This window comes from Symphalangus syndactylus, chromosome 4, assembly GCF_028878055.3.
Source record: "Symphalangus syndactylus isolate Jambi chromosome 4, NHGRI_mSymSyn1-v2.1_pri, whole genome shotgun sequence".
In the NCBI taxonomy this organism is placed as follows: Eukaryota; Metazoa; Chordata; class Mammalia; order Primates; family Hylobatidae; genus Symphalangus; species Symphalangus syndactylus.
This window is the reverse complement of record NC_072426.2, coordinates 128,678,329-128,822,507: the sequence shown is the minus strand read 5'-3', so window position 1 is coordinate 128,822,507 and position 144,179 is coordinate 128,678,329. Positions and strand designations below refer to the sequence as shown.

General features: G+C 38.3%; 1 protein-coding gene, 1 long non-coding RNA gene and 1 pseudogene across 10 annotated transcripts; 2 read left to right on the top strand and 1 right to left on the bottom strand.

The window, feature by feature from the left end:
- Positions 1–28,892: 28,892 nt before the first annotated feature.
- LOC134736508 (ATP synthase subunit a-like) lies at positions 28,893–29,570 on the top strand (annotated as a pseudogene).
- Positions 29,571–89,552: 59,982 nt separating this feature from the next.
- Positions 89,553–135,937, top strand: MAP9 (microtubule associated protein 9). Of its 8 annotated transcripts, XM_063638305.1 has the most exons (15): positions 89,753–90,033; positions 90,489–90,631; positions 91,388–91,472; positions 92,958–93,278; positions 97,849–98,075; positions 109,446–109,539; positions 111,170–111,417; positions 113,853–113,923; positions 115,479–115,647; positions 116,205–116,294; positions 118,028–118,189; positions 118,312–118,457; positions 118,639–118,771; positions 130,430–130,493; positions 133,044–135,937. In XM_063638305.1, exons 2-15 carry the CDS (start codon positions 90,557–90,559, stop codon positions 133,064–133,066), a joined length of 1,908 nt encoding a protein of 635 aa, XP_063494375.1. In that variant the 5' UTR covers positions 89,753–90,033; positions 90,489–90,556; the 3' UTR covers positions 133,067–135,937. The 8 variants fall into 8 exon arrangements, with proteins under 8 accessions (XP_063494372.1, XP_063494373.1, XP_063494377.1 ...); XM_063638302.1 differs by lacking the exon at positions 89,753–90,033 and adding an exon at positions 89,553–89,634 and having other exon boundaries at positions 130,430–135,937; XM_063638303.1 differs by lacking the exon at positions 89,753–90,033 and adding an exon at positions 89,602–89,634 and having other exon boundaries at positions 90,536–90,631; positions 97,852–98,075; positions 130,430–135,937.
- Positions 99,116–131,917, bottom strand: LOC129481165 (uncharacterized). 2 transcript variants are annotated; one of them, XR_008657278.2, is made up of 5 exons: positions 131,773–131,895; positions 129,623–129,712; positions 117,000–117,164; positions 114,169–114,282; positions 99,116–99,399 (listed from the first exon to the last, which is right to left on the bottom strand). It is a non-coding gene; the product is annotated as an uncharacterized lncRNA (long non-coding RNA). The 2 variants fall into 2 exon arrangements; XR_008657279.2 differs by lacking the exon at positions 129,623–129,712 and having other exon boundaries at positions 131,773–131,917.
- Positions 135,938–144,179: the final 8,242 nt, after the last annotated feature.

The following is a 144,179-nucleotide window of genomic DNA, read 5'->3' as shown; positions in this document are numbered from 1 at the left end:
AGATCAATGGAACAGAACAGAGCCCTCAGAAATGATGCTGCATAGCTACAACTATCTGATCTTTGACAAACCTGACAAAAACAAGAAATGGGGAAAGGATTCCCTATTTAGTATTCCCATCTTTAACATAAGAACCACCTGTAGTGCACCTAAAACAATTTAGGTGTAGTGTGCCTTTAACAATTACCTTCTGTAGTGCACCTAAGACACAGCATATTGTGTGGCAGTTAGTAAGTCTTCAAAAATACAAGTTATTTTCAGGGATGGGATGATGAAAGATTTTTATTATCCATCTCAATATCCTCATGAATATTAAAAAGATATTCAAAACAAAATAGGTTCGTTGTTTTTATTATCTAGATTCATGTGAGATGTTTAAGTCACTGAGAGACAACAAGAATAGGCTATCTCTTTAAAAGAAGTATTGTAAAATCTAGCAAAACTCAAGATGTAATGATTCTAGTAAGTTTGAAAGCCACAGATTAAAAAGCTATCCCTTTTATGTCTATACTTAGAAATAAGTTACTGGAAGACAAAAGTATCATATTGGAAAATATAAAAGTAACCAGCCTCTAATTCCCATAACAAAAGTGGCCTGTCTGAGCTGAACTTTGATGCCCTTCAGACTCTAGGGACACAGAATTCTAAAGGGTTTATCATGAGAGAAGTGCTGCCATTTCTTCACGAGAGGAACTATTATCAGAAAATCATAATAAAAGAGATGAAAGTGATTTCATGCCACTTGAATCTGCACTAGTGGATGGCTGCAGAAGGTAGAGAAGAAACTGTAAGACAGGCCACCTCTCCTTTAAAGGCATAATAATTGTTTTAAAGTGAGAATAGGTAGCAATAGGCCAAAAGAGCAAGACATAAAATGCTTGCCTATTATCTCAGAAAAGAACAAGAAAATATACAAAAAATATTTTTTTAAGAAAGAAAAGTACAGAAGCCTTTATTCTGAATAATATCTCAAAGAGCTAGGATCTTAGTCACTAAAATCTAAAAGTTAATTATATATCATGCACATTTCAGGTTAATTATATTCAAAGTCTATTAATCAAGATTTTGGTAGTTACTTATTAGAAATATATAAACTAGATATAACTTCAATAATAGAAATAATTTTAGGCACGACTGTGCTTGGAAATGCGATTTTTCCCCAAGGGAGCACTTTTCTTGAGTTTTCCCGTTGTATGTTTAGCATTCTCATACTTGTTTATAGTTTTTTAATATCTCCTTCTCCCTAACTAGACTGCGAGCTCTTATCTTATTTTGGTAACCCCCAGAGCACCTGAATATGGCAGAAGCACAGCTTTTGTATACATTGACAGATGAGAAATCTTGACATTTTCAATAATATCAGTCACCACAAGTAACATTTGGAAAATTTATTAAATTTAACTTAACAAATGTTGATAGAGGGTTACCTATGTGCACATCTCTGAATTTGTTACTACAGAGGATTAAAAAAAAAGAAACAGATACAGAAAAAGGCATATCTTTTTCTTTTTCTTTTTCTTTTTTTTTGAGACGGAGTCTTGCTCTGTCACCTAGGCTGGAGTGCAGTGGTGTGATCTAGGCTCACTGCAACCTCCTCCTCCCGGGTTCAAGCAATTCTCCTGCCTCAGCCTCCTGAGTAGCTGGGACTATAGACATGCGCCCCCACGACTGGCTAATTTTTGTATTTTTAGTAGAGATGGGGTTTCACCATGTTGACCAAGATGCTCTTGATCTCTTGACTGATCTCTTGACATTGTGATATACCTGCCTCGGCCATCCAAGGTGCTGGGATTACAGGCATGAGCCACCACGCCCAGCCAAGGCATATATTTTTTTTTTCAGTCAACCCACAGTCTAATAGGTGAGAACAAATATGACATACACAATTTTTTAAATAAGGTTAGTGCCATTAGAAAAATATCAACAAATTTGTGGATTCAAAGTAGGAAACTCTTATAAAGTAGTCTGAATAATGGCCACCCAAAGATAGCAGGCACTAATCCCTGGAATCTGTAAATTGTGCCTTATAAGAGAAAAGGCCCTTTGCAGGTGTGATAAAATTAAATTGGGGAGTTTTTTTGGAATAAGTGAGTTCTCAATTCAATCACAAGTGTTATAACAAAAAAGGTAGAAGGAGATTACGCAGGCAGAAGAGAAGGTGATGTGAAGACCAGCAGAGAGAGATTTAAAGATTCTGGTCTTGAAGATGGGGGTAATGCTACCTGCCTAAGACATGGAATGCCAGGAGCCAACAGAAGTTGGAAAAAGCAAGGGAACTTTTTTCCACTACAGCCCCCAGAAGCCAGGCAGACCAGCCCATAATTTAACTTCTGGCCTCTAGAAACATGAGAGGATAAATTTCTGTTGTTTAAGCCACCAAATGTATGGTAACTTACTACAGTAGCCACAGGAAACTAACATACCCTTTTAAGAAGCATGTGAGGGAAATAGTGAACACTTTGCAGAAAGGCACCTTTGAAATGGTATTTGAAGGGTGATACAGAATCTTCATATGGAAATGGAGGATGAGTGGGGAGAACTGGGGGTAGAGGAGAGTGCTGAAGGGGAGTCAGTAATGAACACAACTGAGCCAGTGCTGTTGCATATACATTGTTACAATGAATTCTTGCAAAGTGGTGCTGACAGAGAAGCGGAAATCAAAGACAAATTCTGAACAGCTCTCAATGAAAGAAAGCCATGAGCTATAAGTCTCACATTTAGTGGAACATTTTCTATGTGCTGATAGAGTTCAGGGCACTCTACCCTGAAAGATGGCACCTTGGCATACTGAATATTATAAGCTAAAGGAATTTGAAAAAATGGCAGAAGCAAGAAGGTCTCTCTGACCTTTCCCTGCCCTTCTCCCTTGAAGCAGGTTTTGAAATTTAGGAAGGATTTTCTGACCTTTCCCTGAAGCAAGTCAGAAGACCCTCTCGCATGAGGATGCAAGAGGTGCCCTTCTTATACTGGAAGGGAAAAAACGTCTTTATCTCCAAAGATGAAGCGATGCAGAGAGGAATCTGAATAAACCAGCCTTGCTAACTGACCCTCAGTTTGTTACATTTAGTTCATACCCACTTTGTCCTATCATATTTCTCCATGACTCTCCATTTTACATCAAACCTACTGTTAAAAAAAAAAGTCTGTTTTAACTGTTTCTTCAGGTCTTTGTTTTCTTAGGAAACCTCCCTACAACATAAAATATACATTAAATATGTTTATGTGCATTTATCTTGTTAATCTTTTGTTATAGCAGCCTCAGCCATGAATTTAGAAGGGTAGAGAAGGTAAAACAAAAAAAAAAATATTTTAGCAGTTCCCTACAGTGCCAAGCACTAGTCTAAACACATTACAAGTGCTAATTTATAGGAAAATCATAAGAGTCTTGGCTACTAACAGATAAGAAAACTGAGGCATAGATATGTTAAAAGAAACTCAGCTGAGCGGGTGCGGTGGCTCATGCCTGTAATCCCAGCACTTTGGGAGGCTGAGGCGGGCAGATCACCTGAGGTTGGGAGTTTGATACCAGCCTGACCAACCAGGAGAAACCCCATCTGTACTAAAAACACACAAAAAAATTAGCCGGGCTTGGTGGTGGATGCCTGTAATCCCAGCCACTCAGGAGGCTGAGGCAGGAAAATCGCTTGAACCCTGGAGGCAGAGGTTGCAGTGAGCCGAGATTGCCCCATTGCACTCCAGCCTGGACAACAAGAGTGAAATTCCATCTCAAAAATAAAAGAAAAACGGAATTCAGTTAAGGTGATGCAGTTATTACATAAGGGAGCTTTTGGTCTCTTCACCACAATCTATCATTGCCTACCCCTGCCAAGAAGCTTAATTTGGTTTTAATTGTGTGGAGAGAAAATGAGGATTAGGGTTATAATTATGTCTGTTTAGAGATGATAACTCTAATTATTTATTGTACTTTCAATCTAACATGCTCTCTATTAGGTCGATTGAAATAAAAATAGCCCAGCATGTGTAACTAAATTATTTTTCTTTACTGTTTTCTTTCCAATGTCAGAGGTGGAGGGAGGAGTAGGTGCAAATCATTTATAATTTATTTATAATTGGAGAATGTAAAGTAAATCCATATCAAACATCATTAACCTCATCTAAGAAAAATTCTCTTCGATGTCATCTTGAACTTTATTTTCTTTAGAGAGTTTATTTTTCCAGCAAATAAACTTGACAAGCAAGTGTGTAATATTTTCTATGGAATTTGCCAACTTCAGAAATTAAATTATCAGTTTTAAAGGGGGCTTTGTTCCTATAATAACATTTTTAGGTATGTTATCAGCAAAGAACTTCTCACAGTGTCGTGGGAAATTCCAGTTTGGAGAGCAGATGATTAAAATAATTGAATCTAAATAAGGCTTGTAAGTTTTGGTCCTTGCTTTTCTGACTCCAAGTATAATTCTCCATATTCTTTCTTTCTCACACATCTGTGATTTGATTTTTTGGCTAATAACCATGAATGAGAGTCTCAGGCTTCTTTTCAAAATTATTTGTGCAATGTATTAAGAAGATAAGTTAAATGTGGCAGTTCGATGCAGGCCAACATTCACAGGTGTTTAGACTTCATGATGATCATGGCGGTTCAGAAGCTGGCTCTTACCTTTTCAGGTATAAAAACATTGTCATGCAACATAGAGGTGACAAGTCAATGGAAAACTGACATACGTTACCCAAATGTATAAAACGCTGTTGCATAAAGACAATCCCAAATTTTACTCATGTAGCTGATTTATGTATTCTTCACCTAATAAGAAACATATATAGTGAAAATGAAGTTATCATCTAAAGATTGCTTTGCAAATCTAGAATCAGGGGATACAAAAGGGCAATTTCATCAAGCTGATAAAAATCAATGCACGAGTCTTTAGTGTGGCAGCACAGGTGACTGCTAAGCAAACTAGAATACTTCTCATAGACAGGGCCAAAGACACAATAACCAATTCTTACCAAGAAATGCTTCTTTTATATCATCCTTGGAAGATGGCATGACATAGAGTCAAGAGCACAGACTTTAGAGTCAAATTCTGCTACTACCGTATGATCTTGACTATAATCTCTAAATTTCAACTTCCTCACCTAAAATGGGTACAATAATACCTTCTTCACAGAGTTTTCAGAATATTAAATTCAACAACAAAACCAGAAATGCTTAGTCTAGTGCCAACATAACAAAGTGGTTTTCTTCCTTTTTTTGCAGAACATTGTTTGTGACAGTGGTATCTGATTCATTCCATTCATAAGGTAGAGACTCTATTCCCTTATTTTTTCTATTTCCACATCTAAATCAGCCATAGAGTTATAAATCAGAGTTCACTGTGGAATAGTCCATTGATTAGCCTCATATAATAAGTATTATTTCTTAGTAGCTTTTCTTGTAGAAAGCAACTGTCTCTTGGAGATCTTAGAATTCCATACAATAACCTTCAACATAACAGTTAAGTTGATTAGATAATACTTACCTCTTACTGACTTTTGATTCCCATCTACAATTTCCTCATCTTTGTTCATGTACATAAAGAGCAAATGTAAATGACACATATAAACTAAGTATCAGATAATCTATACAACAATGGGAAAACAAAGGATGTAGCTTTAAGCATGCTTACAATTACAGCTATTTTTCCTAAGGAACAGTTAATGGAATCATTTAGTACAGACAACTGTTAACAAAGCCTTGCCATTTGATGCCATAAATTATGAAATTCAAATATATACCATTGGAAGTGGAAATACATTTTCTTTGCTTAATTAACTGCACTCACAAGCTTTTTTGAGAAAAATTTAAGAAGAGTAGTTGAGTGTGTGTTTGAAATCTGGACTTTAGGGTCATCTCTGGCTCATCTACCTAATGGTATATGTCCTTGACAAGTTACAATACCTCAGAGTCTTAGCTTCTGCATCAATAAAGTTGAACTATTGGGCTTATTTTGAGGATGAAATTCTATCATATATAATTTACATAGCATAGCAACTGCCACAGAAATGCTCAATAACCACTCAGTTATTTTTATCAATTGTACTAATTTGTTAATGTTACGATGTTAGCCCCAAAGCATACATACCTACCTACATATATACAGATATATGTTCATAAATATACTTTTCCACACAAAAAAACATTAAGCCACCGTAGCACAAATGTGAAAAGACTCTCACATAAATCATTAAGTAAGTACGTAATATTTAGTTTGGCACATAGCTAAAACTACAAAAAATATCCCACCCCACACTCTACCGATGAAGGGGAGGGGGTCAAGAGAATTCATGTCAACATAATTACCAATATGTGTTACCATCCATCAGGATCAACATACAACCCTGTGGCTATTGGCAAGAAAAGCAACACGCAAAAGTCAGCTAGTGGCAAAGACATGTCACTTTCTATTATTACTAAGATAACAAAATAGAATATTTCTCTGAGAGTAAAGTACTTTCCCAGTTTAAACTTAGCACCATGTTTCTTATGATTATGAGGTTTTGCGCTCTAACAATTTTAAATCAGACACAATGATTTTGCATCATAAGCAGTAGGTTAGCTAAGAAAGCCAAGAGGAAAATTTTCAAATATATGTGTGTATTCCCTCTGGTGCTTTGCCCCCTCCTAAGAGCAAAGTGGAGCCAAATAAAACCCATAAGATGTGAAAAGTGAAAATATGTTATCACTATTTCAAGTTCAAGAACTTAGGCTGTTTTCATAAGAAGACAAACCAGCACGTCAGGATGGAATTCACTGCTGTCTTCTGGAAGATCTGTTAAGCAGATAAACGTTAGTCTAAGACAGCTCTTAAAGACTGTAAAGAGAGTAGTAAAATACACTGGTAACACCATTATATCTTAAATCAAGTTTCACACACTGGAAGTCAATCATTAAGGCAGGCTTTTCTTTTTTGCCTCTTTGATACTGAATTTCCATACTATGTGCCAAAGCATTATTTCCACACTGCATATAACACAATCTAATGTAACTTACAGGCCAAAATTATTAGCTACATTCACACATGACATTTTAGCAGAGATCTCGCTCATCATTACTTACTTATTTTGCTACCTTATTCTTCATCTACAAAGCTCTGTGAGCCTCAACCCTGGATTGATGCAATCAGATGACTGTTCTGCCAATGGATCCCAACTATCCTGCCAAGGGTAGAAGAAAATCACACAGGAGAGGAGGTAGTTGCCCCTGAAAAGGCTTGGTATCCAACTCCACCTGGGTCCCTCGTGCAACCTAGCAATTCCCTTTAGGTCCTAGTCAGTGTGCTTTCCCACTAGTCTCAGGGCATTTCTCCAAACTTTGTCCTTAAGGTCAAAATCCACTACTACATTGCCTTCCCTCTCATAGCAAAGGGTTTCATTTTCTATATAACAGAAAAGATAAACCATCAAAGGGGGGCTTGCTCCATAGTCTGCATAAACTTACGGTTCCTTCTTTCTTCTCTCTCAGCAGAGGAAGAGGCAGCACTACCTGCCCAAGTTTCATCTATTCACCTTTCTCCTCCCATGAGTTTAGGGATTCACTCCATCATGTGTCATCTCTCCCTCCATATCTTTAAAATTTTCTCTTATTTTTATAGTATTATCATGATAATGGGTTCTCAATCGAAAGCCAAAAAAAAAAACAGTCCATCATCTTTCTTGATGCAATGTCCCTCTGTAGTTATTGCCCAATTGTTAGTTGCTTAAAAGGGGTATCTGTACTTTTGGTTTCCATTTCCACCCATTCATTGCTCAATACATTGCAATCAGGCTTTGTCACCAGCATTTCTTTCCAATTGCCCTTTATAAAGTCAACAATAACCTCCTTGATGTATTATCTAATGCATTATTCTTAGTCCTTATCTTAATTTCTCTGTGGAATTTTGGATCTTGAGCTTCTCTCTTCAGTTTTGGTGATCACTACCATGCTATTTTGCTCTCCTTCTAACCTCCTTGTTCACTTCTTCTCACTCTCTGATGTCATCTCTTTTTATTCTGTTTATCTTAAAATTTTTATTTCCCGTCATCAGTCTGAGGACCTGTACCATCTCATCACCTAGTTTTTATTGCTTCATACAGAAATGACAGTGCAAAATTGTCAGCATCCCAGACCTCCTGCCTGAACTCCAAATAGAATGATTTTTTAGACATATCCTCCTTGGTTCCTCAGTGATTTACAGCCAAATCAAAGTCAACATGCTTAATATAGAACATTTTTACTGTTCCTCCTAAGAATGCCTTTTCTCTAAATTGCCTACACAGTATCTAACCAATTACTGAAGCCAGAGGCTTGTAAGTCATTCTAGATTTCTTCTTATTCATCCACCACACCCAATCAATCACCAGCTCTTACAGATTTACCTGCTAAAGGTCTTGGGTTTGTGAATTTCCCACTTATCCCAATTGCCATTGCCTTTTTACTTGGCATATATAGGCAACCTTATCTCAGAATTAAAAAGAAGTAAAGGAAAAAAATTAGGAAAGAAAGAAGGGAAGGAAGGAAGGAAGGAAGGGAGGGAAAGGCAGGATAGATATAACTCTCTAATCATCTTCCTTGGTCTGAGCCCTAACCATCTCAAATATGGATTATCTACAGTAGCCTTCTAAATGACTCCTTCCATCCTTATCCTTCCTGTCAAAGATATAGCTCTCAAATATAAATCGGATTATAATACAACCCAGATTACAATCCTTCAATTTATTACCAATTTAGGATTGCTCAAACTACTTTAACAATTAGACCCAGCTGTCATGACCCAAGCACTGGTAATGTCATCTTTTACATCTAGTGTTACACTGGCAACAGTCAGGCTGATTGAGGCTCTGGCATCTTCAACACATGACAGCCAAGCTTATTCAGAATATTGCCATCCAAATGAGACAGAAGATGACCCCCATAGGAGAGGCACCTATCACTGCCACTTTTCATTCCTGGAACTCAGTCATATGGCTACATCCTGTTCTGAGTGAGGCTGAAATACAGTCAAGCTATGACCCAAGAAGAAAAAAGATTCGGGTTGTATACTATCAGCTTCTGCCTTATTTCCCCACAGATGCAACATAAATTCAAATTTCTTTTGTTAACACACTACATCTGTCTACTCTCTGTCATCTAGCATCAACTCCTCCACACTAATCCCTGCAACCTATGTTTTAGATATAACTAGCTTGCTTTCCTTAGCCTCTTCATGTTCCATCATGGCATCACCTGGGGTGTTTCGCTCTGCTTGAGTCACCATTTTCTCTACTCCCCCTTTCTTTCTTTAGCTAAATCCTTCACTTTCATAATCTACTTCAGGCTACACTCTACAACACCCAGTTGGATATAGGTGGCCTTCACTTGTGTTTCCACAGCACCCTGCAAGAGCACTGAACAAAATGATATATAGATATAGACTTATGTGTCTATTTTCTCCATCAACTGTATATCAGTCAATTGTATTCCAATGAATACAATGGAATGTATTTATCAGGGTGATTATGTAAGATAATGTTTCTATCATTACATTCAAAATTATCCCCATGTTTATTCTAAAACTAATTAAATTAGGGCTGTTTTATAGCAAAAAAAGAATTCAATATTAAAGACAAATTTTCCCTTACTTAACATTTTAGATATTTGTATTTGTCAATTAGGTATTTTGGAAATTATGCTCTGACAGTATCTGTGAAAATGCAGATTCTTGAACTTTACTTTTTATCAGTTTTATAGAAATTAATGACTGACAGCCCATGTGCTATTGACTGATCAGGTGTATCATAGGCAGCACAAATATATACACATACATACATGCAAGTGTATAAACACTTGTGATCATGAGTATTTTATTTTTATGTCTGCATAAACAAATGAGACAAATCACAAGTTATTTTGGGGAGCTGCAATTTGATAGTCCTCATGTATGTACAAAGAAAGCTTGGATTAGAATTTAAGTAAAATTTGCTATGTAGACGCTCTTTAGTTTAATTAGATCCCATTTGTCAATTTTAGTTTCTGTTGCAATTACTTTTGGCATTTTCGTCATGAAGTCTTTACTCATGCCTATGTCCTGAATGGTATTACCTAGGTTTTCTTCTGGGGTTTTTATGGTTTGGGGTTTTACATTAAAATCTTTAGTCCATCTTGAGTTAATTTTTGTGTAAGGTGTAAGGAGGGGTCCAGTTTTAGTTTTCTGCCTATGACTAGCTAGTTTTCCCAGCACCATTTACTGAATAGGAGATCCTTTCCCCATTGCTTGTTTTTGTCATGTTTCTCAAAGATCAGATGGTTGTAGATGTGTGGTGTTATTTCGGAGGTCTCTGTTTTGCTCCATTGGTCTATATATGTGTTTTGGTACCAGTACCATGCTGTTTTGGTTACTGTAACCTTGTAGCATAGTTTGAAGTCAGGTAGTGTAATGCTACAGCTTTGTTCTTTCTGCTTAGGATTGTCTTGGCTATACAGGGCCTTCTTTGATTCCATATGAAATTTAAAATCGTTTTTTCTATTTCTGTGAAGAATGTCAATGGTAGTTTGACAGGAATAGCATTGAATCTATAAATTACTTTGGGAAGTATGGCCATTTTCACAATATTGATTCTTCTATCTGTAAGGATGGGCCAATAGGTGCAGCAAACCACCGCAGCACACATATAGCTATGTAACAAGTCTACACGTTCTGCACATGTATCCCATTTTTTTTAGAGGAAATTTTTTAAAAAGAATTTAAATAAAATTAATTTAAACATAGTTTTTTTCTTGATTCAATATAAGTCAAAGAAATCTAGGTGAATTTTAAATAGCTACCTTTATTAATTTAAGAGTTAGTAAGATTTAAATAAAAAGAAATCATTTACTGAGTTTGGGAAAACAAAACACTTTGCCGAAATAATCATATTTTATTAGAAGCATAGTAAAGTATTAAATTCAGATGACCTGAATTCAATTTCCTTCCTTACCATTTACTAAATGTGTGACACTGGGAAAATTAGTTTGCATCCGTGATCCTGCATGATTTCAAGTACTAAATGGAGATTTAGCTCATGGTTAAGATATCAACGCTATAAAGAGACTTTCTTTAAAAAAAATCATTTTTAAAAAGTTAGCTTTTCAATGACATAACAAGCTTTTGTGGCAAGCTAGTGTTGAGTCCTGGACCAGGTTATACTTGAACATTAGAGGATCATTCTAGCATTTTACGTGTGAATAAGCTCCTTCTTAACAAAATGAGATCTCTACGTGGGCCATTATATGTCAGTGTGCCTGCAGATTTTCATATATAGAAATATGCACACACCCACACACAGAAACATGTACGCACATCCCCTGGCGTGAAGAAGTCAGTGGAGGGAGGGGTTCAGTCTGGCCGGGAAGAGTATTTTATTACTGTTAACGTTTATGATTACCAGCACGTAGTGGTAATAAAAGTCACCCTGGCTTTTATTTGTTTTATTATTGTTTTTAATTCTCTAATGACAGCATATCCTGAAATAGCCTGCATCCAGGGTGTACAGATCTCACTGCCCCGACTGTTGATTACTCCACTGTAAATATGTGTATTTATTCACCAATAAGCAGTATTATCGAAACACAATTAGAACACTTTTTTCTTTATTTTCTCACACCAAAGCACCACTATAAAAAAAGGTCTCAGTGAGGCAAGGCAGCTATTTACATCAAGCTATCCAAAACTCGACAATATACATCTTATATACCTTTTTTTTTTTTTTTATGACTAGAGTCTCGCACTGTCACCCAGGCTGGAGTGCAGTGGCGTGATCTTGGCTCACTACAACCTCTGCCTCCCAGATTCAAGCGGTTCTCCTGCCTCAGCCTCCCGAGTAACTGGGATTACAGGTGCGTGCCACCATACTCAGCTGATTTTTTGTATTTTTAGTAGGGACGGGGTTTCAATATACATCTTATATACCTTTTTTTTTTTTTTTATGACTAGAGTCTCGCACTGTCACCCAGGCTGGAGTGCAGTGGCGTGATCTTGGCTCACTACAACCTCTGCCTCCCAGATTCAAGTGGTTCTCCTGCCTCAGCCTCCCGAGTAACTGGGATTACAGGTGCGTGCCACCATACCCAGCTAATTTTTTGTATTTTTAGTAGAGACGGGGTTTCACCGTGTTAGCCAGGATGGTCTCGATCTCCTGACCTCATGATCCGCCTGCCTTGTCTGACCAAAGTGCTGGGATTACAGGTGTGAGCCACCGCGCCCAGCCTTATGTACCTTCTAATACTTATCAAAGAAAGTTGTCTGCTGATTAAGGGCTCAGTTTAAAAAATTTAAAAAGAAAAATACACTTGGCAAATAGTATATTCCTGTTAGCTCCCTCCAGCAACACAGGTAAATCCCTGGTAATCTTAATATCATTCTCCCTCTGCATAAAAACTGTGGAAGGCTCTACATGAGAAATGTCTGTTTTTCATTTCTTTTCAGAATTTTGTTTAATGTTTGGAGGACAACAAATACTAGTTCTGTTTTCATGCTTCTCATCATCATAGGCAGTATTTCCTACTAAGTCTGCTTTCAATGGAAGCAATCAAGAGTTAGGGCTGAGCTTTCCTGTCTGTTTTGCACATATGCTTCTCTCTCTCTCCCGGGGAGAGGTTAAGGCCTTTGATCTCTATCCTTCCTCAGCAGGATCACCTTTTATCTACTCTGCTTCCCCAGGAGGACAGGGCACTAGAGTGGCTGCCTTCTCTGTTACTGATAAATTAATTAACAACCTGGGAGATTTAAATGATTTGGAAGGATCTTAAAATCCTCTCACTTGACGCTTTCACAAAATAGAATATGTTTATTCATTTTACAAGACCTATATTTTTAGATCAATGACCTTTGGATGTATGATTCATTCTGATTTCATTTTTTCCCAGCGGGTGCAGTTTCACATAAGCCTATTTAAAAACAATAAAGCAAGTAGTGTTTTAAATGGAATATAATCTATTCTACACCTGTTTCCTTAGACTATTTTGATAGAAGTGAGTGGTTTCTATGATAAATTGTACTTTTACTATGCAATATACAACTAAAATATTTATATATTTCCCATGATTTTTTAATGTCATTTTCAGGGAAAGAGCCATACATAAAAACCAAGATATTTTTAGTTGAAATGACAGAATATTTTCTAAGCATAATTTAGCTGAGCAAGAATTTATTTTTTAGAGTTTTTCTCGGTTTTCTTGTCTTCTTATGTAATGAAAAATGCATCTGGATAGAAATAACTCCTGTAGATAAAAATTGTGTAACACAATCTGCTTACATGATTTTGTCCATTTTGGTCACCAGAATCTTGATTGTAATGATCAAGAGTTTCCAATAGATCTTGATATCTCTATGTAACCATAGAAAATAATATTTACCTAGAGATAAGATCAAGACATAAAAACTGTCTCTTGAGGAGGACTGCATTTGCAATCTAGAAAGACAATTATAAAGTTTACTGTAAATATTTTCTAATGATACACTATGACCATATTTCCCCCTTTGTTCTCACTCAGTGTCCTCTTACATTTCTTTATGTATAAAAAACAAACAAGCCTTTCCTACCATCTCCACTTTGTAACTGGAATATTCACTTGTTTCTCCCATCAGTGGATGAAATTTCCAATCAGGTACCATAAATTTCAGAATCGCTCTTGGATTGAGTGACCATATAAATTATCATCCAAATCATCTCATTGTTGAAAGTGAAAGGATGGCTATTTATTATCTATACAAGGGCATCAGGTGAAATCAAAGTTGGCCTATGCAAATCAGGGTATATAGTCACATTATTTTTAGATGATCTAAAAGTCCGATCTAGTTTATCCACCACAATAACAAGCCTTCAGCTCTTGTCTAATTACTCTTCTCTCCAGCACCAACTCAAACCTGCTGCAAGAGTGAAAGCCTACATACAAAAAGAGGGCAAAGTGGGCTTTTTTTTTCTTGCCTTACCTCCTTCCCTAATTATGTGATAGTGCTTTGGTATATTCCAACATGGTATGTAGAAGAGAGATAAGAAAGATAAGAGAGAAACATGTCTCACCTGATGGATACAGTTGTCAAGTGGTATTGGCCATTAGACATGTTGTCCAAAGTGGACTCTCAGATTCCACACTGAGGACATAAGAATGCACTTCTAGTGTGGCAGGCCATGCCTCTACTCTATAAGGGCATTTACGGTTCTCCATTCAACACTTGAGCTTCTGGGGATTCTTTCCTCTGTGATATTTATCACATCTCCAGATAGTCCTCTCAGGTAGAATCCCTGTCCAAACAACCCCAGGCTACCTCTCTTCCATAAACCCCACAATTGGTCCATGGCAAAGATCCATGCCATGAATAGAAGTGTGGCTTGCTCTCCGTACCACATCCCCTTGATCTTTCTGCTACAGACAGACTCCTACCTTAGATTTCTCCTAGCAAGAATAGCCTCAGCCTGGATCTCCCCAGCCTTACGAAACACATGCTAAACCCTCTAGGGAATGTTCCTGAAGCCTCTCTTTGTCACTTGGTACAAGTGAGAGTGAAGATCTCCACCATCTTCCTCTATGGGGAGGGGTGGTGGTGAGTCAAGGAAAGTCAAAGGCACATCAGCACCTCACTCCGAAATGATCCCCACCAAAATCACTGGCCTCTTTAGCTCTCTTATAAAGGTTGGAGGTGAGTGATTGGCTGATGAAAACTTGCTTTTACTGTTTTGTAGTCTGGTATCAGTGAACCAGCACCTTGCTTTGTGCTCTGGAAGTGCTTGCCATTGATTGTTTGCTTATTCTTGGCTTTTAGGGTCTCTGGAAAAACACTCAAGAATTAGGGACAAGCTTATTAAACATTGTGTTACACATGAAAATGAAATGTGTAAATTAATGTACATACAGTGTCTAGTTCAATTACTGGCATATGGTAGGTGCCCAACAAGTGATAGCTTAAAACTCAAAAATGGCCAGGCATGGTCACTCACACCTGTAATCCCAGCACTTTGGGAGGCTGAGATGGGTGGACCACCTGAGGTCAGGAGTTCAAGACCAGCCTGCCCAACATGGTGAAACCCTATTACTACTAAAAATACAAAAATTAGTCGGGCATGTTGGTGGGTGCCTGTAATCCCAGCTACTCAGGAGGCTGAGGCAGGAGAATCATTTGACCACAGGAGGAGGAGGTTGCAGTGAGCCAAGGTCAAGCCATTGCACTCCAGCCAGGGCGACTGAGCGAAACTCTGTCTCAAAACAGAAACACACACACACACACACACACACACACACACACAGATGAAGAGCCACTAAGGGACTCAATGATCTGGCAACTTTAAATCTAATTTTCTAGGCTCCAAATTGCTCGTCTCATGACCATTGCTCTAAGGTAACTACTTCCAGCTTGAGAACTCTTAGTATGGCGTTTAAGGAGTTGTTTATGTTTTGTGCAAAGGGCAGTCTCTAAGTAATTTCTCTTTATCCAGTGATTTCTGTGGAAATTATATTCTGAAAATATCAGGTTAGGTAATATTGTACTACTCCTGATCCCTACTGAATCCTTTTTATATCTGTGTTCTCTGAAAGCAATGTTTTATCAATAGCAGTAGTTTTGAACTTTGAGACTCAGAGTGTTTTGTGAGAAGTTAATGAAACTTATAAACCTTTTCAGTAGAAAATGCACATTCACACACACATATTTTGACTATAATTTCAAGAGGTCCTGTGTTCCTTGAAGCCCAATATTTGGAGAGCCTGAGTTGCAGGCTCCCCAGGTTCCCAAGAACAGAGTCTCTGCATTGAGATGGTGTGAGAGGAGAGGATGGAGGTGTTCATGATTATTCCACAGCCTTTTGGAGGGAAGATAATTTTTTTGCCTGGAATCTAAACCTAACAATGATTCCCCGTTGAGTAAGCATATGCTCTCTGTGAAACTGTTGCTTGTCTTATTAAAACCATTGTCTGATCTTTCCTTCTTCCCTTCCTCCTGGACACTACTACTGCCACTATTATCACCCCGCTTCATTTTACGCAAAGTCTAGAAGCATAAAGGGAGTACTGGTGTTTATTCACTTCTTGCCTAATGATTTCACTTCAGCAAGACATCAACATATATGTACACATGATTGATTTCCCCTCAATAACTTACCGTTTTCTTCAATATCATCAATGTCCATCCAAGCAGAGATATTGCAGTGTCCATAGATATTTATCCTATTGGCTCATAAAGAGCTGTAAACACCAACATGTGGAGCTGCAAAGCAGCTCATTTTACCTAAACGATTGCGTTAAGGAAGATTGATAGCCACAAAGAAGAGGTGGACATGGGTGGGGCTAGAGAGGGAAGAAACACATGCCATGGTTCTTTAGGCTAAATACTGTGAATGGTATTCATATGTGTCTCTGCTGTAGCAATGGTGATACTTAAGTCGTTGTTCCTCCTCCTTTTGGGACCTGTTTGGGACTGCTATAATAGCTTTCAAACAGGGAATAAAAATATTACAGACCATCAAACTTTCCTCAGAGGACTTCTTTTTTATGTCAAAGACCTTCAGTGAATGTGTTGTCTTGCTTTTCTGAAGAAAATAGTTTTACAGATGGAATTATATCCTCTTACAATTGTGTCCTGAGTGGAGTACAGCTGTATACATGTATATGTATATATTTCTATCCTCTGGCTTTTAATATCTTCTGACCAACTTTAGGGCAAAGACAGTAGTGAGAATATTGATAGGGCTAGACCTTGGTAAATTATAAAATAAATGCACTGATTCAGTCTTCTTTACTCTTCCTGATCCAAGATACCTCTTCTAACTAAGCCTTGATATAGTCAAAGTATTAAGATAATTCCCCAAAACACGAACTAAAAAGCTAACCAAGCAGTCTGACAAGCTTGATTCCTAGCCATGGGGGCCTCTGAATTTTATTAGACTGTCAGCTCCTTGAGAGCAGAGACCATGTCTTTTAAAAAAAATCTATATTTGATCTGTAGTGCCTATAACAGTAATTATCCCAAAGTAAGTGGACAGTAAATACTTGGATGAATGAAAAAGGATAAAAATTTTATAATTCATTTTAATGTTGTATTTATCTTCAAGTTTATTGATGTGTTTAAGAGTTCTGAAGACCCTAAACAATAATTTCACTGATTGAAAGAGCATAGTCTTGGATACAACCACCCAATAGGCTGGATGCATCATTTTCTGGTCCTTGTAGAAATTACACACCTTCAGGCTGGGCGTGGTGGCTCACACCTGTAATCCCAGCACTTTGGGAGGCCAAGGCAGGTGGATCACTTGAGCTCAGGAGTTCGAGCCCAGCCTGGGCAACATGGTGAAACCCCATCTCTACCAAAAATACAAAAAATTAGCCAGGCATGGTGCTGTGTGCCTGTAGTCCCAGCTGCTCAGGAGGCTGAGGTAGGAGGATCACTTGAGCCTGGGAGGTGGAGGTTGTAGTGAGCCGGGGTTGAGCCACTACTGCACTCCAGCCTGGGTGACAAAGTAAGACTTTGTCTCCAAAAAAAGGAAAATGAAACGGTACACCTTCATTAATATTAAATATAGACATACATAATTATTGATGAAGAAACACAGAAAGAAAAGCATAAATAACTGGTACTCAAAGCATCTCTATAACTCTATCTTTAGTGAAAACTCTGAGGGAGACTGCCTTATAAAACGGTACATTTGTCATCTGGATAACTGATCCTTCTACAATGGGGTCCAGATGCAATAGCCTTATACTGAACTCCGCTAATGGGAAAAAGTGTTACTGCCCCATTTCAGTGTATGAGAAACCCACCAGAGATATCAGAGCTCTGAAGAGAGAATTTCTGTAGAGAACAGAGTGAGCCTCTTGATCACTAAAAATAACCAAGGATATTTATCAAAAAAAAAATTTTGGCCATATAAGTAGTATAAATAATCTCAGAGAAAATGTGTTGGTCTTCATCCTAAGATAATATTGAGTTTCTATGGGTATTTATGTGTTGGCAAAGGAAGGTAGGAGGAGTGCCAGTTTTTTTTATATACTTGTGCCCACAATAGCACCAAGTGATTTATCAGATGCAGTATAATAATAAGATCAGTAGACTACCTGGAGGTGCAGGGATGCTTTTTTTCGACTATTCAAAATAACTGGTTTTTGAGAACATACAGTGAAACACTGGCAATTTTCCAGTATACACACTGCACACTCACACATGCACACACATGCCCACAAGACATTGGGATTTTTAATTTTCAAAGTAAACTTATCTTCTGAGTTAAATTATTTGATAGTTAATACCAATGAAACCAAATGTTGGATTGTCAAATGTGCATATCATTTAGTGTTGCATCCTCAACATTTGCCTAATGGTTACACTCAGTCGCATGTGCACAGAGCTTTTACTATGGTCATAAAACACCGGGAGATATATTTCTGAGTTTGTTTCTAGTTATAGCATTAGATGCATTCTAATTTTTCTCACTTTTCAAATTTACTTTATGATCAATTACATGACTGTGAGAATTTGCTCCAAGTTAGAAATCCAATTTGTGACCATAAGACAACAAAATTGGTTTGTATAGAAAGAAATCTTCAACTAAATTGATTATCCCTATTTTAACCAAATGAGTTTATTTTCAACATACTATTCTCAATGATAAAAATTGCATAATTTTTCAAGAATAACACATGTGCTTTATGTGATATAGCTTCTGCAGAGGATTTATATTTTAGTCTTTATTGTGTCATGGAAGAAAAATAAGAAAGGAAATGGAAAAGTTAAGAGTCAAGGTATCCCAGCACTTTGGGAGGCCAAGGCGGGAAGCTCACAAGGTCAGGAGATCAAGACCATCCTGGCTAACACGGTGAAACCCCATCTCTACTAAAAATACAAAAAATTAGCCAGGTGTGGTGGCATGCACCTGTACTCCCCCAGCTACTCGGGAGGCTGAAGTAGGAGAATTGCTTGAACCCGGGAGGTGGAGGTTGCAGTGAGCCAAGACTGCACCACTGCATTCTGGCCTGGGTGACAGAGCGAGACTCCGTCTCAAAAAAAAATAAAAAAATAGGCCGGGCGCGGTGGCTCACGCTTGTAATCCCAGCACTTTGGGAGGCCGAGGCGGGCGGATCACGAGGTCACGAGATCGAGACCACGGTGAAACCCCGTCTCTACTAAAAAAAAAAAAATACAAAAAATTAGCCGGGCGCGGTGGCGGGCGCCTGTAGTCCCAGCTACTCGGAGGCTGAGGCAGGAGAATGGCATGAACCCGGGAGGCGGAGCTTGCAGTGAGCCGAGATTGCGCCACTGCACTCCAGCCCGGGCGACAGAGCGAGACTCTGTCTCAAAAAAAAAAAAATAAAAAATAAAAAATAAAAAAATAAAAAGAGAGTCAAGGTAAAAGTTGTATAAGTTAATCAAACATGTGAACTCACAGTGACCCCCACAGCTTGCACAGTTTGCAGGCCTGAACATACATAGATACACATGAATATGTTGAGCAACTTTACCCTCTTCACCATCTGGGGTACCTCTTCTGTTTCTATATTTGATCAGCAAAGGTCATCCTGTACTTACTCATCATTTCAAGTTAACAGTAGCTCTGGAATTTATGCTGTACTGCAGTAATTGTGTGTAATTCTAACCACAAGGAATCATGTGAAAGAAGAAGTCATTTAATTGCAATGAGATTAAGGTCAACACCATTATAAAGTCAGAAAGCAATCATGCAATTTTAAAACAAAAGCTATTTCAAGGCATACGGTACAAAAGGAAGAGGCAGTGGGTCAGCAAAACTGGGTTCCCATTGAGATGTGCCAACTTCGTCATGTGACTTTACAGGAAGCACATAGCCTTTCTGGATTGCAGTTCCTATATTTACAAAACAAATGAGGTGGGGTGGGTATCTGCTGAGTCTCTTTCCGGTTCTAGCTTTTCTGTTCTCATTCTGGAAGCTACAAGAAGGACAGGCAAATCGGGTGTTTATCACAGATCATTGGCATTCCTGAGGTTTAGTTCAAGGGAAAAGGGCTTCCTCCCACAGTCATTTTATGCTTCAGCACAAAATGCAGAAAAAAAAATGCTTCAGATAAATATGAACATCTTCATTAATAAAATCTACTTCCCTCATGTCCTTGGTCATGATGCTTGAGAGACCCACCAAATCCTCTACTTTGGTTCAAAAAAAGGAAAGAAGGCTGTAAAATACAAGTGTTACCTGGGACAATAGACATACTAGATCAATGTCTCTTACAAGTTTTGATTAATTTTTGACAATTTTACACTCTTAAAAATTACTATGTATCCACACAAAAACCTGCACATGGATGTTTTTAGTAGCTTTATTTATAATTTTTGCAAAAACATCAAAGCAACCAAGATGTCTTTTAGTAGGTAAACAGATGCCTTTTCATTAGCTCTTAGTAGGATTACACATGCAAGCATCCCCACCCCAGTGAAAATGCCCTCTAGATCACCGGATCAAAAGGGGCAGGTATCAAGCATGCACGAATGCAGCTCAAAACACTTTGCTCAACCATACCCCCACGGGAAACAGCAGTGATAAATCCTTAGTAATAAACGAAAGTTTGACCAAGCCATACTAATATTTAGGGTTGGTTAATTTTGTGCCAGCCACTGCAGCCATAAGATTAACTCAAGCTAATAGAACTTGGCGTAAAGAGTGTTTAAGGTCTACCCTCAATAAAGCTAAGCTCCATCTAAGCTGTAAAAAACTCCAGCTGAAATAAAATATACTACGAAAGTGGCTTTAATATCCTGAAGACACAATAGCTAAAATCCAAACTTGGATTAGATACCCCACTGTGCTTAGTCCTAAACTCTAATAGTTATATTAACAAAACCATTCACCAGAGTATTACAAGCAACAGCTTAAAACTCAAAGGACTTGGCGGTGCTTTATATCCCTCTAGAGGAGCCTGTTCTATAATCGATAAACCCTGATGCTCCTCACCACCTCTTGCCCCTAGCCTATATACCCTCCATCTTCAGCAAACCCTGAAAAGGTCACAAAGTAAGCACAACTACACACATAAAAACGTTAGGTCAAGGTGTAGCCCATGAGGTGGCATGAAATGGGCTACATTTTCTATGTCCAGAAAATCTCACAACAACCTTTATGAAATCTAAGGGCTCAAGGAGGATTTAGCAGTAAACCAAGCCATGAAGCACGCACACACCGCCCGTCACCCTCCTCAAATATTACTCTAGAAATCACTATTACTAATAGTTTTCTATGCACATATAGAGGAGATAAGTTGTAACATGGTAAGCATACTGGGAAGTGTGCTTGGACAAACCAAAGTGTAGCTTAAACCAAAGCATCCGGCTTACACTTGGAAGATTTCATTGTGACCTGATCACTGAGCTAACTCTAGCCCCAAACCTCGCTAAAAATATTATTAAACTATCTTAACCAAACGATTTACCTTAGAAAAAAGTTTCGGTGATAGAAATTTTTACCCTGGTGCAATAGACATAGTACCGTAAGGGAAAGATGAAAGAACTATATCAAGCACTAAAAAGCAAAGACAAGCCCGTATACTTTCTGCATAATGTATTAACTAGAAATACTTTACACAGAGAACTATAGCCAAGTCCCCCAAAACCAGACGAGCTACCCAAGAATAGCTGAAAGAGCACACTCACCTATGTGGCAAAATAGTGGGAAGATTCATGAGCAGCGGTGACAAGCCTACCAAGCCTGGTGATAGCTGGTTGTCCAAGATAGAATCTTAGTTCAACTTTAAACTTACCTACAGAGTTACTTAATTTCCCAGTAAGTTTAACTGTCAGTCTAAAGAGGGACAGGTCTTTAGACCCTAGGAAACAACCTTACTACAGAGAGTAAAAAATATTACCACCATAGTTGGCCCAAAAGCAACCACCAATTAAGAAAGCATTTAAGCTCAACATCTAACTATCTTAAATTCTAATCACTCTACTGAACTCATAACATCACATTGGACTAATCTATTACTTAATAGAAGCAATAATGTTAATATAAGTAACATGAAGACATTCTCCATTGCATAAGCTTACATCAGAACAGAATAACCCACTGACAGTTAACAGCCTAATATTAATAAATGATATAATAAGCACCCTATTATTCACAGTTAACAAAGGCATGCTCTAAGGAAAGTTTACAAAAAGTAAAAGGAACTCAGCAAATCTTACCCCGCCTGTTTACCAAAAACATCACCTCTAGCATTACCGGTATTAGAGGCACTGCCTGCCCAGTGACATATGTTCAACAGCCACGGTATCCTGACCGTGCAAAGGTAGCATAATCACTTGTTCCCTAAATAGGGACTTGTATGAATTGCTACGTGAGGGTTCAGCTGTCTCTTACTTTTAATCAGTGAAATTGACCTATCTGTGAAGAGGTGGATATAAAAAAATAAGACGAGAAGACGCTATGGAGCTTTAATTCATTAATACAAATAAAAACTCAAACAAGCCTACAGGCCCTAGCCTACTATCCCTGCATTAAAAATGTTGGTTGGGGTGACCCCGGAGCATAAATCAACCTCCAAACAACCTAAACTAAGACCGCACTAGTCTAAGCGAGTTAACATACATTGACTCAATTAATTTGATCAAAGGAGTAAGTTATCCTAGGGAAAACAGCACAATCCTATTCTACAGTCGACATCAACAATAGGGTTTATGACCTCGATGTCGGATCAGGATATCCTAATGGTGTAGCTGCTATTAAGGGTTTGTTTGTTCAATGATTAAAGTCCTACCTGATCTGAGGTCAGACTGGAGTAATCCAGGTTGGTTTCTATCTATTTAACATTTCTCCTAGTACAAAAGGACAAAATAGGGCCCACTTCATAAAGCACCCTTGCCTCATAAATGATGCTATCTCAATCTAACAAACCATCACACACCCTACCCAGGAACAGGGTTTGTTAAGATGGCAGAGCCTGGTAATTGCATAAAACTTAAAATTTTATAATCAGAGGTTCAACTCCTCTTCTTAACAATATGCCCATAATTAATCTTCTCCTACTTATTATCTCCACTCTTATTGCTATAGCGTTCCTTACACTCATCAAATGAAAAATCTTAGGCTATACACAACTATGCAAACGACCCCAAATTGTAGGTCCCTATGGGCTGCTTCAACCATTCACTGATGGAATAAAACTTTTCACCAAAGAACCCTTATGGCCCTCAACATCTACTATTACCCTTTATATTATTGCTTCAACACCAGCCCTTTCCATTGCTCTCCTCTTATGAACTCCCTTCCCTATACCAGATCGTCTAATTAATTTTAATATAGGCCTCCTATTTATACTAGCAACATCAAGCCTAGCCGTCTATTCTATGATCACAATGAGCATCTAATTCAAAATATGCACTAATCAGTGCGTTACAAGCTGTGGCCCAGACAATTTCATATAAGGTCACCCTAGCCATTATCCTGCTATCACTTCTACTGATAAGCGGCTCATTTAACTTATACACACTCATCACAATGCAAGAATTCCTCTGACTGCTCCTACCATTGTGGCCCCTAGCCATAATATGATTCATCTCCACACTAGCAGAAACTAACCGAGCACCTTTTGATCTAGCAGGAGAGTCGGAGTTAGTCTCAGGCTTCAACATCGAATATGCCACAGGGTCATTTGCCCTCTTCTTTATAGCAGAATATATGAATATTATCATAATAAATGCCCTAACTACTACTATTTTCCTAGGAGCACTACACACTATATATTCACCAGAACTCTATACCACAAATTTCATTACCAAGACCCTTCTTTTAACCACTCTATTTTTATGAATTTGAATGGCATACCCTCGATTCCACTATGACCAACTCATACATCTTTTATGAAACAACTTCCTACCAGTTACACTAGCATTTTGCATATGATATATCTCAATGCTTGTCCTAATTTCCAGCATCCCACCCTAAACATAGGAAATATGTCAGACAAAAGAATTACTTTGATAGAGTAAACAATAGAGGTTAAAATCCTCTAATTTCTAGTACTATAGGAATTTAACCTACCCCTGAGAATCCAAAATTCTCTGTGCTACCTATCACACCACATCCTAGATTAAGGTCAGCTAAATAAGCTATTGGGCCCATACACCGAAAATGTTGGTTATACCCTTCCCGTACTAATTAATCCCTTAGCTCAACTTATTATTGCCCTCACCATTTTCACGGGAACTTTTATCACAATGCTAGGCTCACACTGATTTCTCATCTGAACAGGGCTAGAAATAAACATACTAGCCCTTACCCCAATCTTAATTAAAAAAATAAATCCCCGCTCTACAGAAGCAGCCACCAAATATTTCCTTACACAAGCAACCACATCTATAATTCTCATAACAGATATCCTTTCCAATAACCTGTTCTCTGGACAATGAACAATAATAAACACTATTAATCAATTCTTATCCTTAATAATAACAGTGGCCCTAGTAATAAAACTAGGAATAGCCCCTTTTCACTTCTGAGTCTCAGAGGTAACTCAAGGAATCTCCTTGATGTCTGGTATACTTCTCCTCACATGACAAAAACTAGCTCCTATCTTGATTATGTTTCAAACTTTTCATCAACAAACAAGAACATCCTCCTGTCACAATCCTATCCATTATAGTGGGTGGTTGAGGGGGACTTAATCAAACAACTGTGTAAAATCCTAGCCTACTCCTCAGTCACTCACATAGGTTGAACAATAGCAGTACTAATTTATAATCCAAACATTACCACCCTAAACCTGATTATTTACTTTATCTTAACAACAACCGCATTTCTAGCACTCAACCTGAGTATAAGCACCACAACCCTAGCACTATCTCACACCTGAAACAAATGAGCATGGTTGACACCTGTAATTCCACTAATTCTACTATCCTTAGGAGGTTTATCCCCATTAACAGGGTACCTGCCTAAATGAATCATCATTCAAGAATTTACAAAAAACAATAGCCTTATTACCCCAATCATTATAGCTATCATAACCTACTCAACCTGTACTTTTATATACGCCTAGTCTATTCCTTCTCAGTAACACTATTCCCCACATCTAACAATATGAAAATAAAATGACAATTTGAAAACACAAAACCCACACTACTCTTCCCTCCACTTGTCATCTCTTCTACCCTCCTCTTACCCATCTCTCCATTAATACTAACTATAACTTAGAAATTTTGCCATCAGAGAAATGCAAATCAAAACCACAATGAGATACCATCTCACACCAGTTAGAATGGCCATCATTAAAAGGTCAGGAAACAACAGGTGCTGGAGAGGATGTGGAGAAATAGGAACACTTTTACACTGTTGGTGGGACTGTAAACTAGTTCAACCATTGTGGAAGTCAGTGTGGCGATTCCTCAGGGATCTCGAACTGGAAATATCATTTGACCCAGCCATCCCATTACTGGGTATATACTCAAAGGACTATAAATCATGCTGCTATAAAGACACATGCACACGTGTGTTTATTGCAGCACTATTCACAATAGCAAAGACTCGGAACCAACCCAAATGTCCAACAATGATAGACTGGATTAAGCAAATGTGGCACATATACACCATGGAATACTATGCAGCCATAAAAAATGATGAGTTTATGTCCTTTGTAGGGACATGGATGAAACTGGAAACCATCATTCTCAGTAAACTATCACAAGGACAAAAAACCAAACACTGCATGTTCTCACTCACGGGTGGGAATTGAACAATGAGAACACACGGACACAGGAAGGAGAATATCACACTCTGGTGACTGTTGTGGGGTGGGGGGAGGGGGGAGGGACAGCATTAGGAGATATACCTAATGCTAAATGACGAGTTAATGGGTGCAGCACATCAACATGGCACATGGATACATATGTAACCTGCACATTGTGCACATGTACCCTAAAACTTAAAGTATAATAATAAAAAAATATATATAGAAACGTGAAAAAAAAAGAAATTTAGGTTAAAGAAGACAGGAAACCTTCAAAGCCCTTAGTAAGTAAGTTACTCTTAATTTCTGTAACAGATCTAAACACCACAAGACTCTATACTGCATCAATTGAACGCAAATCAACTGCGTTAATTAAGCTAAGCCCTTATGAGATTGGTGGAATTCAAACCACAAATAAAATTTAGTTAATAGCTAAACACCCTAATCAACTGGCTTCAATCTACTCCTGCCGCCATTGGGGGAGAAAGGCAGAGAAACCCCAGCAGGATTGAAGCTCCTCCTTTGAATTTTCAATTCAACATGAGAAATCACCTCAGGGCTGCTAAAAAGAGACCTTGACCTCTGTCTTTAGATTTACAGTCTAATGCTTACTCAGCCACTTTACCTTTCCCCCACTTATGTTCATCAATCGTTGATTGTTTTCAACTAACCACAAAGATATCGGAACACTATACCTGCTACGGTACCTGAACCGGGATAGTAGGCACCGCCTTAAGCCTTCTAATTCAAGCAGAACTAGGCCAACCAGGAACTCTGTTAGGAGATGATCGGATCTACAATGTTATTGTTACCGCCCACGCATTTCGTTATAATTTTCTTTGTGGTAACACCAATCATGATTGGGGTTTTTGGCAACTGGCTAGTCCCTCTGACTATTGGTTGATTCGACATGGCATTCCCCTGAATAAATACTATCAGCTTCTGACTTTTCCCCCATCTTTTCTATTCCTACTTGTGTCTTCAATAGTAGAAGCCAGTGCTGGAACCAGCTGGACAGCTTGTCCGCCTTTAGCAGGAAACCTAGCACATGCAGGAGCCTCTGTGGCTCTGACCATCTTCTCGTGCCACTTAGCAGGTGTTTTTTTCTATTTTAGGGGCCATTAATTTTATTACCACAATTATTAACATAAAACCCCCAACCATATCCCAGTATCAAACACCACTTTCCATCTGATCAGTCGTCATTATGGCAGTCCTTCTACTCCTTGCCCTCCCAGTCCTAGCCACCGGCATTACTATGCTATTAACTGACTGTAACCTCAACACTACTTCTTTTGACCCTGCTTGTGGGGGTGACCCCATCTTGTACCAACATTTATTCTGATTCTTTGGTCGCCCTGAAGTCTACATCCTTATCCTACCAGGCTTCAGGATAATCTCCCACATCGTAACATATTATTCTGGAAAAAAGGAACCATTTGTGTACATGGGCATAGTATGAGCCATGATATCAATTGGCATCTTTGGATTTATCATATGGGCTCACCATATATTTACAGTAGGAATAGACATAGACACATGAGCATACCTCACCTCCGCTACCATAATAATTGCCATCCCTACTGGCATCAAGGTCTTTAGCTGATTAGCTACCCTGCACCGTGGTAACATCAGATGATCTCCCGCAATATTCTGAGCCCTAGGATTCATTTTCCTTTTCAGAGTAGGACGTTTAACCGGCATCACACTAGCTAATTCATCACTAGATATTGTCTTACACGACATATACTATGTTGTAGCCCATTTCCACTACGTTCTATCAATGGGAGCAATATTTGCCATTACAGGAGACTTTGTCCACTGATTCCCCCTATTTTCAGGTTCTACACTTAATCAGACCTACGCTAAAATCCACTTCACCAATATATTCATAGGTGTTAATTTAACCTTTTTTCCACAGCACTTCCTCAGCCTATCGGGTATGCCTCGACGTTACTCCAATTACTCTGATGTGTACACCACATGAAATATTATCTCATCCATAGGCTCATTTATCTCACTAACAGCAGTTATACTAATAATTGTTATGATCTGAGAAGCCTTTGCTTCAAAATGAAAAGTACAATTGCACAATCATCTACTAATTTAGAGTGACTTTATGGCTGTCCACCACTTTACCACACATTCGAAGAGCCAACCTATGTGAAAACCTAAATGAGAAAGGAAGGAATCAAAACTCCAGAAACTGGTTTCAAGCCAGTCCCATAACCCCTATGACTGTCTCGATAAGATATTAGTAAAATTATTACATAACTTTGTCGAAGTTAGTTTATAGGTTACATCCTATATGTCTTAATGACTCATGCAGTTCAATTAGGTCTTCAAGACGCTACATCCCCTATTATAGAAGAACTACTCACTTTCCATGACCACACTCCTCTAAATATTTTCCTAAATAGTTCCCTAGTCCTATACATTATTTCCCTAATACTCACAACAAAATTAACTCATACTAGCACCATAGATGCCCAAGAAATCGAAACTGTGTGAACTATTTTACCTGCCATTATCTTAATTTTAATTGCCCTCCCATCCCTATGTATTCTGTAAATAACAGATGAAATTAACAACCCTACTCTTACCGTCAAAGCAATTGGCCACCAATAATATTGAAACTATGAATGTACAGACCATGAAGAATTAGGCTTCGATTCTTATATAATTCCAACAGCAGATTTAAAGCCAGGAGAACTTCAACTCCTCAAAGTTGATAACCAAACAATTCTCCCAATAGATATCCCCATCTGTATATTAATCTCATCCGAAGACGTCCCACACTCATGAACTATCCCCTCATTGGGCCTGAAAACAGATGCAATCCCTGGATGCCTAAATCAAACCACCCTAACTGCTACATGACCAGGCCTTTACTATGGACAGTACTCAGAAATTTGTGGGTTCAACCACAGTGTTATACCTATTGTCCTAGAATTAACCCCCTTAAAATGCTTTGAAACCTGATCCATGTTCACACTATAATATCACTGTAAAGCTATCTAGCATTAACCTTTTAAGTTAAAGACTGAGCGGATCTACGCCTCTCTGCAGTGAATGCCTCAGCCAGATACTTACACACGATCCATTGTCATCCTGTCAATAACCGTAACTTTATTCTCCATTATTCAGTTAAAATTATTAAATTTCATTATACATCCCCTATACCAAAAATAATCAAAATTCAAAAACATAAAGCTCCCTGAGAATTAAAATGAAAGAAAATCTAATAACCCCTTTTACTACCCCGACAATTTTAGGCCTATCCACAGTAGTATTAATCATTTTATTTCCCACCAAACTATTTCCAACCTCCAGTCATCTAATTAGTGACCAATTGATTTCCATTCAACAGTGACTAATTCAACTTGTACTAAAACAAATAATATTACCCATAACATTAAAGGACAAACCTGATCCTTTATACTGATCTCCCTAATTCTCATTGCCTCAACCAATCTCCCCGGGCCTTTACCCCGTTAATTTACACCAACTACCCAATTATCAATAAATCTAGGTATAGCAATCCCCTTATGAGCAGGTGCAGTAATTATAGGCTTCTGCTTTAAGATGAAAACCTCTTTAGCTCACTTTTTACCACAAGGCACACCTATACCACTTATCTCTATGCTAGTGATCATTGAAACTATTAGCCTATTCATTCAACCAATGGCATTAGCTGTGCGATTAACAGCCAACATTACAGCCGGACACCTACTAATGCATTTATATCGGAGGAGCCACACTAGTACTATCAACTATCAGTCTTCCCACAGCTTCAATTGCTTTCTTTATTCTAATCCTACTGAGCATCCTCAAATTCACTGTAGCCCTTATTCAGGCCTATGTCTTTGCACTACTTGTAAGCCTTTACCTATATGACAACACATAATGTCCCACCAAAGACATGCCTACCATATAGTCAAACCCAGCCCCTGACCACTAACAGGAGCTCTCCCAGCTCTCCTAATAACATCTGGCCTGGCCACGTGACTTCACTTTATCACCCTTTTAACTCTAGGCCTACTAACCAACACACTAACTATATATACCAGTGATGACATGACATTATCTGAAAAAGTACATTTCAAGGCCCCCACACATCAATCGTCCAAAAAGGCCTCCAATATAGAATAATTCTATTCGTTATCTCAGAAGTATTCTTTTTTGCTGGTTTCTTCTGGGCATTCTACCACTCTAGTCTAGCCCCAACTCCAGAGTTAGGGGGACATTGATGCCCAACAGGTATTTTTCCCCTCAACCCTTTAGAAGTCCCTCTCCTGAATACATCTGTATTACTTGCTTCAGGAGTTTCAACTACTTGGGCTCACCACAGCCTGATAGAAAGTAGTAGAAAGCAGATACTTCAAGCACTATCCATCACAATTACCTTAGGAATTTACTTGACCCTTCTACAAGTCTCAGAATATTTCGAGGCCCCGTTTACTATCTCTGATGGAATCTACAGCTCAACATCCTTCATAGCCACAGGCTTTCATGGACTTCACGTTATTATTGGATCAACATTTCTCACTATCTGCCTCCTCTGCCAATTAAAATTCCACTTTACATCCAACCACCACCTTGGCTTTGAAGCTGCCGCCTGATATGGACACTTCATAGATGTAGTATGACTATTCTTATACGTCTCTATCTACTGATGAGGATCCTACTCTTTTAGTATAAGCAGTGCCATTGACTTCTAATCAATTAGTTTCGATATTATCTGAAAGAGAGTAATCAACTTGACATTAGCCCTAGTAACCCACACCTTACTGGCCCTCTTACTACTAATAAAAGCATTTTGGCTCCCAAAACTTAATATTTATACAGAAAAATCCAACCCCTATGAATGTGGATTTGACCCAATAACCTCTGCCCGCCTCCCCTTTTCCATAATATTCTTCCTAGGAGCCATCACATTCTTCCTCTTCGACTTAGAGATTGCTGTACTACTACCCCTGCCATGAGCCCGTCAACCAACCAACCTGACACTAATAATCAGCACAGCCCTTGTATTAGTTACCATTTCAATCCTAGGCTTGACTTATGAATGAGCCCCAAAAGTGTTAGACTGAGTTGAATTAGTAAATAGTTTAAGTCAAAATAAATGATTTTGACTCATTAGATTATGATAGACCATATTTACCAAATGACCTCTATTAATATCATTATTATATTAGCATACACCATATCACTGCTAGGAGTATTAGTCTATCAGTCCCATCTAATATCATCCCTATTATGCCTAGAAGGCATCAATCAATATATATCATAAATAATCTTATAACTTTAAATATACATTTCACCCTAGCATCCATAATACCCATTATCCTCCTAGTATTTGCTGCCTGCGAAGCTGCAGTGGACCTTGCCTCACTAGTTTCAATCTCCAACACATATGGCCTAGATTACATACAAAAATATAAGTTTACTTCAATGCTAAAAATTATTACTCCAACAATTATACTGTTACCAATGATATGATTCTCTAAAAATTCTATAATCTGAATCAACATGGTTATCCACAGCCTACTCGTCAGCCTCATCAGCTTACTGTTTTTTAACCAATTGAACGATAACTCATCCAACTTCTCATGAATCTTTTCTGACCTGCTGACATCACCCCTTCTAATCTTAACAGCCTGACTACTGCCTCTTATAATTCTAGCAAGCCAATACCACCTGTCCAATGAATCACCCCCATGAAAAAATTCTATATTTCTGTATTGATTTCTCTACAGACGTTTTTTGTTTTTTTTTTTTTTTTTTTTTTGAGACGGAGTCTCGCTGTCGCCCAGGCTGGAGTGCAGTGGCGCGATCTCGGCTCACTGCAGGCTCCGCCCCCTGGGGTTCACGCCATTCTCCTGCCTCAGCCTCCCGAGTAGCTGGGACTACAGGCGCCTGCCACCTCGCCCAGCTAATTTTTTTTGTATTTTTAGTAGAGACGGGGTTTCACCGTGTTAGCCAGGATGGTCTCGATCTCCTGACCTCGTGATCCGCCCGCCTCGGCCTCCGAAAGTGCTGGGATTACAGGCGTGAGCCACCGCGCCCGGCCCAGACGTTTTTAATCATAGCATTCACTGCCACAGACTAATCATATTTTATATCCTCTTTGAAGCCACACTGGTTCCTACCCTAATTATCATCACCCACTGAGGCAACCAACCAGAATGCCTCAATGCAAGATCACACTTCTTATTTTACACACTAGTAGGATCCCTTCCTTTATTTGTAACACTTGTTTATACTCAAAATACCTCAGGTTCACTAAATATGCTAGTAATAATATTTACTATCCAAGAGCTAGTAACCTCCTGATCCAATAATCTTATATCACTAGCATGTATCATGGCCTTCATAGTAAGAATACCTCTATATGGACTTCACCTATCACTCCCCAGACCCCATGTAGAAGCCCCTATTGCCAACTCAATAGTACTTGCAGCAGTACTCCTAAAGCTAGGCAGTTACCATATAATATGGCTTACTCTTAACCTCAAACCCTAACAGAACATATAGCCTACTCTTTCCTCATGTTGTCCCTCTGAGGAATAGTTATGACAAACTCTATTTGTCTACGACAAACCGATCTAAAATCACTTATTGCCTACTCCTCCATAAGCCACATAACACTTGTTATTATGGCTATCTTCATTCAGGATATAGCCATATCCTGATATATGTTATTATATATATATATAATAACACATAACACTTGTTATGACTATCCTCATTCAGGATATGACCTGACAACAAGGACACAAATCTCCCAGTTAAGGCATTTCCTCTGAATCCAGTACTCTCTGCTCTCAGTCCTAAACGCTGTGTCCTCAGGGCCGTCTTTCTATTTACCATATGCCAGAAAAAGAGCACAAAGAGGGAATGATAAAATGACAAACTGTGTTTTCCTTTAGAGACCTTTTCCCTAGAAATGGTTCATTAACCAAACAGAGAAACCAATCCACAAAAACCATCCTGAGGTTTTGAATGTTTAACATCCTCGGGGCAGGACTGGGCCACACTGCCCCCTGGAGGTGGTTTGTGGGCATTGTGCAGACTCTCTATCACTGAAATAAAAGGCACAATGTGTTTCAGATACACGGAAACTTCCTGAGTCACATCCTTTGATTTGGAAGATTTTTTTTTTCTTTTTCTCAAGTTTCTTTTTTGGAGTAACAGAAGGAGAAAGCATAGGAATTCCTGATATTAATTGAGGGAATTAGAAGCTTTCCCCTAGAATTCAGAGTGAGCATAGAGCTCTGGCTGACACAGAAATCTTACAGAATAGAACGGGAACACTGTTAAACTGGAACGTAGATATGTTTTGATTAGGGGTCACTTGTTGTAATAAGGTGTCTGAAAGGTTTTTCATAATGCTGGCACATAAATGCCTAGAATATATTAAAAGGAGGAAGGGAGAGAGGGAGGGAGGGAGGAAGAGAAAATCACAGTACAAAGGGCCAGTCTGAGATGCAAGGTATGGATATTGTGGGCGTTATTTGTTTCAGATTTAAAGTTAGACCACACCTACGCATCCTAACCAACACCCTATCCAGCCTGCTCCCTCACTTTTATTGATACCTGCCCCACCTCAGCATCTTTTACCCCGGTTCCCCAGATCTGGATGGTATGGGAAGGAGATAAATGATAAAGGAAAGGACTGTGTCCGACAGCTCCAAGGTGGGAAAAGAATCTGAGAGCTGGTGGGAGAAAAGCAGAAAGAGTTATTCTGTAAGAGAGAAAATTCCTGGAGGGACTCAATCTAAAGAAGGCAGCAAATGGGTGGGGAGCAAATAGGTGGTGAGGATCAGCCCTCTAGAGGTGTCAGCCCAGAACCATGGCAAAAGCCATGGCTGCTGCAGCAGAGGAAGGGCAAAGCTGCAGACAGTGTCTCACTCACATGTACAGATTATGTGTTAGGCAGCCCTTTTACAAGGGAAAACAGAAAGAATTAGCACTGAGCTCAGGAGAGGATCCCAGAAAGAGAAGGACAAATTTTTCTGCATACCACATACTGGCTCAGACTATCTAGATATGGGGTTCTACTGTAAATAGAATCTGTTTACTCTCAATAGCAAGTGAAAAAAGAGAAATTTAAGTTTACAAATAATGCTTTTGTAAAAGTTATTTTCCTTCCTTCTTCCTTTTTTCCTTTATTGTTTTCTTTCTTGCTTGCTTTCTTTCTCTTTCCTTTCTTCTTTCTTTTCTTTCTCCTTTCTTTTTCTTGCTCCTTCTCTCTTTCTTTCTTTCTCTTTTTCTTTCTTTTCTTCTTTCTCTTTTTTGAGGCAGGGTCTCACCCTGTCACGCAGGCTGAAGTACAATGGCATGATCACGGCATACTGCAGCCTTGGTATTGATCCTGGCTCAATTGATCCTCCCACCTCAGCCTCTCAAGTAGCTAGGACTACAAGGATGCACCATCACACCTGGCTAATTTTTGTAATTTTTGCAGAGATGGGGTCTCACCATGTTGCCCAGGCTGGATAAATTATTTTCTTTCAAATTGTTGGCAAAACATTTTAGTATAACAAAAACACTCTTGCTCTTCTTTAACGTTATTTAAAATTTCAGAAAAATCTAAACACAGAGCAATGATAATTATAAAAGAAAACATTATTTTAATATTTAAAAATATTTCATTTTCACTCCAATCAGGAAACAGTTGAGGGGACGGGTGCAGTGGCTCACACCTGCAATCCCAGCACTTTGGGAGGCTGAAGCGGGCAGATCACCTGAGGCCAGGAGTTTGAGACCAGCCTGTCTAACATGGTGAAACCTTGCCTCTACTAAATATACAAAAATTAGCCTGACATGGTGGCACGGGCCTTAATCCTGGCTACTCGGGAGGCTGAGGCAGGAGAATTACTTGGACCTGGGAGGCAGAGGTTGCAGTGAGCCAAGATCCCGCCACTGCACTCCAGCATCAGTGACAGAGCCAGACTTTGTCTCAAAATAAATAAATAAATAAAAATAAATAAGGAAACAATTGAGGAATAAATTTGAGTTAGTTGCTTATTGTAATATTAATATATTCAATCTAGGTATATTTGAAGACATAGCACACTTTTGCCATTAAACTTGTTACACTGTTATATTTTCATAGCCCAAAGTGTGTCCAGAATTCGTTCCTTCTGGTAGGCTTGCCGTGAGTGTTACAGTTGTTAAAGATGGTGTGTCTGGAGTTTGTTCCTTCAGATGTTCAGATGTATTTAGAGTTTATTCCCTCCGGTGGGTTCGTGGTCCCGCTGACTTCAGGAGTGAAGCTGCAGACCTTCGCAGTGAGTGTTACAGCTCTGAAAGGTCGCATGTCCAGAGTTATTTGTTCCTCCTGGTGGGTTCATGGTCTCGCTGACTTCAGGAGTGAAGCCGGAGACCTTCACAGTGAGTGTTACAGTTCATAAAGGTAGGGCGGACCCAAAGAGTGAGCAGCAGCAAGATTTATTATGAAGAGCAAAAGAACAAAGCTCCTGCAGCAGTGGAAGGGGACCCCAGCGGGTTGCCACTGCTGGCTCCAGTGGCCAGCTTTTATTCCCTTATTTATCCCTGCCCACATCCTGCTGACTGGTCCATTTTTACAGCGTGCTGATTGGTCTGTTTTTACAGAGTGCTGATTGGTGCATTTATAAACCTTTAGCTAGACACACAGCGCTGATTGGTGTGTTTACAATCCTTTAGCTAGACAGAAAATTTCTCCAAGTCTCCACCCCATCCAGAAGCCCAGCCGGCTCCACCTCTCAAAAGCACAGAGGGACAAGCCTTACAACTGAATATTGATAAAATTGGAAGAATTTGGGTAAAATATAAATATATTCACATATTTGGGAATAAACTGAGATAGGTTTTACCTTTAATTTTTCCAAACTGATTTTCTAAAAATTACTTTGGTTACCAAAATTTGTATTAAATTAGAAAAACTCCTCTTACAGTAATTTTCACCAAAACAAAACAAAACAAGCAATAGGTTTTTTTAAAAAGGAGGTTCACAAGCCGAGGGTTCCAGATTAAACATTTCAAGATATCCAAACACACACACGTAAAACAAATAATTAACCTTGGAAAAAGTCTAGCCTTAAAAAATATGTACATATATCTAGGTAGATAGATAGATAGATAGATAGATAGATAGATAGATAGATAGATAAATGGATGCTTGTTTTTAACTAAAATACTATTCAAATATGAGGGATACATTATGGTGTTGCTCAGCAGTTTTGACGTGAATCACACTGGTTAAATTGAATATCATCCTTGGCAATACGTATAAGCCTGGACTTATCATAAGCCTCATAAAATATTCAGAGGATTTGTTTTTTGATTTGTTTGTTTTGTTTCAACTGCTGTATTCAGATATCCAAAGAAAAGTTTTAAAAAATAAAGTGAAAGGAAAAAAGAAAAGGGATAGAGTGAGACAATCTGAATGCTGAATGATAGAATTGCAGTGTCCATTTCAAAGCATCCCTTAATACCAGCAGTCTCCCCGTTTACTCATTTCATTCATTCATCAATTATCAAGTGTCTATCATGGACCAGGACCTATTCTAAGCTCTGGTGATATATTCAACAAAACAATGACCCTGTTCTTACTATTTTTGTTGAAAGACACAGAAAATTTTAAACAAAACAAATAAACTACTAAATATATAATATCCTACTGTAATAAGTGCTTAAAGAAAAATGATGTAGGGTAGGCCGGACGCGGTGGCTCACACTTGTAATCCCAGCACTTTGGGAGGCCGAGGCGGGCAGATCACGAGGTCAGGAGATCGAGACCACGGTGAAACTCTGTCTCTACTAAAAATACAAAAAAAATTAGCCAGGCGTGGTGGCGGGTGCCTGTAGTCCCAGCTACTCGGAGAGGCTGAGGCAGGAGAATGGCGTGAACCCAGGAGGCGGAGCTTGCAGTGAGCCAAGATGGTGCCACTGCACTCCAGCCTGGGCGACAGAGCGAGACTCTGTCTCAAAAAAAAAAAAAAAAAAATGATGTAGGGTAATGGAATAGAGAGGGGTGGGAAGGGTTGGGATAGAATCTGGCAACGTGGGCATCTCTGATGTGGTGACTTCAGAGGAGAGATCTGAATGCAGTTCTTAGCATCTCTCTATGGGGATTCCAGGAGAAGAATATATTAAGTGGGGGGCTGCAGACATAAAGGCAGCAAGCTAGAATGGAGTCAAAAATGGGAAGAGTAGTAGTAGAAGTAGCCAAAGACCAGAGTATGTGGGGCATTGTAAACACTTATGAGGATTTGGGATTATATTCTCACAGATGTTTGTGACATACAATTGAGCTAGCTATAAAAATGATGCTTTAAATGCCCACAAAGAAAATGATTAAGTAATAAACATGGACTATCCGTCTTATTAACTACATAGCTGGTACCAAATGATTTACATTCTGCATATTTCCACTACCTCAACTGTAATCAAGCTAGTTTTTCTTTTTTACAGCTCATACTATTAAAAAACATTTTTTTTCACTTAACATATAAGACTATAATGCTGGCCGGGCACGGTGGCTCACGCCTGTAATCCCAGAACTTTGGGAGGCCGAGGTGGGTGGATCACAAGGTCAGGAATCCAAGACCAGCCTGGCCAACATAGTGAAACCTTGTCTCTACTAAAAATACAAAAATTAGCCAGATGTGGTGCCACGCGCCTGCAGTCACATCTACTTGGCAGGCTGAGGTAGGAGAATTGCTTGAACCCGGGACACAGAGGGTACAGTGAGCTGAGACTGCACCACTGCACTCCAGCCTGGGCGACAGAGCAAGACTCTATCTCAAAAAAAGAAAAAAAAGACTATTATGTTGAATATAATTGTTTTTTTTTAGACAGAATCTCACTGAAACAACGTGTTTCATCTCTCATTGACGACTTCCACAATTCTGATTAGAACCCATGGTATGCCTCCTGGGAGATAATCTCTACTGTAGCGATTAAACATAATAGGTACCACCAGTACAAATTGTAAAATAATATATCACATGTTAAATTATAGAAAATATATGACTCTATTGATCTAAATATAATATATAATCTAAATTAAATATAATATTGATCTAAATATAAGATAGTTGTTTCTCACCCTCCCCACTTGTAATTCTTGGTCAGTCTAGTAAACTATATACTAAAAATCCATTATCAATCAGGTGTAGTTTATGATACATCCACATTATTCAAGTGCTTATACAATAAAGCTGCTATTTAGAAATCTTTGCCAAAATCAGGAAAAATGCTCTTCTCTTTTTATGAGGCTCTACTCAATTAACTGAATCTTTTCATGAGTGGTCAAATAAATATTTAGAGTTCCAGAAGATAGAAATCAGTGGAAATGTGATTATTCCTATATTTCTACTCAAATTCATAAAACATATCATGCAATAATTATACGTTACTTACACGTATTTCTCAGTCTTTTTCTACTAGACCTCAGTTTAATGCCTTGTTGTTGAAATGTTCCTTGTAAGTGTATCTAGGGTGATAACTACATGGGAAAATTGATGTCAACAGATGCACTGAATTGGTCATTTTCTATCACTGAACTTTGCACTATTTATGGTTTTCCATTTTCAGTCAGCAGCACACAGAACAAACAAACTGATATGGTTTGGCTTTGTGTCCCCACTCAAATCTTGAACTGTAATCTCCAGTTGTTGAGGAAGGAACCAGTGGGAGGTGATTGGATCATGGGGATGGTTTCCCCCATGCTGTTCTTGCGATAGTGAGGGAGTTCTCACAAGTCTGATGGCTTCGTAAGCGTCTAACATCTCCCGTGCTTGCACTTCTCTCTCCTGCCACCATGTGAAGAAGGTCCTTGCTTAACCTTCACGTTCCACCATGACTGTAAGTTTGCTGAGGCCTCCCCAGCCATGTGGAACTGTGAGTCAATTAAACCTCTTTCCTTTATAAATTACCCAGTCTCGGGTATTTCTTTATGGCAGTGTGAAAACGGAGCAATATACAAACAAACATCGTTTAACTTTGCAAATTCAGAAAAAGTCAATTCCAGATTAAAAATCAGTCTTTTCTGTAACTTCTCAGTAATCAATGCAGTATTTCTTCCTCAACCTTCTCTTTTGTGGGAAGGGCTTCTATAGAGCATCATAGCAATCAAGATGGGGAAGGGATGCAGAGAGTGGGACATCTTTGGTCTGTGACCCTCCTCTGTTCTCACAGGCTTCCACAGTGATGTGATGGGTCAACCAGTTCTTGCAACTGGCCTTTGTCACCATGACATGGGTTAGTTGATGTTCACAGTCCTACACGCCCTCCTTTGTTTTCAGTTGGCATATTCAACAACAGAAACTTTCAATTCTGTGGCTCACTCCCTCTTACTTCTGGGCACTTTTGGGAGCCCTAGAAACTTTGGAAAACTCTTCCACACTATTCTGGGCTTTGGGAGAGCAGGAGGCCACCTCAGACTCCTTTTTGCCTTGCCTTGCCATCCTTGCTAATCCCTACTCTGGTTCCATTCTGGGCTTCTCTAAGAGGGTTGCAGTGCTCTTAGACCATGTCCTGGAAAATGAGATACAAATACTGTATACTCTAGGATTCCTCCCCTAGAAAGTGTATGCTGTTCGATCTTCTTCCTCCAGAACATAGGATGTGGCCTCAGTAGAGGGCAGTAGGAAGCATCCCAGAGTAATCTCTAAACTATTTTTCATCTTTCTCTTCCTCACAGCTCCACTCCTACTTCCCAACATTATTATAAAAAGGTCTTTTCTGAGCCGGGCAAGGTGGCTCACGCCTGTAATCCCAGCACTTTGGGAGGCGAGGTGAGCAGATTACCTGAGGTCAGGAGTTCAAGACCAGCCTGGCCAACATGGTGAGACTCCGTCTCTATAACAATACAAAAATTAGCCGAGCGTGGTGGCACATGCCTGTAATCCCAGCTACGCTGGAGGCTGAGGCAGGAGAATTGCTTGAGCCCAGGAGACGGAGGTGGCAGTGAGCTGACATTCTGCCACTGCATTCCAGCCTGGCCAACAAGGCAAGACTCTGTCTCAAAAAAAAAAGAAAACAAAACAAAAAGTGTACTTCTTACTTCATCCTGTGTTCTTCTCTGCTCTGTGGTTTGCTGATTAAAATCTACCCTGCAAATCCTTTAGACTTTGCTTTTAATATGCAATGCTAAAGTTTTCAAGTTCAAAGTTGAGCATTAACTTTCTTATTTTGTTCTGTATGTATGTATAAGAAACCTACTTGAAAAGCTGTACATATAAATAGTCATTGATGAGGCCTGGGTCATAGGGGAATGGATAGTAGTGAAAGACCTTGAAAACTATACAATTTAAAATAAAAATTTTGTTCTACTAGTATGTCTTCTTATCAATAACTAAATACAACCTTTCTATACCTTCTGACTTATATATTCCCAGAGCTAGGCACTTAGTTGTATTCTTGACACAGTAAGTGAATAAATAAAGTGAAGACAAGAAAAAATAGTTATTGAGATGTGTTTCAAAATGTCTTAAAGTGCATGGGAAAAATGCAACATTAGTAAGAATAACTGTAATTATACTAACTGCTAGAACCATGAACCAGATGCTGTTCTAGTGCTTTGTGTATATTTACTCATTTAATCCCCACAAGTACCCTCTGAGTTAGGTACTATAATGAAGTGCACAAAAGTAAAGCGATTTGCTCAGGGTCAAACACGAAAAATCTGGGAAACTGAATTCCAACCAAGGCTGTTTAGCTCCATTCTTTGAGTTCATGCCAACTCTGCCAGTGGCATCTCTCAGTAGAATTTCTTTATGGATATGCCAATTATTAAAAATACATGCAAACTTATGCCAGACCATTCAATGCACGTTACACAACCTCATCTCTGCCTTCAACCACTTTGAACTTGAAATTATTTTCCGACGTTTTCCCTGAAAACTTTGGCCTGAAAATATTAGATGTTGAGATTGTGCTGCCTCCTCTTTTTGCATTTGGTTTCCTTCTTTCTCTAATTACAGTGGACATTTGGTGATTTTTTTAAACGAATGTGTCTTTTATTATCATTTCTTAGATGCTGGCTTAGGGTATTTGTCTCTCTAACTCATATCTGCATGACAATTATCACTGTCTGTGCTTTTTCATCCTGTTTCCTGTTCTTCCTTCAGGGCATTTTGGAGGTTAATTTTCCAGGCTGTCCTGTCAACTGTAGCAGAGCCTCATTTTACTTTACTAATTGTATGTAAACATGTGTTGTTTGAGCTAAGTTAATGTCCTTGCTACCTGCTGCCTAGACTTTTTTATGGCTCCAAAATGTCATCCAAAGTATCCTTCCCACATCTGAAATAGCACAAAAGATTTATTCTGCTAAAATCCTACCTTCTCATATGTCAAAGGCATTGAACATTACTGTGATAGGCAAGCCCATAGCAAATCATAACCAACAAGCTTTAGCAATATCTGTCCCCTACTATATGCTGCATACTTATCCTGGTCCTGTGTAATACATTTCTTTAATATAGGTCAAAAGCTATCCAATGACAGGAACCAGGATTTCTTGAACTGAAGCCAGTGGTATATATTACGAGGATACTCGGTAAACAATGATTAAAGGCAATGACAATGATGGCACATTTATTCTAACTGGCCTTAAGTTAATGTCATAAAGGGGAGAGTTTCCTCCCTGTGATTAGACTGAATCAAGAAGATCATAGTTGTAAACCACATAAATATATATTATGTTTTCCATAATGCAAGATTTTGACCTGCAACCTGATATTTATTAATGCTCTCCATTTTTAAATTTTTTATGCTTTTCTGATCACTTAGAAAAAAAATCTCAATTGCATATTCATAGTCATCAATATCACTCACTAATATTTTGGTTTATCAAAAAAACTTATAACTGTTTTAATTTGAATATTAACACCCTGATGTGTCCAGATTTTAGTCATGAGCTTATATTACCATGTCAATTTTGAGATCAAATTCTTCAACAGAAAGTAGTAAGAAAATAATCTCGCCTCACTTTTTTGTCTGTTCCAGCTAAAAAATCAGAAAACAATGAAACAAATTTTATTTTATATGTCTCTAAATTAAAAATTAAATAAATTTAATTGTTGGCAGTTTTAAATAAAGTTTAATTGTAAGCTTACATAGTTATAGTATTTATTCCTCCTTTGAAAATAATGATCAATACACATCAATTTGAATTAAATAAATAGGCATTTAAAAAGTAATGATAAATTTTGGCTGTTACTGTAAATGTCTCCATAACAAATACTTACCACACATACACAACACACACACACACACACACACACACACACAGAGAGAGAGAGACCGGTAGTGCCCTCCCAGATAAATGATTGGAGCATTTTACAATGCATCAGTTGGGAGTTTCTCAAATAGGATATCTGGAAAACTGTCTAAAATATTATAGATAAACTCTGTCAATGACAACCCTCCCAACACTCCCATGCTCAAAGAGTTTTCAATCAGAAGTGTTTTACTTCTGAGTAGAGCCAACCACCAGTTCTAAACATTTGAAGAATAATTACAACTTTCAAGAAATAAAACAACATCCAAAAAGCTATAGAAAACAGCAATAGAACCAGAAACAAAACAGAAACATGTAAAATGCTAATTAGTGATCTCATACAGACACAAAAAAGATTTAGCAGTTAATTAATAAGAGTAGCAGAAGTAAGCAAAAACAAGCAGAAGGGTTGGCTGGCAGAAAGAGATTTTAGGTGTCTTTGGGAAATAAAACAAAAAAGCAAGTAACTGGAGAATGTAAGTGGGGGAAAAAGAGCTAAAAGATTGATCCATGATGTTTGACTTCTAAATAAGGAAGATTCTACAAAGAAATAAGGAAACATGAAATAGGAAATTATCAAAAATATAACTGAAGAAAATTTTTCAGTACTGGAGGACTTAATCTCTCATTGAAAGGAGACCAGATGTTTAGAGCAAATAATGAAATTATAGCCACTCCAATGCATCTACTTATAAATTTCAGAGAAGCACGAATATCAGCCCTAGAATTTTCCAGAAAAAAACACAACAAAAACAAAACTTAAATTTCTCGATAGCAAAATTATGTAACAGAAGACATAACTGTAATTCCTTCAAAAACCCAAAGAATATTGTTTGTTATTTAAAAATAAAAACGTAGGTTACTTAATTGATTTGTAAGACTTACTTTCACATACAAAGAAAATTTACACCATGTCTCCCTCTTAAGAAGCTCTTAAAAGTTATGCTTCAAGAGAAATAGAAGAATACATCAAAGAAGGGAAAGACATAGAAAGAATATACAAAAGAGTGAACAAATCCAAGAGATGGAAGAAGATAAAGACAAGCTTTATATTCATAAGAGAAAAACTTATTTCATGAAGCAGGAGGGTATGATTTAGGTTTACAGTTGTCAATGCTGAAAATTAATGCAATGATTGACACACTAGGGAAGCTCAACAATACATTTTGAGAAGTAGAAGACATGCACCCCCAAATCTAGACCTGTCCCAGAAAAAGTGGCAGCAGTAAAATGTAGCTACATTGGTAAGAAACAATATACAGAAAATATGTGCACTCTGGAGTCAGAATATCACTTGCAAGTCATATGACTTTAATGTATTTTCTGAAGATGGACATAAAAATACCTTATCTTCTAGAATCTTATCCTTGAATTTCAGCAGGCTTGTGACCTGCTTGTAACCAGCACAAAGCAAAAGAAGTAATATTGCATGACTCCCAGTGCTAGTTCACAAAAGGCAATTCAGCTTCCTCCTTATTAACTGGGTCAATTTCCCCCACCCCTCTTTCTAGTCCAGAGATACCATGGTAAAAATCTGACAGCTCTGGGCTACTGTGCTATGAGGAAATCCAGATCACACAGAGAGGGCACCTGTAGGTGTTCTAGTTGACAGCCCTAACTGAGATTACAACCAAAAGCAACCATCAACTGCCAGATTTGTGAGTGGAAAAACCTGCAGATGATTCCTTGCAGATAACCAGCCCCAACTCTGGTTAGTCCCATCATAAATTCCAGATAGCTTGGAACAAAGACAAGCTATAGCTGCTGGACACTGTTCAAACTTCTGACTCATAGAATACATGAGCATAATCAATAGTTCTTAAGTATTGGGGTGTTTTATTTTGCAGCAGTAGTAACCAGAACAGCTAAATAACGTAATTTCACTGTGCTTCTGATTCCTTATCTATTAAATGGGCATAGTAACACCTTAAAGACAGTGGTAAGGATTTTAAAATGTATAACAGGAATTTGTAACAATGCTTAACACTCAACACTCAGTGTCTGTTGTTGTACTACAACAAGAGTTGTTATTATTGTTATTATAAATATTATTCATCAACCTCAAAAATTTGGAGATAGGAAGTGAAACAGAGGTGTCTGGAGCACTGCCTATAACAATAAGCTGCTAAAGATTCCAGTATTATAAATCTTAGCAGAAATTATCTAAATCTTACTGGAGGCCTTGTTATTACACTTGGGTAAACAAACTATTTTTATGTCTTCCCTTTTGGCTTAAGATAATATAACTTCTATGTTTCCACAAAGAGAAAGAGAGTGGGAAACAGAGAGGGGGGAGAGAGACTGAGAGAGATGTTGATTTTCTTTTTTTTTTTTTTTTAAGTTTAAAGGAAACCAGTTGAAGAATCCAAAAATGATGTAATTATATCAAAAAAGGGAAACTGGTGGCAGGGAATGAGTAGGCTCAGTCATATCTGTCATAACAGAAAGTAAAAAAAGATTTTAAAATTATATTTTAAAATATGGTAGCTGAATTATATTAAAGATGATTTTTACGAAAAGTCATTACAACTAAACCCTCAATTGCTGGGATCTGTCCTGTAGACCTGACCCAACGATGGATTAATAATGTATACCGACACAGATATTTTGCCTGTCAGTCCCGCTGAGGGTCCGGGCCACTTACAGACACCAAGGAGGGTGCTGTAAAGAGTTGCAGCCCCTGCCCCTCTCACCCAGCAAAGCTTGCATTTATTTTGTAGAGATTAAATGACAAAGATCTTGAGTAAACACCACTAGATGGTAATTGACATTGCTGACCTCCCGCATAGAGAGCGATTATGCACCCGGGGTAATCAAAGGTTGGTCTTAGGAGTAAACAAACTATTTAGATAAGCTCCCTTACATTCCTGTGTACCTCCTCTAAGTCATTTACTCCAGGTGAGGATTAGGCTGCCTTCAGCCAGATTTATTACTAGAGCTTATGCAAAACCCCGGCCTTCCAAGAAGGTTTGTGCCTATTTTTTGTAACTATCTTTAAAATGTTTCCCACTAGCCTGACTGAACTCCCACACTCAATTAAACATTATGTATTGCCTTTAGAAAGACTGAGTGCCAAAAGTGTTGGATTGAGAGACCGAGGGAATCATTGCCTGTTATTGTAAGTTCTTTAGTTCTATTTGATTTTTATATTGTGTACTAGTCATTTTAATTAAAAGGTTGAAGATTTTCAATAAAGTGAAAGCCATGGTTATTTGAAAAGATATAGACTAAAAGCTACAAAGAGTCTCAAGGCACAGTGTAATCTGATCTAAACTTTCTGTTGGTCAAGTGATGCTTCAAAGAACAGAAAGAAGCCTGTTGTTCTCAGGCTGAAGACTGCTAGTATTTTTACAGACAACAGGAAGCATCTAAGAAGTTCTCATCAAGTAAAGTAAAATGACATTTCCTGACAATATAAAGGCTGGCTGCAGAAGAATATGAAAGGAAATCCAGGAATCATCCTAACGTTTAAACAAAAGGAAAAATGTATCAAAAATCTCTTGGATTAAAAGTACCTTCAATGTCCATACAAAAGATACGGACATAGTCCCATATTAAAAGAATAGACACTGTAATAGTTGCCCCTATAAGCAAGAATCTTTGTTGCCCCTACAAGCAAGAATCTTTGCAATAGATGCAAAATCTTTAGAGATGCTTGAGTTTTCAGAACCTCTGCCATCCTCCTGAAGTGAAAATGGGTTTAAAATAAAAGATAATAAAATCTTCTGAATTAGGAAATTTTCCTGGGAAGTACAGCTATGAAGCATCTCTAAAAATATGGTATATCATTCTTAATCATTTTAAGAAAGCCAGAAAAAGCAGTGGAAAGAAAATTAAATTGAATGTGTGGGATTCAAATATGGGAATGCAAATTGGACATACTTGAATGACTCTTAGTATAACAAGCTAATTTGGTGTTCCTTATGTAAATAAGTTCAAACAAATTGCAGAGCTTGAAAAGAAAATCAAGCCTCATGCCTGCAAAATCTCACATCAAAACCAAAAATGTTTTAAGTGGAATCATCTAATATTATGCTAAAAGATAAAACCTTTCATGCTTATGTATTCATAAGCTGTACATTATAAGGAACTAAGTGCCTTATTGATGTTACTATACGCATTAATGAATGAAATGGCATTACTCCAAATTTTGCTACTTCTAAATTCCTTTAATATTTTCTCTTTTGGCACATTAAGACAATGAGGTTTTTGAAAACATTTGTCCTGTGCCACTACTTTTTACTTGCCTTTTAGCTGATTTCTATTGTGTTAATTTTACAAAAAATGTTTCTCGGGTAACACAGCATAAGACTTCTGAATTTGCAAGAAATTATGCATTTAATAAAATAAAGTGCTTTGTTTTAATTTTTTAAAATAAAAGCTACTTTAAGACAAATAGCATGTACTAAACAGGCTACAAGCCTTTTAATGCCTGTGTGCCCATATCCTGCAGCTCCCTTCTAAGGGATTGTTATGCTGACAGCCAAGCTAGAGAGCACTTATTCTCACCCTCCTTGGCCACAGCTAATTGCAGCAAGCCTGATTATCTAACCCAAGAATTGACAATCTACAGGCTGATGGCTACCTTTGAATTTGGTGCCTAAATTTTGCCCAAGAGGATCATGCTACTAACTGGACCAGTCAGGTCATCATTGTCTCTATGGAAGTAAGAAATTTAACCTTGAAGATACATGTTGTAGGTAGCAAGAATAGGAGCCAAAATATCACAAAATGCTAGCTGAAACTTAATAAAATAGGGCATCAGAATATGGATCAGAAAACAGTAATTAAGTGAATATCTTAGGTCAGTTTCCCCAGAAGCAGACTCTGAAACAACTTTTGTGCAAATCGTTTATTAAGGAATCAGTCCTAATAGACACTAATAAGGGGTAAGGAAAGCAGGACAGTGGAGAGGAAGATAATAATATGAACTCAGGCAAAGTATCAAGTAGGTTTGCATGGGTCTGAAGGGGCTCCAGGATATGAGATATCAGAATTTTAGTGCTAAAAGTGGAAACGTTGGGGGAGTACTAGGATGAGTTGGTCACCCAGCTTCAGACTGCTCTGGCAGGGAATTCAGGAATGTAAATCGGGTCTCAGAGTTATCTGATGGGAGGCAAGAGAGTTAAGGTTCTTCTAACCTCAGGCCAGTTGCTCATTTTTTAAAGGACTATCTTGAAGAAACACAATTTTCTAGGGATTTAGGGATTCCAGAACACGAGCAAAGAAAAGATCCAGTAGCCCAAAGCCTGCTGAAAAACGTTTGCAAATTCTGACTATTAGATGTGGAAAATGTCAAAGGAGGTGACAAAAAAATTTAAAAAAAGCAAATAATACAACCCCTAAGGGATTGTATTAATATGTAATCTGTCTCCAGGGCTATTTGGATCTCTATTTGGAGATTTCCAGTTGTAAAAATAGATTCTAATCAAGGCTTCACTGTTCCTGGATTCCCAATTGTATTCTAGAGATGTTTGCCTTCCCTATTTTTGTACGTATTTTTTTCCAATAAACCTCCTAAATATAACCTGAAAGAATCTGTTCGTTGAAAGGTGAAGGATCTAATTAGCATGCAATATTTATTTGTGAGTATAAATCAATAAGGCAGAGACAGGAAGCCCAGCAGATATATGAAAAAGGCATATGATCATGCAATTCACAGAAGGGAAGCCCAATTGGCCCATACAGTTTTTGAAAATACGCTCTGAAAAAAATACTCAAATTTACTATTATTTGGAAATATGCAAATTAAAATACAAACGAATGTAAAAAAATGACTAATTTGGATAATAGCAAGTGTTGCCAAGATTGTGGAATTTAGACATTCTGATACTCTGCTGGTGCAAATGCTAACAGGTAGAGTCATTTTGGAAAACAATCTGACAGTATTTAATTGCATACTCATATATCCAGTGACTTATGATGTATGTAATTACCTTAAACATACTTCGGCACAGAAAGTATTAATTTATGTATATGTCAGTTTGATTTGTAACCTAGATGGGATTGTTACAGTAGGTAGTTAGAGGGACATGAGCAGGGCAAGAGAGGCTCCCCACCCCCAAGGAATGTCAGGTGACCATCAGGTGATGCTCAGGAGGTTGTTAAATTGTCTCTTTAAAATAATAATTGTTTGCAACCAGCACCAGAGAAAGGTAGTCTCCCAATAGAGAGAAAACACCTGAAGCTGGTGATCAGCAGCTTCTCAATAAGATCTCAGGAGCTGGGTGAGGAGGCTCAAGCATGCACAGTAAGAGGCAAAATGGCAGAGTTTAGCCAGTATATGACCTTCCTCTAGGAATGCTCAACTGGTAAGAGAAAAACACCTCAAGCGAGCATGCGCACAACTTCAATAAACACACTGCATGCGGCCCCTCCCAAGTGCTGGCTGGCCACCATGCATGAAGACGGTCTACCCCAAGGGAAAAATCAAGGGAGGAAAAATGGAAACCTCGAACTATGCCAATGTCTAAAACCCCAAGTCAAGGGCCAAACAGCGCACTTGGATCTCTCAAGTCACCCACTTGGCCCTCTTCCAAGTGTATTTTACTTCCTTTCATTACTGCTCTAAAACTTTTTTTTTTTTTTTTTTTTTTGAGACGGAGTCTCGCTCTGTCGCCCAGGCTGGAGTGCAGTGGCGTGATCTCGGCTCACTGCAAGCTCCGCCTCCCGGGTTCACGCCATTCTCCTGCCTCAGCCTCCCGAGTACCTGGGACTACAGGTGCCCACCAGCACGCCCGGCTAATTTTTTTGTATTTTTAGTAGAGACGGGGTTTCACCGTGTTAGCCAGGATGGTCTCGATCTCCTGACTTTGTGATCCTCCCGCCTTGGCCTCCCAAAGTGTTGGGATTACAGGCGTGAGCCACCACTCCCAGCCTCTAAAACTTTTTAATAAACTTTCCCTCTTGCTCTAAAACTTGCCTTGGGCTCTCACTCTGCCTTATGTGCCCCTGCAGAATTCTTTCCTCTGAGGAGGCAAGAATCAAGTTTGCTGCAGACCCGTTGGAATTGCTGCTGTTAACAGGATCAATTGCCCTAATTGGGAATGCAGACTCTGTCACTGGTCAGCTAGAATTCTAATCAGGAAGTCACCAGGAGTTATCTACTACAAAGGAGACAGGATCTTACAGGACTTTACAAAGTATGTTCACAAGGAATTGGAACTGGGAGTATAGATAAGTTCCACTGGTCACAGAAAAACGGGCAGTTAACATTTATTTTACTTTAGTTTGAGGGGAGGGGGAAGGGAGAGAGGGAGAGAAGACACAGGGAAACTTACAGCAAAATTTTTGCTGTTTATAGCTTTCTTGGTGAAGAAAACACAGGCACAAAACCTGGTGTTAGGAATAGTTTAAGCATATATCTTCAATATTATTTATCCAGGACCAAAGTAAGTCCCGATGCAGGAAATGAGTGAGTTTCACAGCTTTCTGAGCCCGTACTCAACCCAGGAAGCCCAGCTGGCACCTCCTCTCACTTTCACCAGTTCTCAGAGGATTTTGAGTTTTTTTACTTCAATGGATGGTGGGCCATAGTCTGCCATTGGAATCTTGTTTTGTTTTCTTGAAGTAGAATTTTCAAATAAGATATTTTTGAAGCACCAAAGAAGACAGGAAGCTTGGATTTTCATTGTGTTTATACAAAATATTACATGACCTCCTGTTGTCTGTGTAGCAGAATGTGCCATGAGACTTATATTTATGGTAACTTTATGACACGAGTGTAGAAAAGTAGTTGATCCTAATCTGCATTTAAGTATTGCTGGGTTTTGAATTCTATCACAAGTAAGCTAATGGTCCTATAGGCCAAGGTGAAAGGCCAGTTCAGTGGTCTATAAACATTTTGCTTATAATCCCCAAATGACTATCTGTAAACTGTGTTCTCTCACAAACATTAGTTAACCTTCAAAAGTTGTATTAATTTCAGTGAGACAAATTTGTAGATTTTTCTAAATATTGGCATTAAAAAATAAATTGTAAGATACTCTATTCAATGTATCCAATAGAAATTAAGTAGTTTACAATTATGCACTTGAAAGAATTAGAACAGCATATCAACATCTGAGAAAAAGACATATCCTGATTAAACTACTCTGATTTTATAAAATTCAGGGACAATTTTTTAAAGATAAGACTTTGGGAGCATTTTCTCTGAAACCCTAATAGAAGTTCTGCCTTGAAGGCTGCAACTGAATGATCATTGTTGAAATAAATAGCAACCCAAGGAATGGCATTCGTCCAGTGGTAATTTTAAAGCTTACCAAATGTCTATTGATTATTTTAGTAAATATATTATTGACAGCAGATTTCAAAGCTTGTTTTTATTTTGTTAATCTAAATGTAACAAATACATGGTGTCAAATCTGCTAACATTCCATTGGCCAAAACAAGTCATATGCCAGACCCCAAAATCAAGAAGCAAGGAAATATGCTCTTTTTTAAGGAGAAAAATAGAGAAGTCATGTAGCAAAGGGCAGGATACAGGCAGAGGTAAAGAACCAGGGCTATTTCTGCAATTAAATAGATAATAGTCTCTTGCACTGTTCTGAATGGAGCAAGCATAAAGAGACCAAATGCCTTTTACTTCCAAATGTTAAGGTAATTATTTCCAATCAAATGAAAAATGAACCAATCACTTTGATGAGGCAAATCATTCAAATTCTGTGGTGAGGAGCAAGACATGGATTAAGAGGCTAAAATACCTTAAGGAAAATTCTTTCTCTTTGTAACCGGAAAGTAAATAAAATAAAATAAAATATTCTTCTTTGATCTATAAGAACAAATGTTTATTTTTATTTTAAAATAATTCTTATCAAAAACTATCAATTTGACATTTATTAAATATTGAATTAATTTTCTCACAATCCTCATTTTATTTTTTTAGGTTGCTTGTGAAAATGAGAAAAGCATTAACTACTAGATTAAGCATTTGTAATAGTCTATGTAACATTGGTAAGAGTTAACAAATGAAAAATAAAAATAGGCCACAATTGAAAATGTTTATATTGTATTTGGCTTTTGTTTTGCATTCTTTTTATTTTAGTGTTCTTGTTTACTTAATCAAAATAAATTGTGTGCTTGTTTCTGAAGGCATACAATAGTTTTGATTACCCAATTAAAGGGAGCCAAACAGTGACATTTCATGGTTGAAGTAACTCCTTTGAAGCATAGTATTTGAAATGCTTGACAGTATCTGGAAAAGAACACTGCCTTTCTAATCTGCTTCTGGGAACCTCCTATGAACCAGCCATTGTGCTGCTTCAGGCAGGAGAGATCATCCACAGTTGTTCCTGGTGATTCATGCATCATCTGAGTTCCTTAACATCAGCAATGACTTCCAGTCCTTCCTACCCAAAGGCTTTTCTGTAATTATCTGTATCACACTCCTTCTTGCCTGAAATGTTTGGAGTAGTTTCTGTACTCCATGCAACTGGCTGATGCGGTCAGTATTTGCTACTGGAAGTAGATCTAGGTTCATCAGAAAGCTCCTATGACTACCCTAAAAGAATATCTGGCTGGGCGCAGTGGCTCACGCCTGTAATCCCAGCACTTTGGGAGGCTGAGGCGGGCGGATCACGAGGTCGGGAGATTGAGACCATCCTGGCTAACACTGTGAAACCCCATCTCTACTAAAAACAAAAAAAATTAGCCGGGCGTGGTGGCGGGCACCTGTAGTCCCTGGTACTCGGGAAGCTGAGGTAGGAGAATGGCATGAACCCAGGAGGCGGAGCTTGCGTTGAGCCGAGATCGTGCCACTGCACTCCAGTCTGGGCAACAGAGCGAGACTCCATCTCAAAAAAAAAAAAAAAAAAAGTATATATATCTTCGGCTGGGCATGATGGCTCACACCTGTAATCATAGCCCTTTGGTCGGCCAAGGCGGGTGGATCACGAGGTCAGGAGATCCAGACTATTCTGGCTAACACGGTGAAAACTCATCTCTACTAAAAATACAAAAAAAATTAGCAGGCATGGTTGTGGGCGCCTACAATCCCATCTACTCGGGAGGCTGAGGGAGCAGAATTGCTTGAACCTGGGTGGTGGAGGTTGCAGTGAGCCAATATCGTGCCACTGCACTCCAGCCTGGGCGACAGAGCCAGACTCTGTCTCAAAAAAAAAAAGAATATCTTCACCCTTGTGCCCCAAGGACATTGTTTACCAAAGCAAACCTAATTTTATCCTGGTACTTACATAGTTACAGTGCAAGTTGAATTCACAGTCTTATCAGATTTCCTTTATGAAAATTAGGACATGGTTGGGAAAGTGTGGTCCTGAAGAACTGAGCTTGAGTAATATGGATGGATTCAGAATGATCTGTTTATCCTTATGCTTTGGGTTCTATTGTACCTGTCTAGAAGAAATTGGCTGGCTTCCTTGTTCTCAGGGTTAGATTTTTTCTCTTGGAAACTTTTTATTATCTTGATTTGAGGCAGTTATCCTATTGTTCAAAATGTGCTTTCCCACTTCTTGTTGTCTCTAGACCCACAACTAGAGTTAGATCTCAGCATGCTGCATGTAAACAAGTAGAAAGTATGTAAAACATTAAGATCCCAAACTATAAAACCCCACTATGGAAAAATATAGAGAAAATACTTCAAGACATCAGTCTAGCAAAGATTTTATGGCTAAGACCTCAAAAGCACAGGCAACTATAACAAAATAGATAAATCAGATTATATTAAACTAAAAAGCTTTTATACAGCAAAGGAAACAACAGAGTGAAGAGATATCTCTTGAATGGGATAAAATATTTGCAAACTATACATCTGACAAGAGACTCATATCCAGAATATACAAGGAACTCAAGCAAACCAACAATTTAAAAAGTCCCATTAAAAAGCAGGCAAAGGAATAGATATTTCTCAAAAGAAGACATACAAATGGCCAACAGGTATATGAAAAATTGTTCAACATCACTAATCAGGGAAATGTAAATCAAAACCACAATAAGATATCACGTTACTCCAGTTAGAATGGCTGTTATTAAAAAGACAAAACATAGCAGATGCTGGCAAGGATGGAGAGAAAAGTAAACACTTATACACTGTTGGGAATGTAAACTAGTGCAGCCACTATGAAAAACACTATGAAGATTTCTTAAAACTAAAAATAGAACCACTACATGATCCAGGAATCCTACTACTGGGTATTTATCCAAAGGAAAAGAAATCTATATATCAAAGGGCTACCTGCACTTACGTGCTTACTGCAGCACTATTCACAATAGCAAAGACATGAAATCAATCTGTGTCTATCGGCAGACAAATGGATAAAGAAAATACGGCATATATGCACAGTGGTATTCTATTTGGAAACAGAAAAAGAATGAAATTATGCTATTTGCAGCAACATGGATAGAACTGGAGGACATTATATTAAGTGAAATAAACCAGGCACAGAGAGACAGACATAGTGTTCTCACTCACATGTCGGAGCTAAAATAGTTGATCTCATGGAAATAGAGTCTAGAATGATAGATACCAGAGGGTGTGAAGTGTGAGTGGATGGGAGTGGGGGATAAAAAGAAGTTGGTTAGTGGGTATAAACACTGAGTTAGATAGAAGTGATCTCCAGTATTCTCTAGTAGGGTAGGCTGACTACAGTTAGAAACAATGTATTGTATATAACAAAGTAGCTAGAAGACAACACTGGAAATGTTCCCAATACATAGAAATGATAAACACTCAAGGTAATCAACACCCCAAATACCCTGACTTGATTATTACACATTCTATGCATGCAACAAATACTCACATGTACCTCACAAATATATAAAATATTTTGTAGCAATTTTAAAATGTATGTGAAAGTAAAAGGGAGAGACAGCATGAATACCAAAATAATCACAATATATTTTTAATTTATTTTAATTCAAACCTGAGGAATACTGGTGGGAATGGATTCTAAAGGTGTTAAACTGGGGAGGAACTCATCTAACATTCTATCAAGCAGAAGATATTAACAGACTACATTTATCAGAAGTTCTTTCTTTAGTGAGCAAGCTCAAGCAGCTAAGAGTAGTTCCAATAGTTGATTGCTTGATGGAAATCTGGACTCAACAGTGTCCTATATTAGTGAACTTGAGATTCCAGAACTTTGTGTATTTCAAAGAAGTCAAAAGAAAAAAAGAGATAGAAATATTGCAGTAGCTTTATTATGTGGATCTTGTTCACCCAATGCCTGCTATACACCCTAAGATGTCCCAGAATATACTCCTTCTGCAGCACTAAGACATATAGTCGGGAAGGGAGCTCTACTGCCCTTGGAAAGCTCTAAAGTGGTTCTTTGCAGGTCAGGAATTATGGCAGATATGATTCAATAAAACATACTCCTTGATTTTATTGGGGAAAAGTGGAATCTGAGAGCGACAGAGGCTAAGTGTCAGCACTTAATCTCTAGATACAAGGTGGCCTCTGATTCTGGAATAGGCGTCAAAGTTGGAGCAATAACCAGAACAATGTAACCTGTAGAGATCTTTAGAGGCAGCTAACTGCTGATGTCAATTAGATTGATGGGAAGCCTACAGAAATCTCACTGGATCTCTAAAATAAATACACATAACTCCAGGTTTTTAAACAGAGACCAGATATGTGTCACTACAGTTGCCCCTAAATCAGTTTCCAGACCCAAGCCATTTCACAGATCTGAAGCCACTTGAAGGGAAGGATGAATATTACTGAGGAAGGGCCATGCAAAAGCACAAGTATGAGCTGTGAATCTCCCTCTAATCTCCCTGAAGGGGATTTGTAGCCATTCTACCATGGTGATTAGGCACCAGGGAAAGAGAAACACTGAAAACTAGTTCTAAGATAAAGCTAATATCTGGGGATCCAAAATATCATAGTGCTCCACTAAAGGAAAGGCATACTGGAAATGCTCCCAATACATAGTAACAATAAACACTCAGGTAATAAATGTTTCGCCCAAATGTTTCACTGTAGGCCCATTTAGTCTGAGAGTCAACCTTCTGCTAGTTTTCAAATTTGCAGTTTGGCAGAGATATATTCTTCAACTTGCAAAATCCTCACATTCTCTGAATGTGGATTGAGGGCTATGGTAGTAGGAAAAGTGAACAGGAAGCCCTGGAATTGGCTTCCCTTCCAAATAATCAATCATAAGTAATACTGCATTCCTGAAGGAATGGTAAAGGGCACTGCTTTTACCAAAGACCAGAAGAATGTAGGGGTAGTGATTCCTTTAGTTAATCTTTATTGAACTCACCTATTTATTCTGTGTGGAAGACAGATTTATCTTGGAAAATAACAATGATTTATTGTAGATATTTCAACTGGTAGCTTTAACTGCAACAGTTGTTTCAGATGTGATCTCATTATGGAATGAAATCCACAGAGCCCATGGCTTGCAGCTATAGATCACTAAGAGCCTTTTTTCTTCTACATACTGATTACCAAAGACAATTGGATCAGTTTATTTTCATGCGGCAGAAAAAGTACCATACCTTCTCTGTCCTTACTTAGGGCTACTAGATCTTGCTATGTCATAACCTAGAGCACAAAATAATTAGTAGATGGTCTTACAATACCACATTGACCACCATATTTAGACCTACTGAACAGGAAGTAGCAAATATCTCAGATATCCTGGTAAGATATATGCATACCAAAGAGTGGGAGGTATAACTCCATAAATATTAACGAGCCACTCATCTCAGGAAAGTGTCTAGAGGTCCAATGTCCTGGATATATTAAGATGTTAACTTCAAACATAAAGATATATTGTTATATATATTGTTGTATCTTGTAACTCTTCCTACCAAGAGAAAAGACATTAGGTTTGGTGGATATCTGTGTATTTTGGAAGCAACACATAAAACAAGTGAGTTTGTTGCTCTAACCCAATTACTAAGTACCTATAAGGCCACCAGTTTTGGATGGGCCCAGAGCAAGAAAATACCACAGTTACATGCCACTTTGCAACTTGACTTAATGACCCAGTAGACACCATGGTGCTCAAAGTATCTGTGGCATATAAGTTGGTTGTATGGGGCTTCTGACAAGCCTTGGTAAGACCAATGCACAAAAGCAGGAGCCATACTTACTTCTGCAAACACTGATTTCTTTGAGAAAGCCTCTGGCTTGCTACTCATTCCTGGTTGAAATTGATAATCTTATAAACATGAATTGTTGCCTGACTTTCCAAGTGGTTAAGTTGAGGGTATAAAGCAGCACACTATTATCAAAGTGAAATATTTCATGCAAAACTGGGCTCAAGCAAGTTTTGGAAGCAAAAGTAGAGCTACATGAGTAGGTGCTTCATATTTCCATGGCAACTACTCCACTCAAACCGCATTTCACTTTCTCATCATCCTAAACAGATACCTCATTGGTAATTTCTTATGACCAGTTGACTGAAGAGAAAAAAATGTAGGCTGAATATTAATATCAAACAAAAGTGGGCTGTTGTTGCACTATTTCAGCCCCTGAAGGTTAGTGAGAGTGGAAAGTCCTCCAGTGGGCAATGCTCCAGTGATCTCTTTATTCACGTTTCATGGAGTAAAAGAGGGATTATGATTTCTCTACACTGATTCCTGGGCTAATAATTTTTCTTATGATCTCTTAGCAATAAAAAGATGACAGAATTGATGACATGGAGGTCTGTGAATAAACTTTAAAATGGGTGCAAAGTGTGAGTACGGGCACATCTCAATTTATTATTCATCATCTTGTTGAGCTTCAGAGATATTGCATAGTTTACAAATCGAAGTTCTGCTCCCACAAGTATATCAGCACTACTTTTCAAACAGCATGTGCTCACTTTGTTTCTTTGTGTCATATTTTGGTAATTCTCACAGTATTTCAAACTTTTAAATAATTATTTTATATCAAATGGTGATCTGTGATCAGGCATCCTTGATGTTACTATTGAATTGCTTTGAGGTACCACAAACTGAGCCCATATAAGACAGCAGACTCAGTCGATAAATATTGTATGTGTTCTCACTGCTCCACTGATCAGCCATTCCCCCATCTCTCTCCTTCTCAGGCCTCCTTATTCCTTCAGACACACAGTGTTTATATTAGCCTGATAAATAAAACTACAATGGCCTCTAAGTGTTTAAGTGAAAGGAAGAGTTGTACATATCTCACTTTAAATCAGAGGCTAAAAATGATTAAGCTTAGTGAGAAAGACATGTCAAAAGCTGAAATAGGCTGAAAGCTAGACCTCTTGTGCCAAACAGTTAGCTAAGCTGTGAGTGCAAAGGAAAAGTTCTTAAAGGAAAATGAATGTGCTACACCAGTGAATACACAGCTTTATTGCTGATATGGAGAAAGTTTTAATGGTCTAGATAGAAGATCAAACCAGCCACAACATTCCCTTAAGCCAAAGCCTAATGCAGAACAAGGCCCTAACTCTTGAATTCTATGAAGGCTGAGAGTGGTCAGGAAGTTGCAGAAGAAGAATTGGAAGGTAGCAGAGATTAGTTCATGAGGATTAAGGAAATGAGCCATCTCCATAACATAAAAGTGCAAGGTGAAGTAGCAAGTGCTAATAGAGAAGCTGCAGCAAATTATACAGAAGATCTAGCCAACATCATTCATGAATTGAATGGCTACATCAAACAATAGATTTACCATGTAGATGAAGTGGCTCTACTGGAAGAAAATGCCACCTAGGACTTTCATAGCTAGAAGAAAAGTCATGCCTGGCTTCAAAGCTTCAAAGGACAAACTGGCTCTCCTGTCAGGGGCTAATACAACTGGTGACTTTAAGGTGAAACCAATGTGCATTTACCATTCAAAAATCCCAAGGTCTTAAGAATTAATGTTAAATCGACTCTGCCCATGCTCTATAAATGGATCAACAAAGCCAGGATGATGGTACAACTCTTCATAGCATGGTTTATGGAAGATTTCAAGCCCACCATTGAGAAGTACTGTTCAAAAACAAAAAAAAAGATTCCTTTCAAAATATTACTGCTCGTTGACAATGGACCTGGTCACACAAGAACTCTGATGAAGATGCATAAGGAGATTAATGTCTTTTTATGCCTGCAAACACACCATCCATTCTGTAACCCACTGATTGACAAGTAACTTTGATTTTAATGTTGTATTATTTAAGAGACATATTTTGTAAGGTTATAGCTGCCATAGATAGTGATTCCTCTGATGGCTCTGGGCAAAGTAAATTGAAAACTTCTGGAAAAGATTCACCACTATAGGTGCCATTAAGAAACTTATGATCCATGGGAGGAGGTAAAAAAAAATCAACATTAACAGGAATTTTAAAGAAGGTGACTCCAACTCTTGTAGATAACTTTGAGGGGTTTAAGATTTTAGTGGAGGAAGTAACTGCAGATGTAGAAATAGCAAGAGAATTAGCATCAGGGGTGGAGCCTGAAGATGTGACAGAATTGCTGCAATCTCATGATAAAACTTGAATGGATGAGGAGTTGCTTCTTACAGATAAGCAAATAAAGTGGTTTCTTCAGATGGAATTTACTTCTAGTGAAGATGGTGTGAACATTGTTGAAATGATAAGAAAAGATTTTAAGTATTATGTAAACTTAGTTGCTAAATAGCAGCAGGGTTTGAGAGGATTGATTGCAATTTGGAAACAAGTTCTACCATGGATGAAGTGTTAACAAACAGTATTGAACACTGCAAAGAGATCTTTCATGGAAGGAAGAGTCAATCAATGAGGCAAACTTCATTGTTGCCTTATTTTAAGAAATTGGCACAGCCACTTCAGCCTTCAGCAATGACCATCCTGATCAGTCAGCAGAAGCAGCCATGAACATTGAGGCAAGGCCTTCCACCAGCAAAAAGATTATGAATCCTTAATTCTCAAATGATCATTAGTGTTTTTTATCAATAATGTATTTTTAAGGTATGTCCAATTTTTTACACAAATGCTTTTATGAATTATGAATGAATATGAATTATTATTCATAATGATGATGAATCCTTAATTCTTAATTAAGATTAAGAATTCATGAATTCTTAATTCTCAAATGATCGTTAGTGTTTTTTATCAATAATCTATTTTTTAAGGTATGTCCAATTTTTTAGACAAAATGCCATTTCATACTTAATAGAATACAATATAGTATAAATATAAGTTTTATATGCATTGGCAAGCCAAAAAACGTGTGACTCACTTAATTGTGATATTTCCTTTATTGTGGTGGTCTGGAACCAAATCCACTATATCTGAGGTATGCCTGTGTTTTTGCTTTAAATGAATCCTCTATGTAAAAGCCAGGACTATTAAGCCTGTGAACATCAGCCAGTCTTTCTTCAGCCACCACAGCGTTTGCCCAAAGTGAATCCTGAATAAGTGGCTGTCGCAGCAAGGATGGAGGTTACGCACGAGCTCAGCAAATTAAACTCACCTTCATCGTGGCTGATTTGACTGTTTTTACTAGTGAATGCCTAACCTTGCAACAGCAGACACTAACACCAAGTCTTTGCTAGGGCATCATATGCAGAGGTGACCAATTGGCCACCTTTATTCAGTATGGTTGTTTTGAATTGTACCAGTCATGGAATGAGTTGATATTTGTGCTCAACAGAATATGCATGTTTATTCTGTATCTCGATTTGTCTTCTCTGTTTAGATTCTTGTGTCAGCATCACCACCCATTGGAGGAATTCCTTTTACAGAGGAAATAAGTGATGCACTGTCCTGATGCCATGAGATTCACGGTTGTATCATGAATCTCTTTACTGCAAAGCAATGTGCCTAATACTGCAATTGAATGTCTTATTGAAGATTCAATGGCTGCATTGGTCAGGGCAGGGTGCTCTCCTACAAGATGCAGTGCATGCAGTGAACCTGCTCTGGTATCTACGGCTGATTCTCCCAGAGGTAAGTCAGGTTCAGGAAGAAAGGGTTGAAGTAGGAATGAATAAATAATCAGAACACTTTATGCTTTCTGTATCTGAAATATTAGGTTCTGCTCATATGAAGATCTTGTTTCCTAAAGGATTAATGCTTGTATAACTAGACAAAACAATGGTTCCATTGAACTGGAAGCTGATACTGTGACCTGGCCATTTTGGACTACTTTTGCCACCACATAAACACTGGAGTGATTTATCTTGATTATCAAGGGAGGAAATGGGGTTGTTTCTACACAACAGAGACAGGGAGGGGTTCATCTGGAACCTATAATATGTATTATGTGACATAGAATAGGTGAGTGACGATGTAATAAAAAACATGTAAGGTATGTCACACATAAATATGTATTCACAGCTCCATAATACTTATTGACTCTTCCTGCTGTGCATCAGGAGAATGTGTTACACGTTTATCTCCTTTAACTTTTCGACATCAGTCGGAAACAGATATTTCCAATTTTTTTTTCTGTTTTGCAGGAGAAGACACTGAAACTCAGAGAGGTTGAGTAACTTACTCAAAGTCACAAAGCTACATCATGGAAGAGCCAGGGTTTGAGCACAGGGTCCTGATCCTAAAGCCAAAATTTATTTAATACATTTACAAAAATGAAGTCTCACTATTTAAGACACAAAAACTACAGTGGCAACTTGCAACTTCTTGTTGAAATTCCAGATGTAAAGAAAAGTAAAAATAGAAAACAAGTATTTAAAAACAGAAATTATGGAACTATAATTTTATATATAGTCATGGAAATTATAAAAAGAAAAAACAAACATAAGGAAAACAGTGGATTTAAATCTATTGAGATAATAGCAGAAATTAATGAATCAGGACCAAACATGACATAAATCTAAGATCTGGTTCTGTGAATAAATGAAATTTGATAAATTTAAATCTAGTTTTGACAAGCATCAAGAAAATTTATAAAACTGTCCACTGATTTAAAAACAAAACAGTTGGTGACACAGCGACAGGTGTAGTGTAATCTGTACAATATTATTTCTGTTCATTGATTATAATTCTTCCATCTCTGACATTGATTTACAACCTTGCTTATTACCTTCCTTTTGGTCTTTCCCTCTCTAAAATATAATTTAATTCATTTTTCTTGCAAAAATATATTTTCTTCTACTTACTGCCATAAACGTCCAACAATAAGAATATTCTAAACTTGAAGGGAACATTAGTAATTCATGCCATCTTTGAAACACACACAAGACATTCTGTCTTGAGATCTCTCTTGGCTCCCTGAAAGAGTAATATTAGCACCTACAAATAAGTAAAATCCAGAATACAGAAAGATAAGCAGAGGCTAGTTCACAGATTTTTAAATAATTCATGCTGAAAAGATATGAAGTACAGATTACTGAAATAGGCATGGAGCTGATTCAAGAAATAGTCTGTTTCTTGAAGGCAAAATTAGCACCATTATTATCATTACCATAATCTAAAAGTACTTAAGCTCTCATAAATTCATTGCACTCTCCTGGGAAAAGACTGTTAAAGTTTACCCCTCTCCACTAACAAATACAAACCTGAAAAGAAATACAAATCGTATATAAAGTAACATTTAACTAAAGAGGCACGTAACTACCTAAGATTTACAGCACACATATACACCACACACACACACACACTCCACATAATATCACTTAATTACCATGCATCAAAGTTATATATAAGAATTATTTTGCCTTCCTCTATAAATGCCCCCATATATTAGAGATTAAATGATAGAATCTCTTTATTTTAAGATTAGGACAGCAAGGAATAAAGATGGATACACACAGAGAAATTATCATACCATATTGGGTTAATAATGAAAAGTTTCCTGGAGGATGTGAAACGGGAAAGGCTTTTGAATGATAGTATGTAGGAAGATTGGAATAAGAGATATTTATCTTTAAAAAATGCTTCCAAAATTAAGTGTATGTACAACAATAAAGCATAGATTGTCCGAAAAGAGTGAAACAGGCTTAGAAGCAGTTTTGCAGTCAGAGTTATGTATTTCTTTTAATGTTCATTTACAATTTTATTACTATAAATTACATTGACTCATGGGAGATTAGTTATTTGGAATGTTTAGTCCATTTCCAGTTATGTCACAGGAAATGAAATTGTCTTTTAGTAATAGTAGACAAATTAAGTATTAGGGTTTTAGGGAAACTAGTTTTCAGGTTTCACAAAACCCCAGGAAATTACTTTAACTTTCTTTTTCTGTTCTCTTGAAAAGAGTAGTCTATATTCAACACCTCAGTGGCTATCAACATTTTTGTCACTGAATACTGTAAAAAATATATTTTATACCACAACCTAAGTGCACAAATATACATATACACATAAAGATATATATGCACATAAATGTACATGATCTATTTTGCATACACAATATATTTTTATATATGGAAACAGTCTTTCTGAAATGGTCCATACCTTTTCAATTTGTAATGCACTGACTATTTTTGTATTAATCTAGTCTAGTTTATGCTAGAAACTTCTTTTTAATCATGATTCCAATTACATAAATGTGATGATGCACTAGATGGCCCCCATTCTTAATTTGAAAAATGTTGCACCTCTTAGTACAGCACTCACTGGTTTAGTCTACAGCATTTGCTGTTTCCCCCTGTGCCTCTTTCTTTCTACCCTCTGTGCGTTACTCTGCAGTTTTCAAGCTCTTCATCTATCCATACATATCCAATTGCTTCCGTTTTAAGTGTACAGGTTAATCAATATCAAATCGGTTTGTTGAACATTTGAGGTAATCATCAATTTTTCTTTTTTTGTATATAGTCTAACTGCTCAACTACACTGTGACTTTCTAGAGAGCAATAGCAACTATATTACAGCTTTCACTGCATTGCTCCCGATTCTATTCATACTGAAAGTGTTAAAAATTTAAAGCACTCCATATATTTCCTGCTTTCAAGATTTAGACTTATTAGCCAGGTGTTGTGGCAGGCGCCTGTAGTCCCAGCTACTCGGGAGGCTGAGGCAGGAGAATGGCGTGAACCCGGGAGGCGGAGCTTGCAGTGAGTCGAGATCGCGCCACTGCCCTCCAGCCTGGGCAACAGAGCCAGACTCCGTCTCAAAAAAAAAAAAAAAATATTTAGACTTATACTGACATGGATATAGAACATATGCTTGAGTTCTTATAGGAATAAACACAATAAAGGTAGTATAATAGAAACATGGCAAAATCTAATTCCAGAAAATAGAAAGCAATGCCTAAAGTGACAAACACCTTACACAACAAGAGTAGAATCCTATTTTAAAACTGGTAAAGTTGTTCTGTGTGTGTAACAAAAGCACAGTCATGAAATCAAGCAGAGATAAATATTCTCACCAATAACAAAATGTCTAAAGCTAAAAAATAAAATAAATGGGAACACATTTATTGGTGTTTCCTGTAATAGAAATGTAGTTTATTCTGGGATTTTGGATAATTCAGTATGTAATACTCAAAAAAAGAATGCTTACATTCCATGAAATTTAGTCAGCTAAGTCTATCACTGTCTCCTAATTAATCTTAAAACCATTCAGACTATTTCCTTTTGCACTTTTACTCCATGCCTAAATGCTTTATTTTCTAAAATAAAAGAAGATTATTAATGCCTTTTAATAGTTCAATTACTGAAATGTCTAGTAATAGTAACCTTTTGCAGTGCAATTCTGTCCTCCCCAAAAATACCTTAATCAAGTTTTAAATATAATAGAGTTCAGGAAGTTTTAGAAAGAAAAAGCAGCTTCCAAAAAATCACAGCAGAGAGTGGGCAGATCACCTCAGGTCAGGAGTTTGAGAACAGCCTGGCCAATATGGTGAAACTCCATCTCTGCTAAAAATACACAAATTAACCAGGCATGGTGGCATGTGCCTGTAGTCTCAGCTACTCGGGAGGTGGAGGCAGGAGAATCACTTGAACCCTGGAGGCGGAGGTTGCAGTGAGCCAAGATCGCACCACTGCACTCTGGACTGGGCAACAGAGCGAGACTCTGTCTCAAAAAAAACAAAAAAAACAAAAAAAAAAGAAAAAAAAAAAGCTCACCAAATAAGATGAGATTGTCTTCCTAAGAAAGAGGTCTTCCCAATAGAAATTGAATCAATTTCTGAACCACAATCTATTCCTTCGTTCCCTTTGCAGCATAGCAATATCAAGGCTTACTTGGACTTGATTCTCTTGTCCTTCAGCAGCCATTGCCAAAGACAAGAGAACCAAGCCTAAGTAAGCCCTGATATTGCTATGCTGCCTTGGGGAAGAGGGAAAAGACTGTGGTTCAGAAATAGATTCAATTTTTCTAAAATTGTCCCACAGAAAATAGCAAAATCACCTCGCATTGAACGTGATTAGAAACGTACCCATGAATGTGGATAAATTAAATATCCTAATATTCTTTTCAGTAATGACTTGTATAAACACGTGCCAAGCAGATATACTTGTAACGTTTAAATATGAAACTGAAAAATAGTATGTTGGATGATAAAATAGAGCTGAATAAGTTATCTATAGATTGAAAGATTGAAAAAGAGATGTCCAAACCAAAAGACAGTCTTTAACATATTAAAATTTAAACTCCTACATTTGAGTTTAAAGAATATTTGAATCCTATGGGACCTGGAAAACTTTAGCATTTTGGTTGATGACATGTACACGAGGTAAACGAAGAGTGGATCCTATCTGCCAGGAAAATGTTAATGTAAGCTCAGGCCGTTTTAGCAGTGTCCATACCTAAAATACAGATTATTCCTTGTTCAGGTTAAATAATATCTGGGTTACTCTGTTTACCTTAAGGTACAACTCTTCAGGGATGAAATCAAATGGATTATCCAAAAAAGCATAACCAGGATGGCGATGGGTTTTGAAACTATGAGGAACATGAGAAATAGCAGTAAAGGAAAATGGTAAAGTGAGGGCAGTGTGCTAATAATTAACATAAATCTTTCCCCAAATGAAAGGTTTGTCACGTGAAAGGAAGATTAGATTTATTCTCTGTGACCCTGCAAAACGAAACTACAGTCAGTGTACAGAAAAACGGGATGCATACTTTGATTAAGTATAAAGAATAAAATTGTGATAGAGCTGTCCAATAATGGAACACGTGTGTCATACACTGATGTATTCATTCCATGTCCTAGGAAGTATGCAAACAGGTCCCATAATATTATTCAAAGGATCCATATACCAAGAATTACATTATTTCCATGGCATTCTAGGATTCTAACTGCATACAAGTAAGTGTAGCATAGTTCATCTAGACAGTAGAACTCTCTGAGACATAATATTCTTGAATTGCTTTGTCTAAAACACATTTGAATATGACTGATGTTCATAAGCTAGATGCAAAATCATGTCTCATTACTTCATTGTCTAACTTCATTTAAAATAGTGAGTTTTTAAAATGTGGGTCCAAACTTTCAAAAGATTTGGCTTTTGAAATATAAACCCTCTCAAAAAAAACTTGTACTATCTATACCTTTTCAGATATTACAGATTTTTTTCTCAACACCTACCAATCTCAGACACATATCACTCCAAGTTTTAAAACAAAACAGAAAACAAACATTAAAATAAATAAAAAAAAACAGAAAGAAGTAGATTTGCTGTTAGATAATAGAGAGAATTTGTCTTATCTAACAGATATAATATTGACTTTTCAAAGGAAAATATTCGTGGGCTTTAATCACAAAGAGAAGGAGACGTAATATATAATGCAGGAAAAAGAAGTCTGTATACAATTTTTACAGGGCACATTCTTTGTTCTTTGTCCATACTAGAAAAAATTAGTTGGCTATGAGTCGCAAAGAACATGCTGTTATAAAACGAAAATTTGACATCTGGATCCAGCCCAAAGAATAAAAGCATCACCCTATAATATTTACTTAAGAATCACAGAAGTTCATTTTAAGGTTAAGAAACTTGCACAATAGAAAAATTTTATCAAAGTTTACTCCAAGTTTGTCTACAGTGTATGTATATAACATGCCTAAAATGGAGTACGTGATTGGGCAATGCAGTGCCTTTGAAGTTACATAAAGTATTTAGTAATGCCTTAGCATCATTGTCTGTTTTAAATATAAAGAGCGTTCATGTTAGTTCCTGTGACCTAATGAATTTCCTCAAGAGAACTTTATTAAATCGTATCTTCCTAATGCTAGGAATAATAGCCATAGGAATAAAATAAATTTAAAATGATTTACTTTTTTTCCACAAAAGAGCATTTCCCAGTTACATTTAAATAATGTCTTCTTTCTTTAATGTTTCATTTTGAAAACAAAATAAAATAACATTTTACTTTTATGTTTTTATTTCACATCTAGTTTTTACTTTGAGACAATAGATGAAATGATGTTTAAAGGAGACAGTAAGTAGAGTTGCATAAAATAAAATGAGAATAAAATTTAGGAAATAAATTTCCATCTTCTAAGGGTGAAATAAGGGTATCTAACGAGTAAATGTAGGTAAAAAACCATTATCATGATATTCACAGGAATGTATATTGTAAAGACTTTCCTGGAAGGCATTTTGGCAGGAAGGATAACCACAATTAATTTTCATATACTTTAACCTGATTATTCTACCTCTGGGATGTATTCTAAATAAACAACTACATGTACCACAAGGCTGCTCATGCAACCTGAAAACAACCATACCTATAAATATATACATATAACTATATAACCATAAAATAATGCACAATTCAGTTTTTGATTAACATGGAAAGATTTTCAAATGGCAAGACTAGGTTATAGAATAATATATGTAATGTGACCATTTTTATGCGTAGAGGATGAAAGTATGGAAAAGAACCCTAACTATGAACAATGATCCTGGTTGAGTTTGGGCGGGTAGGGAAAGGATTGGGAGGTGAGCAGCTTACATTAAGTCTTTTAAAAACATGGATTTAAGCAATATTTTCTTGACACATTAAACTAGTAAATTTCTACTTTCTAATATAAAGAAAAATCTAATTCAAAAATCTTTATTAAATGATGTGAATAGCTTTGTTTCAATGTAACTTTTAATCACTGTGAGCAAAATGAAGTATCTCAAGAATATTAATGATTACGTGCATGTTCCCTCTGGATAGTAAATCCTTTGCTGCCATCTTCTGGAACTTGATTACTAACATATACTCTGGGCTTCCCAGAAAAGACAAAAGAATAATTACATCTTTACATGAGCACAGTGCTGACCCCAAATTAGCTGTATGCACATGCTAAATAATTTGTTTTATTCTCATTAACCTACAGTTGGGCTCTGGACTTTCCTTGAGAATCCTGAATGGGATTATTTTTTTGCAAAGAAATTCCCACTAAGTAATGCCTGGGCTTTCTTCAGTGCTGGATTTTAATTCCACAAAAACTCGTAATCTTACAAATGCATATAATGATAACAGATAAAATAGAACAATTTGAATAAAGAGTAACGTGTAAATAAGTGATTAAAAAACTTGAAACTAGGTTTGCCCCCCCCCCTTTTTTTTTCAAACAGTAGTTTGGGGCTCTTTATTTAGGAAATCTTACTCAGAAATCCAACATACGAACAAAGAGAACTGGGCATCCACTTGTATCCTTCTTTCAAAAAGTGCCTAAAAGTATATTTGCATTCGTGTATGAAACTAGATTTGTCTTAAAGGGATCGTGTACAAAGCAGGAAGGAGCCAAGCAATTCCAGAAAGGTGGATGAACAGAGGAGCTACACATGGGAGAAATGATACAAAAAAGACAGTGTGTGCTAATCGATCAGGAAAGAAGGAAAGCGCTGGGTTAATTTCTTAGATAAGAATAATGTTTTATGTATGTGAGATGCCATTAAAAGTAAAGATTTCTTAAAACTTTAGTGATATAATGGAGGCTTTATAATCAATCTTGTCTGGGACATTTCCAGGAAAAAGCAATATTCTTTCAAACCTATCTGGGTCTTAAGATGTGACTGTACTGTGCCCTTTCCCTTCACCACTCATGTCTGGAAAGATAATGAACTCCCTCAGCCCCACTTCCTTATCTCCCATTCACTTGCAGACTTAATCATGCTTCACCTTTCTTCTCTCCCAGTTGAAGCTGGTGAATGTTTAACTCTTGGGATGGGGAAAGATGTGAGAAGCGAACACCCTGATTTGTAGCATTGTAGCATTTGCTGATTTCAAGTAATTCCACCATCAATGATTTAAAGCTGATGTCATTGAATGCAGAGCTGGGCTTGGATGTGCACAAGAGACTCTCCTGAGTAGGTATGAGCTCCAGTGCACAAGGGCCTCTGCTGAGTAGGTATGAGCTCCAGCACACCTCTCTCTAATCCCTCTACTAAAACTGCTCTTACCTAGGCAAGGTACAGATCCCAGTGACCTCCTAAGGAAAAATGTAGTTTGCTTCTCTACTTGACTAACAGGCAGTATGAGCCACTCCCTTAGTGGTGAGCCATTCTCCTCTTTGGTTCTCTTCCTATTTCTCTGGTAATTGCTTGCCTTTCTGTGCTACGTACAACCTCTGCCCATAACTTGATAGCTGCTTCCCAGGGTCCTATCCTCTGCTCCCTTCTGTATTCACTCCCCTTATAATCTCGACCCCTCACCTACTCCCATATATCACAGGCACCTCCAACTAAGGGAGTCCCAGTCCGACATCGTGCTGTCCCCTCTTCCTTTTTTTCCTGCACCTGGCACACACTTCAATCGTATTATTTACCATAGTTTAAAAATGTATCTATTCCTCTCTGTGTTCACTGCTATTGCCTAATTTCATCTGCATGTCATATCTCTCCTGAGCAAATGCCACAGCTTTTTGGGTGATTTTTTTTGTCTACCCTCCTTTCAAATTCTTCTCCCCACAACCACCATTCATCTTCCAACTTAACTGTCAAAATTACATTTCTTTAGCACAGTCTAATTACATTTCCTACTTTCTCCCATTTTTCCTCCAGGTTAAAATATTAATTGCACAGGCCATAATCAATCCTGCTTCCCTGCCATGTGTAGGAGGCACCAACAGAAATACAACTTATTAATATAAAGTCGTATGTTTTTCCCATTCTGAGCACCAGAATCTTGACTGAAAAAGTCAGGTATATGAAAATATAGTGTAGGGGTTATATGAATATCTGATTGCTGCCATAGTCATTTACTGTCTTACAACACCATCTCTAGACAGTTCTAGAGACCACAAGTCTGAAATGCATGAGCAGGGATGCATTGCTTCTAGAGGCTTTAGGGGAGAATCTGTTCCCTGCACCTTCCTAGCTTCTAAGGGCCATGACCCTGCATCACTCCAACTTCTGCTTCCATCGTGGTCATGTCTCCTCTCTGATTCTTACCCTCTTGTACTCCAATTGTATGGACCCCTGTGATTACAGTGGGCCCACTCTGATAATCCATAATCTCCCCATTTTGAGATCTTTAATTTAATCACATCTGCAAAGTCTCTTTTGATATGCAAGTTAACACATTCACCGGTTCTGGGAATTAGAACATGGACTTTTCTGAGAGTTAACTTCAGGAGTTAGTTAAAAACGCTGGCTCTGGGTCCAATCCTGGTTCAATTAATTAAAAGCTACTTGCCTGGATTTGAGTGATCTGCCAGCCACAAGTTTATAGAACTGCCCCTAAGAGGTGAAGAAACTCTTTTTTTGTTTTTAAGAGACAGAGTCTGGCTCTGTTGCCCAGGTTGCAGTGCAGGGGTGCGATCAAAGCTCACTGCAGCCTCAGACTCCTGGGCTCAAGCAATCCTCCTGCTTCAGCCTCCAAAGTAGCTAGAACTACAGATGCATGCCACCACATCTGACTAATTTGTAAATTTTTTGTAGCAACAGTGTCTTGCTATGTAGCTTAGACTGGTCTCAAACTCCTGGCTTTGGCCTCACCCTCCCAAAAGTGCCAGGATTACAGACACGAACCATGGCAACTGGCCAAAATAAGGATTCTTAAATAATCCCTTCATTCATCCTTTTAATACTCCGTAAGCATTCATGAAGTGCCGCTTACGTGGCAGGCCCTATTCTAGGCTCTGGAAAAGAGTGGTGAACTAAATAAAGCTTCTTACCCTTAGAGAATTTATATTGTGGTGAGAGAAAACAGACAAATAGATAAATAGAATGCACAGTGTATCAAGTGCTAACAAGTGGTATGTCATTGAAGAGAAGCGGGACAGGGAATATGGCCTTTACAACTTTGAATAGAGCTGTTTTAGAGAGTGGGGTTGTCAGCTCTGTCTCAAAATTGCTGTATGAACTTGGGCAAGTTTTATATGGCCTTGGGCAAATCTCCTAATCTGGTAGCACAGCTTCTTATGTGCAAAGTGGTGGTAATGTTTTATGAGGATGAACAGATTATATAATACAAAGTGATCATCATAAAATAAGCACTCAGCATATTTATTTATTTATTCGATACTTACCGTGTATTTACTTAAACTTTTCCAAATGCTTATTAACTCATTGAACTATGTGTTACTTTGTTCTCCACCTTCCGGAATGAATCTCTTCTAGTTAGATGAATTCATCTATGATGTGTTGATTCTCAGTTTCAACATCACCTCCAGGTTCTCGAGGCTGTTTCTGAGGCACCCCAGTAGAGAAAGTTTGTTTATTCCCTCCCTCCCCTCTGCCTCAGGCACGTCCACTAGTATTTCCAGCTTGTGTGCATCCAAACACCAACAGCAGCGGCGGGAGCGTTTTCGTGCACAGGCCCGAGAAACATGAAAAGCCCACCCTGTGCCAGGCTGTGGGATAGGCTCAGAGGGAAGGAAACCGAGTCCTTATCCATGTGGAACATACGTGGGGGTGGAGGACAGGAAAGTAAAGTCGACCAATATGTTACCAAAATAAACTGAGAATGATAAATGCTATGAAGAGGGGAAAAGGAAGCAAATAGCTGAGAGTCTCTGGGAGCTAAGGTGCTTCACTAGATGAAGTGGTCTGAGAATTATTATCTGACCATTGAACTAAGACGTAAATAAAGAAAAGCAAGCCATGGGGAATGTTCCAGGAAAGGAGCATTCCAAGCACTGGGAACATTGTGTGCAAAGGCCCTGAGACAGGAGCCGCTTGGCACACTCCAGAAACAGAATGAAGGCCAGGGGAGCCACAGCAAGATGAGGGAGAGGAGCAAGGGCTGGAGATGATGTGGCAGAGCTGGACAAAGGCCAGATAAAGTAGGACACGGGGAGGAAGTTTGTATTTTTCTCTGAGTCTTTGTTACTCCTAATGTGGTCCAAGAGCAGCAGCAACTGCATTGCCTGGGAGCTCGTTGGAAGTGCAGTCTTGAGCCCAACCCCAGATCAACTGAATCACAAACTTCATATAAGCAAAATTCCCACATGACTCTGAAAATATATTAAATTTTTGGAAGCACAGTACTCTAAGTTCATGGAAAGAAAGCCACATTCTTTGCAGATGAAGAGTTACTATTTTTGTTTTTTGTTTGTTTTGTTTTTTGAGATGGAGTCTTGCTCTTGTCACCCAGGCTAGAGCGCAATAGTGCAATCTCGGCTCACCGCAACCTCCGCCTCTCGGTTTCAAGTGATTCTCCTGCCTCAGCCTCCCGAGTAGCTGGGATTACAGGCATGCACCACCACGCCCAGCTAATTTTGTATTTTTAGTAGAGATGGGGTTTCGCCAGGTTAGTCAGGCTGGTCTCAAACTCACGACCTCAGGTGATCTGCCCGCCTCGGCCTCCCAAAGTGTTGGGATTGCAGGCATGAGCCAGCGTGCCCAGCCCAGGTGGAGAGTTTTAAAGATCCCTCAGGCTGCCACATGAAGAGAAGATGGTAGGGATACAATGGCAGAGCCATCGCTCTGGTTTTGAGATGGCTGCCGTGGCCCAGGCCAGGTGGGGGAGCAGGAACCAGGTGGGAGTGAAGGAGATGAAGGAAATGGAGGGGACAGAGGACACGTTTTAGAGACAGAGTCAACAAGACAAGCGATGGAAAAGAAAGAGTTCTGGCCGTCCTGGCAGTGTAGCCTCCACTCCTCCAAAGACACTGCAGGGCACTGTGGGAAGAGCCCTACCCTGCAGCCAGGTGTGGCCACACCCTCAGGTGCCAAATCCACTCTCCCTTACTCCTCCGTACACCTAGCATCATCTCAGGACTCAGTGGGTTTCTATTAGAGCCTGAAGCCATGCAGGCAGAGCTTGGGGTTCGTGGATTTCACCTTCAGTTCAACTGGTCAAGAAATGCACAAAGTTGCCCTGGAGAGATACACTCTTTTTATTGTTATTACATGCACCTGTGCTCATTCATTCATTTACTTCTTCATTCACTCAACAAATATCTACTGAACCTCCAATATGTCTTCAGCACTGTGCCCTACTGGGAATAAGGCAGTAAATAGCACATCATGTTATAGTCTATAAAAGGACTTTCCATCTATTTCAGCTCACAGTAAATCTGTGTTATCTTCCTAAGGCCCATCACATGTTGCTTCCAGCTAGAAAACCCATGGGTTCCCTGTCGACCTCAGAGTGAAGTATGAAGGTCCTGCATTCCCGGGTCCTGATGATGTCTCCAAGCTTATCTGCTACTCAAGGCTGTTTTGGGTGAATGTCCCAGTTTTAAGAATCTGATGAAAATAAAAAGCCTCTCTCCAGAAAAAAATAATAGACATCCACAATTATGATAAAACGTCTGGAGGTTTGTGGGCCCCTCTTGAGGCTGTCCATGAACCCCGGGCTTATAGACAATCTTGTCTCTGCCTTTAACTCAACAGTCTTGGTCACACCATGGAGTTTCATGTAGTGGTGTCTTTGCTCAGGCTATCACTTCTGCCTGCGGTCCTTCCTCTCCATCCCCCCATGTAAATTTCTACTCATCCTGGGGGCCTAACACACATGCACAACACCACCTGTCCCACAACAGGAGTAATCTTTCTAACTTCCATGTTCCTATACAATTTTTGTACACCAACTTACTTTTTATTCTTTCCCTACCTGATTCTTTCCCTAACTGGATAGTGAGTCTCCCTGGACTCAGATAGACCCTATATGGCCTTGGCAAAGGTTTTCAGCTCTCTGAGCTTTTATTTCCTCATCTGTAAAAATGAGTGTAATGATCCATCTCCACATTGCTTGAGCCCAGGAGTTCAAGACCAGCCTGGGCAACATAGTGAGACCCCATCCCCACAGCCTGGTTCTGACTGCACTGCATAGGTGGTAGTGATGGTAGACGCATCACTACCACCTATGCAGTGCAGTCAGAACCAGGCTGTGGACCAGGCTGTAAGGAGGAACAAAGTCAAAAAATGGCCTGATCAGCCTAAAAACTGAAGCCACCCAAGTTGTCGTGGGCTTTTTCAGGCAACCTGGCAATAGATAGAATGGCTCTGAGAGATGCAGGGGAGAAACATCCTGGGAAGGCCAGGAGGGGATGTGGGTACGCTCTTTTCATTCAGTTACCTTCTGAGCCATTTGTCTTCCTCCACTTTCAAAACCCTTACCCGTCTGATGCCATCAGGGTACACCCTGTGCTCCCTCACTTGCAGTTTCTTGGCACTCATCTCCCAATTACCTCAACTCATTTACCATGGGCTCTAGCTTCCCCTCCACACCAGGCTTTATCAGAACCTCCAATCCACTTTCAGTATCACCTTTTTCACTATCACACACTCATGTCCTCGCTCCCCTCCTAACCTCTTGTTGTTAAGTTGAACCATGGCAAATCAGAACTGTCTGTATGTATAGATCTACAGATAGATAGAATACAATAAAATTGATAAATTAGACTTCTTCAAAATTCAAAACTTTTGCACTTCCAAAGACACCATGAGGAAGTCATATTGTCCCTGTTTGCAGATGACGTGATTGTATATTTAGAAAACCCAATTGTCTCAGCCTAAAATCTCCTTAAGCTGATAAGCAACTTCAGCAAAGTCTCAGGATACAAGATCAATGTGCAAAAATCACAAGCATTCCTATACACCATTAACAGACAGACAAATAGTAAGTGAACTCCCATTCACAATTGCCTTTACAAAGAGAATAAAATACCTAGGAATGCAACTTACAAGGCATGTGAAGGACCTCTTCGAGGAGAACTACAAACCACTGCTCAAGGAAATAAAAGAAGACACAAACAAATGGAAGAATATTCCATGCTCATGGATAGGAAGAATCAATATCGTGAAAATGGCCATACTGGCAAAGTAATTAATAGATTCAATGCCATCTCCATCAAGCTACCAATGACTTTCTTCACAGAATTGGAAAAAACTACTTTAAACTTCATATGGAACCAAAAAAGAGCCTGCATTGCTAAGAAAATCCTAAGCAAAAAGAACAAAGCTGGAGGCATCACGCTACCTGACTTCAAACTATACTACAAGGCTACAGTAACCAAAATAGCATGGCACTGGTACCAAAACAAATATATAGACCAATGGAACAGAAGAGAGGCCTCAGAAAAAACACCACACATCTACAGCCATCTGATCTTTGACAAACCTGACAAAAACAAGAAATGGGGAAAGGATGCCCTATTTAATAAATGATGTTGGGAAAACTGACTAGCCATATGTAGAAAGCTGAAACTGGATTCCTTCCTTACACCTTATACAAAAATTAAGTCAAGATGGTAAACGGCTGGGCACAGTGGCTCATGCCTGTAATCCCAGCACTTTGGGAGGCCAAGGCAGGTGGATCACGAGGTCAGGAGATCGAAACCATTCTGGCTAACACGGTGAAATGCCGTCTCTACTAAAAATACAAAAAATTAGCCCGGCGTGGTGGAGGTCGCCTGTAGTCCCAGCTACTCTGAAGGCTGAGGCAGGAGAATGGTGTGAACCCAGGAGGCGGAGCTTGCAGTGAGCCGAGATCACGCTACTGCACTCCAGCCTGGGTGACAGAGAAAGACTCCATCTCAAAAAAAGATGGATTAAACACTTAAATGTTAGACCTAAAACCATAAAAACCATAGAAGAAAACCTAGGCAATAGCATTCAGGACATAGGCATGGGCAAGGACTTCATGACTAAAACATCAAAAGCAATGGCCACAAAAGCCAAAACAGACAAACGGGATCTAATTAAACTAAAGAGCTTCTGCACAGCAAAAGAAACTACCATCCGAGTGAACAAGCAACCTACAGAATGGGAAAAAATTTTTGCAATCTACCCATCTGACAAAGGGCTAATATCCAGAGTCTGCAAAGAACCCAAGCAAATTTACAAGAAAAAAACAACCCCATCAAAAAGTGGGCAAAGGATATGTACAGACACTTCCCAAAAGAAGACATCTGTGTAGCCAACAGACACATGAAGAAATGCTGGTCATCACTGGTCATCAGAGAAATGCAAATCAAAACCACAATGAGATACCATCTCATACCAGTTAGAATGACGATCATAGTCAGGAAACAGCAGATGCTGGAGAAGATGTGGAGAAATAGGAACACTTTTACACTGTTGGTGGAAGTGTAAATTAGTTCAACCATTGTGGAAGACAGTGTGACGATTCCTCAAGGATCTAGAACTAGAATTACCATTTGACCTAGCAATCCCATTACTGGGTATATACCCAAAGGATTATAGATCATGCTACTATAAAGACACATGCACACATACGTTTATTGCGGCACTATTCACCATAGCAAAGACTTGGAACCAACCCAAATGTCCATCAATGATAGACTGGATTAAGAAAACGTGGGCCAGGCCCAGTGGCTCACACCTGTAATCCCAGCACTTTGGGAGGCCAAGGTGGATGGATCACAAGGTCAGGAGATCGAAACCATCCTGGCTAACATGGTGAAACCCCGTCTCTACTAAAAATAGAAAAAAATAGCTGGGAGTGGTGGTGGGCACCTGTAGTCCCAGCTACTCAGGAGGCTGAGGTAGGAGAATGGCGAGAACCCAGGAGGCGGAGCCTGCAGTGAGCCAAGATCGTGCCACCTAGGTGACAGAGCAAGACTCCATCTCAAAAAAAAAAAAAAAAAAAAAAAGAAAGAAAAAATGTGGCACACATACACCATGAAATACTATGCAGCCATAACAAAGGATGAGTTCATGTCCTTTGCAGGGACATGGATGAAGCTGGAAACCATCATTCTCAGCAAACTATCAAAAGAACAGAAAACCAAACACCGCGTGTTCTCACTCATAGGTGGGAATTGAACAATGAGATCACTTGGACACAGGGCAGGAAACATCACACACTGGGGCCTGGCAGGGGGTTGGGGGCTGGGGGAGAGATAGCATTAGGAGAAATACCTAATGTAAATGATGAGTTGATGGGTGCAGCAAACCAACATGGCACATGTATACCTATGTATCAAACCTGCACATTGTGCAGATGTACCCAGAACTTAAAGTATGATAATAATTAAAAAAAAAAAAGAAAGTGCAAAGAGGCTGGGTGCAGTGGCTCACGTCTGTGAACAAAGCACTTTGGGAGGCTGAGGCAGGCAGATCACTTGAACCCAGGAGTTTGAGATCGGCCTGGGCAACATTGTGAAACCTCATCTCTACAAAATATAAACAAAATTAGCTGGGCATGGTGCATGCCTGCAGTCTCAGCTACTCAAGAGGCTGAGGTGGGAGGATGGCTTGAGGCTGGGAAACAGGCAGAGGTTGCAGTGAGCCGTGTTTGCGCCACTGCACTTCAGCCTGAGCAACAGAGCCAGACTTGGTCAAAAAAAAAAAAAAAGAAAAGAAAGAAAGAAAGAAGGCATTCCCACCCCTTGCCCTACCTTTGAGGCTCTGACGAATGCAGGTGATGGTGGCCAACTCCCTTCTATAGCAAACTGAATAACTGACTTTGTTTGTTCCCATTTGAGTGCTCTTTGTTTATTTCTGCACTTTGGACTAGGGGTGGCAAGAGTGATGGGGACAAGCGGATAAGTTGAGGTCTGTTTTGGAGATAAAACAGGCCAACCTTGATAATGGATTAGAAGGCAGAGGGGGATGCAGGAAAGAAAAGAGAGACATCAAGAAGACTCCTTAAGACCAGGCATGGTGGCTCACGCCTGTAATCCCAGCACTTTGGGAGGCTGAGTACTCTTGAGGCTGGAGGTTTGAGAACAGCCTGGCCAGTATGGTAAAACCTCATCTCTACTAAATATAAAAATTAACTGGGCATGGTGGCCCACTCCTGTAATTCCAGCTACAAGGGAGGCTGAGGCAGAAGACTTGCTTGAACCCAGGAGGCAGATGTTGCCTTCCAGCCTGGGCAACAGAGCAAGTCTTTGTCACAGAAATAAAAGTAAAGATAAGACTCCATATGTGTCTGTTCCTGGCAACTGGGTGGATGGTGGCATTGTTTACTGAGATGAAGGTCAGAAGAGGAGCAAGTTGGTGGGGTGGCTAAAAGTCAAAGTTAAGTTTTTCATGTGAGATGACTATCAGATGAAGGTGCCAAGGAGGCAATTACATCCCTGAGTCTGTGCTCAGAGGGAAATCAAGCAGGAGAGAGGACATGGGAGTGGGCACACAAAGATGTTTTTTACAGCCAGGAATATGGATGATATCACACAAGGAGACAGTATAGACGAAGAAGAGATGAGGAAGCAGGACTGACTTTCAGCAGGATTGAATCTGTAGAAATCCAGTTTCTCTTTGTAAATATTTCTTTTCATATTCTTTTATTATTTTTATTTTTATTTTTTTGAGATAGGGTGTCACTCTGTCACCTGGGCTGGAGTGTAGTGGTGTGATCAAGGCTCACTGCAGACTTGACCTCCTGGGCTCAAGTGATCTTCCCACGTCAGCCTCCCGAGTAGCTGGGACCACAAGTGTGTGCCACCGCACCTGGCTAATTTTTTATTTTTTGTAGAGACAGGTCTTGCTATGTTGCCCCAGCTGCTCTTCAACTCCTAGACTCAAGTGATCCTCCCATCTCAGCCTCCCAAAGTGCTAGGATTACAGGCGTGAACCACCGTGCGGAGCTTGTAAATATTTATTGAGTGAATAAGACATTCTTCAGCCCTGAGTAAAGTTGATGGCCTCCCAAGGGATTAGATTAGAAGTTCCCACACTCTGATGTGGGCAGAAAACAAGGAGGCAGCCTCAGAAAGTGAGAGGAGCTGCCAGAGAGGACAAAGAAAACCTGCTGCGCTGGGATGAACCCCATACTCCTCGGCACAGCGTGGGCTACCCTGGGCCACCTGCCTGCCGCCTTCCTCTTCAGTATCATCTCTTCCTGCCATCCTTTTTGGGCCAATTTTAGCATTTCCCTAAATGTATCCTATTGCTTCAGACCTTCACATGTGCTGTCCTCTCTCTGGGATTACAAAAGTCATGTGAACTCATTATTAGTAAATCAAACACAAGGAAGCACACGACAGAGAGGGTAGAAGCTGCCCATCACCCCCAACTCTCCATTAGTAAGCATTTGTGCTATGTGTCTGCAGAAGTGTTTTCTGTGCCTATTCTAATGCACTCTCTCTCACACACATTCATGCCATATTTTCCTCCATGCATCCAAAATGGGAAATACCTCATTTACCGCATGCTTTTTCCTCTTAATACTGACGGACTCTTTTCATGTACATAGAGAGTACATACTTCTTTGTATTTCAGTACAGATGTACATACAGTACATTTCAGTACACAGAGGTCCCTCATTCTTTAAGATGGATTTTTTTTTGAGCTTTATATTTTATTTTATTTTATTTTATTTCTTTTTTTATTGTTATTATACTTTAAGTTTTAGGGTACATGTGCACAATGTGCAGGTTTATTACATATGTATCCATGTGCCATGTTGGTGTGCTGCACCCGTTAACTCGTCATTTACCATTAGGTATATCTCCTAATGCTGTCCCTCCCTCCTCTCCCCACCCCACAACAGTCCCTGGAGTGTGATGTTCCCCTTCCTGTGTCCGTGTGTTCTCATTGTTCAATTCCCACCTATGAGTGAGAACATGCAGTGTTTGGTTTTTTTGTCCTTGCGATAGTTTACTGAGAATGATGTTTTCCAATTTCATCCATGTCCCTACAAAGGACATGAACTCATCGTTTTTTATGGCTGCATAGTATTCCATGGTGTATACGTGCCACATTTTCTTAATCCAGTCTATCGTTGTTGGGCATTTGGGTTGGTTCCAAGTCTTTGCTATTGTGAATAGTGCCGCAATAAACATACATGTGCATGTGTCTTTATAGCAGCATGATTTATAGTCCTTTGAGTATATACCCAGTAATGGGATGGCTGAGTCAAATGATATTTCTAGTTCTAGATCCCTGAGGAATCGCCACACTGACTTCCACAATGGTTGAACTAGTTTACAGTCCCACCAACAGTGTAAAAGTGTTCCTATTTCTCCACATCCTCTCCAGCACCTGTTGTTTCCTGACTTTTTAATGATCGCCATTCTAACTGGTGTGAGATGGTATCTCATTGTGATTTTGATTTGCATTTCTTTGATGGCCAGTGATGATGAGCATTTTTTCATGTGTCTGTTGGCTGCATAAATGTCTTCTTTTGAGAAGTGTCTGTTCATGTCCTTCGCTCATTTTGATGGGGTTGTTTGTTTTTTTCTTGTAAATTTGTTTGAGTTCATTGTAGATTCTGGATATTAGCCCTTTGTCAGATGAGTAGGTTCATATAATACGTTAAAATCTGGATATGAACATATAAAAAACTAGAAAGACAGAAAAGGTAAGTCTCCTGATAACCGCAGTCCTCAGAGACAGCAACTATTAAAGGTTACACAGATATGTCTATATCTTCACTAAAATACAAGTGATATGGTTTGGCTCTGTGTCCCCACCCAAATCTCAATCTCATCTTGTAGCTCCCATAATTCTCATGTGTGGTGGGAGGAGCTGGGTGGGAGATGACTGAATCATGTGAGCGAGTCTTTCCCGCGCTGTTCTCGTGATAGTGAATGAGTCTCATGAGATCTGATGGTTTTAAAAATGGGAGTTTCTTTGAACACACTCTCTCTTTGCCTGCTGCCATCCACATAAGATGTGACTTGCTGTGGCGCAGTATTTGCATATAACCTAAGTATATCTTCTAGTATATTTTAAATAATCTCTAGACTACTTATGCAATCATGTGTCAGATAATACATTTCAGTCCATGCCAAAATGTATATAGGATGGTTGTCCCATAAGATTATAATGGAGCTGTCCTATACAGGTGTACCTGTACAGGTGTACCATTGCTAAAAATTAATATTTAAAAAGAGATGGGGTCTTTTTATGTTGTCCAGACTAGTCTAGAACTCCTGGGCTCAAGTGATCCGCCTAACTTGGCCTCCTAAAATACCGGGGATTATAGGCATGAACCACCACAACTGGCCAGGTGTACCAGTTTTTAGTATTTATACTGTATTTTTATGTTCCTTTTGTATTTAGATACACAAATAGCCACTATTGTGTTACAATTTTCTACAATTCTCAGTACGGTAACATGCTGCAGAGGTTTGAAGCCCAGGAGCAATCGGCTCTACCATTCAGCCCAGGTGTGTGTCTGGCTGTACTCTCTGGAGGAAGCTAAGGAGAAATTACCTAAAGGCAGAGGGTGAGTCCGAGGTGGGATCCCGGGACAGGTATGAGAAGTTGGGCAAAAATGGGTGAAATCTGAATAAATTTCACCATATTAATATAATTACTGCATTAATAACCTTAGATAATAGTTCACACTATCATGTAGTTAATAGGATTGCACCCATGTTAAGTTTCTTAATTTTTTAAAAGAGACAAAGTCTCACTCTGTCACGCAGGCTGGAGTGCAGTGGTATGATCATAGCTCACTGCTTCCTGGAACTCTTGGGATCAAGCAATCCTCCCACTCAGCCTCCTGATGAGGTGGGACTATAGGCACACGCCACCATGCCTAGCTAATTTCTTCTACTTTTCTCTAGAGACAGGGTCTACCCATATTGCCAAGGCAAGTCTCAAACTCCTGGGTTTAAGCAAAGCTGAACCTCCCACCTCTACCTCTCAAATTGCTAAGATTACAAGTGCAAGCCACCACACCCGGCCTAAATTTCTTAGTTTTGACAAATGTGCCACGGTAATGCAAAATGTCATCATTAGGAGCAGCTGGATGGAAGGTGTATATCTAAAATCACTTCAAAAGTAAACATTTATTTTAAAACAGGAAGGTGGTTATACTCATGAGTGTAAAGTACAAAAAGCAGGCTCACAATGTTGTCAGAATTCAGAACACTGGTTGCAGGGCTAGGGGCACTGGGAGGGGCTGGGCATGATCGGCTTTGTGATCTGGGGGATGGTGTGTTCTATCTGTGAATGACTTTTGAGCTGCACACTTACATGCAGGGATGTAAGTCATGTCTTAATAAATTTTCATAAGTTTACAAAAAATAAAACGAGGATGGTAAGCTTGTTTGGGTTGTGGGGCCTCAGGTGCTTATCCAGCCATGAGCCCTGGCCCAGATGGTTCTAGAAGCCTGAAAGGAACTGAGAACATTCCAAGTAGAGGTGGCAGAGCCAAGGCCTCAAGGTGGGAGTGCACTGCTGCATGTCCCTAGCTGTGAGTGGGGTGCCCTGGTCGGGAGCAGTGCTGTGTGCACTGTAGGGCGAGCCAGTCCATGTCCACATTGAGGCTCAGTGCAGTGAAAGCCAATCTCAGCCTCTGCTTTGGCTGTAGCAGTGGCTGCAAGGCTTCAGGATCTCATCCAGCTTCTGAGAGGTGAACTGTGACAGTGGCAGAGCTCCACAGTGCCAGGGTCCCCTGCATGGTCATGCTGACTGCAGCTGGGAGCCCACCGTACACCTTGTGCCCCTCTCTTCCCAGGGCTGGGGTCTAGGCCAGGCCCTTCTTGGTCTGGGAATTGTGCCCTGGGAGGGGGCCACTGTCCCACAGTTTGAGACAGAGGCCCCAGGGCATGCTGCTGGCTGGCTGGGGCTGCGGGGATGCCATGCTCGCCTTTCTCTCTCATGGCCTTGATGACACCAGCTTCCACACTGAACAGGTCTTTCCAAGGTGTCTGGGGCTGCAGGGCAGCTGGTGGGGTGCCACCCTGGCTCCTTCCAGGCATGCCAGTCACTGGCCACCAATGGGGCCAGATGCAGGTGCCCATGTTGCAGCGGAGGTATCTCCCGACCTCCCTCTTAGTCCTGATGGGTGTGGGCAGGGCCTGGTGTTGGGGTCCACATGGGCTTCCTGGGCAAGGCCTGTCCCAATGACAGCCCTAGCAAGCGAAGACAACAAAAAAGACTAGCTCATATGGTCCAGCTTTGAGGTCTTGGAAGAAGTTGCTACAAGTATGAGGGTAGGAAGTCAGTTTCCTCCAAGATCCAGAGAGCATGTCAGCCATCCTTGGGGTCAGGAAAGGAGCCCAGCCTCTCCACCAGCCAGACAGGCCTGCAGTAGGATGGGGCTGGGGCTGGGGCTGGCCATGTGGATCACTTGGGCCGAATGAGGGGAAAAGGAAGACCACGGGGCAGAGGAGGAGCATGGGGGCAGCTGATAGCCTAAGGAGAAGGCACTTGAGAGAAAGGGTCTGTATTAGTTTGTTTTCACACTGCCATAAAGAAATGCCTGAGACTGGGTAATTTATAAAGGAAAGAGGTTTAATTGACTCGCAGGTCAGGAAACTTACAATCATGGCAGAAGGTGAAGAGGAAGCAGGCACCTTCTTCACAAGGTGGCAGGAGGGAGTGAGTGGAAAATGAGGAAGTGCCACACTTTAAAACCATCAGCTCTCCTGAGAACTCACTCATTATCAGGGAGACAGACAGCATGAGGGGAAACTGCCTCCAAATCCAATCACTTCCCACCAGGTTCCTCCCTTGACACCTGAGGATTACAATTCAAGATGGGATTTGGGTGGAGACACAGAGCCAAACCTATCAGGGTCTCAGTCTGTCTTGCAGCTCTCCTGGGGCTGGGCTGCGTGCAGATCTGCTGGCCCTGCTCTACAGCACATGGGGGCTCTACCTGTATGCCACCATCTGTTGCTTCCTGGCGGTGGTGGCCTGCTTTCTCAAGAGGAGGGCGGATCTGCTCCTGCCAGCCCCCCCACAGGACCTTGTGGAGCTCTGGCCATCCTTCCAGGATGAGGACATGAAACCAGGCTCCTTGCCCTTCTTGCTGCTTGAGTGGCAAACCTTGGGTCATCCCTAGGTCTCGTCACTGCCCCTGCTTCTAAATGGAGAGTGTTTTGCCAAACCTTGCTGGGAGAGGCCCTTTATTTGTTCTATGTTGATAAAGCCAGGTTAAGACAACTTGGCAAGCAGACAAGAGTGGCACCCAGGAAGGGTGGGTGTAGGGTGCTGGCCTTTGGGCTTGCCTGGAGCTGGGGATTACCGGAAAGCAGGGATGTTAGGGCTAAAGTCAGGAGAAGATGGTTATGCTGGGGGTGTGTGGCTGGCTTGGGTCAGGGCATAAGTGAGAGCCGAGGTTTTTCAGCATGCAGCAGGGGCAGCTGACACCTGGCCTAAGGCGTGCAGAGCCCATGGGTTGCTCTTAGTTCCTTGATCCAGAGAGAATTCCGGAGCCGGGGTCTGGGGCTGCCTAGGGGTGGAGGTGGTGGGAGTCAGGGGGAGGGGCGGGAGAGGAGGCCTTGCATGGCAGGTGAAGGACAGGAAGCCGGCCAGGGACCAGTTTGCAGTGGTTGCTCCCATCCCCACCTCTACCCACAAACCCGCCCATACCCCCACCCTGGTGCAGGGTTGGGCCTGAGCATGTGTCCTCTGCTTTGACCTCAGCAGATCACAAGATGGAAGTCACAATTACAAGTAGAAGCACCCCGTGGGTGCACCACTCGAGTCAGCGGTGACCTGCAGCTTCTGCTTCCTGGAGTGTGGGGTGCCCACCCAGGAGAGCATGGAAAGGTCCACACCCCTGACCTTGAGGGCACTAGGAGATGGGGGGCCAAGGTCCTGCTGCCCTGCGTGTACACTGAAAGGTGGCCTAGGAGTCCTGCCTGAACAGCGGCAGGGAGGGAGAGGAGGAGGGAGAGAGAAGTGGAGAAGGAGGAGAGAGAAAGAGAGATGCAGAGAAGGGAGTGAGATAGAGAGAGAGGAAGAGAGATGGGGAGAGAGACAGAGGAGGCTGAGAGGAAGAGGAGGGAGAGCAATAGAAAGAGAGACATAAAAGGCAGAGAGAGACAGGCAGAGAGGTGTATGATTAGGAGGTCGGGTCACTCTTGATCCCAGTTCCCAGTGAAAACTGTAGGACACCATCGCCTAACCACACATGCAAGGAAGTCTTTTGCCTGCTGCTTGCAGTTCTAGAGAGTTCCTTCTGGAGAATAAAACCTTTGACTGCTGCCCTTCCTCAATGGATTTTGGTTGTGTTTTCTGGTGAACAGTGATGTCTCGCCTATCGCCTTCCTGGGCTCAAGGATCCACCAAAAGCTGACACCTCTTTTGGGGAGGCTCTGCAGTATCTTCATGTCACTAGGCTCCCCAGGAAGCTTGTGAACTTACATTATTGTGTAAATTGAAATTATTCACCCTGCACCACCCAAAATTATCTTGCATACCTACATCCACCAAAGGGTCCCATAGCACACTTTGGGAACCGTAGACAGTAAGCCTGGAGCTCCATTGTGCACTCCATTTTTTCACCATCCACGGGCTAACAGGCTGTGTCAGTTTGCTAGGACTGTCTTACAGACTGGCCACAGACTGGGCACCTTCAACAACAGAATCTTACTGTCTCATAGTACTGGAGGCCATGAGTCTAAAATCAAGTTGTCAGCAGGGGGTCCCTTCTGAGGGCAGTGCAGGAAGACTCTGTTCCAGGCCTGTCTCCTGAGGTGTGGGTGGTTGTCTCCTCCCTGTGACTCTTCATTAAGGGTGATTCTGGTGAGAGCTCAGATAAGGAGAGCTGGATAGAATGTTTGTAGAATATGAAGGGGGCCGGGTGTGGTGGCTCATGCCTGGAATCTTAGCACTTTGGGATGCTGAGGCAGGAGGACTGCTTGAGGCCAAGAGTTCAAGACCAACCCGGCCAACATAGGGGAGACCTAGTCTCTTAAAAAAAAAGAGAGAATATGGAAGAGAAAGGTCATTCTGATAAAGTCTCAGATGGAAATGAAGAACATGTTATTGGAAACTGGAAGAAAGGTGACACTTGTCACAAAGTGACAAAGAACTTGGCTGCATTGTGTTCATGTCCAAGTGTTTTCTGGAAGGCAGAACTTATGAATGATGAGACTGAAATTTGCTAGAATAAACATCTAAGCAAAGTATTGAAGGAGCCGCTTGATTCTCTTGAATGTGTGAAGGAAAATGAAAGAAAAGAGGTATGATTTAGAGACAGAAGTTTTCATCAAAAGGGAAGCAGAACTTAAAGATTTGGGAAATTTTTAGCCTTCTCAGCCTATCCATATTTTAACTAATAAGAAAGTGTGTTTGGGAGAGAACACAAAGGGTGTGGGTCAGGAGACATGATCAGGACTGTACTCTTCACCAGGACAATGAAAGAGCGACCCTGGAGGGATTTTTGTAGATTGCTCGGGCTGCACTCCCATCACAGGCCCATGTTGCCAGAGCACTGGGGGCAGTACAGTTTCCAAGCAAGGCCCTAGGGTGCCCTGGGGACCTTGGGGCTTGCTTCCCAGCAATCCCTGAAGTCACTGGTCCCCACATTCTGGTGTGGCACCCCTTGGTTGCTCCAAGTGTTACTCAATGGGCCCTGGTGCAGTGGGGGATGTGATGTCACCCCTCCAGGGGGCACGGGCAGAAAACCCTTTGGCAGCATCTACATGATGCTAATTCTGCAGGTATGCAGATTTTACCTTTCCCTTACAGAAATTGTGGAGGCAATGAAGAAAGTAGCAGGGATGGATGTGTAGCTGACAGTTGAAGAACCTCCTATCTGTTGATATAAGAATGTGATTGGAGCTAGAAGAGCCTCTTAGAGAATAATCAGCAGCATTGAACCAAAAGAAACAAACAAGGGAGGAGGAGAAAAGCTAAAAATGGTTCGGGAATACCAGCAAATGGTGAGATTGTTGTACAATAGTTCCTCTTTATCCACAGTGTGAGTTACCTATGGTATGGTACAATGATATTTTGAGAGAAGAAAAGCTACATTCATGTAACTTTTATTACAGTATGTTATAATTATTCTGTTATTTATCTTTTATTGAGCCTAGTTTATAAATTCAACTTTACCATGGGTATGTATGCATAAGAAAAAACATAGTATATGTGGGGTTTGGTATTATCCATGGTTTCAGCACATGCACTGGGGGGGTCTCCAAATGGATCCCTCTTGGATGAGAGGGAACTATTGTACTTTCAGGAAAAATGATGAGTGTTTTTTAAAAAATATGTTGAGTTAATTTGTCCCATTCCTCTTTTTATTGAAAGACTCAGTTTTTATATCCAATGTCGTAGTTTTTAATCTTTGGGTTTTATACAACAGAAGTTATTTTGGGGAGAGGGGGTAGTTGTTACCTGAATATGTCCTAATTTTTGCCTTTTATTTTTATAGTTTTAGAATATGTACCCAAGGAAAGGGAGGCTTATTTCTTCTGAGTGTCTGGCTTAAGTCACAGGCTTGTATCTGTCAGTAATTTGGCCATAGGTCATTGGCATTTTAGGTCACAGCCTAGTGCACGCATGATTATATATGTAGTATACATTTTATATCTTAGTATATTTTTGCCTTTTGCTCACATTGATTAGGCTACAGAATATTTTAGAGCAGAGGTGAAGAACTTTTTCTCCTGGAAGCTGCCAAGGGTGGTGTTCAATTTTGGACACGGCACAACCAGAAAACAAATTTAATTTTTGTTTTTCTTCTGTTAACTAAAACTCTTTATTGACTACCAGAAATGATTATTCATTGCAATTTAACAAGTATTTGTGTTCCTCTTGTGTGCCACTAAATTTGCCTAGGTACTGTGAGTGCAAAGATGAAACAGATAAGGTTACTATTCTTGTGGAGGCTCAGTCTGGTCATTGTTTTTTAAACAGAATAGAATATATCAGAGTGGGATAACATAAGGGAAAGAATGATTTGATGAAGTTATTTCACATACTGTGTGTGTATATATATATATATATATACAAAATGTTTCTTATTGTAGGTCTTGTTCAAAAAAGTTTGACAGCCATTACTCTAGTGCAGCGGTTTTCAATTGAGGTGATTTTGTCCTTCAGAGGACATTTAACAATGTCTAGAGATATTTTTGATTGTCACAGCTTGGAGGGTGCTACTGGCATCTAGTGGGGTGGAGAGTGGGATGCTGCTGACCATTCTACTATGCACAGGACAGTCCCCACAGCAAAGAATGATTCTGCTCAAACTGTCAATTTTGAGAAACTGCTGCTGTTAAGAAACTGATTCTAGTGGAAGAGACAGGCACGTAAACACATGAAAGAGAATAGGGATGGGAATTAGAGGGAAGGTGGAAGGTGAGCTTGGTAGGGAGAGGGAAAGCGGGGGAACCACAGTTACTGACTCACCAGCTCTACTGGGCACTGTCCTGAGTGGGGAAATAATTTTATCATATGTATTTGTGCAAAGTATTATGAGAAATCTTTAAAATGGCACTGGAAGGGGTAGGTATTATCCCAACCTATGAATGCACAAACTGGGGTTAGGAGTGTTTAAGTAACATACCTGAGGTCACACAGAAAGTTGCGAGCTGGGGCCGGGCATGGTGGCTCATGGCTGTAATCCCAGCACTTGGGGAGATGGAGGCAGGAGGATCGCTTGAGCCCAGTCGTGGGCAAAAAAAGTGAGATCCTGTCTCCAAAAATAAAATAGAATTGTAAGCTGGGATTGATGCACTATTACTCTGAAATACGTTGGGTCAAAGAATTTGGATGATCAATGGACAAGTTTTGTGTCCCAGAGGAATGATGAAGTGAGAAAGTTGAAAGTGCTGAAGAAAGAACTCCATAAGCTACATTGTGGGACTTGGGCTAGCTAGGAAAGGGAAGCAGGAAGCAAAGAGAGCAACTGATAAATTGGGGGGAGATGTGAAAAGCTCAAGAGTCTGGACATCTTAGGTGAGATACATGCATTAAAAAAAAAAAAGAAAGAAAAAGTAAAAAAAAAAAAAAAAGAGTCTACATGTCTTGATGAGTTCCTAAATAGAAATAACAAGAGAAGAATAACTAAAAAAGGAAGCCGTGGGCCTTTCGGAGTGGAGTATTACAGTTTAAGACTTCCAGTTTGGAGCCCCACAATTAGGGGTATGGACAAGTGAAAGTCTTGGAATATAGAGCAAAGAACTCATTGAATGGAACATGGCCACACCATACCTTGGTGTGATCTCAGGTATTGGATAGGTTGGCTGTAGATACTCAGTGAATGTGGGAGAAGGGCCTAGAGATCTATTGATGACAGAAACTGAGAAATAGAACATAGAATATTGGTTTGTGAGGAGGAAGGGTTTGGAGTAATAGGAGAGCAGTCACTGAGGATGTGAGGACCTAGGAGAACTTAGAAATTTTCCTTCTACAGCAGTCCCTATTTGGAAAGCCCTCAGGGAGATAGTTTATTCAGAAAATAGTTTGGCTTAGCTAAGATAAGGATGCGATTATAGAGGAAAAAGTGAGAGAATGTTTTACAGTGGAAAGGAGGTTCCAGGAGCATGAGAGGAACCTGGAAGGGTTCAACAGTAGTGCCATGAGTTAATAGAAAATAGGGAGCATTTTCTATACTGGGTATGTGTGTGTAGAGGTGGTGTACATTTTCAGCTTCATAAATGGATACAGATGAGTGGATATATATATATATATATATATATATATATATATATCCTATTAGTTCTGTCCCTCTAGAGAACTCTGATTAATACAGCACTGTATTTATGAAATTTCTTATTTCTTGTTATGCACATTTAGTTTTTCAATACACTGATTTATTAAATTTCTATCTCAATGCGATTTGTTTATACAAAATTGAATTAGTGAAATATTAACATATTTTAGAGATGTGGAAAAAACACCAGGTATGAGTTTAATTACTAGTCAATGAATTCATTCAGGCAATTCAACTAGGATGAAGCTTTTTAAAAATTAAAAATAGTAAAAATTCATGTTATTTTAAAGACTTTCAATAAACGTTTTTGGTTTTTATTTGCTTTAAGAATTTCCTATGCTAATTAAATGATGTTGATTTTTTTTACTTTAGTAGCACATGCTCTTTTAGCCTAGTGGATCATTTTGTTTGGTTTGATTCAAATAAGATTACTCACTAACTAGACAAAGGGGGGAGTTTTACATTCAAGTAAGACGTCAAATGGGCTTTCAGCTGTGTCCACAAGAGCTGAGTTCTCTCCAGGCCCTTTGCGGCTTAGTTGCATGAAGAGCATATCTAATACCGAATACAATTCCAGGCACTCTTCCAAGTGTTCCACTTGCATTATTTCATTCAATTTTACAGCAACCTTTCAGGTGTCTATTATTAGTACACCTTTGTTTTCCCCCAGAAGAAGAAACTGAGTCATAAAGACCTTAACTTGGGACAATCACGTGTGTAGAAAAGGGGCACCAGGATTCAAACGTGCAGTCGGAAACAGGGTTCTGCAAACGTCACTACCGTACTATTCTGTCCCATTCACTGACACTGTACTTCGATTCAGAGAACTTCACGTCCTGTGGCAAAACGACGAATGTGCTTTATTTGCAACACGTGCAGATAAGGACCCTTACTCTATTGGCACGAGTAAGGAGTTGGGCGGGTCCTGTCTCCTAGGCAACGGCACATGCACACAAGCGGCCAATAATGAGCCCCTCTCCAAAGACCCAGGAAGGTGATGTCACTTCCTTCGTCTGGGTGGTTGCCCCAGCGACACGTCGGGCCGAAGAGCGGTGTTGGGTACCCAAGAGACCCGGCGGTGGGGAAGTCACTTCCTCCCGAAGACGCTGTTTCCTAGCAACCGCCCTCCGCCTCTGTTATTAGCCCCTCCTCCTCGCTCGGTCCAGGACCGGCTCTGCGGACGCTGCCAGGCCCAGACCAAGGTGAGCAGCTCCTACCCGACGCTTGGCTCTTGATTCTCAGGGTCGCGGGGAATTGGCCGCAGGCGTCCGGGGCTGGGAACAGAAAGCGGGACCTGGGGGTCATGGGGGATCCGGACAGAGACCGCTCTTGGGCGTGCACGGGCCTGGCGTTCGCTGGTGCTCAGCGTAAGGCTCTGTGAGGAGCGTCCAGCACCCGGACGTCACCTGGCCTGGTAGGGAACGGAACCCGGGGCGCGCAACGCTGTGGGCGGCCCTGCCAGGCCTCTGCTCCGAGCACGGGAAACCGCGATTTTGATGCGGCTCATCGCGAAAGCTTCGTCGTTTTGTTTACCTGGCTCTCTTTAACACTTTTGTAAGAGGAAAAATTGGCTTGCAATACATATCGATGGCTGTTTGCGGGTTAGCATTACGATCTTTTTCTTTGAATAGCGCTATATGCAAACATATAGATATATTTTGGTGGTGGTGCTCATAGTTTTTACGCCGACGATCCTTTTGATGGCCTTTTAAATAAGACATGACTTATTTTGAATGCAATGTTATACTTTAGAAGAGAAGTGAAAAATAAGGTGTTCTATTTTAATTGGCAGCATTTTGTCGTATTAACCTGTAATCATTTATTTGCAGAGTTTTTAAGTAGTTGCAAAACTATTTTAGGATAACTTCCATTTGAATTTTTTTAAACAAGCTTGTTGTGAGAATTTGCTGTTTCTTCACAAGAACATTTGTAAGTGAAGATGTAGCCCAATGTTCATATCAGATGCTTTTCTTTGACCTTTGTGGGGCGAGTAGAATCAAATGTAATAAAATAAATTCTCAAGCATGCAAAGTCTGATTTTTTTTGTATATTTCAGCTACCATCAGAAGTTGAATTATTCTAATAATTAGCTATTTTATAAAGGTAACGAGAAAAAAATACAGTATGTCTGATGAAGTTTTTAGCACCACTTTGGCATATACAAAGAGTCCAAAAGTTACCAAAAGAACGACTTTCCAGGTAAAGTATTTTTATGTGGAATCATTTCCCAGTGTAAGCACTGTATTAGATGGGTTGAAATTGGTGATTCCAGAAACAGTCCTATATAAAGCAGGGGTAAATCTTATATTTCTTTTGAGGTTTTGCACATGATCATGTTTGGGCTCCATCCAGTATTACAAACTCCCCTATATGGTTTTAAGACTACCAAAGTAGCCTCAATACTAGTTTCCTACTAAGTTAAAAAGTTGAATTGCAACCTTAAATTGCCATTTTTATATAAAAACTTGTTTTTCTGTTGTAACATAATGTTTAAGTTTTTTTTTCTGTTGAGTCACTGCAATTTTGAACTCAGCCTCTAAGTTTGCAATATTGATTGCATCCATTTCTGAAATATGCCGAGACAAAAGCTCTTAAAAATACCAATTTCTTTCAAAATACCAGTTTTTAATAAATTATAATCTACATTGAGCCCCTTCTTGTTTGTTACCCTCCAGCTCTAATTATAACCTGCAATTAACTTATTCTATAATGTGTGTCTCCTCTAGCTTAACTGCAAGCTCCATGAGGAAGGGCTCTTGTCTGTGATGCTCTGCATTGAGTATGAGGCATAAAGTGGGTACATGGCATAAAGTGAGCTTGCAGGAAATATTTGTTAGATGAATGAAACCTAAGTTTGAAAGCAGTCGTTAATCAAGCATTGTTTGTTTAAAGAATTACTTGTAAATATGATACCTCCATGTTTGGATGGAAATTGATTTCAGTATCTCATTTCAGGATGAGCTAATAAGAGCAATTACAGCTCGCTCAGCCAGACAAAGGAGTTCTGAATACTCAGATGACTTTGACAGTGATGAGATTGGTATGTGACAGTATGGAAAAGTGAACCACTTTTCTTCTTTTTGCTTCCTTAGTTTTGTATTTAGCCAGCCCCCCAACCACCCATCCCCTCAATCATTTATGTTAAAATAATACCTATGCATTCACTAATTTTAGATTTTCAACTTTTTAATTAGTAGAAAGCCACTCTTAATTTTCAAGAAGTTGTATGATTTTTGTTTTTTGTTGTTGTTTTGTTTTCTAAATGTGTATACGAAAATATAAATTGATGGCAAGTTTGCAGTAAAAGGATGGCTGCCAGTGGTAAACCATGTTGGAGAAGACCGGTTCATCTTTAAGATCAACCCTAGGAGGTGCTACAGCTAGTTAGTAACTATGTCCCACAGAACTAAACTTTGGTGCACGTTAGAAGTACTTTTATAAAGTTTGCTATAAATCAGATTTTTTTTTGGCTGTGATAAAGGGTAAATTTAAAAACCACAGACTCTTCGTGTTTCATATATCAGTACTATTATAATTTGGTCTCTCTTAGCCATGTAAACGTACTAACATTTTGGTTTCAGGTGTAAGCATACAGAATTCTAAACTTGGTGTTTTATTTTTTTTATTTTTATTTTTTTTGAGATGGAGTCTCACTCAGTCACCCAAGCTGGAGTGCAGTGGTGCAATCTCGGCTCACTGCAACCTCCGCCTCCCAGGTTCAAGCAATTCTCCTCCCTCATCCTCCTGAGTAGCTGCGACTACAGGTGCCTGCCACCACACCTGGCTAATTTTTGTATTTTTAGTAGAGATGGGGTTTCACTACATTGGCCAGGCTGGTCTCTAACTCCTGACCTTGTGATCCGCCCGCCTTGGCCTCCCAAAGTGCTGGGATTACAGGTGTGAGCCACCACGCCTGGCCTGGTGCTTTATTCTTTAAAATTTGGTGAATAATTGTAATTGATTTCTGTAAAACCAGTAATAACCACAGTTAAATCACCGCTGTATAGTTGAGTTAGCATTTCTTATGATTCTTAGTAAATCTAATGTTCTGGTGTGGATGGAATTGTAGTTCCAAAATTTTTATGGAAAAAAATATAATTAGTAATTACTAATTAAATTCTTCCATTTACAAATGTTCTTGATTTTATATGAGGAAGTAATTTGCAAATAAAAGTTTAACAGTCCATAATCTAATTTAAATGCTACATGGCTGATTGTTAGGGACCTTTGGATGACTTTTTCCAGAGCAAACAGTGTTTGGTTGTTTGGTACCCTACAGACACACAATAAATACATTTTGAATAAATCAATGAAATTGGAATTTTTATTTCATAAATGTTAATGAAACATGCCTGAGTTAGCTGTGTTTTTAGAGCTGCAAGTCTATTTATAAAATACATTTGTGCCTATTCATTGTTAGAATTTTGTTTGTAGCTTTTAAGGTAAACTTTTTTGATTAAGTGAACGTAACCTTGACAATTTTTAAAAATACTGTTGAAAACATTTTTTCTTTTCCATTTTTCAGTTTCCTTAGGTGATTTTTCTGACACTTCAGCAGATGAAAATGCAGTTAATAAAAAAATGAATGACTTTCATATATCAGATGATGAAGAAAAGAATCCTTCAAAACTATCGTTTTTGAAAACCAAGAAATCAAACAGTAACATAACCAAAGATGAGCCAGTGTGTGCCATCAAAAATGAAGAGGAAATGACACCTGATGGATGTGAAGACATTGTTGTAAAATCTTTCTCTGAATCTCAAAATAAGGATGAGGAATTTGAAAAAGACAAAATAAAAATGAAACCTAAACCCAGAATTCTTTCAATTAAAAGCACATCTTCAGGTAATTTGTTAGGATTACTGTAATTGCATTTCTTGGAAGTTTATTTTAAGATAATCAGTCCCCAAATTTTTATATGGTAGCTAGTATATATTTAAGAAAAAAAGACAGACTTAACTTCAATTTTACAGACCTGTTGTATTTTGTCCTGCATCTAGGCTGTTGCCTGATAGAAAGCCAAAGCACCTTTAGTTGTCCATAGCATCCATAGCTGTGGATCTCCAGACACCTAGACCTGTGAGCTTCAGTTTTGTTTGTAGGTGTGGAACTGGAATGGAATGCTGTCTAATCCCTCTCACACTCCAAAGATTAGAGTTACAGCAATATTGAGACTAATCCTTAAAACAATCTTTGCCATACCAACATTGTGCCAGAAAATTTTCTTGACATTTGTATATTTGAAGAATGAGTTATGTTATTGCTGCTGTTTTTTGTTGAAGCGTCCAGGCGCTCCTTAAGAGAATCTCCATTTGGTCTCTGTATTGCCTATGAACATCTACTAAGATTCAGTTTTCCAAAGGAAAGTTTCTGGTGTGATCTGGGATTACAGTTAGTTCTCCCCACAATTTTACTGAACTTTAAGCATAAAGGAACAAAGATAGAATGAAACAGAGACCAAGTCCTCTCACATACCCTGGGCCACCATTCATGAACTTGTATATGCAAGGTTAAGGATTTTGTGTTTTTCAGTCTTCTTTGTATTTTATAAAGGAATTATTAGTTGATGTTAACCTTCATAAAAATCTCCTCCCATATCATCAGTAAATACAGTGCTGGTAAATATTTCAGACTTTGCGCATTAGATACCAGTGGTAACGTCAGACAAAACTTTATTTCAGGCATGTATTGGGGAACTGCTCCTTTCTTCCTGACCCCACAATCTCATTAACTTTGAAATGAGCAAAGGATGTAAGCAGAGCAAAGAACACCAGAATAATGTCCAGGACACTGGGGGAAAAGGCTCTGTATATTATATATGACTTCAGCAAATAAGTTAAGCTTCAGTATCCTCATGACGAGGAAGCTAAAAATAACCCTCTTTCTATTCCTGCAAAATTGTGAGAGTTTATTGAAGTGCATCTCATAAACTATAAAAATCTACAAAAATGCAAACAGGATGCATAATGAAATTAACTTGTTAAAATATACCTTCCAAGTATAGTGAGTGAAATCAATGCTGGAGAGAAGAGGAACATAATTGAACTTTGTTATTAAGAAAATGCGAGCATATATAGCAACTAAAAATTTGTCTGAGACAGGTGGATGTATATAATTAGAAGTTGATGGTAGATAATCAGGAAAGCAATAATCCACCTATTTTATACCTTAAAAAAAAAAACAAAAAACCTGTGGTGGGTTACAATGAATAAGGAAATACTGTATTTTAACCACAAGGTGGCATCAGGATCCTAAATGCTCTACTTATATATGCAATGTTATATTCAGTATGTGTAATATAAAAATAATTACCTAAATAGGTAATTGTATACATTGATACAATTGAAGAAAAGCACTTTTCTTAGAGTATAGTCATTTTTTTTTTTTCTTTTTGGGAACTTGACAGTACTTCTGGAAGTGGAATTTTTGTAGAAAATATATTAAAGTTGTCATTCTCAGGTTCTTCAGGTTGAAAAGTAAAAATTGAGGCTAGTGTTCCTAAGATAATATCTGGCATATAGAATATATTGGGTATTTAAATGAATAAATTAATATATGAATGATTTATCTTTGAAAGAGGGAATATGGTTCATGAGTTTATCTTCTAAATTCTTTGACTTTTTTTTTCTATACAGGTTTGGAACTAAATATTTTTAATGTGGTGAGATATTGCTGAGTAGCAAGTAATGCTTTATGAAACTATTAGAGCTTGAAGGTTTTCTCTGTCCTTGCTTGTCTTTTGTAAAAAGTATAATAACCAGACTTTATAATCACTACTGAAGTGACAGTTGCTCTATAAAGTGAAAGTGTTTTTCACAGGATATGTTTTTATTTTAATACTAACATGACTGAAATCATGAACTTTGGAGTCAGGATGCTTGTCCTTTAATCTGAGATCTGCAGCCTGCTAGAGTTTGTGACTTTGGACATGAGACCTCTTTGTTCTCATTTTATTCATCTTTAAAAATGGGATAATAGTTGCCTACCTCTAGGAGTTTGAGGCAATTAAATGAGTTCACATATTTGAAGTGCTTCGAACAGTATTGGCATAAATTTAGCGCTCTATAAATGTTCTGATTATTCATTTTATTATTTAGCATTGGTTTATAAACATGCTCAGCAGGTATAAAGTATCAGTCATGCGGATGCGTAAGTTCTAGAGATCTGCTGTACATTGTGCCTATAGTTAACAGTAGTCTTTTGCACTGAATGTGTTAAGAAGATAGATCTCATGTTTGTTCTTACCACAATAATAAAAAAATTGACTCAACACCTTCTTTCAGGCATTATATAATACTCTGCTTAAACTGAGGCTCGAAAGACATGCAAGCATTTGTCAGGAAGAGAAGCAGGAAGTGGATATTCTAGGCAGGGGGATCAGCTTAAGTAAAGGTATGGTAGCAGGAGGGATTGGAGGGACTGTGGTATGTGTGCATGACAACTGTTAGCCCAGCATTTCAGAAACACAGATGACAAAATGGCTGTAGATAAGGCAGTGAAGGACAAAACCATAAAATCCCTTTTATGTTGTTTAAAGGCAGTTAAGCTTTTATTCTGTAGGATTGGATCATGGGGAGCCATTGAATAATTTTGTAGAAAGGAGTGATGTGATCTGATTTGGATTTTGTAAATATCATGGAAGCAGTGATCTAGGAAAGAGTGGATAAGGACCTGACAGCAGGGATGTAGAAAGTGGAATAAATGAGATATTTGGCAATTAGAATTGATAGGGTATATTGATACTTTGGATTTAGGGGATAATAGAGGGAGGAATCTAGAGCCCTTGGATTTGGGGTTGAACATTTGGCTGGAGTTTAGGATGTAGCTAAAATTGTCAAATACTTATAATAATACCAATTGGGTATGGTTGTGGAATCTTCTGGCAGAATCCATAAGCCCATGTTTAGGTAAATGGGAGGAAGATGTTAATTAGACCAATTTTGAAGTTTAGAAAAATGCATTTGTAGAACAATAGAAACATAAATATATATAGCAGGTAAAATTCAGGCAAAAAATATATTCATGGAAAGTCTTCCCATTGTTTCGAATGCTGGATGCATATCAGCATTAGATTCTTTTTTTTTTTTTTTTTTTTTTTGAGATGGAGTCTCGCTCTTTCACCCAGGCTTGAGTGCAGTGGCGCGATCTTGGCTCACTGCAGGCTCCGCCCCCCGGGGTTCACGCCATTCTCCTGCCTCAGCCTCCCGCGTAGCTGGGACTACAGGTGCCCGCCACCTCACCCGGCTAATTTTTTGTATTTTTAGTAGAGACGGGGTTTCACCGTGTTAGCCAGGATGGTCTCGATCTCCTGACCTCGTGATTCGCCCGCCTCGGCCTCCCAAAGTGCTGGGATTACAGGCGTGAGCCACCGCGCCCGGCCAGCATTAGATTCTTGACTTAAACTTGGAAGTAATGGAAAGAGTGAAATTTTAATAACTGCTAAAGAAGTTTTATGGACTCAGAACCATTAACTCATAAAAGATTCCTTCCTCTACTGAGAGTTAGCACTCCTATCCCTTGGGTGCCAACATCATCATCTTTGTCCTTACAATAGCACTTATAATCTTAGTGATCTAGTCTTGTAATTTTGTTTAGAAAAATCAACCTGTAAAGTCCCTGGACAGGTCCATTGCCGCTTTGTTGATTATGAGGTTTAGTAACGTGTACAGGGCTTGGTACTCAAAGGCTTGATGGATGGATGAGCCTCCTCATTTTATAGTGGTAGAAACTGGGGCAAGATTTTTGTTTTTTATTTTTAACATTTTTTTTGAATATTATAAGAGTTCACAATGTTGAAGAGTTAACTTCTTGTGACTGGTTACTTTTAGGATGACAACTGTTTCTTTACTTTGTTTTTGTTGTTGTTGTTGTTGTTTTTTTGTTTTTTTTTTTTTTTTTTGAGATAGAGTTTTGCTGTTGTTGCCCAGGCTGGAGTGCAATGCTGTGATCTCGATCTGGGCTCACTGCAACCTCAGACTCCTGGGTTCAAACAATCCTCCTGCCTCAGTCTCCTGAGTAGCTGGGATTACAGGCACGTGCTACTACGCCCGTCTAATTTTTTTGTATTTTTAGTAGAGACAGGGTTTCATCATGTTAGCCAGGCTTGTCTCGAACTCCTGACCTCATGTCTGCCCACCTTGGCCTCCCAATGTGCTGGGATTACAGGCGTGAGTCACCCCTCCCAACGTGCTGGGATTACAGGCGTGAGTCACCACGTCCGGCCTGATTACTAACCGTCATTTATTTGTGCCTTACTAGAGCTCTGTATAGAGAAGAGTTGTGGGCTTCATCTGGACTCTTCAGGACAGAGAACGAAGGGGCATAGGCACAGGAGGGAAGTATGGTAGCACCCAGAGAGATAGATAAAGCCATGGTCATTTTTTTGTACACACACTTTAACCATTTTATTTTTCAGCAGAAAACAACAGCCTTGACACAGATGATCACTTTAAACCATTACCTCGGCCAAGGAGTATGTTAAAAAAGAAAAGTTGCGTAGAGGAGAAAGATGGACTAGAAGATAAAGAAACTGCCCTCAGTGAAGAATTGGAGTTACATTCTGCACCTTCTTCCCTTCCAACGCCGAATGGCATACAATTAGAAGCTGAGAAAAAAGCATTCTCTGAAAACCTTGATCATGAGGTTAGCACTACCACTAAACTGTTGAATTGTGTTCTTGAATTTATGCTTTTTTATCTGATTATGAAAAAGAGAAGGAGAGAATGAATTTGTACGCATGTGTGTGTGTTTTACATATTTTCTTCTGCAACTGATAAGGAAATAATTTTTAAAAATACACTGTATTCCACCGAGTCTAAAACTGCATCAATTCTAAGATGTAGCATTATTTTACGTACCACTAAGGAAGAAGGAAATGCATCCAATTATACTATAATACACCAGTGATTGTAGAGTTTATCCAGTTTTAGACAGAGTAAAATGCCAAACAGTGTTGCTTTTCTGAGTCTATATAATAGTGTTTATCTTTAATAATTTTTTAAATTTATGTATCTTTGAATTATGTAATTTATGGCTAAGAACAATATAGTCAGTGTCATTTTATTTATTTGATTTTATTCACTCAACAAATGTGTGTTGAATGTTCATGGCACTCTTCTCTGTTCTTTGGGCTATGTTCTAATAGCATTAAATGTGGCCTTTCAGGTTTCCATCAGGGAGTTTACTATGCATTGTTATTAAGGGAGAACACTTCGTTTTTCTCTTTGTATTTCACTATGAGAAGCAAATTGTCCCTTCTGAACATTTCAGTAGGGAAAAGTACAGGAAGAACATTTCTTCCCCATAATCTGCTTGGGCAGATTAGGGAACTGCATGCCACCTGGCCAAGCTTCTTTGTCTCATCGCTTGTCTGCGGTGTTGGTGCTTAAGGATCTGCTCTCTGGGAGGTGAGGCAGAAGGTGCTGAGAGGAGCTCTTTTGTGCTGTGACTAAATGGGGGAATCCCCCTAATTCAGACTGGAAGTATTAGGAAGCACAATAGGCTACCAATTCAAATCTTGTTCTGCAGTTGAACTTTACCAGTAAAGCTGACAATTTGATATACGCCTAACTGACACCACCATGCTGTTTCTTAATTTGTTCTGAAAACCAGAAGAAGAAACCCAAGCAATTACTTTATATTTAAGAAAATTATCTGATCTGTTGAATATTGTGCTAGTTTCTTGTAGCTGCTGTAACAAATTGCCACAAACTGGTTAACTTAAAACAACAGAAATGTATTCTCTTAGTTCTGGAGGTGAGAAGTCCGAGATCAAGGTGTTTGCAGGGCCATTTTCCTCTGAGGGCATCACGGAAGAATTCTTCCTTCCCTCTTCCAGCTTCTTTCTAGTGGTTGCCGGCAGTCCATGACATTCCTTGGCTTGTAGCTGCATCATTCCCGTCTCTGCCTTCATCCCATGTGGCCTTCTTCATTGTGTTTTCTCTGCATGTCTGTGTCTCTTCTTTCTCTTAAAAAAAGACATCAGGCATTGGATTTAGGGCCCACCCTAATTGAGTGTGTCCTCTTCTTAACTATTTAAAGCTGTAAACACCTTATTTCCTAAGAAAGTCGTATTTTGAGGTTCTGGATGAACATGAATTTTGGGGCATTAATGTTCGTATGTTAAACCTAGCATTCCTGGGATAAACTCTGGTTAGTCATGGTGTGATATTTTATTGTGGGATATGATTTGTTAAAATTGTGTTAAGGTTTGCATCTATATTTATGAAGGCTATTGGTCTGTAATTTTTTTCTTATAATGTTGCCATCAGGCTTGGGTATCAAATGAGTTGGGGAGTGTCTTTTCTTCCTTTATTTTATAAAAGTTTGGTATCATTTTTTTCTTAAATGAGAGGATTCACCAGCACAATTATCTGGGCCTGGAACTTTCTGTGTGGAGACATCTTTGGCATTACATTTGATTTTTTAAATAGGTATTTCAGTACTCACATTTTCTGTTTTGCCAGTTTGGTAATTGTGTCTATCAAGAAGTTCGTCCATTTCATCTGATATGTTGAGTTTATAAACAGAGATGTTCATGATAGTCCCTCATTCTTTTGATGACTAGGATTATCATGACATTTCATTTTCATTTCTAACATACATAATTTGTGTTTTGTGTCTTTCCTGCTAAATCTTGATAGGCATTGCTTAGTTTTATTAAACTTTTTTAAGAACCACTTTGGCTTTGTCATATGTTGATGCAAAAGTAATTGCAGTTTTGGCCATTACTTTCAATGACAAAAACTGCAATCATTTTGCACCAACCTAATAATTTTCTCTATTGTTTGTTTCATTGATTTTCAGTAATGGTATTATTCAGTATTATTTCTTTTTTTTTTTTTTTTTTTTTTTGAGACGGAGTCTCGCTCTGTCGCCCAGGCTGGAGTGCGGTGGCACGATCTCGGCTCACTGCACGCTCTGCCTCCTGGGTTCACGCCATTCTCCTGCCTCAGCCTCTCCGAGTAGCTGGGACTACAGGCGCCCGCCACCACACCTGGCTAATTTTTTATATTTTTAGTAGAGACGGGGTTTCACCGTGGTCTCGATCTCCTGACCTTGTGATCTGCCCGCCTCGGCCTCCCAAAGTGCTAGGATTACAAGCATGAGCCACCACGCCCGGCCGTATTATTTCTTTTACTTTCTTTCTTTTTTCTTTTTTTTGACACAGAGACAGAGTCTCGCTCTATCGCCCAGGCTGGAGTGCAGTGGCACAATCCCAGCTCACTGCAAGCTATGCCTCCCAGGTTCACGCCATTCTCCTGCCTCAGCCTCCCGAGTAGCTGGGACTACAGGTGCCCGCCACCATGCCTGGCTAATTTTTGTATTTTTAGTAGAGACGGGGTTTCACCGCATTAGCCAGGATGGTCTCGATCTCCTGACCTCGTGATCTGCCCGCCTCGGCCTCCCAAAGTGTTGGGATTACAGGCGTGAGCCACCATGCCTGCCCTCTTTTACTTTCTTTTGGTTTAATTTGCTTATCTTTAGATTTGAAAATTTTCTCGCTCATTTTTAAGATTTTCGTGTTTTCTGCTAAACCTGTTGAAAGGTGTAAACTTTCTTCTTTGCACTGCTATAGTGGCCCCGATTTTTTGATGCCTTTTATTTTTAATTACCATTTCTTTAAGTATATATTTTAACTTCCCTTGTGATCTCCTGTTTTAAAAATTTATTTTTTAGTTGAAAAATAATAATTGTACATGGGGATTTTTCGATACATGTAGTATATAGTGATCATTGTGATCTCTTTTTTGACCAGTTGGTTATTTTGTGGTGATTTATTTTATTTTCAAATCCTTGGTTCTTCTCTAGATATACTTTTGCTGTTAATTATAAGTTAATTTTGTTGTAGTCTAGAGAACGTATCTTACATGATTTCAAATTTTTAAAAATTATTATTATTATTTCTAAATGGCCCAGCTTTAGTGTATCTTGTGAAAGTCTCATTTGCATCTGCAAAGTAGATATGTTCTCCAGGTGTTGAATATAATGTTGTGTAATTTAAGTTTGGTCAACATGGTTGGTAATGTCATTCAGATCTTCTTTATCCTTACTGATTTTTCATCCAATTTGTTTACCTGTTACCAACTTAGGGGTATTAAAATATCCAGTTATGTTTGTGGGTTTGTTTATACTTCTCTTTAGTTCTTTCAGTATTTTATAACTTTGTTATCAGGCACATACACATTTATTATTATTATGTTTTGAGCATTATGAAACGTCTCTACCTCTGGTAGTATTCCTTTCCTTATCTTGTAGATTGTTTTGTGTAATACTTCAGCTTTCTTATGACTAGTGTTTCCATGGTATATGCTCTCTATCTTTTTTCTTTCAAACTAATTCTGTCTTTTTTTATTTAATTTAATTTTATTATTATTATACTTTAAGTTTTAGGGTACATGTGCACAATGTGCAGGTTTGTTATATACGTATACATGTGCCATGTTGGTGTGCTGCACCCATTAACTCCTCATTTACCATTAGGTATATCTCCTAATGCTATCCCTCCCCCCTCCCCTCACCCCACAACAGTCCCTGGAGTGTGATGTTCCCCTTCCTGTGTCCGTGTGTTCTCAGTGTTCAGTTCCACCTATGAGTGAGAACATGCGGTGTTTGGTTTTTTTGTCCTTGAGATAGTTTACTGAGAATGATGATTTCCAGTTTCATCCATGTCCCTACAAAGGACATGAACTCATCATTTTTTATGGCTGCATAGTATTCCATGGTGTATATGTGCCACATTTTCTTAATCCAGTCTATCGTTGTTGGACATTTGGGTTGGTTCCAAGTCTTTGCTGTCGTGAATAGTGCCACAATAAACATACGTGTGCATGTGTCTTTACAGCAGCATGATTTATAGTCCTTTGGGTATATACCCAGTAATGGGATGGCTGGGTCAAATGGTATTTCTAGTTCTAGATCTCTGAGGAATCGCCACACTGACTTCCACAATGGTTGAACTAGTTTACAGTCCCACCAACAGTGTAAAAGTGTTCCTATTTCACCACATCCTCTCCAGCACCTGTTGTTTCCTGACTTTTTAATGATTGCCATTCTAACTGGTGTGAGATGGTATCTCATTGTGATTTTGATTTGCATTTCTCTGATGGCCAGTGATGATGAGCAGTTTTTCATGTGTTTTTTGGCTGCATAAATGTCTTCTTTTGAGAAGTGTCTGTTCATGTCCTTCACCCACTTTTTGATGGGGTTGTTTGTTTTTTTCTTGTAAACTTGTTTGAGTTCATTGTAGATTCTGGATATTAGCCCTTTGTCAGATGAGTAGGTTGCGAAAATTTTCTCCCATTTTGTAGGTTGCCTGTTCACTCTGATGGTAGTTTCTTTTGCTGTGCAGAAGCTCTTTAGTTTAATTAGATCCTATTTGTCAATTTTGGCTTTTGTTGCCACTGCTTTTGGTGTTTTAGACATGAAGTCCTTGCCCATGCCTATGTCCTGAATGGTATTGCCTGGGTTTTCTTCTAGGGTTTTTATGGTTTTAGGTCTAACATGTAAGTCTTTAATCCATCTTGAATTAATTTTTGCATAAGGTGTAAGGAAGGGATCCAGTTTCAGCTTTCTACATATGGCTAGCCAGTTTTCCCAGCACCATTTATTAAATAGGGTTATCCTTTCCCCATTGCTTGTTTTTGTCAGGTTTGTCAAAGATCAGATAGTTGTAGATACGCAGCATTATTTCTGAGGGCTCTGTTCTGTTCCATTGATCTATATATCTGTTGTGGTACCAGTACCATGCTGTTTTGGTTACTGTAGCCTTTTAGTATAGTTTGAAGTCAGGTAGCGTGATGCCTCCAGTATCCCATGTACAATTATTATTTTTCAATCTTTTGGCTTAGGATTGACTTGGCGATGCGGGCTCTTTTTTGGTTCCATATGAACTTTAGTTTTTTCCAATTCTGTGAAGAAAGTCATTGGTAGCTTGATGGGGATGGCATTGAATCTATATATTACCTTGGGCAGTATGGCCATTTTCATGATAATTGATTCTTCCAACCCATGAGCATGGAATGTTCTTCCATTTGTTTGTATCCTCTTTTATTTCATTGAACAGTGGTTTGTAGTTCTCCTTCAAGAGGTCCTTCATGTCCCTTGTAAGTTGGATTCCTAGGTATTTTATTCTCTTTGAAGCAATTGTGAATGGGAGTTCACTCATGATTTAGCTCTCTGTCTGTTATTGGTGTATAAGAATGCTTGTGATTTTTGTACATTGATTTTGTATCCTGAGACTTTTCTGAAGTTGCTTATCAGCTTAAGGAGATTTTGGGCTGAGACAATGGGGTTTTCTAGATATACAATCATGTCATCTGCAAACAGGGACAATTTGACTTCCTCTTTTCTTAATTGAATACCCTTTATTTCCTTCTCCTGCCTAATTGCACTAGCCAGAACTTCCAACACTATGTTGAATAGGAGTGGTGAGAGAGGGCATCCCTGTCTTGTGCCAGTTTTCAAAGGGAATGCTTCCAGTTTTTGCCCATTCAGTATGATACTGGCTGTGGGTTTGTCATAGATAGCTCTTATTGAGATATGTCCCATCAATACCTAATTTATTGAGAGTTTTTAGTGTGAAGCGTTGTTGAATTTTGTCAAAGGCCTTTTCTGCATCTATTGAGATAATCATGTGGTTTTTGTCTTTGGTTCTGTTTATATGCTGGATTACATTTATTGATTTGCGTATGTTGAACCAGCCTTGCATCCCAGGGATGAAGCCCACTTGATCATGGTGGATAAGCTTTTTGATGTGCTGCTGGATTCGGTTTGCCAGTATTTTATTGAGGATTTTTGCATCAATGTTCATCAAGGATATTGGTCTAAAATTCTCTTTTTTGGTTGTGTCTCTGCCAGGCTTTGGTATCAAGATGATGCTGGCCTGAAAAAATGAGTTAGGGAGGATTCCCTCTTTTTCTATTGATTGGAATAGTTTCAGAAGGAATGGTACCAGTTCCTCCTTGTACCTCTGGTAGAATTCGGCTGTGAATCCATCTGGTCCTGGACTCTTTTTGGTTGGTAAGCTATTGATTATTGCCACAATTTCAGAGCCTGTTATTGGTCTATTCAGAGATTCAGCTTCTTCCTGGTTTAGTCTTGGGGGGGTGTATGTGTCCAGGAATTTATCCATTTCTTCTAGATTTTCTAGTTTATTTGGGTAGAGGTGTTTGTAGTATTCTCTGATGGTAGTTTGTATTTTCTGTGGGATTGGTGGTGATATCCCCTTTATCATTTTTTATTGCGTCTATTTGATTCTTCTCTCTTTTCTTCTTTATTAGTCTTGCTAGCAGTCTATCAATTTTGTTGATCGTTTCAAAAAACCTGCTCCTGGATTCATTAATTTTTTGAAGGGTTTTTTGTGTCTCTATTTCCTTCAGTTCTGCTCCGATTTTAGTTATTTCTTGCCTTCTGCTAGCTTTTGAATGCATTTGCTCTTGCTTTTCTAGTTCTTTTAATTGTGATGTTAGGGTGTCAGTTTGGGATCTTTCCTGCTTTCTCTTGTGGGCATTTAGTGCTATAAATTTCCCTCTACACACTGCTTTGAATGTGTCCCAGAGATTCTGGTATGTTGTGTCTTTGTTCTCGTTGGTTTCAAAGAACATCTTTATTTCTGCCTTCATTTCATTATGTACCCAATAGTCATTCAGGAGCAGGTTGTTCAGTTTCCATGTAGTTGAGCGGTTTTGAGTGAGTTTCTTAATCCTGAGTTCTAGTTTGATTGCACTGTGGTCTGAGAGACAGTTTGTTTTAATTTCTGTTATTTTACATTTGCTGAGGAGAGCTTTACTTCCAACTATGTGGTCAATTTTGGAATAGGTGTGGGGTGGTGCTGAAAAAAATGTATATTCTGTTGATTTGGGATGGAGAGTTCTGTAGATGTCTATTAGGTCTGCTTGGTGCAGAGCTGAGTTCAATTCCTGGGTATCCTTGTTAACTTTCTGTCTCGTTGATCTGTCTAATGTTGACAGTGGGGTGTTAAAAGTCTCCCATTATTATTGTGTGGGAGTCTAAGTCTCTTTGTAGGTCACTCAGGACTTGCTTTATGAATCTGGGTGCTCCTGTATTGGGTGCATATATATTTAGGGTAGTTAGCTCTTCTTGTTGAATTCATCCCTTTACCATTATGTAATGGCCTTCTTTGTCTCTTTTGATCTTTGTTAGTTTAAAGTCTGTTTTATCAGAGACTAGGCTTGCAACCCCTGCCTTATTTTGTTTTCCATTTGCTTGGTAGATCTTCCTCCATCCCTTTATTTTGAGCCTATGTGTGTCTCTGCACGTGAGATGGGTTTCCTGAATACAGCACACTGGTGGGTCTTGACTCTTTATCCCATTTGCCAGTCTGTGTCTTTTAATTGGAGCATTTAGCCCATTTACATTTAAAGTTAATATTGTTATGTGTGAATTTGATCCTGTCATTATGATGTTAGCTGGTTATTTTGCTCGTTAGTTGATGCAGTTTCTTCCTAGCCTCGATGGTCTTTACAATTTGGCATGTTTTTGCAGTGGCTGGTACCGGTTGTTCCTTTCCATGTTTAGTGCTTCCTTCAGGAGCTCTTTTAGGGCAGGCCTGGTGGTGACAAAATCTCTCAGCATTTGCTTGTCTGTAAAGTATTTTATTTCTCCTTCACTTATGAAGCTTAGTTTGGCTGGATATGAAATTCTGGGTTGAAAATTCTTTTCTTTAAGAATGTTGAATATTGGCCCCCACTCTCTTCTGGCTTGTAGAGTTTCTGCTGAGAGATCTGATGGGCTTCCCTTTGTGGGAAGTTCTGTCTTTTCATGTAAGTGAATCTCTTACAATAAGAGTTTGGTGTCACTTTTTTATTAAGTCTGACAATCTGTGCCTTTTAATGTAGTGTTTTGTCCATTTATGAATGTTTTGTCCATTTAATGTAAATACTGATATGGTTGGATTTAGGAGCAATTTGTTGCTCTTTATTTTCTATTTATCTGTTTTATAAAATTATTGTTTTTATTGTTGTTTCTGTTACTCCTTTCTTGCCTTTTTTTGAGGAGATAATCATGAATATTTTAGTTTTTTATTTTTATTATTATTGACCTTTTATCTATATTTGTTTGAATTGTATTTTTCAGAGTTGATCAGTGGATTATAGAATACATCTGAAAATTATCATAATCTATTTAGAATTGATATTGTATTGTTTCACGTTTGATCTAGAAACCTTGGAATAATATAGTTCCATATACTCCCTCATCCATTGTGCTATTGTTGTCATATATATTATATCTGCATATCCTATAATCCCCACAATAGAGTTATAACTTTTTCTTAAAGAGCCCTTTCAGTTTTTTGTATTAGACTTTTAAAAAATTAAAGAAGGCTAGAATAAATATATATTATATATCTACTGTATTATATATTGTATATATTATAGATAACATTCTATTGCTAAATATATTATAGATAATATATATTTGTAGATAATATCTATATATAGGTAATATATATTCTATTCTTATATATTATAGATATATAACATCTATTAATCTATTTATAGATATTCCATATCTATAATAGATATTATCTATTATATATATCTATAAATAGATATTATCTATTATATATATCTATAAATAGATATTATCTATTATATATCTATAGATATTCCATATCTATTCTTATATATTAGATATATAATATCTATATAATCTATAGATATATAACATCTATATAATCTATTTATAGATATTCCATATCTATAAATACACATACAATTTCTAGGGATCTTCATTTCTTACTGTAGATTCAGATTACCATTTTGTGTCCTGTCAGTCTTACAAACTTATTTTACATTTCTTGTAATACAGGTTTACTAGTGATGGATTTTTCTCAGTCTTTGCTTTTCTAAAAGTATTTGTCTCGTCTTTGTTTTCAAAGGGTGGTTGATGTGATTGTATCCTTCTTTTGTAACAGTTTCCTTCTTCTAGCTCCAGCTCTTTATAGATTTCCATTTTTATTGGCCTCTCTTGTAATCATTCATTTCATTGTCCTCTCTATATAATGTGTTGATTTTGTCTGAATGCCTCAGGAATTTTACTCAAGATTGTGGTTTTTATCTTTTGATTACAGCAATTTGACTACATGGTGCCTAGGTCTAGCTTTCTTTATGTTTATTCTGCTTGACGTTTGTTGAGCTTTCCAAACCTATAAGCTGATACTGTCTGTGAAATGGAAAGATTATTATTTCCCACCCTATTTTTCTTCCTTTCCTTTTGGTACTATAGTTACACATGCATTGAAATTTTTGCTATATCTCACTGATCTCTGAGATTCTGCTTATATTTCTTAAATCTTTTTTCCTCTTTGTTTTTAAGGCTGAATAACTTGTATTACTTAGTCTTCAGGTTTACTGATTGTGGTCCAGAGAATGTATCTTTTATGATTTCAAATTGTATTAAATTGTTTTGTTCTGTTTTAATGTCCCAGCAAAAGCGTATGTCGTGAGAGTTCCATTTGCCATTGCAAAGTATGTGTGTTCTCCAGGTGAATTTTTTATTTCACTTATTGTGGTGTTCAACTTCAGATTTTCCATTGGTATTTTTTCTGTTTTTTATATCTCTGATAAAATCCCCCATCTTTTCAGCCATCATGCATATATTTTCCCCAAAGTACTTGAACATATTTATAATAGCTATTTTAAAGTCCTCGTCTGCTAACTCTAAAATGTGAGTCATCTCTGGGTTGGTTCCTATTGACTGTTCTCTGTTTTTTTTGTTTTGTTTTTTAAATAAGTGTCACCATTTTCTGTTTCTTTAGTGACTTTTGATTGAATACCGGGTGTTCTGAATGATATTTTATAGAGATTCTGGATTCTTTTATGTCCCTTCAAACATATTTTCTAGCAAGCAGATATCATGGCTGGACACAAATTCCCAATCCTATTTCTCCTGCAGTGGATATCAGCTGAAATTTCTGCTTAATTTTCCAGTTTCTAGCTTCTACGCTTTTACAGGATCCTCTGAGGTCTCCCTTATGCCACAAATAGAGGTGGTAAAGGTTTTTGGTGAATTTCATATGCAGATTTTGTGGTCACTGTCCTCTGCTATTTTCCACATACTTATTGGCTGATCTGATGGTCCTAGACTCTGTCCTCTGTCCCCTCAAGTCATTCCACCAAGGCTGTAGCTTTCTATTACTTGAGCTGCATAGATTGGAGAATGCCTTCTAGCAAAAAGCTACTAATTTGCAGATCTCCTCAGGTGAAGCTTTGTATTTCAGGGTAGACTCCAGTGTCTCAGCACTTCTTCCATTTTCTCAAATGTTTTCTCTCCATTGCTTTTGACTTATCATTTCCTTTGCACCCATAAAATATTGCGGAGAAAGAAAATTAAAGTATTTGTACAACAAAGTTGAACTTCCTACATTATAATATCATTACCTTTAGGCTAGATGATTCTATGAAGAAATGTTTACCTTAGATAGACAAATATAATTATTTCATATCAGATACAATTTTCAGAATTTTGAGGAAAACTCAAGTGCATGCAATCTATGTGCTTTTCCTATCTAAAATATTTGGAAGTAGCTGCTTACTTGATTTTATTAAATGCTTTCATTTGGATAACTAGTAATATTTATTTGGAACTAAATTATTTTACCTGTCTTCTTTATGCTTTCTTTCAAAGGATAATTGTAGGAAGAGCTATCAAAATCAAATCTTGGCCTTAAATATTTATAAGAAATGTGATTATAAAGTAATAGGAGTTTTGAAAATTGGTAAAAATAAATAGAGGTGGTGGTAGTTAAAGAACTTGAATAACTCTTTCAGTGACCCCTTTTAATGACCAAGACATCAACGCTTGAAAGTAAAGCATGCTGACCTCCATTGGCTTGTCACACTTTGCGTTTCAGCAACAAATGCCTAAATAATGCAGATTTCAGAGTTCTGCGCTATTTCAATTTGTAGTTTTAATAATGCTATTGTTCCCATAAATGTTAATTATTAAACTTACGTGGCAAATGTATTTTTTTTTTTTTTGCGAAAATAGGATTCATGCTTAACAAGTCTAGCATCATCATCACTTAAACAAATTCTTGGAGATTCTTTTTCACCAGGATCTGAGGGAAACGCATCTGGAAAAGGTGGTTATATCTAATAATTATATCTTATTTGTGAACTCTGTACTACTTAGACTCCTGTTTGTAAGAGAAATAATGCTTTGTATAGTTATAAGAGAGGTATATGTTTTTATGTGTTTGAGTTTTAATCCTGACTATGTAGTTAACTAACTGTGATTTTGGATGCAGAACTTAATCTCTCAGTGCCTCAATTTCCCTAAGTTATATTATTTGTCTCATAAGGTTATTGTGAAAATTAAGTGATATAGTGCATTTTAGCCATTAGCCTAGTTAATAGCCCAAGTGGAGTGAGCACTTAAGGTAAACTATCGTTATGTATGTGTTGCTCTGATATTCTGCAGGACAACATAATAGCTAGGTGGAATTTTAAAGTGAGACTAAGCTAGATTCCAATACAGGCACAATTACATAAGCAAAGTAATTAACTTTTCTGACCCTGTATGTTGATCTTTAAAATGGGTAAAATAAGAGTAATCTGCCTTATAGGGTGTTGTAAGAATTAAACATGTAAAGCATTTACAGCAATACCATAGTAAGCACTTGGTGTGATATGTGAATTGTTAACATAATTTCTTTCCTTAGTGATATGTAGCTTAATGAAACCTAAAAGACATAGCTATTTCTACGTCTGAGATGTGTAATGAACATTTTAGTGCTTACTATGGAGTATCATCTTTGTCATTTTACAGATGAGAAAAGCTAAGTGCAGTGACTTGGGGAAACATACCCAAGGTCAGTGATGGAGCCATAGTTAAATCTTGAGCTCCAAAGTTCTTGTTCTTTTCACTGAATAGATTAAGAGCTCCAAAGAATCCAATAGTGAATTGAATGATTTTAAGCCCATCTTACCTCAAAACAAATTCCAAAAAATTGTCATAATGAAACCAACAGAATTAAGACTTTTGACAGTGAAGATTCAGGTTTAGCTGCAAGGTGGACGTTGGTAGAACTGAAAGTTGGTGATCCCATTCCAAAATGTGGTAGAATCAGAATAGTAGAAGCAATTCTATAAATGCAAAACTGAATCTTCTTATGCCAGAGCTTGAGCCTGTTTCTTGGAGCACTGAGAGGATAAGCAATAGGTTTGTCTTTATTGCCCCTTATGGTATCAGAGGCAGTACTACATTTTGGTGAGATGAAACTCACTAGAGACTGTGTGAAATTGCATTGCATTAATTCTTGGTTCTTTCTGCATCTATACAATTCAACAATTGTACTACTAGTAACTGTAGTAGCCTAGAGCGGTGTGACATCTTCTTATGCAGCCTGTTTTTCCAGCTAAGAAACTCAGGCTTTAGAGTTGAACAAATATTGTCATCTCACTTACTTGGTTTGTATATCAACAAGCTCTTTTGACGTGTCTTTGTTTTAGGGTAGTTATTCCATTCTGTTTATTAATATGCTATTTTTCTAAGTACTAGATTTGTTAAGTGCTTCATTAGTTAAGCATAGACTATATTTTTGGAAATCACTTTTGAAAAGTTTATGCAAGTTTAATATGATAGTTTTCTTCATATTTTGCAAGAAAAAAGAGTTTATAGATAGTCCTCATTTAAAAGAAAGCAAATGAATCAACTATTTGCCTTATTAATTCAGAAGGGGGTTTTAATGCTATTACTATGTCTCAAAATAGATCCAAATGAAGAAATCACTGAAAACCATAATTCCTTGAAATCAGATGAAAATAAAGAGAGTTCATTTTCAGCAGACCATGTGACTACTGCAGTTGAGAAATCCAAGGAAAGTCAAGTGACTGCTAATGACCTTGAAGAAGAAAAGGCAAAAGCGGAACTGATTATGGATGATGACAGAACAGTCGATCCACTACTATCTAAATCTCAGAGTATCTTAATATCTACCAGTGCAACAGCGTCTTCAAAGGTATTTGTAAAAATTCATACCTTTCATACTACAGCTTAAAACTTGAAATAGAACTTTTAAGAAATTTTATCTTCTGTGTTATATACTTCTGAATTACCAGTGGAAAATTTATCTTTTGATAGTGATATTATATTGTCACATGGTTCTTACCTAATCCAATAAAATTTAACTTTAAGGAAAGTTTGTAGTGAATATAGTGAAACCCAGTGTTTAAAAATTATCAGAGGTATATGATCATAATATACTTTTAAATGTCTCAGAAATGCATACTCATGGTGTATATATTTCCATAGGTCTTCATATTTTAAAAATATAACTGTCTGGAATAATTTCTGAGATTTTAAATTAGAGTTATGTTTTTGGATATTGTTTTAAAACATGTTAACAACTTTAACCAAAATCTTAAAGAAATGTTTATCAACGTCCGTGCTTCTTTGAAATAGATGGTTATCATCAGGAACATTATTATTGTTATTCATATTTGATCCTTTGCCTTTATTTCCTAATTTTCAAAATAATGAACTGGTGCCCTGGCAACCCCCAGAGATGATGAAGTTGCTTTGTTTTTTCTTTTTTTAGTTCATATAAATTTAACGGGTACAAGTGCTTTTTTGTTACATGGATATATTTTGTAGTAGTAAAGTCAGACTTTTAGTATAAACTAAAATGTACATTGTACCCATTAAGTAATTTCTCATCCCTCACCTCCCTCTCACCTTTCCTAGTCTCCATTATCTATTATTCCATACTCTATATACATGTGTACACATTATTTAGCTCTGACTTGGAAGTGAGAACATGTACCATTTGACTTTCTGTTTCTGACTTATTTCACTTAAGGTAATAGCCTCCAGTTCCATCCATGTTGTTGTAAAAGATATTATTTCTTTTCTGTATGGCTGAATAGTATTCGTGTGTGTGTGTGTGTATGTGTGTACACATTTTCTTTATACAATCATATGTTGATGTACACTTAGGTTGGTTCCATATCTTTGCTATTGTGACTAGTGGTGTGATAAACATATGAGTGCAGGTATCTTTTTTATATAATGATTTTCCTTTTGGCAGATACAGTGGGGTTGCTGGATTGAGTGGTAGTTCTGTTTTTACTTCCTTAAGAAATCCCCATACTATTTTCCATAAAGATTGTACTAATTTACATTCTTACCAAGAGTATGCAAGCATTCCCTTTTCTCTGTGTTTTCACCAACATCTGTTGCTTTTTTAACAACTTTTTAGTAATAGCTAAATATTCTGACTAGTATAATATATCTCACTGTGGTTTTAATTTGTGTTTCTCTGATGATTAGTGATGGTGAACTTTTTTTTCATATGTTTCTTGGCCACTTGTATGTCTTCTTTTCAAAAAGTCTATTCATGTTTTTTTTACCCTCTTTTTAGTGGGGTTATTTGTTTTTTGTTGTTGGGGGGAACATTATTATTCTAACCTTAAGAAACAGATACGTGATATGTAGGATTACTTGTCCCTACACTAAATTGTGCCTGAGTGCTATACTTTAAAAATTTATGGTGTAGCATTTTCAGTCTTTGTTTCTCCTGAATTTGTCATTATCTCTTATAGCTGCAATTAGCTAGAAGCTCTGTGTATTTATTATCAGGGGAAGAAAACAGGGCTAGCTGAAAATTTGTGTTTGAGCAATACTTTTATGATATAAAATACAAGCTTTTCTTAAAATTTATGGAGAAGATTCATTAAGCCATGTTCCAGGTATATCATCCTTAGCCACTTTCCTTAGGAAAAAAACACTACTGCCAAGTTAGGGATGTGTTTATTATATCTGTGCTCTCACTTTACCACTAGCAACCATTCACTAATCACTAATATAATCATTCTCCATTAAAGTCTTTTTGTTGGTTTCTCATCACAAGAATTCCGTCCAGACTCCTCATCGCTGCCTAGTGATCTCACCTGGTTCTTCCCAGACCATGTCTTCCTCCGCTTTCCCTGCCATTCACTATGCTTCAGCTCCATTCACCTCTTTCTGTTTTTCAAAGATATCAGGCTCCGTCCCTTCTCAGGCTTTTACCTCTTGCTGTTTCTTTCTTTCATAGACCTTCAGCTGGGCCCTTTGCACTCATTATATGTCTTAGCTCTGATGTCAGCCCCTCAGGACAGCCTTCCCTGACCAACTTCTTTAAAGCAGCTCCTCAACCCCACTCTAGTCATTCTCTGTCACTGTACACTATTTTATCTCCTTCATGAGTCATGTTTGCTTATATATTTATTTTTGGTGATCCATCTCTAGAATTTAATGTTCTTAAGGGCATTTTATTCACTGATTTGTTCCCAGTATCTACTGTGTTTGACACATAGTAGATGCTTAAAGAATAGTGATTTACTGGCAGTTTGTCTTCTAAGCCTAACAAGGATAGTTGTCATGAATAAATCATCTTTGGCATTTTCTGTTTAATAGAAAACAATTGAAGATAGAAATATGAAGAATAAAAAGTCAACAAGTAATAGAGCATCCAGTGCATCTGCCAGGTAATAAAGTTACCAATATTTGTCATTTATGGGCTTGCATTCTAGCAAAGCTAGTTTTAATTTAACTTTCATAAAGTAAATTTCATTTGGTGTTACTGTATTTTCTCTTTATTTCCATTTCATAAAATGGAAGTAGTTACTTCATGATAAAACCCCTTGGTTGATGATATTATTTGAAATAAAGTAATTTATAAAAAGTAAGTCTATTACTGATTGTTATAGTGCCTGGAATGTTTATGCAATACCTTTGCTCTCCAGGATCGTCCTAGGAATATTTTTCTTCTTTCTTAATGTCAGTGATTAGGGATTCTCTGTGCTCCACACTGCTTCTGGAATAGAGCTTCTTTCTCCTACTTTTCCTGAGACATGCAATATAAAATGGTAATAAAGCTGAAGTCTAGCAATGATACTTATTCATTATCAAGCATCATTGTCTAACATGAGAAATTGTACTGAAAGCCTTCAGAATCTATGAACTAAGTAGGTTTATTAAAATGATTATCTATATAGCTTCATTCACACCAATGATAATGAATGCCTAACTCATAAGTGCTAATCAAAAACCTTCTGAATCTTTAAAATTATCGTTAGTCAAATTATCATTAATCAAATAAAACAGAGCTAGCAAGCTTTTTCTGTAAATGGCCAGTTAGCGCATATTTTAGGCTTTGTAGGCGATACAGTCTATATTGGAACTATTCATTTCTGCTATTTTAACAGGAAAGCAGCCACAGGCAAAACTTAAGTGAATGATTACAGCTATGGTGCAATAAACTTTGTATACCAAAACCAATGGCTGGCCAAATTTTCCCACCAATCCCTGACATAGATGGTACTATTCTTTCTAATTTTATATTTGGAATGCTTCATGTAACAAAATGATGAAAGAAAATATTAAAAGAGTGATTATAACCTACTGTATTGTTCTTTCCATGTAACTTGAGAAGTGGTCCATATTTCTTAAAATGTTTCTAATTACAAATATTTAAAAAGAACAGTCATTTTAAAGCTATATAACTTAAAGCTATAAAATTTAAATTATGTTGAAGGGGACATAAATATGTCCCCTTCAACATAATTTAATATTCTTTGTATACTAAGACTGTACATTTTACCTACATCATTTTCAAAGCAATTATAATTTGTTAAATTATAATGTAGTTTTCAATTTTTTTTTTTGAGATGGAGTCTCACTCTGTTGCTCAGGCTGGAGTGCAGTGGCATGATCTCTGCTCACTGCAACCTCTGCCTCCTGGGCTCAAGCTATCCTCCCACCTCAGCCTCCAGGGTAGCTATGACTACAGGCATGTGCCACCAGGCCAGCTAATTTTTTGTATTTTTGGTAGAGACAGGGTTTCACCATGTTGCCCAGGCTGGTCTGTAACTCCTGAGCTCAAGTCATCCACCCACTTTGGCCTTCCAAAGTGCTGGGATTGCAGGTGTGAGCCATCATGCCTGGCCAGTTTTCGAATATTATACATGCATATTCTATCAGATCTCTCTTCTACCAAATGCAATTGTAATATTTTGTCTTGATTCATTTGGATCTTTTCAGATTAATGACCTCTGAGTTTTTGAAGAAATCTAGTTCTAAAAGGAGAACTCCATCGACAACTACCTCTTCTCACTATTTAGGGACTTTAAAAGTCTTGGACCAAAAACCTTCACAGAAACAGAGCATAGAACCTGATAGAGCAGATAACATAAGGGCAGCTGTTTATCAGGTAAAAAAGGAAAATATTTTTAAGAGGAGAAGAATGATCACTTTCATAAGCCTACACTGTTTATAAAGAATAAAGTAATCCTGATAGAAAATGATGGTTTAATACTTAAATTTATTGAGAAAGACTTTCCCTTTAATACATGAGTAATCATATTTTACTAAATTATTTGCTTCCACACTTTGCATAACTGATTATAGTTGTTTTTAAAGAAAGAATATGCCATTGCAATTTATAGAAATATAGCACAAGCCAAAACATTGTAAAGTCTGTATATGTTTTCATTTTTTTCTTCTTGAAGTTTATATGAACAAAAGGAGTTATTATGAACAAAAAGTTATTAAATTTTTTCTTTCCTGAGATGATGTTAGGCATACATAGAAAAAAGATCTTATTAATTTATTCACAGTTCTAAAAGTCTTTTTTTTGTCTTTTTTTAAAGTAGAATAGTATACTTTAGAAAATTGTACATGTGAATTTCAGAGAAAATGTTAATATAAAGAATTCTAATTCATTTAAGAAATTTTAAATATTATATAACCTTTTTCTTGTTCTCATAGGAGTGGTTAGAAAAGAAAAATGTATATTTACATGAAATGCACAGAATAAAAAGAATTGAAAGTGAAAACTTAAGGATCCAAAATGAACAGGTATTCTGACATATAGAACTAAAAATGTTTTGGATTTTTATTTCAGTAAAATATCCCTGAATATATAACTTTTCTAAATCAGCTTTTTAAATGGCAAAGTAACTTGTATATTAAAGAAATGATTTCTGGTTTTACTTCTGTTTTACTTTATACATTTTAGTTTGATATAACTGTTTTACATGAAAACAGATTTTAATTTTGTATATGTATAGGATAGCTTTGTTCCTGCTGATTATGAAGTTATTATTGTTTATGAGCACGTAATTCACTTTTAAAAGTTGACTTCATTTAGAACTTAACCAAGAAGGCCAGGTACTGTGGCTCACACCTGTAATCCCAGTACTTTGGGAGGCCAAGGCAGATGGGATTCCTTGAGGTCTGCAGTTCGACACCAGCCTGGGCAATGTGGTGAAACCCCATCTCTACTAAAAATACAAAAATTAGCCAGGGATGGTGGTGGGCACCTGTAATCCCAGCTACTCAGGAGGCTGAGGTGGCAGGATCACTTAAACCCGAGAGGCGGAGGTTGTAGTTAGCTGAGATCGTGCCACTGTACTCCAGCCTAGGTGACAGAGACTCTGTCTCAAAAAAAAAATAAATAAAAGAAAGGCACGAGAAGATAAAGGATCATTAGACACTAGTTAGCCTTAAATTTTCCTCTTTTCTGTCTTGAATTTTATAAGTATCTTCAAGTCCAACCCCTACCTGAGCTCTTGATTTGTATCCTTTCCCATCGAATGGAGGTGAACTTTTGTTCCTGTCTCTTCTGTACTGAGTCTCTTCCTCTAACTCCTGCTTGTAATACGCTCAATTATTTCCTATCTTCTAAAGTCAAACTTCTGGACAAAAACTCCAGCGTGCTGTTCAATACTAAAAATAGATTTAGAAGAAAAATATTTTCCAAAGTGAACTGCACGATAATGCCTCAGTAGTGAAGGGAGCAGCCCTCCAGGGGGCGTGCCTGTCTGTTAACCACGTTCATAGCAGTATGCTGCTGTCGTCAGTGCCATACCCCTTCTCGTTTGATTTTCACAGCTCTGTGAGGTAGATAGTACTTTGACTTCTAAATTATGTTACCCCAATATTGAGGTTTTATGTCATTTAATATTGAACAATAAAGCAAACATAGAATATTATGGGATTAGATTGAAGGAAGTAAAATAATAACTTGCTATACAGTCTCCAACCTATTTTTCAGTCGAGCACATACTTTCAACATTTGGAATACATTTGTGCAGTAAGAACTTTATGTTTTGATACTATTCAAAATTAAGATTTAAACCAAAAATCTGCATCTTACTGCATGGCTTGGCCAATTTGCCTTACTCTAACTTACTTTATAAGCCCATAACTTTACTGATTTTTTTTCAAATATTTTATTATGAAAATTTTACTATACCATTTAGCCTATTACAGTTTATTTTGATATAATTTGTTTAGTACACTTTCAAAAATAATAGTTGACATCTTTCTCATTAATAGGTCAATATGTGATAAATGTTTTTAGAAAAGGACGTTTTAAAACCAATGAATAATTCAGATAACATTCTTTGTAAATTAACTTATCTAAGCCATTCTAAATAAATTACCTACTTTGAAAATTAATTTCTAAGTATAATGAATATCAGAGGACTAAAGATAAATGTATATGTGTATATTTATATGTAGCCATATTTGTGTCTATGTATATATACATATGTATGTATATCACTCTATTATTTTTTCCAATGTAGAAAAAAGCTGCTAAAAGAGAAGAAGCATTAGCATCATTTGAGGCCTGGAAGGCTATGAAAGAAAAGGAAGCAAAGAAAATAGCTGCCAAAAAGAGGCTTGAAGAAAAAAACAAGAAGAAAACTGAAGAGGAAAATGCTGCGAGAAAAGGAGAAGCACTACAAGTATTCGAGAACTTTGCACATCTTAATTATTTTAAAACATTTGAAATCCAAATTAATGATTAAACATATTTTTATTTATTTTCAAATATTCACAGTAAGAAAATTATTCTGAACTTTTTCAGGCTTTTGAAAAATGGAAAGAGAAAAAGATGGAATATCTTAAAGAGAAAAATAGAAAGGAGAGAGAATATGAAAGAGCAAAGAAACAGAAAGAGGAGGAAACTGTTGCCGAGAAAAAGAAAGATAATTTAACTGCTGTTGAAAAATGGTAATCCAAAATCATAAATATTTTGATATATTTTAAATTAATAACACTTCAGGATTTTATAAAATTTATTTACTTGAAATTTAGTAATGCATTTCAATTTCATTACTGTCAAAGATGTACTAGAGAATCTTTATTATATATTTTCCTTTAACTCTCCAGTGTTTTATACTATGCTCTATAGGAATGAAAAAAAGGAAGCTTTTTTCAAGCAAAAGGAAAAAGAAAAAATAAATGAGAAAAGAAAGGAAGAACTGAAAAGAGCTGAGAAAAAAGATAAAGATAAACAAGCTATTGATGAATATGAAAAATGGCTGGTAAGTATTTGTCAATGCACTTGTGTCTTTTTCATGTACCTTTTGTGTCATTTCTGTCCCTAATTCTAATTCTGTTTGCTCCAGACCTACTGATCATTTCTACCTGGAATCTACTTTGTTGAATTCAAGCTCTCCTCCTGCATATAGCATATTTTCTTTGATTTAGTCATTTCTATTAATGTTTCTACTATTCCCTCAAACACCCAGGCTTAAAACCTGTTACAATCTTCTTCCTTACCTGCATCCCCACATTTACCATTTACTATTCATGCCCATTCTTCCTTTGCTGTGATTCTCACATCTAACATAGAAAGAAGACAAGTATACTATTGAGGGTACTACGTGGTGGAACTTGGTCATGACAAAAAGTAACACTGAATTTAATAGTGAGAAAATTCTTCGATCTTTTATTCTCTTTTGATATTTCTGATGACCTCAAGGAGAATCTCTTATTTAGGCATTTTTAATGAAAGAGAGCAGGTTTGAGGTTTAGGAGGAGCAATAGCTAGCTGAACCAGATATGTGTATATATTTGATTTCACTTTACTTATCTTTATAAAAGTTACTTTTTGTTGATGTCAAGCAAAATACTATTTTCCATTTTAGAATATCAATATAAATATGCATTTTGTCCATTTTTATATAAGTAATACATTACTATGAATAAATACTTCACATAAGTAGGTAACACATTCGTATGAATAGTTAACGTATTTATGTGATTCAGCAACCAAAATTATAGTATTTTTGCACTAGAAGTCTATCCAGTCAGGTTTCCTATCAAACTTTAAAACAACTCATACCAATCAACTAAATCATCCAGGTTATTTTTGATTTGCATTTCTCTGGTTAGAATTGAGCTTGAATATCTTTTCATTTGTATACAGGCCATTTATCTATTATTTTCTCTGTAAATTGTCATTTCATAGACTTTGCACACTTTTCTATTAGATTGTTGGTTTTTTTTCCTTACTGATTTCTAGAATCTTTTGTTTTGTACTAGGGAAATTAGCCTATCGTTTTTTATATGAGTTGCAAATATTTTCCCCCACTATATTGTTGGTTTCCCGGCTTTCCTTATAGTATCTTATGCCATGAAGAATTTAAATTTTAGGTGTCAAATTTATGTCTTTTTTTTTGGCTGTTGATTTTCAAGCATAGTTGAAAAGACTTCCACTATTTGAGGTTAAACAAAATTCTCTCATTTTTCTTCTAACAACTTTGTTACTTTAATATCTTAATGTTTTAACATTTGTTCTGCTTAGAATTTACCCTGATACGTGGTGGGAAATATGATTTCAACTTTAGTTTTTCCAAATGTATCCTTTATAAAGTAGCCCATTTTTACCCATTGATTTGAGGTGCTGCTTCTATTATATGATACCTTCTTATATTTTCGGGTCTATTTCTTAACTTTCTGTTCCATTGGTCAGTCTCGTGATTCCAGTGCCACACTTCCATTATTAGGCTTGATGTGTCTAAATATCTGCTTGGATTCATCTCCCTTTATAGTTCTTCTTTCAGAGTCTTTCTGACCAGTCTTGTTTATTTATTTTTTCCATAAACTTAAGAATCAGCAGTAGTTAGAATGGTACATGGGACCAAAATGAGCTATTTAAAGATAGGATAAAAAGATAAAACAATAACAAACTTAAGAAACATGCCAGACCAGCATAAAGAAAATTGTAGAACTCTCCTGAACAACACAAATGAAGACTTGAGAAAATGGATCAGAATTGCCCATGCACAGAAACACACTTAACCTCATAGTGATGTTATAAAGATGTCAGCTCTCCCTGAAGTAATTTAATGCAATCTTAACAAAAGCCAGCAGGATTTACTCTGTGTGTTGACTTTAGTACTGCTATATGCTAATTTGACACAGAGAAATAGTAATAAAACAAGGTAATCAAAATTGGTTCAATTTTGAATGAAAAAGGTAGTGTTTCATGATGATTTCCTTAAGTTAATCTGTTAAATAATGCTATGTTCTAAAAAAAATTTTAAAGGCCACTTATATTAAGAAGATATACACTGACTGCTAGTATCAATTAGGGAAATTAAATGTAAACATTTGAGTTTTCCATTTTAATTCCATATCTTCATGAAAATGGAATAGAATTTCTTTAATAAGTCACATTTAGGTACACTATTTTTAATTATAGTACTTAATTACATTGTCATTCTCATCAGTCCTCTGAAGAACAAGAATTCCTCAAAGACCAAAGACAAAATAACATGTTTGATATCTAGTAAAATGTCTGCAAATATAGTACACCTATAAACACATAAACATACATGTTACAGATCGGTTCTCCTTCTTACCAAATTCTTACTGAAATTTGTTTGCAGATAGAATAGAAAAATTGCCCCTATATAGAAGTCTAATGACTTCAATTTTCATGGAAAACAACATCTCAAGCTTTTTGTACACAAACTAGTTTGAACAGTAAGCATTTCGTGGGTAATTGCTTTAGGGGAAAGTTAATAGCCAAAGATCAGGTAAGACTAAAATATTTTTCTTGCCAATTACCAGATTAATTCATCATTACCTTTAGTAAGAAAATGAGCAAAAAGCTCAATTTTCCACAGATGAATGTCAGAAGGACTTTTTAACAAGGTTCTTTTAATTACTATCAAGGTAACTATTGATCCTTTTGAATTGATATTACAGTTAATATAATTGTCTATTTGCTACCCTGGATTTACAGCTCCCTGCTAGTAAGATGAAGCATATTTCAAGTTACTGTCCCCCCATGTTAAGTGAAATTACAAAAAGAGATTTATTCAGTCAATTTCTATGGACACAGTCTGGTCACTGCTTTTCTTCCGCCTAGCTAGATGGTCTGCCTCTCTCTAAAATATTAAAATGATTGAAGATGATCTAATTACAGCTTTGCTTTTTTGAATTAAAATTCTGAAAGGAAGTTTCCTCTTTGCCTTATTAGAAATAGCAAGCAAAACAACATGACATGGAATGAGGATATGGGTGTTAACATTGACAAAAAAAAACAAACCTCCCACTTCACTTTGTTTGTTACGTGTGAATGGAAATCTTGTACTGTATTGCCATATTATTCTTGTGGCATTTATATATATACTGATGAAAAGATGCATACATACCTAATCATTTTCCATAATGCCTCTCCTCCCAAGCCATCAACCTGCAGAGGCAGGTTTCACTAAGTGTTTTCCTGCTCCTTGAGGAATATGAGAAAAATACCAAGATAAAGAAACTACCAAACCTTATAGTGTTAGCAGAGACGTAGAGGGACACCTGATGCCCCTCTTCCATTTCTTGTCTCCTGCCTTCTGCCAAGCCTTAGTCACAATCCAAGTTGTAAGATGGAAAGACCAGATCCTACTAATATTTCAAGTACACCTAGATAAATATTTAGATTTCATACTAATACGAAGATACTTAGTTATTTCTTTGATGGGAGGACATGAAGGGAAATGAAGTGATTCTCAAATTCATCTGTGGAATAAAAATATAGGATATAATATTTTGAGAATAATATGAAGTAGGACTATCCCTATCAAGCAATAAAATATGAATTTACCATTCCACTTCTGTGAATCATCATTATTTCTACTGTTCTGAATTGTTCCCACCATGTCCCAGGATACATAATCTTCCATAAAAATACACTCTCTGAACTCTGCATTTCCCTGTGTCTGTGGGCCTACTTTTGTCTACTTTTCTTTGTAGTGAAACATCTAGAAAGTTTTGCTTATACTTCCTTAGTTCCTTATGTCCTTTTCATTCACTTCCCACTTCAGTTTTGTCTTTGTCCTCATCACTACACCAAAATCACACTTTAAAAGTTACAGGTTTGCATCTAGACGGTCTATTGTGTGTTTCTGTCCCATTTCAGAATATCTCAGAATTCTGCAGTGTTGATTTCCTCCTCCTGCAGCTGTCACTTCCTTTGGCTGTCATGCTTCCCTGGTGTTCCCCTCACTTCTCTGCCTGGCTTCTATGTCATTCGTTGAATTCTTTTACCTGAGTTCTGCATGTTAACATGGGCTGTCAAGCCCCATATAATCTTAGTCCTCATCCATTTTTTTCTCACCTGGTGCCCCTCTTCCGTTTCTTGTCTCCTGCCTTCTGCCAAGCCTTAGTCACAATGGATATTTTTGTTTCCTCCCACAGCACAAATTTTTTTCCCACTCTCAGAGCCCTCACCACTACTGTTTGCTTTGCTTGCAAAGCTCTTCCCCGATATTTATCACGAGTGGCTTCTCTTATCCATCATGTCGCACTTCAAAGGGACTTTCCCTGAGTCCATTTTTTGTTAAAAGTAAATATTCTTTTTATTCCTTCTCATAGTTTTAAAACATGTTTCAGAGAAATTCACACAATTTGGAATTATCTGTTGTTTATTTTCTTGTTTGTTTCTGTCCATTTTGAAAGTTCCCTGGGGGACGGGGACCATATCTGTGTGTTGAGATTTTAAAAAATTATTTTTATTTGCAAATGACACATAAAAGTGCACATATTTATGGAATACAGTGTGATGTTTCCATCTACATTGTATACATTGTGTAACAATCAGAAATGACTCACAAAGGTAGGCAAAATGTTTGATGCAAAGATATCATTAATATTTATTATAGGAAAGTACACAAATTACTAAAAATTAAAGGCAAATACCATACATTTAAATGGGCCAAATAATTGAGCAGAAAATTTACAAAAGGCTAAAGAAATGTTTGAAAATGTGCTCAAGTTCAATAATAAACATGGGGCAGAATTTTTTTTTTCTTTCTTTTTTTATTATTATACTTTAGGTTTTAGGGTACATGTGCACAATGTGCAGGTTTGTTACATATGTATCCATGTGCCATGTTGTTTTGCTGCACCCATTAACTCGTCATTTAGCATTAGGTATATCTCCTAATGCTGTCCGTCTCCCATCCCCCCACCCCACAACAGTCCTGGGAGTGTGATGTTCCCCTTCCTGTGTCCATGAGTTCTCACTGTTCAATTCCCACCTATGATTGAGAACATATGGTGTTTGGTTTTTCGTCCTTGTGATAGTTTACTGAGAATAATGTTTTCCAGTTTCATCCATGTCCCTACAAAGGACATGATGAGCTCATCATTTTTTATGGCTGCATAGTATTCCATGGTGTATATGTGCCACATTTCCTTAATCCAGTCTATCATTGTTGGACATTTGGGTTGGTTCCAAGTCTTTGCTATTGTGAATAGTGCCACAATAAACATACGTGTGCATGTGTCTTTATAGCAGCATGATTTATTGTCCTTTGGGTATATACCCAGTAATGGGATGGCTGGGTCAAATGGTATTTCTGGTTCTAGATCCCTGAGGAATCGCCATACTGACTTCCACAATGGTTGAACTAGTTTACAGTCCCACCAACAGTGTAAGTGTTCCTATTTCTCCACATCCTCTCCAGCACCTGTTGTTTCCTGACTTTTTAATGATGGCCATTCTAACTGGTGTGAGATGGTATCGCACTGTGGTTTTGATTTGCATTTCTCTGATGGCCAGTGATGATGAGCATTTTTTCATGTGTTTTTTGGCTGCATAAATGTCTTCTTTTGAGAAGTGTCTGTTCATGTCCTTCGCCCACTTTTTGATGGGGTTATTTGTTTTTTTCTTGTAAATTTGTTTGAGTTCATTGTAGATTCTGGATATAAGCCCTTTGTCAGATGAGTAGGTTGCAAAAATTTTCTCCCATTGTGTAGGTTGCCTATTCACTCTGATGGTAGTTTCTTTTGCTGTGCAGAAGCTCTTTAGTTTAATTAGATCCCATTTGTCAATTTTGGCTTTTGTTGCCATTGCTTTTGGTGTTTTAGACATGAAGTCCTTGCCCACGCCTATGTCCTGAATGGTATTGCCTAGGTTTTCTTGTAGGATTTTAATGGTTTTAGGTCTAACATTTAAGTCTTTAATCCATCTTGAATTAATTTTTGTATAAGGTGTAAGGAAGGGATCCAGTTTCAGCTTTCTACATATGGCTAGCCAGTTTTCCCAGCACCATTTATTAAATAGGGAATCCTTTCCCCATTGCTTGTTTTTGTCAGGTTTGTCAAAGATCAGATAGTTGTAGATATGCGGCATTATTTCTGAGGGCTCTGTTCTGTTCCATTGATCTATGTTTCTGTTGTGGTACCAGTACCATGCTGTTTTGGTTACTGTAGCCTTGTAGTATAGTTTGAAGTCAGGCAGCGTGATGCCTCCAGCTTTGTTCTTTTGGCTTAGGATTGACTTGGCGATGCGGGCTCTTTTTTGGTTCCATATGAACTTGAAAGTAGTTTCTTCCAATTCTGTGAAGAAAGTCATTGGTAGCTTGATGGGGATGGCATTGAATCTATAAATTACCTTGGGCAGTATGGCCATTTTCACGATATTGATCCTTCCAACCCATGAGCATGGAATGTTCTTCCATTTGTTTGTATCCTCTTTTATTTCATTGAGCAGTGGTTTGTAGTTCTCCTTGAAGAGGTCCTTCACATCCCTTGTAAGTTGGATTCCTAGGTATTTTATTCTCTTTGAAGCAATTGTGAATGGGAGTTCACTCATGATTTGGCTCTCTGTTTGTCTGTGATTGGTGTACAAGAATGCTTGTGATTTTTGTACATTGATTTTGTATCCTGAGACTTTGCTGAAGTTGCTAATCAGCTTGAGATTTTGGGCTGAGACGATGTGGTTTTCTAGATATACAATCATGTCATCTGCAAACAGGGACAATTTGACTTCCTCTTTTCCTAATTGAATATCCTTTATTTCCTTCTCCTGCCTCATTGCCCTGGCCAGAACTTCCAGCACTATGTTGAATAGGAGTGGTGAGAGAGGGCATCCCTGTCTTGTGTCAGTTTTCAAAGGGAATGCTTCCAGTTTTTGCCCATTCAGTATGATATTGGATGTGGGTTTGTCATAGATAGCTCTTACTATTTTGAGATATGTCCCATCAATACCTAATTTATTGAGAGTTTCTAGCATGAAGGGTTGTTGAATTTTGTCAAAGGCCTTTTCTGCATCTATTGAGATAATCATGTGGTTTTTGTCTTTGGTTCTGTTTATATGCTGGATTATATTTATTGATTTGCGTATGTTGAACCAGCCTTGCATCCCAGGGATGAAGCCCACTTGATCATGGTGTATATAAGCTTTTTGATGTGCTGCTGGATTCGGTTTGCCAGTATTTTATTGAGGATTTTTGCATCAATGTTCATCAAGGATATTGGTCTGAAATTCTCTTTTTTGGTTATGTCTCTGCCAGGCTTTGGTATCAGGATGATGCTGGCCTCATAAAATGTGTTAGGGAGGATTCCCTCTTTTTCTATTGATTGGAATAGTTTCAGAAGGAATGGTACCAATTCCTCCTTGTACCTCTGGTAGAATTCGGCTGTGAATCCATCTGGTCCTGGACTCTTTTTGGTTGGTAAGCTACTGATTATTGCCACAATTTCAGAGCCTGTTATTGGTCTATTCAGAGATTCAACTTCTTCCTGGTTTAGTCTTGGGAGGGTGTATTTGTCGAGGAATTTATCCATTTCTTCTAGATTTTCTAGTTTATTTGCATAGAGGTGTTTGTAGTATTCTCTGATGGTAGATTGTATTTCTGTAGGATTGGTGGTGATATCCCCTTTTTCATTTTTTATTGCGTGTATTTGATTCTTCTCTCTTTTCTTCTTTATTAGTCTTGGTAGCGGTCTATCAATTTTGTTGATCTTTTCAGAAAACCAGCTCCTGGATTCATTAATTTTTTGAAGGGTTTTTTGTGTCTCTATTTCCTTCAGTTCTGATCTGATTTTAGTTATTTCTAGCCTTCTGCTAGCTTTTGAATATGTTTGCTCTTGCTTTTCTAGTTCTTTTAATTATGATGTTAGGGTGTCAATTTTGGATCTTTCCTGCTTTCTGTTGTGGGCATTTAGTGCTATAAATTTCCCTCTACACACTGCTTTGAATGTGTCCCAGAGATTCTGGTATGTTGTGTCTTTGTTCTCGTTGGTTTCAAAGAACATCTTTATTTCTGCCTTCATTTCATTATGTACCCAATAGTCATTCAGGAGCAGGTTGTTCAGTTTCCATGTAGTTGAGCGGTTTTAAGTGAGTTTCTTAATCCTGAGTTCTAGTTTGATTGCACTGTGGTCTGAGAGACAGTTTATTATAATTTCTGTTCTTTTACATTTGCTGAGGAGAGCTTTACTTCCAACTCTGTGGTCAATTTTGGAATAGGTGTGGTGTGGTGCTGAAAAAAACGTATATTCTGTTGATTTGGGGTGGAGAGTTCTGTAGATGTCTATTAGGTCCGCTTTGTGCAGAGCTGCGTTCAATTTCTGGATATCCTTGTCAACTTTCTGTCTCGTTGATCTGTCTAATGTTGACATTGGGGTGTTAAAATCTCCCATTATTATTGTGTGGGAGTTTAAGTCCCTTTGTAGGTCACTCAGGACTTGCTTTATGAATCTGGGTGCTCCTGTGTTGGGTGCATATATATTTAGGATAGTTAGCTCTTCTTGTTGAATTGATCCCTTTACCATTATGTAATGGCCTTCTTTGTCTCTTTTGATCTTTATTGGTTTAAAGTCTATTTCATCAGAGACTAGGATTGCAACCCCTGCCTTTTTTTGTTTTCCATTTGCTTGATAGATCTTCCTTCATCCCTTTATTTTGAGTTTATGTGTGTCTCTGCACGGGAGATGTGTTTCCTGAATACAGCACACTGATGGGTCTTGACTCCTTATCCAGTTTGCCAGTCTGTGTCTTTTAATTGGAGCATTTAGCCCATTTACATTTAAAGTTAATATTGTTATGTGTGAATTTGATCCTGTCATTATGATGTTAGTTGGTTATTTTGCTCATTAGTTGATGCAGTTTCTTCCTAGCCTCGATGGTCTTTACAATTTGGCATGTTTTTGCAGGGGCTGGTACCGCTTGTTCCTTTCCATGTTTAGTGCTTCCTTTAGGAGCTCTTTTAGGGCAGGCCTGGTGGTGACAAAATCACTCAGCATTTGCTTGTCTGTAAAGTATTTTATTTCTCCTTCACTTATGAAGCTTAGTTTGGCTGGATATGAAATTCTGGGTTGAAAATTCTTTTCTTTAAGAATGTTGAATATCGGCCCCCACTCCCTTCTGGCTTGTAGAGTTTCTGCTGAGAGATCAGCTGTTAGTCTGATGGGCTTCCCTTTGTGGGTAACCTGACCTTTCTCTCTGGCTGCCCTTAACATTTTTTCCTTCATTTCAACTTTGGTGAATCTGACAATTATGTGTCTTGGAGTTGCTCTTCTCGAGGAGTATCTTTGTGGTGTTCTGTGTATTTCCTGAATTTGAATGTTGGCCTGCCTTGCAAGATTGAGGAAGTTCTCATGGATAATATCTTGCAGAGTGTTTTCCAACTTGGTTCCATTCTCCCCGTCATTTTCAGGTACACCAATCAGACGTAGGTTTGGTCTTTTCACATAGTCCCAAATTTCTTGGAGGCTTTGTTCGTTTCTTTTTATTCTTTTTTCTCTAAACTTCCCTTCTTGCTTCATTTCATTCATTTCATCTTCCATCACTGATACCCTTTCTTCCAGTTGATCGCATCTGCTACTGAGGCTTCTGCAATCTTCGCGTAGTTCTCGAAACTTGGCTTTCAGCTCCATCAGCTGCTTTAAGCCCTTCTCTCCATTGGTTATTCTAGTTATCCATTTGTCTAATTTTTTTTCAAAGTTTTTAACTTCTTTGCTATTGTTTTGAATTTCCTCCCGTAGCTTGGAGTAGTTTGATCTTCTGAAGCCTTCTTCTCTCAACTCGTCAAAGTCATTCTCTATCCAGCTTTGTTCCATTGCTGGTAAGGAACTGTGTTCCTTTGGAGGAGGAGAGGTGCTCTGCTTTTTAGAGTTTCCAGTTTTTCTGCTCTGTTTTTTCCCCATCTTTGTGGTTTTATCTACTTTTGGTCTTTGATGATGGTGATGTACATATGGGTTTTTGGTGTGGATGTCCTTTCTGTTTGCTAGTTTTCCTTCTACCAGACAGGACCCTCAGCTGCAGGTCTGTTGGAGTTTGCTAGAGGTCCACTCCAGACCCTGTTTGGCTGGGTGTCAGCAGCGGTGGCTGCAGAACAGTGGATTTTCGTGAGACCACAAATTCAGCTGTCTGATAGTTCCTCTGGAAGTTTTGTCTCAGAGGAGTACCCGGCCGACTGAGGTGTCAGTCTGTCCCTACTGGGGGATGCCTCCCAGTTAGGCTGCTCGGGGGTCAGGTACCCACTTTAGGAGGCAGTCTGTCCGTTCTCAGATCTCCAGCTGCGTGCTGGGAGAACCACTACTCTCTTCAAAGCTGTCAGTCAGACAGGGACATTTAAGTCTGCAGAGGTTCCTGCTGAATTTTTGTTTGTGCCCTGCCCCCAGAGGTGGAGCCTACAGAGGCAGGCAGGCATCCCTGAGCCGTGGTGGGCTCCACCCAGTTCGAGCTTCTTGGCTGCTTTGTTCACCTAAGCAAGCCTGGGAAATGGCGGGCGCCCCTCCCCCAGCCTCGCTGCCGCCTTGCGGTTTGATCTCAGACTGCTGTGCTAGCAATCAGCGAGACTCCATGGGCATAGGACCCTCCGAGCCAGGTGCGGGACACAATCTCCTGGTGTGCCGTTTTCCAGGCCCGTTGGAAAAGCGCAGTATTAGGGTGGGACTGACTTGATTTTCCTGGTGCCGTCTGTTACCCCTTTCTTTGACTAGGAAAGGGAACTCCCTGACCCCTTGTGCTTCCCGAGTGAGGCAATGCCTCGCCCTGCTTCGGCTCGTGCACAGTGCGCTGCACCAACTGTCCTGCACCCACTGTTTGGCACTCCCTAGTGAGATGAACCCAGTACCTCAAACGGAAATGCAGAAATCACCTGTCTTCTGTGTCGCTCAGGCTGGGAGCTGTAGACCAGAGCTGTTCCTATTCGGCCATCTTGGCTCCACCCTCGAGGCAGAATTTTTAACTGTTTGTAAAAAATTTGAAGTGTCTCATACTGTCATGACATATTGAAACTTTGCACCCAGTAAATTTACTTCTGAAAATTTGTTCTCACGAAGTCACCACCAACTTATAATAGTTACTATATTTGAGTTATAATTGTAGGTCTTTTTTTCTATTTTATACAATTCTTTTTTAATGTTTTCACTTTTAAAGTTTAAAAAATTAAGTGATATTAATACCTGTACTTGCAAATTGGCAATGTTTCCTATTTTTTTTCTTGTTTCCATTTTTTCTTTGTTTGTTTTTTTGAGTCAGAGTCTCACTCTGTTGCCCAGGCTGGAATGCAGTGGTGCAATCTTGGCTCACTGCAACCTCCACCTCCCAGGCTCAAGCAATCCTCCCATCTCAGCCTCCTAAGTAGCTGGAACTATAGGCATGCACCGCCACACCTGGCTAATTTTTGTATTGTTTTGTAGAGATGATGTTTCACCGTGTTTCCCAGGCTGGTCTCGAACTCCCAGGCTCAAACAATCCACCCACCTTAGTCTCCTAAAGTGCTGGGATTACTGGCGTGAGCCACCATGCCTGGCCCTACCTATTGTTTCTTTATGATCTGTTAAACTAGGAAGTGATATATAAATATCCTATAATGGATTATTTTGTTCTTCAGCAAATAACCTGATTTGAAAATAATAATCATATATGTAAATAAATTTATAGTGTTCTATTTTCTCTTTAGGAAAATAAGGAAAGACAAGAAAGAATTGAACGAAAACAGAAGAAACGTCATTCCTTTCTTGAAAGTGAGGCACTTCCTCCGTGGAGCCCTCCAAGCAGAACTGTGTTCGCAAAAGGGTTTTGATAATTCTAGTTCTTACATTATTTAGTTATTTATTGGTTTGCCAATATTAGCCATAGATTTAAAACCATTCAATTATTTATAGTTAGAGGAATATATTTTAATTAAATGCCAGACACTCCTGCTGATAATGAAAGAGATACTTTGGAGTGTAATCAGTGAAAGCATTTTTTTGAACTGTAGATAAACTGCCTCAAATGAAGATCTAATAATCAGATTGTTTTTACCATTAAGATACATAAGATTTTATCATGTCCTGATAATTCTTATAGTGGAGTGATTCATGATCTTTTTCATTAAGCTCTGTATGTTATTTAAGTATATTTAATTCCAGTAATAAAAAGGAAATCATCTAGGTACCATAATGATAGAAATTATTCCTTTTGTGGATGATTGTGAATCTAGATTCAGGTTTTTAAATGAATGGTCGCTGGGAAGTGTGCATATATTATTCCTTCTGAAACTGATGTTTAGCTCAGAGCAGTTGCGTTTGTACTGTGCAAGTTAGAATTTTGATCAATTGAGGCAGTAGTTCAGTAGAACTCTAATAATCAAGGCTTTTTATTTAAGAATTTTGCCTTATGTTTTAATATGAGTATACTTTATCTGTTCCAGGCTTATGTGACAATCATAGGCACTTTATAGTGAGTCCACCTCTGAAATTTTTCTTTCTGAATTCTATCTCACTTTATTATTTCAGTGATACCAAAAGACATCAATGTCACAGTAGTGATGTGTATTAGTTATGGAAATTCCATAGGAGTTCAAGGTCATCATCACTATAATTATTTTTCCAGACTAAAGCCATAAAGGTGATTTAGGCAATTATTGTCATCTTAGCTAGTCCAGTTTTATAGCTTATATTCAGAAGACAGCTGTATGGGAAGGTAAATATGTTGACAATGTCCACAAGCCTTTATTTATTTATTTATTTATTTGATCTCTGCATGTCCTTGTAGTAACTGGTCTTATATTTGACCTGGTCATCTGGTTTAAGACAGACCAAGTGTATGCTCACAGAGTTGAAATGCATTAGTCAATAGTGCAATGTGGAGATGATGGATGAGAATACACAGTTCCTATTTATTGAGCATCTAATATATAATCTCTACTGGATGTTTACAAATGTATTTAACATCTTTACAACAACTTTTCAGGGTAGGTGTTACTGGCTTCATCTTACATATAAAAATACTGACGCTCAGATAAACCAAGTAACTTACCGTCCATCTGGAGTGTGCCTGAATTGAGATCAAACGGGATTCAGTCTGTCTCACTGAATCTGCCTCCTTCTGAAATCTCTATGCTCTTTTTCACACTTCTCTGTAGCCTCAGAGACTGCTAAGTTCTGTCAAGACCTCTGCATAATATCAACGTTACAAACAAACACGTTTTAACTTTTAGAGCCTAAAATCATGTATTGTTATCCAAAGATGATCTTTCTCTACAGAAATAGCTGCTTGTTCTTAGAGATGGTGGAGTCATTAAATCTATAAAGTGAGATAAAAATCCATAAGATTTCATGAGTTACTCAGGCATCTTATAACTACTATCAGAATATCAGAAAACTCAGCAAGTTATGTGACAAAGGCTTTGAGAGGTCACTCCAGACGTTTCACATACTGAGCGTCAGCCTTCTTGCTACAGTGCATGTGCAAGATAAGATGTCATAGGCTGCTTTGTAAGATTGTATCAGTGCTATAGACAATTAAGAGAAATTTCATAGATAAAACTAGAACCCTTTCTATATGGCCAGAACTATAATACTTTATGAAATTGATCTGATTATCAGCAATATGTAGTATCAGCATGGAATTTAGGACCTCTTTTACTCATTCCTGTGTCCCCCATAGTACCAAAAACAGTGCCTGCCAAAATAGATTAAGTGTTTATTGTATTAGCTGTTTAGAGCTAAAAAGATATTTACAAATTCCAGAGAAGTAAAAGGAAAAAAATTGAAAAAGGTACAGCTGCTTTTGGGGATGTGAGATCATGAATGTATATCTTACAGATTTCACATTAATTATTTACTTTCCAATTATTTTCTAATACATGATCATATTTAGTGGCTAACCGTTATTACCTCTTAGGTTGTTGTGAGAACTGAGTTAATTAATGTAAAGTATTTGACACATAATAAGGACTTAAATGTTCATTGTTGTCATTATTGATTTATTACCATGAGCCCTACATTTCCCCATTTAATGAGTGTGAGAACATTAACATAGATAGGGTTGATAATGGTTATTTGACATTATACATTTTTAGCAAGAAGAAATTTCTGTCTTGCTGGCTAGTCCAGGCTGTAACACTCAAAAAAAATATAGAAAGATGCCTTGTATTACGGCCTTCCTAAAAAGAAAGCTAAGTAAGTATTAATTTCTTAGGATTGTTTCTGAGGTAGGATGAGGTGTTTGCATAGATGCAACAAGTCATTCACTTCAATTTTTTTTGGTCTTACTATGATAAATAACATATTATTTCCTGTTTACAGCAACCTGCTCTGAAATTAACTAGTTGAATAAAATCACCTCTTCTAGCACAAATAAAGCTGAGTTTGGGGAGGTGGGTGAAAATACAGCACTGTTGTTTACTTCCTAAGATCCAAGGGAGAGAATCAAGGTTGGTAATATTCTCTTGAATATACATTTACCTATTTAAAAGGTATGATTTTCCCATATTTCCTTAGGAAGTATGTCATGTCAATATAGATATTTATTCATTAGGTTTACATTAATTTGTATAATAAGGGAATGTTTAATTCAAATTAAGGACATTAAAAGTATATAGACTTTCATATAAAAGTTCCGGTTTGATAAATTGCGTTGATCACTTAAAGAATGCAGAGATCTCAAAGTAAAGAAAACAAATTTTATGAATATTTTAAAACATTACTTAAAACAAGTTTCCTTAAAAAGCACATTTGTGGATAAGTTTAAATATTACTACTAAATAATAAAGTAGTATACAGAATTTAAGTTTCATAATAATGAAGAAAGTGGTAATGCTATGTAACTTAAAAGACGCAATATGGCATTTTAGATCAAGAGGTTAAAGTTTTCTTGATGAAAGAAAGTAACTATGGGGTAAAAATATTCCAGTGGTTTGTATTTGCTTCATACCTCAAAAATGTTAGTCCATTTATTGTTTAAAGTTATATTGAAACTGATATTTTCACTGTTGCCAAAGCAGTACCTGACAGTAGATAGGTATCCACAGTCTTATGTTCCTTAGAGTTATAGAACTATGCCTCTGAAAGGGGTTTTAATACTTTAATAAACCTGGCCTAAACTGTTTAATTTCTAAGTTGAAGAAACTGATTGTCAAGTACTTTGACTTGTCCAATCTCATACAACTAACTATGGTACATCTAGAGTTAGATCTCAGTATCAGGTGTCCCGTTGTATTCTGCTCACCATTCCACAATTTCGATATTGATAAAACTTTCAAACTAACTTTTGAACTGTGGTTATTATTAATTTAGTTGATTCATGTCCTCTTATTTATCTCCTTACTCCTCCACTGCCGCCTTCATAACTGTCCACCAGATCAAAGCTATTTGGGTACCTACACTTTAAAGTGTGGGGAAATAATGAAGTTTCTTAAATCCTGTGTCATGGACTAAGATACAGTAAAGAAAAGGAATTTCACAAAGTAGGGGAAATTACATGTTAGTTATAATCATTCCCAAGAATAAACTAGTAAAGGAAACTTAGATTTCCCTAATTTAATCTTGACTCCGATTTCGATAGTGCTATATAAAAAGGTATTTAAACCCATATGCTTCCTTTTACATAAGAGAAAGATATCAACTTTCCTAGTTTGCATTTACACTGGCTAATAGGATAATAAAATGCTGTGTAGATGTTAAACTGGAAGTTTCTCTGAGTTATTTTTACTTTAAAATTTCATGTGATTATGCCATTTTGAATATGTATATTACATGTAATTGTATAATGTTAACTTGGGTAGGCAAAATTCTTGGTATTGAATTTAGGATGTTTAAAAAATTATTGAGAAGATACTAATGTCTGCTTTTTGATAGCATATTTTCATGTAATGTTTAATGTATTAAAATCAACCATTCAAGATTTATTTTATTGGGTGACACTATTGACTGTGTTCCAAAATGCCCATAGTGTTAGGAAATGTGGTGTGAGTTTTATTTGTGGGCTAAGGATGAAATAATCATATTATGCTAATATACCTTTTATTATAAACGACTAAAAATTTGGATATAAAACTGATGTTTTACTACACAAATTACAGAGAGAGATAATATAATTATATAATTATTAAATAATTAGAAACTGCAAATAAGCAAAAGTCGCCCATGTTCCCAGTTCTCATCTCCCAAAGATAATTATAACTAACATTTTGTACTCTTCCCATTAATTAGTTTCTAGTGTACTTTCTCCTGTAGCTGAAATTAAGCTGAGAAAAAAGGAAGAGAGAGTTCCTTCCTCCTCTGTCTCCCACTCTGTCTCTCTCCTGTGCTATCTGTGTGTATATACAAATATGTATGCATATATATAATGTACATAATATATATAAAATACAAATACTAATGTGCATATGTGCATATTTTCAAACATACACATATTTTTTATTATTTGAAATAATGAGATCAGACTACATACTGGTAGCCAGATTTTTTTCACTCAGTGATATATCATGAACATATTTCCATGCTAATATAATTTTCTAATAATTTTAGATGCTGTAACTACAATTTAATTGTTAATGGGCAATTTGTTGCTTTACAAATGGTAAATTATATGATAAATAATATGATCATTATTCTTGTAGCCAATATCATTATTAGAAATGATGGGCCAGGCGCAGTGGCTCATGCTTGTAATCCCAGCACTTTGGGAGGCCGAGGCGGGCGGATCACGAGGTCAGGAGATTGAGACCACGGTGAAACCCCGTCTCTACTAAAAATACAAAAAATTAGCCGGGCGTGGTGGCGGGCGCCTGTAGTCCCAGCTACTCGGAGAGGCTGAGGCAGGAGAATGGCGTGAACCCGGGAGGCGGAGCTTGCAGTGAGCCGAGATTGCGCCACTGCACTCCAGCCTGGGCGACAGAGCGAGACTCCGTCTCAAGAAAAAAAAAAAAAGAAATGATGGACCGCATTAAAGCTATAAAATTAAATAAGAATTTATAAATGTAAGGAATTATTCAGACATCTTGTATCTAGTATTACAATTTCAGAAAACTCAGCAGGTTATATGACATATACACTTTGAGATAGTCACTCAGAAGTTTTCACATATAGGATTAACCTTGCTGCAGTGCATGTGCAAGATTAAAAAAGATGTCATGGGTCACTTTGTAATGTCCTATCATTGCTGTTGATAAATAAAGGAAATGTTGTTATAAATAAAACTAGATGCCTTTTTATATTTCCAGAACCATAAGACATAGAAGGTGAGTTGTTTAATGGGTATAGAATTTCAGTTTTTGCAGGATGAAAGTTCTGGAGAGCACTTGCACGTCAGTGAGAGTGTATGTAACACTACTGAACCCTACACTTAAAAATGGTTAAGATGGTAAATTTTACATATATTTGGCCACAGTTTCAAAACCACAAAGCAATAATAATAATGCTTACTTACTTGCTCATATAAGAGAGATATAGAGAAGATGTCTTCCCTGATTATAGAATGTCTTTTGTTTGGTCTGACTGGACCAACTTGCTCATCTCAGATGAGTCATCATTGATTCAATTACAGTTGCCAGGAGAATGTCAGATGCTGAAGGACTTAAACCTGGATTGAATACTGAGTAAGAAAGCAACAGTTCAGGTAAATCTCCTAGTAACTCTTCATTTCAGATTTTGTTCTTGAACCTGCTTTATTTTTGACATAAGCTTTAGGGTTCTTGTTATGCTTTTAAAACCATATCATATTATGATTTCTGGGAGACTTGCAGTAACCGTACACAATAATGTAATCCATTCACTTGAAGTAGATATGATGAAATGAATCTCCATCTAGAGGTTAATTGAGTTCAGTTATATTTCTGTATGCATGGCCACATAACTTTTAAAAATAACTCCATGGTGTTCATGGATCCCCTTTGAGGGAAGTCTACTGTGATTCCTACCCATCCCACACACAGTGTAACTTACTCTTCTCTACTCTGTTTCCCTACCCTAAATAACTGTTATTGAAGGCCACACCTTTTAAAGTGTATACGTCTATTTTCCAACTTAAATGAGAGCTTTATGAGGACAGGAACTATATTTTCCGCATTTTGACATTTCTAGTTTGTCAATTGGTTCTGGATAATCTTTGGCTTATAGAATAGTAAGTTAAAAGTAAAATATAAAAATAGTGCATGAATATGGCCAGGTGCGGTGGCTTACATCTGTAATCCCAGCATTTTGGGAGGCCTAGGCAGGCGTATCACCTAAGGTTGGGAGTTGGAGACCAGCCTGACCAACATGGAGAAACTCCATCTCTACTAAAAATACAAAATTAGCCAGGTGTGGTGGCACATGCCTGTAATCCAAGCTACTAGGGAGGCTGAGGCAAGGAGAATCGCTTGAGCCTGGGAGGTGGAGGTTGCAGTGAGCCAAGATCGTGCCATTGCACTCCAGCCTGGGCAACAAGAGTGAAACTCCATCTCAAAAAAAAAAAAAATAGTGCATGAATGTTTGTAATGTGTGTATATTATATATGTGAACAGGACTTTATAGAGAAAATTTTAGAAATTTTATGAGTATTAAAATGGAATTAAATTATGAGTATTATAACTTACAGATAGAAATTTTACTTAAATATTACATTAATTTTTCAGTTTCAACAAAATAATACTTTAAATGAAAAACCGCCTATGTGTCTATCATTGCATTAAGTTGGGAAAGAAAATAAGCTCACCTATATTCTAATATTTATAATTAAGTAGATTAAGCCCTATCCAGAGCACTATTTTTTTTCTGTCTTGGTGTCCTTTGGCAATATTAAATTAAAAAAAAAAGAAACAAGCCCAGGGTTTACTGGTTCATTCAGTCTAAAAAATGAATCCCAGATAGATAGAACTGTCTTTTGAATAGAGCTGTAATTCAGATATGCCCAAGAGTGGATGCTGAAGTCAGGGTCTACAGTGATGCTTCAATCCTGGTGAATGGATTGCATGGTTGCTTGTGGCTGCTTTTTTCTAATTTTTACTTTAGGGGCTCTTCCCACACCCTGAGCTATTTTTCTTAAAATATGAATTTGTTTCTAACACCAGATTTTTCATTTTAACAGACACAATTAGAAGAAATACTTGACTTTTTCTGATTCTACCACCAGAAAAATAATTGTAAGTGTGTTGATAACTATGTAAAGACAAATGACCTCAGTATTGAAGAGGCAAAATGGAGGGGCAAAGGTGATGATGAACTGGGGATACAGAGCCTACGTCTTCCTCAGTAACAGCCAATAGTTGCCTTGACAGAATTTGTATTTTAAAATATCAGTGTCCGTGTCAACTAAACAAACAAAACTCTTAAAGTGAACACCGCAAGATCCAAATGAAACAGATCCACAAGGCTTCCTGGTTATGTTTTCTTCCCCAGAAATTTCCAAATGGTGTGCCGAAGCACATACATGAGCCAAAGTGCACTGATACACTACAAATGCTGTGGCGGGAGCGGGGGGGCGCTCCTGTCAGGGAGTTACAGAAGCTTGGGACAGAGCCCCAGTTGAGTTTATCCCCTCTGTCTCAAACTGCTTCATATAGGCTTCTAGGAGGGTGCCACATAGAGACTCAGGCTTACTGGTGTGCCATTTTGTACCTGCAGGTTACTACAAAGTGAGGGACATGGGCAGTCATTGCTCTACCTCGGCCATGAAAATCCTCAATCATATGGAATCCATTTCAGTAGCCAGCTGTGGAGTAGGCTACTTCCCATGGATAGGGGCCTGTAGGCTGCTGGAGGGGTTCATTTCTCAGATACCCAAAAAACATCACTGTAGGGGATCAATCAGTGTGGTTGGAAAAATTATAGGAAATAGACACAAACCTTCTTGGAAGGCCAGGGGGTTTGCATAGCTTCAGTCAAAGATTTGGCTGAAGGCAGCCAGATTCTTTTTTCAGGAGCCAGAGAGCTTAGGGTGCAGATACAAAGGAATATAAGGGAGTTTATCTAAATAGCTTGTTTACTCATGTGGTCCTAAGACTGAAAACCTTTGATCATTGGCAGGCAGGATGGCTCTCTTGGGGGAGGCTGACCAGGTTAATTATCCACAGGTGTGTTGACTCAAAGCCTTTGTCATTAATCTGCTGAACAAATGCCCACAGGGCCAGCTAGTCAAGGCGTAGGGCTGCAACAACTCTTTCTGTGCATGGCCTGGCACCCTAGCTGCTCTTTCACTGAATAATCAGTGTCTGAGTACGTTATTCATCCATTGTGCATCACTATGGTGGCCAGCCTAATGGCCAAACTAATGGAAGCTGGGTGGTGCCTAGAGGCTACATGGAGTCTCCTGGAGGGTACAGTTCTGTATCTTCAAGTATATACTGCCTTTCATAGTTTGTGTGAGCTTTTAGTCATCCAAACTAGCTGCAGGGTGACTGCACTATCCATTCCAACCATGGAAGTGCCATTCATCAAACCAGAACTCCATGATTATCTTGATACACTATATTTCACAAAATATTCAATATGATTTGAAGTTTGCTTCGTCACATGAAATCTTAGCATTTTAATTGTTAATGAAAGAAAAGAATGCTGCTTGGTTACTTAAATATGATCCAATGGTAAGGATTTGATTATGCAGTATATGTTTTCAAAAATTGTATTATCTATTTATGCTAACAAAATGGTCTCTAAGCGTTTGATGAGATAATCTTTAAATGTCTTGATCAGGATTGCATGTGGACATCTCAAATATAAAACCTGATATTGAAAAGTCACACAAGCAGAGTTAGTCCATTTTCATACTGCTATAAAGATAGTACCTGATACTGGGTAATTTATAAACAAAAGAGGTTTAATTGACTTACAGTTCCACATGGCTGGGGAGGCCTCAGGAAACTTACAATCATGGTGGAAGGTGAAGGGCAAGCAAGGCACATCTTACATAGTGGAGGAGAGAAAGAGAGAGAGAGCAGGGGAAATGTCAGACATACCAGACAAACATCTCGTGAGAACTCTCTCACTGTTATCATAACAGCTGGGGGAAACCGCCCCCATGATCCAATCACCTCCCACCAGGACCCTCCCTCAACACAGGATTACAACTTGAGATGAAATTTGGGTGGGGACACAGAGCCAAACCATATCATTTCTGCCTCTGGCCCCTCCCAAATCTCATGTCCTTTCCACATTTCAAAACCAATCATGCCTTCCCAACAAACAGTCCCTTCCACCTATGAGCCTGTAAAATCAAAAGCAAGTTAGTTACTTCCAAGATACAATGGAATACAGGCACTGGGTAAATATTCCTATTCCAAATAGGAGAAGTTGGCCAAAACAAAGAGGCCACATGCCCCATGCAAGTCCAAAACCCAGAAGGGCAGTCACTAAATCTTAAAGCTCTGAAATGATCTGCTTTAACTCCATGTCTCACATCCAAGGTACTCTGATGGAAGGTGTGGGCTCTCATAGACTTGGGCAGTTCTGCCCTTGTGGCTCTTGATACAGCTCCTGTGGCTGCTTTCATGAGCTGGCATTGAGTGTCTGTGGTTTCTCCAGGCACCTGGTGCAAGCTGTCAGGAGATCTACCATTCTGGGATCTGGAGAATGGTGACCCTTTTTTCTCACAGCTCCACTAGGCAGAGTCCCAGTAGGGACTCTTTAGGGGCACCAGCCCCACATATCCTCTCTGCACTGCCCTAGCAGAGGTTCTCCATGAGGGTTCCACCCCTACAGCAGACTTCTGCCTGGACATCCAGGTGTTTCCATACATTCTCTGAAATCTAGGCAGAGGCTCCCAAACCTCAACTCTTGTCTTCTGAGACTGCGTAATTTATAAACAACAGAGGTTTAATTGACTCGCAGTTCTCCATGACTGGGATGGCCTCAGGAAATTTACAATCATGACAGTAGGTGAAGGAGAAGCAAGCATCTTCTTCACAGGCAGCAGAAGAGAGAGAGCATGCAGGAGAAACTGCCACTTTTAAAACCATCAGATATCATGGGAACTCCTTCACTATCATGAGAACAGCCAGGGGGAACCACCCCCTTGATTCAATCAGCTCCCACCAGGTCTCTCCCTCAACATGTGGGGATTAGAATTTGAGATGAGATTTGGGTGGGGAAACAGAGCCAAATCATACCACCCATTATATATTTTCAAACACCTTATTGTGACATTTGATATAGGTTTAATATTTTCTAATAATTTTAAATTTTACTTTTATATAAAGAAAAAGCAATTGTGTTAATCAAGCCTGACATAGGCACTCTTAAAACATTCAAGGTAATCAATAATAACAATTATTTTTTTCTGATACCTTATGACAAATATTGGGAACTAGCTCTACCATTTCCCAGATAATCAGGTAACTCAGTACATAACCAAAGCTGTCACTCTTTCCAGTACGAAGAAGATCTGTCCAGGTCAACTTATCTTCTCCATGCTAGTTATAAAGGTGGTTGGCAACATTTTCAATGATATCTTCTTTCGTTAAAAGAAGAGAAAATGGCCAGGCGCGGTGGCTCACGCTTGTAATCCCAGCACTTTGGGAGGCCGAGGCGGGCGGATCACGAGGTCAGGAGATCGAGACCACGGTGAAACCCCGTCTCTACTAAAAATACAAAAAATTAGCCGGGCGTGGTGGCGGGCGCCTGTAGTCCCAGCTCCTGGGAGAGGCTGAGGCAGGAGAATGGCGTGAACCCGGGAGGCGGAGCTTGCAGTGAGCCGAGATTGCGCCACTGCACTCCAGCCTGGGCGACAGAGCGAGACTCCGTATCACAAAAAAAAAAAAAGAGAAAATGTTTAATCTCCCTGGGTAGTGAGCAAGTTTAATAAATATTCCAAAGACGGTCCAGGTGTGGTGGCTCGTGCCTGTAATCCCAGCACTTTGGGAGGCCAAGGCAGGTGGATTACCTGAGGTCAGGAGTTCAAGACCAGCCTGGTCAACATAGTGTAACCCTGTCTCTACTAAAATACAAAAATTAGCTGGGCATGGTGGCACTTGCCTGTAATCCCAGCTACTTGGGAGGCTGAGGCAGGAGAATTGCTTGAACCCAGGAGGCAGAGGCTGCAGTGAGCGGAGATGGTGTCAGTGTACTCCAGCCTGGGTGACAGAGCAAGACTCTGTCTTGCAAAAATAAAAATAAAAATAAAAAAAAATTCCAAGGACAGAAAAAATACGTAGTTTTTTGTGAGATATAGGAATGATTTTGGTCAGAGTAATGATTATCTATTATATGGAAGCCCAGTAAATAGATTGGTTATGTCAAGTGCTAGTCTCAGTACTGAGTATACATAAATGGAAAAAGCAAAGTTCCTATGCTCATGTAATTTATTTTCATAGGGAAGAGAAACACTGAACAGATAAACAAGTACATATGTAATGTTAATGTTCACTGATTAAAAGTACAAAAACCTCTAAGCAGGATATGAGGATAGAGTGATAGAAGCTGTTACATAGGATTATCAGAAGTTTGTCTAAAGAATACTGAGATAAACCTAACAAGAGTGAATGAGCAAACCATGTGAATACCTAGAGAATACCCATGTGAATTTGACCTGTGGGACCTCATAAGGCATGGCACAGACTTGGATTTCATTTTAAGTCTCGTGTAAAATTGGAGAGTTAATAGCAGTGACTGCACAAGATTGTATAACATAGATATTTTCCTAAGTGGACAATAGACTTTAGGGAACAAGGGTGAAGAGTTTAAGAGCTGTTGCAGTTGTTCAGAAAAAAAGATGACAGTAGTTGCACAGGATGCCAAGTCATCAAATTTCAGTTGTGTTTTGAGGGAGAAACTACAAGATGTGTTGGATGAGGTTGTGGAAAAAAATAGAATCAGGGATGGCACTGAGCAACAGAATGAATTGTGGTACCACTTATTGAAATGGAGAACACTGGGAAATCAAGACTGGAAAGGAAAACAAAGAATTCTGGAAATGTTAATTTCAAAAGGAAGTATCATGTACCTAGTTTGGATATTCAAATCAATGGAAAAAACTCCAGAAATGTAAATTTGGGAGTCATCAGCATACAGATGGGATTAGATGGGATCATCTAGATAGTGGGTATAGATTAAGAAGAAAAGGGGGTCCCTGGCCAGGTGTGGTGGCTCACGCCTGTAATCCAAACACTTGGGAGGTCAAGGCAGGTGGATTGCTTGAATTCAGGAGTTATAGACCAGCCTGGGCAACCTCGGGAGACCCTGTCTCTATGAAAAAACACAAAAAATTAGCTGGGCCTGGTGGTGCACACCTGTAGTCCCAGCTACTCGGGAGGCTAAGGTGGGAGAATCACTTGAGCCAGAGGAGGTTGAGGCTGCAATGAGCCGTGATTGCGTCACTGCACTCCAGCCTGGGCAACAGAGAGACCCTGTGTCAAAAAGGAAAGAAAAAAAGGCTGGGCATGGTGCCTCATGCCTGTAATCTCAGCATTTTGGGAGGCCGAGGCAGATGGATCACTTGAAGTAAGGAGTTCAACAACAGCCTGGCCAGTATGGTGAAACCCCTTCTCTACTAAAAATATAAAAAAATCAACTGGGCATGGTGGCATGCACCTGTAGTCCCAGCTACTTGGGAGGCTGGGGCAGGAGAATCACTTGAACCTGGGAGGCAGAGGTTGCAGTGAGCCAAGATCACACCACTGCACTCTAGCCTGGGTCTCGCAGTGAGACTCTGTCTGAAAAAAATAAAAATAATAAATAAATAAATAAATAAATAAATAAGAAGAAAGAGAAAGAAAAAAGAAAAGGGGTCCCAGACTGAACCCTAGAGTAACCCAACATTTAGAGGTCAGAAAGATGAAGGGACTCAACACCTGAAACTGAGAAAGAAAAGCCAGTGTAGTTAGAGAAAATCCAGGAGAGATGCATTCCCTGGAAAGCAATGAAATAAAGTGCTTCAAGAAAGAGAATGACCAAGTAATCAGAAGACTGATGATTGACCTATTTGGTAATATGGAAGTCAGTAGTGACCTAAGAAATTAAGATTTCTACAGAGTGATGGGGATGAAGACCTGGTTAGTGTTTTCAAGAAAGAGAAGGAAGAGAGGCAATCAGAATCAAACTATAGGCCACTTTTCGATAAGCTTTGCTAACAAGGAACAAAGAAAATTGGAGAGGGAATCATAGATGAAGGGGATATGGGGTCAAGGCTGGATTTATTTGTTTTTAAGATGGAATAATTTATAACTTATTTGCAACAATCATTTAATAAAAAATGAAACAATTATGCTTCCTGTGCTTTTAGAGGCAGCAGATATGGTAGCATTGCAGAAATCAACTAATTTAGGTGAAAATTATCTGTACCATGCTGACAATAATGTTAGTATTTTCCCCTTTAGCAAGCACAAGATAATAAGGAAAACATAATCTTGAGTTATAAAGTTGAAATGCAGTGTCTGTATATCATGCAGACTACTTGATATCTATTAAGGTCCTTTCAGGTCAATTGTATAAATTTCTGCTCTTGCTAAAAAAATATTGACCAGCTGTAAA

What these genes read in the sequence shown, in the direction of transcription:
- MAP9 (XM_063638302.1), top strand. Translation starts at nt 90,557, where the DNA reads ATGTCTGATGAAGTTTTTAGCACCACTTTGGCATATACAAAGAGTCCA. An exon ending in TAAGGGCAGCTGTTTATCAG is followed by an intron (nt 115,648 to 116,204) that starts GTAAAAAAGGAA and finishes TTGTTCTCATAG; the next exon opens with GAGTGGTTAGAAAAGAAAAA. An exon ending in GAAAAGGAGAAGCACTACAA is followed by an intron (nt 118,190 to 118,311) that starts GTATTCGAGAAC and finishes GAACTTTTTCAG; the next exon opens with GCTTTTGAAAAATGGAAAGA.